This window comes from Lissotriton vulgaris, chromosome 6 (genome assembly GCF_964263255.1).
Source record: "Lissotriton vulgaris chromosome 6, aLisVul1.2, whole genome shotgun sequence".
In the NCBI taxonomy this organism is placed as follows: Eukaryota; Metazoa; Chordata; class Amphibia; order Caudata; family Salamandridae; genus Lissotriton; species Lissotriton vulgaris.
This window is the reverse complement of record NC_141694.1, coordinates 422632623-422776801: the sequence shown is the minus strand read 5'-3', so window position 1 is coordinate 422776801 and position 144179 is coordinate 422632623.

Sequence of the window (144179 nt, the reverse complement as noted above, 5' to 3'; positions counted from 1 at the left end):
AGGTTCTCCTAGCCGAACTAGCATCCTACAGAAACATTCTCTATAAACACTGAAATTGTACATCCTAACGTTTAAGGGCCAACGGCAAGGTCATAACCGGTGTCAAGATCCCTAACCAGACTTACCCCTCCCACTTGGGAAGGGCGACAGCACAGAGGCTTACCTCAAGTGCAACTACTAACAATTTCCCTTGACTTGTCGGGGGCACTTAAGACTCGACGCCATTTAAAGGTCGTTCGAATACTTGTGTGTGGTATCTAGAAGGTATCGTGGACCTCCCCCCACCCCACACAACTTACCGCATCTGCCGTCGCAGATGACCCTGGCCCCGGGAAATTCCTCAGGAGGGGGCTGTAACCCCTCCTACACAGGAAGGGGCCTTGACCGCCTTTCCTTAACTTCCGGCGACCCGCCCTTAGACGGGACCGCCTCCCCATTGAGGGGCCAATGGCCACCTCCCCCGAGCGCTCCCATCCGTGTTGGGTGACGCCCACTCATAGGGATCTACCAATTAGTGCTCACCGATCATGACCTTACCGCCTACCAAAAATAAATACGACAATTCGAACTTATGAAAACATTGGTCGCTACGACCGAAAGAGCATGCTCAAAAAGCAACACTACATCAAGTCCTTTTAATCGTAACAACCTAAATGATATTCACCATACTTTATTATGAAAAACAACAAAACTGATACTTTCACAACCTGTAAACGAAAAAGGAAGAACATACTTAGAAAATCCACTTTATTGCACAACAACTTGCTGTCCTCAGGGGCTGGTGGGTGGGTCAAAATTGGCTCTTTGTTCTGTCCCGAGCTCACGTGTAGCGAGGAGGTGCAGCTTCGGAGCACAAGAACAAGAGGACGTCTTCTGGCCTTGCGTCTCCTTTTATCCGTCTTCAGGGCGGGCGTAAACCCGCCCCTGCCCGTCCCGAGGGCGTGGCTGGCTGCGTCAGTGTCTAGGCCAGCCCACTCTAGGGCGGGAACAGGCGCGCCCCGGCTACGCCGCTTCGGGCATACCAGCCGAGACGCGCCTCCCGCCCAAAAATGGCTTCCCGGGGGGATCGAGGCACTCCGCCATACGTTCGGGGGGACCGAGTGGTCGCCCCTTTCCATATGGCTGAGATACCCGCCACCCCCTCTCAACACGATCCCCAAAAGAAGGGAAACCGGAAACAGTTCTTCAAAGTTTTTGGATGTGGGAGGGAGTGACCCTCCCGCGGCCGTATTTATTAAAACAAAAAATTAAACATTAAACGTTTCATATTATGTACAATTTCATTATCACATTTGCGATGTTTGGCTAATCTTAACATATTCTCTAATACAGAGGTTCTCCTAGCCGAACTAGCATCCTACAGAAACATTCTCTATAAACACTGAAATTGTACATCCTAACGTTTAAGGGCCAACGGCAAGGTCATAACCGGTGTCAAGATCCCTAACCAGACTTACCCCTCCCACTTGGGAAGGGCGACAGCACAGAGGCTTACCTCAAGTGCAACTACTAACAATTTCCCTTGACTTGTCGGGGGCACTTAAGACTCGACGCCATTTAAAGGTCGTTCGAATACTTGTGTGTGGTATCTAGAAGGTATCGTGGACCTCCCCCCACCCCACACAACTTACCGCATCTGCCGTCGCAGATGACCCTGGCCCCGGGAAATTCCTCAGGAGGGGGCTGTAACCCCTCCTACACAGGAAGGGGCCTTGACCGCCTTTCCTTAACTTCCGGCGACCCGCCCTTAGACGGGACCGCCTCCCCATTGAGGGGCCAATGGCCACCTCCCCCGAGCGCTCCCATCCGTGTTGGGTGACGCCCACTCATAGGGATCTACCAATTTAGTGCTCACCGATCATGACCTTACCGCCACAGGTCCGGATAGTTGACCGGCTATCCGGACCCCCCACCAAACTCCTACCTAAAGGTCATGTTTTAACGATTTTAACCAAGCTAGGAAGTCACCTATGAGTAACTCATTGCCCACCCTCGACAAATGCACACCATCCCCCAAATACATACTGTCATCATTAATACAACTATGCGAGATCGAATGCAATGTCTTGGAACGGAACAACCGACTCACTTTGTTATTCAATTTTTTAACGGAATGATTCAAAGCAGGGATCGAGATAGCCCCCCGCCACACTTTTCGTGGGATCATATGAGACCACGCAATTGTACACCCCGGAACTCTCCTTGCTAACCAACTTACCGTGGAAAGCATAGCCTCCAGGAGAAGTCGTCTACCGGTGGTGACTAGATCATTGCCCCCCAAATGTACTATGACTATGGACGGCGGTGACCTCATCCGCTCTAACAAACCCTCAAAAAATGCCTGAAACTGGTCAATACAGAGACCGCCCCTTCCGTAGAAGGACACTCTGTACCCGTATTCCCCAGGTACGTGAATCATATCACCTGCTTTGAATACGTCTGCGGCCCGTCTCACGTATGAGTGGCCTACAACCCACACCTCCTTTCTCTCAGCCGGTGATGTGTGACCGCTGGCCTGGTGTTGGGTCAACTGCACAGTCCGCCCTGCCGCGTAGGCTTGCGCAACTGAAAACAAACAAAAGACAAGAAGCGTGAGTACATGATTACAGCTTCACAACATGTGCAATCGCACATACCTCTTATAACAATTGGAGGACCAACGCCCCACCCGTTTCACTTGTTCTACATTAAGACCCCTGGCTGTAGCTTCTGTGGCAGCCCCTATACGAAAGGAATGGGTCCCAAATTCACCCGGGTCCAAGCCCGCTGCGGCAATGGCCATTGCAAGCACCCGCTGAAACTGAAACCTCGTCAGCGGGGTGGCGTCTACATGCCTCAACAATGTCCCCCCCCATGATGCCACCCTTCGTGCTAGGTAATCTTCTAAGCACTGAACCGGACACATGGATGACTCGGGGATCCTGCGAATGATCGTGCAGTCCCCCCTCCCATCTTGGTCAGTCTTGGACCTGAGAAAGGAGACAATCATCGCATCACCCCTGATCTGAACCTGCTCCCTGCACAAGCCCCCCGTCACATCCCGTTTGTTCCTTGCAACTAGCTCACTAACTCTCATAGCCCCGTGAAATGCCAGCATAAATGCAGTCCGGAACAAACAGGTCTCGAACGGGGACGAGCATGTGTTAGGGAGTGTGGTCAGCAACTGGGACAACCTGTCTAGACCTATCGGTCGTCTTATGTCTACTCTGCGACCCTCCAGACGTTGCCACCCACGCAGCGCTTTCTGTACCGTAAAAGACGCTGTCGGGTCCAGGATGCCATGGGCCCTGGCAACAAAGGAAATGGCGGCACGATGCCTTTGGGCCGTGGCCACCGATTTCCCAGCCCTACGTAAGGACATCAGGAAAAGTACTACCAACTCCTCCTGCCCCCAAAGTCCCCCTCTCTCTGCCCCCAAAAAGGCTAAATAGGCCTGGAACGCCCCTTCATATGCCTTCCTTGTCCTGGGTGCTAGACTCTCTCCCACGAGGTGACGAAGTTCGGGGCACCGAGAGACCAGAGAGCTTCGGGGAAGGGTGCCGGCTCCGGGTCCGCTGAAGGAAGGAAACCCGAGAAAGCCTGCATGTGAAAACGAGACAGTGCATCAGCGGCCTGATTCATCACCCCAGGGACATGTTTTGCTCTGAATACCACGTTCAGTTGCATACACAGTAAGACAATTTCTTTGAGCAGCCTCAAAATCAATTTACAACGGGCTGCCTGACTATTGATGCATTCTACCACGGTCATATTGTCGGACCAGAACACAACAGAATGATCTCTGAACCCTTCTGGCCAGGTTCTCAGGGCCACCAGAATGGGAAATAATTCGAGGAAAGCGATGTTACTTGTCAGCCCCTTCTCGTGCCACCATAGGGGCCACTTCTGTGCCGACCATTTTGTGCCGAAGATGGCGCCAAAACCTACGCTTCCTGCTGAATCTGTCCATAGCCCAAGCTCATCGGAGGACATGACTGGCTTGTTCCAGACAACTCGGCCATTGAAGTCCGCCAAGAATGCTAACCAAATCCGCATGTCCTGGCGGACCTCAGTCGATAACCTTGTGCGATGATGACCCTCCTTCAGGCCAACCATCGCTTGGGCAATTGAGCGGGAAAAGGGGCGAGCCATTGGTATCACTCTCAAGGCAAAGTTCAACTTTCCCACTAACTGTTGCAACTGATGCAGTGTAACCTTGGATGCAGTTAAACATACTTGGAGGGCTGCCCTGAATTTCGACACCTTGCTAGCTGGTAAACGGAAGCACCCCTCCCTTGAGTCCAACTCGATCCCGAGAAACTCGAGGCAAGTCGTGGGACCCATAGTTTTACCCGGTGCCAACGGCACGCCGAGATGACCCATTAACACACAGAATTCGTCTAAAGCCTGGGCACATTCGGGACTACCGGCGGGGCCAAGGAACAGAAAGTCGTCAAGGTAATGCATTACATTTCGGAAACCCGCTGTCTCAGTGAACACCCACTGCAGGAAAGTACTGAATTGCTCAAAGTAAGCACATGAAATAGAGCAACCCATTGGCATACACCTATCCATGTAAAATGACCCCTGGAACCCGAATCCCAAAAGACGCTGATCGTCTGGGTGTACCGGGAGCAACCGGAACGCTGACTCGATATCAGATTTCGCCATCAACGTCCCGTGCCCCAGGCGATTCAAGATGGCTACTGCCTCATCAAAAGATGCGTATCGCACCGAACAAACTTCTGGATCAATTGCGTCGTTCACCGAAAGACCTCGTGGAGCAGACAGATTATGGATCAAACGGAACTCACCCGGGTCCTTCTTGGGGACCACCCCTAACGGAGAACAAACGAAACCTGGTACCGGGGGTTCACTAAACGGGCCGGCGACCCGTCCCCGGCTAACCTCTTTCTGAATTTTCTCTTGCACTACCGATGTATGTTGTAAAACGGAAAGTTGATTTTTGCACGTCCCTACACCCTGAAAGTCCCCTACCGGGATGCGGAAACCATGTGTAAAACCGTTCCGTAGCACCCCGGCAGAAGTACGATCCGGGTATTCGCTGAGCCAGGGAATCATTGCCAAGGTATCAATCGGGGTTGGTAAAGGCGCCCCTCGGCCTAGCTTAGACCTGTTTGGCGCCCCCCTTACCCCCATTCTCACCCGTTCTGGCTCTGCACGATGACTCAGGATGGGACGACCCACACGTACTACACTCATGTTTGAACTTACACGATCCCGGAGGCCTGGTACATTTCCCCTTGTTGAAATTAAAACAGAAACCCTTTTTCCCTGTATTGCCTGCGGGCCTTGACTGGTCGTCGGTGCTCGTACTTGGTCGAAAGGGCGTCCCCACATTTTGGCGGGAGTAATCAACAACATTGCTCCCGACCAATGGCATTCTTAACATTCCTGATTCTTTCATTTTGTCCCAAGTTAACGAATCGTAACAATCCCAAGTCAAACTCTTGTTATGTTCCTTTTCCTTTCTGAACAGATTGTCATAACAAAACCAATGGTTACCTTGATACGTTGTCGAGTAACCCATAATTCGTGATTGGTAAACGGGAAACTCAGGGAGCAACTCGGGCCTACGTTCCCCCAAAATCGATGTGAAAATACCCCATGCATTGCCCCAGTTGCCAATGTTCTCATTAACCTTAAAGGCGGCCATTTTTGCGCGCCAAACACTCGGATGCATCAAGTCCTTCTGACTTTTCACATGCTCCACATCATAATGATCAACAAGCAGGGAAAAAATATTCACGTACTCTCCCGCCCAGATCTTTTCTTTTATAGCTAACGGCACATGTTGTCCCAATCTCTCTCTACGAGAGGGTGCTGACTCGTCCCTTGCAATCGGCAATGGCCGCTTACCTGCACCGGACGCAGCTTCTGCCGCTTGCGGCTTGTCTATCCCCGCCACTCTAGCTGCCTCTTTCTTCTCACGAAGCCCTTTTATCAGCGCCTGTGCCTCGGCAGCCGTGGCGCCATCACCACTATCCCCCAACCACGCTGCTAGCTGTGCTGCCAGCTCGGGGGGCATGTCTTCCTTGGATGTCGGGGAGACGACCCCCGGGATTGGATTCCCCTCTATCGGTACTGGGGTCGGCGCCTCGAGAGGGGCAGAGGGAACCGGGACGTCCCCACCGGCTGGAACCTTTCTCGGCCTCTTAGGTCTCCCTCCAGCCGGCGAAGGGCCCGAACCCTCCTCCCCATCTCGCTCCGCCAACCGTTTCTTTATGTCGGACATATCTTTAAAGAGTGCCCGAACCATCTGGTCAGTCGTCATTCTCTTTTCGCCTTTCCTGGGCATCTTCTTCGACGAAGTATCTGGAAGACAAAGAAAAAGATCAAAAACGCTCAAAATTGGCTCTTTGTTCTGTCCCGAGCTCACGTGTAGCGAGGAGGTGCAGCTTCGGAGCACAAGAACAAGAGGACGTCTTCTGGCCTTGCGTCTCCTTTTATCCGTCTTCAGGGCGGGCGTAAACCCGCCCCTGCCCGTCCCGAGGGCGTGGCTGGCTGCGTCAGTGTCTAGGCCAGCCCACTCTAGGGCGGGAACAGGCGCGCCCCGGCTACGCCGCTTCGGGCATACCAGCCGAGACGCGCCTCCCGCCCAAAAATGGCTTCCCGGGGGGATCGAGGCACTCCGCCATACGTTCGGGGGGACCGAGTGGTCGCCCCTTTCCAAATAAGTATTGTGATAAAATCATTTGGTACATTTTTTTATTTTATTTTTTTACATTTTTATTGAAGAAAAATACATGAGTACAAAACAATATTTCACGTCAGGAAATTGCAAGGTGGGAAATAATGATTCAATACAGAGATTGATCAAAAGTAACAAACATAACAAAATTCCGCCTAACCAGAAATCATACCATTTTTCAAATCCAAATTGTCATACATCATAGCGGAGCATAAATAAAAATGCATAAAGATACAGAGAAAGTCAGGGACAATCAGCCATCTACTTCCATATATGAACTGACCAAACCCCAAATTTGCTGCTCCAATATCCTTTTCCGCCTCCCTTTCAAGGCGTATAGGCTATATTCAGTGTTGAAAATAAAGAGGAACCTCTTCCGCCATGCTTCAAATGAAGCAGTGTCTTTTTGCAACCAGCACAAGGCTATTCATAGCCTGAGCACAGCTGTGGCTATGAATACCAGATAAACAGTTTTAGAGGAGGCCGAAGCGAACCCAAACCCGTTTCTATGCCCAGTAAAATCTGCATAAGTGAAAGCTGGACAGGAGTTCCCAGGATCTCAGATAAGAACTTGTCCACATGCCCAAACAGATTCCTCAATTCCACACAAGTACCAAAAATATCACATCCGCCGACAAAGAACAACATCTAAAATATTTTCCATCCGGATCACCCCCCCATTTTGAGATTTTGTCTGCCGTGTGATACAGATAAGATATAGTCTTGTAATGTTGGGCGACCAAGTTGCAGACATAAATATTCGTCCAGCTAGATCAATTGAAGTCTCAAGCGAGATCCCTTGGCGTCCTAATCTGTTCTCCCACTTGCTGACATGTGTTTCTAAATCGTTGGGCATGGCATCCAACATTAAATTGTAAAGTACCCCTATCCGAGCTGCTTTCCTATTGGCTTCAATAAGAGGATTAGGTTGTATGCACGGGCAAGCTTTCAGCAAATAATCACAAATTTGTAAGTATTTAGCAAAGTTCAAGGTAGGGAGCTGATATTGTTCCTTAAGCTGCCCAAACGATTTTAACCCGCCCGCTATATATAAATCACCCAAGCAGTTTAAACCTTTCAATCACCAGCTAACCACTACTCCGTTCCAGAAAACACTAGGGAAGAAAATCGGACCGTTCAACAGGGTGTATCTGGAAACCTTTTCTATTTTATATAGTTTTTAATAGCACTCCACACTTTGTAGGCAGATGCTACTACATTAAATCTTGTGCGTTTATAATAATTCCAGTACAGATTAAGAAAAAGACGAATTCTTACTTCAGTGCCTAGCAGTATGGTATATATTGAAGGTTGTTCGGCTGGATCTGACAGTCCTGGTAAATTAATGTGGTTAGTGAGTCAGGTTTTTGCAATAAAGTGCAGTACTAAAAAATGTAGAATGTGTTCAGTCAGTTGAATGTTTTAGTTTGGTAAATGTGTTTTGGTAAAATGTATGGTTTTAAATAATTTGACTAGAATCACACTGAGCATCTGTGTAAATTAAGGATGTATAGATGCACCTTTTTCCATAATCTCTGCCGTTTTTCCTGACAGTCTACCTCTCTCTGTTTATACTGTCTGTTCTCTTGTGATATTTTCTCTCTTTCTTTATTTTTACTTTTCATTCCTTATAGTGCTGCTTGTTGTCATAGTCCTTTCTGTATTCATAGTCTCTTTGTCCTTATTTTCTCATTTGTTTCTTAATAGTCTCCATTCGTATTATTATGGCTTCTCTGACCTTTTAATGCACAGTCTCTCATCATACCTCCCTGTTAGCATTCCTCAGCCAGAATACATAAAATGCTGCATACAGTCTTAGGTAGATTTACAAGCCCCTTGGGCCTGTTTCTTGTTTTATTGTGTCTCACTTTTGCTTGTAATGTTGGCAAAAATATAATGCAGCAAATTTGAAATGTATTTGAAAAATGAGTCAGGATTGTCTATTGAAATGTAGTGTTAATATACATGTAATGTGTTGAGTCACTTAAACGTTTTAGGGCCAGATGTAGGTAATTTCCATTTACCGAATGGAAAATACCGACTCACACCGAATCGGTATTCCCCTGTGGAAAATGGTATGTAGGTAAAAAATCGTTAAAAGTTACTGACTCGGTATGACCCGGTAAGCCAAATCGTAATTTACTGAATCAGAAATGTCCGATCCGGTAAAATCCGATTCGGGGAAACACAAGCTAACCCATGGCCCACATTGCCCATAGGAATCAATGGGAATGACCGAATCGGAAAAATCCGACTCGGATTACACCGACTCGGATTTTACTGATTCGGTAAATACCGATTTGGGAGTTTTAAACTGCCATGTGAGCCTGTCAACCAATCGGGGAGAGCCCACACCCACCCCAGCCAAGGCCCTGTGAATCCAACCAATAGGAGAGAGGCACCACACCCCAGTACCTGGGATTGGCCACACCCATGCAGGTGGAAACCAACTGTTCAAACAAATCTGCAGAGGAGAGAGGAGCACAGCATTCACAGTCCAGCAGACTGAGAGAATGGAGGAATAGGAAGGCCAGAAGGATGCTGTTGAGAGGAAAAGGAAGCAGGAGTTCAGCCAAGAGGAACTGCAGGTGACTGTGGATGAGATTGTCACTCACTACAGCCAAATATTTGGGAGGCAGTCTCTGCATGTTGCAGAGACTGTGAAGCGCAACATATGGCTAGCTATCCAGGGCAAAGTGAATGCCATAGGAGTCACCCACCGGGACATTGAGGACATCAAGAAACGGTGGTATGACCTGCGTATAGTCACCAAGAAAAAGATAGCAGGACAGAAGAAGGATGCCGGTCTGACAGGAGGTGGCAGGGCCAAAGCACCAAAACTCACACCAATAGAGGAGCAAGTTGCATCCACCATGGAGTCTGAATGCATCCACGGGATTGGAGACCTGGATAGCACCGCTAAATCTGCCAAAAAACAAGGTAAGAGGCATGTACCCACATGCATCCCCACTCATCCCAACCCTGCACACCACTGTGTACACACATCACACAGCAGGAGAGGCCAGAAATACTTGCAGCAATGCATCCTGGTAGACGTAGTCATGTACACACAGTAGCAAAGTACAGCACACATGACTCAGCAAGGCATGCCACACACACCCCCATACAAGCAATGTGGACTGTGCACAGGTGTGCATGAAATTTAATTAAGAAAAACACACAGACAAACTACAACATTGACACCATGTCAATTTCATTCCACAGGAGAGTCGTCACGCAGTTCTGCACCGCTGAGGGAGGAGAGGGCACGCCATCTAAAAAAGGGGAAAAAGAAAAAAGTAAACAACGTCACAGCGCAGGAGAAGGTGGAGACGACACTACCCAGGACCCCTCAACACCAGACCCACCCACTACACCAATCCCAATGTCCCCTCTGTTGTTTGGGTCTCCAGACCTCACAAATACGCCCATGCCAGTAGGGGAAAGTAGCCAGGCGGAGCCCCCGCACAGGATCCTGCAGACCTCTGAGTCAGAGGATGAGGAAGATGTCCCCCAGAAGAGAGCACCAGTGCCTGACAGGCCAAGAACAACTATGTCTGCTGGCTCTGCGCGCACTACTGTCCTTGGCAGGAGGGCACGTGATGGTGGGGAGGGCCAGGATGGTGAGAGCGTGTTCTGTGGGCTGGAGGGCACAATGGTGAAGGTCCAACGGCAGCAGGCCAAATCGCTGCAAGCCATGCAGCGCCAGGCGCGCGGTCTGAGCGGAACAATGTCCAACATGGACAAGGGCATTACACAAATGGCTAGTAGCATGGACCTGATTGCACAGGGGATCTCAGACATTTCAACCTACATGGGGGTCCTCTCGGACAAGCTTGATAGGGAACATCTTCAGCGTGCAAGGGAACGGCGGTACATGCGCGACCAGACCATGGCCATGAACAGGTTTGCTGCCAACACAGCTCTCCTCTGCAGACGCTCCATTGCTATGCAGGAGGCTATAGAGCACTGCTGCACTAAGTTAACACGGGGCATGGGCAGAGTTACCTCTGCAATGGAGCAGATGTTGACCTCAAACGTAGGTCATGCTGGTGACACGGGTGTGGAGGAGACTGAGGGGTCAACCAGCAGGAGTGGCTCCAGTACACCTGTCCAGGAGGTGCGCAGGAGCGGAAGGCACAGCCATGGTGAGTCAGGCACCATCAGGGAACCTGAAGGACAGGCACCTAAGTCCCGCAATGTGGTGCGAAGGCGCAAGAACTGAACAATGCAGGGAACTGACTCTGATGCACACAGTGAGAGCAACTGAGTATGTGCATCCAGTGACATTCACGTACTGTCTTGTGACCATCAAGGAGTAGTGAGGAATAAACTACTCATGTCTGCAAGTATACCTGTGTGTGTGTCATACTTTACCTAGAAATAGCGTTGTGTAATTTCACTCCGTCTCAATCTGCCATCTACTGCGGCTGGCCCTGTAGCCTGGGGATCAGCATGTTCTTGGTCCTCATCTATGTTCTCACGATGTGTCAACTCCACCTCTGTGCCTTTCTTGGTAGCAAGATTGTGCAATATTGCATAGGTCACTATTATTTTGCAACACAGGAGGGGGGTGTACTGTCGCGCACCTCCACTTTTGTGGAGGCAACGGAACCTGCTCTTCAGGAGTCCAAAGGTTCTCTCCACACCATTGCGGGTGGACCTGTGAGCAACATTGTATCGCCTTTCTGCTCTGTTGGTTGGGTTCAGGTACGGTGTCAGCACAAAGGAACGCAGTGCATATGCACTATCACCTAGGAGAGAACAAGAGGTACATGGGTTTCATACACATTCCACATGGAGCAGAAATACTTTTCAGGGTGTGTGCTACATATTTACCTAGCAGATAACCATCTCCAAAATCACCATTCTGAAGCTGTCTATATATTCCACTGTTCTGAAATATGTAGGAGTCGTGCGTGCTCCCAGGAAATTTAGCTACTATGTCGGTGATGAAGTTCCCTGCATTGCATATCACCTGCACGTTGATGGAGTGCGTAGACTTACGGTTTCGGTATATGTGTTCCGTGGCTGCAGGTGGGCATAGGGGAATGTGGGTCACATCAATGCAGCCTATCACATGTGGGAAGTGAGCCAGTCCATAGAAGTCTGTTTTAGTATTGGCAAGTTCCGCAGGTGTGTCAGGGAACTGTATGTAGTCTCCCATTCTCTGAGTCATGACATCCAGGAAGTTCCGGAAGAATCGGGACAGACAGCTCTGGGATACTCCTCCTACTGCAGCTATCACACTCTGGTAGCTCCCAGAGGCAAGCAGGTGTATGCTGCACAGCACCTGGACATGGGGAGGTATGGCATGGGCCCTGGGTGTTGGATGATCCAGGTATGGGTGGAGGTCCCTTATTAAGTCCATGATGGTTTTGGGGTGCAGCCTGTACCTCTGGAGTATCTCAGGCTCAGTCAATTGGAACAGAGTGATCCTTTGCCTGTACACCTGCTCCTCCTTTTGCCATACCCTCAGTCCTGCAGCCTGTAGCCTCCGCCTCCTCGCTATCACATAGAGAGCAGCCATCTTGACAGGAGGGTTGCATTTTGGGAGCCTTTTTATAGCATCCACATGGTTACCACCACCTTTCAGTCCATGGTAAAATCCGACTCAGAAATACCGAATTTGGATGAATTTGGTATTTTTTCCCTTTCCTACATCTCGATGGCCATGTTTTCCGATTCCTTCGTTTCCGATTCGGTATATACCGAGTCGGTATTCATCCGATCGGTGAATTCCGACTCGTTAAATATCGATTCGGTTATTTCCGAGTCGGAATTTTACCGCTTGAAATTTACCGATTAGGATTTTTTTGGGCACCTACATCTCATTCTCGCAATACCGCTCAGTAACGGCCGATTTTACCGATTTTGTCCCGTTACCGACCGGTATTGGCCGACCTACATCTGGCCCTTAGTGTGGGAAATGTGTTTTGTTGAAATATATGGTTTTAAATAATTTGTCTAGAATCATACTGAGCATCTGTGTAAATGAAGGATTTATAGTTGTACCTTTTTTCATAATCTCAGCTGTTTTTCCTGACAGTCTACCTCTCTCTGCTTATACTGTCTGTTCTCTTGTGACATTTTCTCTTTTTCTTTATTTTTACTTGTCTTTCCTTATAGCGCTGCTTGTTCTCATAGTCTTTTCTGTACTCTTAGTGTCTCTCTGTCCTTATTGTCTTATTTGTTTCTTAATAGTCTCCACTCTTTTTATACTGGCTTCTCTGACCTTTTAATGCACAGTCTCTCAGCATACCTCCCTGTTAAGAATTCCTCAGCCAGAATACATAGACTGCTGTAAACAGTCTTAGGTAGATTTACAAGCCCCTTGGGCCTGTTTCTTGTTTTATTGGGGCTCACTTTGGCTTGGAATGTTGGTAAAATATAATGCAACAAATTTGAAATGTATTTGAAAAATGAGTCAGGATTGTCTACTGAAATGTAGTGTTCATATACATGTAATGTGTTGAGTAACTTAAACGTTTTAGTGTGGGTAATGTGTTGTGTTGAAATGTATGGTATTAAATATTTTGTCTAGAATCACACTGAGCATCTTTGTAAATGAAGGATTTATAGTTGCACCTTTTTCCATAATCTTCACAGTTTCTGCATGCACAATCTCCTCTCTTCCTGCATCATCTCTCATTTTGTCCACACTATCTCCCCTCTGCATGCACCATCTCTTCCTCTGCCTGCACCATCTCTCCCTCTGCCTGCAATATGACTGTGTATGTCTGCACTATCTCTCCCTCCGTGTGCACCATCTCTCTCTTTGCCTGTACCATCTCTCGCTGTGCCTGCATAATCTCCCCCTTAACCTGCACCTTCTCACCCTTTGCCTGCACCATCCTTCTCTGCTTATACTGTCTCCTCTCTTGTGATATTTTCCCTCTTTCTTTATTTTCACTTGTCTTTCGTTATAGTGCTGTTTATTCTTACAGTCTCTTCTGTACTCTTAGTGTCTTCCTGTGTTCATTGTCTCCTCTGTCTCCTAATAGTACCCCTCCGTTTTATAATCCGTAGTCTGATCTTTTAATCCTCTGTCTCTCATTATACCTCCCTCTGCCTGCACGTTCTCTCCTCCGTCTGCACTATCTCTCTCTTTGTCCACACCATCTCCCTTTCACCGGCATCATCTCTCTCTCTGCCTGCACCATCTCTCCTTATGCCTGCACCACCACCCTCTGCCTGCACCTGCCTGCACCATCTCCCCCTCAACCTGCACCTTCTCACCCTCTGCCTGTACTATGTCCCTCTCTGCCTGCACTATCTTACTCTCTGCCTGCACCATCACTCTCTCTGCCTGCATCATCTCCCCCTCTGTCTGTACCATCTCCCCTCCTCCTGTAACATCACTACCTCTGTCTCTGTCTGCATTATCTCTGTTTTGTGTATGTGAATGCTGGGAGATACCACAGGTTCCTCTCATGTGCAGTGTCAATTACACTTTTAGTCTGGGGGCGTACAATGGGCCCACACAGTAAAGACCGCATGCATTTCCGTGACGGTATTGCTGCTACGGAAAGGCATCTGCAGAGGTCCATTATGATATGGCTGGCAGTGTGTATTAGACACCACTACCATGTTAAACCCTTTCCACCCCGGTCGTAAGGTGACCGGGGCAGGAAAGCGGTGGACGGTCTTTGCCACTGCTGTGGAGCTGTCAGCCATGGCGGGGGTCATTCTGGTTGGGATTGCAGGTGGATTGCCCTCACCAGCCTGGCAGAGGGTATTGCAACCTGGGGGTGCAATCTGCCTGCTATGGTAATGGGCCAATTAGTGTCTCTCTGTCCTCATTGTCTCGTCTGTCTCCTAATAGTCAAATTTTTTTATACTCCCCTGCCTAACCTTTTTTTGTACTGTCCCCCTGTCTTCTCATACTCTGTATCTTTCTTCTTATAGTCTCCCTTCTCTCCTCATACTGCTACCTTTCTCCTCATAATCCTCATTATCTCTTTATATGTTCCAGTCTTTTCATACTCTATTTATCCCCTTATACTGCATTGTCTGCTTATATCCTCTTTTCTATTTATATATCATATTGTCTTGTAGTCTTCTTTCTCTTGTTGAAAGTCCTTCTATTTTCATATTCCTATGTTTGTTGTCATAATCTCTCCTGTGTTCTTATAAATAATATAATAGTGTATTTGATATAATTTATTTTTCTAAAGTGATATATATTTTTATAATAGATTCTTTTGGTCACCACTGAAAAAAAATCATCAGGCCTATTAAAACTGAGAAGAAGAAAGGACGAAAGAAAGCAGTTTATTTATAGAGAACTCATCTACAAAATTTACCTGAAGATCAATGTAGTAACAAAAAGAAAAAAAGTCCTGGTAAGAAAACTAAGACTTTTCTGCGAAGACTGACAACCGCTAACAGTAGTGTGCACAAAGTAAACAATACTGTGACTGTTTCTGCAACTAAGAAAACAAAAACAAGAGTCATGGAACAACTTCAGAAAAAAATGTATATAGTAAAAGGAGGAACAATCAATTTAACAACATAAGAAGGAAGATGTTTTATAATAGAATTTTGTTCAATTTAACTAAGTTAATAAAGAATTGTAAGAATAAAACCACATTTTACAAGAAGAGGAAATGTATTGAAAATGTAGTTGAGAAAGCTTTTGCATTAAAAAAAAAAACTTTTTGTTTTAGTAATCAATAGAATTCGATCACTAGATAAGCCAATCCATTTAACGAAGAGCAAAAGTAAGTGGAGAAGAATAATTAACAGAACTAATCTTTTTTGGGTGAATGGAAACATAGTTCAAGTTCTGAGCCTTTTTTTAATGAGGAAAGTTATCTTCAGAGTAATGACTTGTTGCATGCAGTTGACACTACAGGTTGTGCTTATGAGGTTAAAAATGGTTGTCCTATTAAGAAAGACAAAATTGTTCAAAGAAATGCAGAAGAAGTGTTAGCTGATGAGGTGTTAGGGAGAAGGCCTAAAGCTCCAGTGTACACTTGGAATTGCAGTAGTATTTATAGTGTATGGCAGGAATCTATTGATTTTTAACACAATTTCTTACGTAACTATACTAAGAAAAGTGTTAAACAAAAGATTAAGATGTTGCAAGGATTAGACCCTTGCAGAGTGAGAGAAAATACAGGTTTGCAAGGACATTCCTTGGCTTGCCTTTCTAAAAAAGTTTGTAGAAGTGTTTTTCACCATTTCAGGATGTTTGCAGTACATCATACTGAAATGAGGAAATTAGTCAGAACGTTGTATTATGCCTAAAGTCCAGCTCTAATGGTAAAGACGTTGAACAGTGCTCTTTTGCATGGATCTGTGTCAGATGTAAAGAACATTTGTGATGAAATTCAGGTTAGTTACTTTGGTGCAGAAGAAGATAGTGCAGAAATTTCATACGTTAGTAGAAGGATATATAGAAGAAAATGTACAACTTTGCAGGACAGAAACATTTGAGCAAGAAATTACAAAGTTCAAGGTGGTTTCAGGTAAAACACTAAATTATTCTTGCATTTGTTGTCGACGTACTCATTATAAAAATCAGACTAGGACTGTTGATCTGTATTTAAAATGTGAAAAGGAAAATATGCAGGAGTGGATGGAATTAGTAACTTATTTGTTGGTCGAGAATACTTGTGATTTGGGTTGTGATCAGCGTATTTGTAAATATTGTTATAACAAATTAGACGAAAATAAAATGCCTGCTAGAGCTGTGCATAATAATTTTGAGTTGGTAAATATTCCTTCTGAACTGGTGGTTTTAAATACTTATGAGTCTATTCTTATTCAATGTGTGCATCCTTTTCAGGCTATAGTTCGGATGGAGCCTAAGACAGGGAAATTGCCTCCTTCAGTTTTACAGAGAGGAATAAAGGGAAGAGTTGTGTATTTGCCATTAGATTTAAAGAAAAATATTGATACAGTTGGTGTAGAAAATGTAGAAGATGAACCTTTAGTTATTCTTGTTAATGGTGTTCCAACTAAGAGTAAGAAAATCTGGCAGGAATTAGTGGATGTTAGGAAAGTGAAAAAGGCAACGTTGTATCTGATAAAAAATAATCAATATTATAAAGATATGTTTATGAATGAAGAAGAAATAACTGTTGAAGAAGATAATTACTTGCCATCTGGACAAATTGAAAAATTGGATGCGTCCAGAACTGAAGAAATCTACGAACATTACAGTGTTCATCCACTGAATTCCAAAGAAGTGATGGGGAATACCTTAGAGTTATTCCAAATGAAAGAAGCACAGGGAAGTCCCATTAGTGCATGGGAAAAAAGCTTGGAAGCTCGTTGTTTCCCTCATTTGTTTCCCACAGGATGATATGATGATCGACCTGTGCAGATTCTTGCATCTGAATACCGGACATTAAGATTGTATGCAGAAGATCCAAGATTTTGACAATGTATTCCATATTTGTTTTATCTTTTGTTTGAGAGTGATTTGTCTGGACTTTCTTATGAATTAAACCATATATTGAAAACAGGTGTACATCTACAAAATGTTTCGGCAAATTAATTTATGGATAAAGTACACCAGAAAGATACCCCCAGATTCATCATTGTCATGTTTTGCGAGTCCTTAACAGCGATTATTAAGGAATCGCTATTAAAGACTCGCAAAACGGGATTCGTGTAGAAATCGCAATATTTATTGCGATTCCTAAAGCTTCCTTATTTGCGATTCGCTAATTGCTACATGTGATATACCGAAAAGTACACAGGATAAGGACTTAAGACAACAAGTCTTACGATTCAAAAGCCATCATTGTGGGAAATACTGTCGTCGAAAGACAAATTCTACACCAAATGTCGTTTTGGATTTCCACGTCCAGTAATATCGAAAGGAAGAGTGAGCAGTTTTATGTCATCTTTGCAACATACTATCACAAGAAAGTCTTCTAAAAATACCTAAAATTTAAGAAGGAATAAGATTCAAAATACATAAATGCCTATATCCCAGTCATTTTGTCCATGTGGAATGCTAACATGGATATTCAATAAGTTGCAGACAATTCCATTGCTATTGCTCGATATGTAACATTGTACATAAAGAAATCAGAAAAGACAGAAATGAACGAAATGTGGGAAGAGATTTACCACAAGAAAAGTCTAAGTAAGAATTGAATGCTCGGATCGATTATCATCTGCAAGTCTATACTCCAAATGTAGAAGAATCATTTTGGTGAGTCTAGGTCTTGCTGCAACACGAAACCGAGTACTTAAACCGGTACCAGAAATAGAATATTTAGCTGAAAAGGAGACATAAAGTACAGATATTGTGAAAACAAATATGTTGAATACATATTATCCAAACATAAGTCATCATCTTGAGAACATTTGACTCTATGAAGTGCTGCAAAACTATATTTTTAAACAAAATATTACAGAAGACATTAATAATGGTATATATGCCGTGTATGGTTCTGAAGGATGTCTGGTGAAACAAAGAAGAGGACATTTGATTAATCACCGTAAATTGAGTTGCGAAACACCCGACAAAAGGGAATTCTACTATTTAGCTCTTTTGCAACTTTTCAAGCCATGGCGTTCAGAATTAGAATTACTTGGAGATTTCGGGAGCTATGAAGATTCCTTCAATAAAACTAAAGATACTATAGCATGTCCTGTTTTTGCTAATTATGTGAAAATGTTGAACAACGAAATTGAGCAAGAAGCTGCAATTGCAGCTGAGATTGTTAGAGATAGTTCTCAAGACAGTCAAACGTCTGCTTCCTTGAGTCAGGACCCAATAGGACAACCAATTGTTCAAAATGAAGCAGCAACTGCTATGGAAGAGGTGGAATCAGCAATGTATCAAGCTCAAGAAGATGTGAGAAACTTAGGAAACGTAGAAGAACAATTAAATGTTGAGCATAAACAAATATATGAGCAAGTGAGAGAGCAGGTTAGCCATGGATTACTTCATGAAAAGAGAGAGTGCTCTTGCTCATCGTTTCAACCTATCCGATTTTACGTGAGTGGAGATGCTGGGACAGGAAAACGTTTTTTAATTAAAGTAATTTCAACTTATCTACAGAAAACAACTGAGTCGTATTTGTCTTGAGTTGTCACTGCTCCAACTGGGTTGGCAGCACACACTATTAAAGGAATTACTTTACATTGTTTATTAATGCTACCAGTGAGCATGGAAATAAATTGGAATACCACAAGCTATCTAGAGAAGCTTGTTTTGAAGTTGCAAGAGTCTTGAATAAAATGAAACTTCTCATTGTTGATGAGGTAAGCATGGTATCAAACTTAATGCTTGCCTTTGTGCATTTGAGAATGCAGCAAATTCTAAAAACAGATTATGACGTATTATTTGGAGGAAAACACGTCATAGATCTACTACAACTTACTCCTGTAAAAGGACCACCAGTGTTTAGAACACTGGCACATGAAGATACCAGAAAGTCTGGGAAGTATTGGAAATTTTAAGATTTGGTCATTTTTTCAATATAAAGAACTTATTAAAGAAAAATGCGACCGGCAAATGATGCTGATTATGGAACTATTCTTCAAGACATAAGAATAGGAAAAGTGACAGAACATGGCAAACAAGCTTTACAGAGACGATTACTTCCCAATTTGTTTCCAAATGAAAATAATGTTCCAGAGAAAATATATATGGAAATTGCAGAAAACAAGTCTGTAATTTGTTGAATGCCAACATTGCGTGAATGTTCTGTATTCAATGAAGAAATGTTAAAGGTAGAAAATGAAGAAATTATAAAATTGGAAGCTATTGACAACATTTAACATGAAGGAATCACTATTATTTTGACTGAAAAGTTGAAGAAGAAATTGGATGCTTTATAAAAGTCGATAAGTAAAACTGCTGGTTTAGAAAAGAATTTGTATGCATGTGTAAACTGTAGGGTAATTTTATCAGACTGTGAATCAGTGTCTTTCAACAATCTAGTTAGAGGAGCTGGTCAAAACATGGAGTGTAGCCAATGTAAATCAGAAATGTCATCAACATTATTTATACAAAGATATGGACAGTATGTTATTTTAATGCTGCAACGTTATAGAGCTGATGGAAGAAAATTGTAAACTTTAATTAAAGTTTTTGTAGCTGGTCAAGTTTCAATATCAAGAAGAACTTTTGTAGCTGTTGCAATTATTTTTCATGATGGACCTTCTACAACATCTGGACATTACACTGTTTATTTAAAATGTCTGAAAGGTTGGATACATTGTAATGATAGTCCATTACTTTTTAAGCAACGCCTGCCTAAAGAGTTACCAAATTCTTAGCTAATATTTTTAAAGCCAAAATTTTAAGATCAGAATTTGGCCTTTCAGAATTACTGCTGTAAAGGTAGATTAGTCTGGTGTTGTAGAGTATTTTGTAACTGAGGGCGAAGAGCTTGACGGAAATTCTCTTGTTGATATTGAGGCAGTGTGGCTGTATCATGTTGTGGGTGATGTGGTTGTAGCAGGGGACCTTGAAGATCAGTCAGGTGGAGGTAGTTTGGATTGGTTATAGTCGTTATAGTTCTTTGGCTGGAATTCTTGTGTAGAGAGTGTTGCCACAGAGTAGTCTATTTCTTCTTGTTTTCTTTAGGATGTACTTGTAAATGATGTGCAGAATGTGGAGGGTGATATAGCAGTATAACAAAATGCTGTAGACTTGTTTACACATGTACCGGGAGGAGTTGAGGATGAATTGTAGGTTGTGTATATGGACAGTAGGTGTTGGTACTGTTTACAATGTATTTGGCCATCAGGAGTCATCTGAAACTGAGGGGGTGGGTCTGAGGATGAGTATCTTCATGTTGTGCGAGTTCCGATTTAGAGAACTGCTCTTTATCCACTTGGTGATGTCCTTAATTACGTTGTGGAGCTTGTTTTTTTATAGTATGTGGCTCCTTGGTAAGCAAGAAGGGTGTCGTCGACGTAAGAGATGATGTTGTTGTTGAGATGGTGGGCTATTTGTGTGAGGGTGGTCATGAAGATGTTGAATAGTGTTGGGCTGAGAGATTAGCACTGGGGGACAGTGCAAATAATGTCAGTGGATTTGGATCAGAAGGCTGGAAGGCAGATATTCAAAATTAGTATTGAACAACTTTTAAACTAAGAATTTCACACATACTGTTTGGCCATGCGGAAAAGTATGTGTAACCTTTAATAACTTTTTGTTCCAAATTTTGTTAGCATATATTTGTAAGTAACATTATTTATAATGGAATAAAATTAATGATGGTGTTTTGTTATTTCAGGATTGTTTGACATACCTCATAGTTACGTAAGAAGTTGGTCTTAGAAAAAACATTTAAGATTGTTATTGAGATTGTTGTTTTGTTTTCTTCTTGATTGTCTTTTTTTGCCCGCTGTTATGTGATGAGTACTATTGAACTCACTGTTTTTAGTGAAATTCAACATATTCTGAGAACTGCAAAAAAATGCAAATTAAATGCTTTAGAAATGATTTTGTGTTGTAAAAGATGAATTGTAACTATTTTTTTTTGTCTTCTACATAAGCCAAAATCGTAATAATTATTACTTTTTTTTAATTTGTTATTTTGAAAGTAAGTATAACTAGCTGTCTAAAATAATCGATGGAATGTACTTCTACAGAGGTGAAGTAACAGAACGTCCATGGTGTACAAAAGTTTGTAAAGACGGTTTGTATCTCTGAAACACATTTGAAGAAATTAAAAAAAAATATACTGAGTGAACATGTGTACTTTGTATTTTACTACAAAACATTAACTGCTTTGGAACTGGTAAGCTGAATAGATATTTTTTACTTTTTTTAGTACTGCATTTTATTATAATAGCCTTAGTTTTTTTATACTGATTAAGAGTGATTGGTTTGAAAATGTAAGGACATTTGATAACTAAAAATTCATATAAGCAAATTTTAAAGATATAATCATATAAAGTAGTTGAGAATGGTTTTTGCATAATAATTTTTTAAAGAGCAAAATAGTTGATAAAGCTTATTTTGTATTATGTATTAGGGAAATGATAAAATGAACAAGAACATAATAAAATTCACTATGGAAGAGGAGCAGAAGAATATGGAACAGAGTTTTGAAATTACTAACTCGCTGATGGAAGAGTTAAATATACCTTTCATGGAAACTGAGAATGAAGAAGAAAATATTGGTGCAGGAGATATTACCTGCGATTTTTTATGATATGACTTTTGAAATTCACAATGTAGAAAACGAAATTTCTAACAAAATCATGCTGGAAGTTCTATTAAATCATGAAATGTTACAAAAATACATTTATGATTAAAACATAAAAATAGTTTGAGAGACTTTTCTTGTAGAATTGTAATCATTCAGCTAGTATTTAAGTTCTCATGGTACAAACTGTGCCTTAGGGCATGGACTGCTTCAAACCTTTATAGATTATGTATATACTGTTCTATGCACCAGCAAACTTGTGTTTTATAATTTTTATTTCCAGGTGTAGATCCTTTGACTTACAGCAAAGTCTCTGTGATTGGTGATTCCGTATTGTACAGAGCTATTCAAAAGAATATCCTTCAGTATGCACTGTGCTAAAAATGAAGTTATTTAGAATTCAGTAGGCAGTCTGCTTGCAGAACTGTTATCTTCTAGTCAGTATCCAAATATTCATGCAGGACGGTACATCTTAGGCTGTGGACTGCTTTAAACCTCCATAGACTATCCTTATAGTCTTCTATGTACCTACAAACTAGTGTTTTCGATATTAAATTCTCCAGTCTGTATAACTACACTTTCATCAATCACTCTCACTCTACTGTTTCAGTATTGTATTGAGCCATACCTATGTGCTTATCTATAAACTATTAGAACATTGGAATGTTGGGAGCTCGACTGATAACAATGGACGGCTCTTGGCTTATAATGACTGGTATAAGCCTGGAGCTCCAACATTTCAATGTTACGTTGTTCACTGCTCTGGCTGTGAATAAAGGCTTCAGGGAGCCTTAAGGGATTCCAATCCTCTCGCACTCCCTGAAGGCTTTGTTCTTATTGTTAGAACATTCTGTCTTCTAATGGTAGAATGTTTTAATACTCTTACAGCCCTTTGTAGCTTGGCTATACTGGCTATTAAAGTTCCTTTCCCTTGTTAAAGTCCCTCATCTTCGACTCGGGCCTTTAATGCTGGAGACAGTCTTTAATAGCCGGTATAGCCCTTTATGGTGAGCTATAAGGCTATATTGGAAAAGTGAAGATGCTATATATTCAACCAGACAGTTGACATTCAATCAGCATGCAGCTTGTGCTCTGGAAGGTATGCATAGTGTACATATACTCTACAGAGTATAGTATAGAGTACGGTAAGCTTCTATAGATATAGTTATGATTTTACTTATGATTTTCTGAGGAAGGTTTCTAGTCACTTTTTGTGATGTTCTGTGGCATAACTGTCAGCATAATATTTATCAAGCAGCACTAATGCACTTTTTGTGGTGTACTGTTGCTTGATAAATATCAGACCTTTTAATGTAGTTTTCTGTGTTAAAGGGATGTGCAATGGGTGTTGCTTGGGGTGTTTCCAGCAACACCCATGACCTTTTGACACTGCTCTACATTTACAAGAAATTGTAAATCTGAGGCACTGCAAAAAACGTATGCCTCCCCAGGAGAGGCATTAAGAAGGTGCAATGGGGAAAAATAGTTTTAATTCTCCCCGTTTTTTTCTTTTCTCTATGTGTGCTGTTTTCTGCAACATACGTAGAAAAAGGAAAAGTATCTTGAGATTATTTTTGTACAGAAAGGTTTGCCTAGCTCTACAAAAATAATCATTTTTGCAACACAGACACCTTTGCTCTATTGTGCAAAGGTTTGTTTATTGATGCAGGCAGATCATTGTGAACTAGTGCAAGGGAAAAAAATAGAAATATGCTACATCGTATAGATATGGCACATTCCTGTCTTTTTCTTTTGCCATAGGGAAGCGTACCAGGAAGGCCTGCTACACTTTTCTATGGCAAAATCTCATAAATGAGGCCCATGTGAGTAGTCAATTACTCATGGTGCAAAGTAGGCCTAAGGGCATAGAGTGTTTCAAACCCCTACAGAATGTGCATACATTGTTGTATGCACCTCCAAATTTGCCTTTTTTATGTTGGATTTTGCAATTTCTATCTTTTCACTTCCAGTAAACACTCTGTTACTCTTGGTATACTTTTCTATTGACTCATTGAAGAGTGTGTAATAAGGCATTCACTACATTAAAACAGTAATTAGTAGATGTAGAGTATATGGTAGATCCCCAGAGATATGACAGTTATTGTACACTGTGACATCACCACCATGGATGCACCATATTTACAATGTGGTGCACTATGAGGAAAAAGTGGCGCAGATATGTGATGTATCTGTGCTGTGAAGATGGCGCATTGCTTCATTTGCATTGCAAGAAAAATTAGCTGCAGCAATGCTGTTTGGGCCCTATGCTCATAATGCTGTATCAATCCTTACACCGGCTTCAAACAGGTGCAGCGTTTTGACACAGTATAAACCCAAAAGTGCCTGAATGAAATCTTATAAATGTCACTTAGTCACTTTTAGGAGGTGTTCCTGCACCAGAACATTCCCCATGTATGCATGAAAGCCTCTTTTTGGCGCACAGCTTTACAATGTGACGCATCTTCCAATTTCGTCAGATTGTAAATAGCATACATCACGGTTCATCTTTTGCACCACCGCTGCATCACAAATGTGATGCAACGGTTATGTAAAAGAGGCACAAGGGGGTTGTAAAACCACCCTTAATACATACAAATTCATCCACGCAGTTTCACCAATAGTGCAATTTGAAGCATAGACTTATAACACATTTATATGCATATGTTACATTCAAGTGTTTCGGAGGTACTACAGTATACTATAGGTAAACACAGTATAGATTTATGCTATAGCACATCCTTATAGTTTTGCACTTTCATATTTATTCATTCATTTATGAACTACACATTCTTTCTGACCAACTTTTACAGACAAACATTGAAATGTAGTTCTTTTTTTTGACCAGTAGAGGTAGTTCTGAAAAGAACAGGTTTTTTTTTCCTTGTTATTTTGTATTTTTTGTAGTTTTTTCAACACATTTCTTTTTAAACAAATACTAGAAAAATTGAACTTTTCCAAACAAAAAACTGTAGACCTGTTTTAGAAATTGAAAAAAATAACACTTTTTGGGGCATTGGTGGTGCTCCTGCGTCCTTAATATCAGGTCCACTGACTGTTCCCCACAGCATAATAGTTTGTTGTAATGTTTGCACCGGAACTTTATTTCTGCAATCTGGGGAACAATTACATGCGTTGGAGTGCTTCCAGATGGTAGTGCAGTGGAGGCGCTCACCACTGCAGGTGGCGGAACATCCTGTTGGCTGCGTGTTGCCTCCCTCGCGTAGTTGTTAGGGTGTAAGTTTTTTACATGCCTGTCCATGCTCGCAGTCCCAAATGAGTATTTTTTGGTTGGGTCACCGCGAGACAGTGTCACTTGGTATATATTGCAAGTGACCTTTGGAGCATTCACTTTCTTTTGATCATCATGAAAAGTAAAAACTTTCCAGATGAAAGCCTCCTTCTTCTTCTGAGGAGGAGGCTTAGGTACATAAGTGTTCTCATCAGAAGAGTGGTCTGATGGTGAAGGAGACCGAGCAGCCATATTAATGAAGTAGAGTTGCACAGAACTTCACCTTGAAAGAAAAGATCCTGCTTGTCTGAAAGTCCAAGTAGAATGAACAAAATGGGAGGGGTCTTTCAACAATTGGAGGTGGATGTATTATGAGCCAATGAAATCCCTTCTTTTAATGTCACATGACTGTACATACTCTTACGGTGCGCTTACGGAGCTCTTACATTGCGCTTACGATGCTCTAACAGTGCGTGTACGCTGGACGTACGATCGCGATATTTGTAATTACTTTAAAAAGTAATATACGGTTCTTAAAAGTAAAAAAAAACACATTTTCTTGATTATCCCAGATATTGTCTACTTTTAAAATTTACAAAAAATACATAAATATATCATTTTTAACATTATAAAACTTTCGGAGGTGCAAATACGGGGGGTCATACAAACGTAGATGACGTCACACGGAAGCGCAGATGAGCTGCGTAATGTCAAAACGTACTCGTGATGTGTGCGTGCGTGCTGAGTACAATTTACAGTACAAATGTCGGTGCGTTTACCGTACGCGTTCGGTGCAACTATCTAAAAAAAAAAAAGGAATAATATAACATTTTATTTTTATATTTGTAAATAAAAATTAATTAATAAAAAAAATCACTGAAAAAGCCATAGGTTTCGCACACCTCATAGTTAGCATTTAAAAAACCTTAGAAATTCACTGAAAAAACATAGGTTTCACACATGTTATAGTTAGCTGGACATTTCACTCATACAAAACCATTGAAATTCCCTGTTATAGTTAACTATAACTCGCGCGTCCGCAATGCGCTGCTGATGACGTCACATTTTACATCACTCATGACATGGTCAGTGACATCTCTGATGACATCTCACATGACATGACTCATGACATCACTGATGACATCATCCTTGTGAAAGAGTGCCAGACCTCCACTCAACCTAATATAACCTTTGATACACACATTAAACAATTGAAAATAACATTTTCAAAAAAAATGGAGATACCAATACCAGTTACAACAACCTACTCAGTAATTCCAACATCTACATACACATCCACTCATTCACTAACAGTTCCATATAGTCACTCATACATGTACTCACTTCACTCATCATATTTACTCATACACCTATACATCCTGTTACACACCGACACTCATACATAGACTCACACACATATTCACACATGGAAATAAACTATCAAACATCCATTTACTTGCATATACAGCTATACACACACCACTGCACTTACTTCTACAGAAACATACACATACTTACTCTCTTAAACAGTCACTTATAGAAACACATACTTATTTATACAGGAACTCTTCCAATGTCTCACTCTCACATTGTCAGGAACAGCTCCTGAATCCGCTCTAGTTACGCGCCTGCCTAAAGACTTCAACTCCCAGAAGGCCGTGGGAGCCGTTCAGGGGTTATTATGGCGTCAGTCGTGCACACTCTTGTGCGTAATTCTTTTTCCGTTTCCTGCATGTTCTCCCCGGAGGTTCCCGTGTAGAGGACGTTCCACTTTTCACCAAGGCTTTGGTGAATACTTAAATTCTTAGTTACGGGTGGAAGATTCCCTGTAATCCGCAGTTGTCCGGAAGCATCGCTTCCTTGGAGCGACTTCAGCGCGGATGCGCTTGGTGTTTTGTTTGCTGACACTTTATTTGCCGGATGCATTAAGCGGGGGAAAACTGAAGATACGGCGGTGGAGCTTAACCGCATTAACCCTGGGCTCTGAGTTTTTTCCTCACTGTACATTTAAATAGGGCATCATTTACTTTTCGTTTCCACACGTATGTGTTCCGATTTTTAATAAGCTGGACCCTGATATTGAAGGAAGCTTATCTTTCTCACAGAGAAAACTAAAGAAAAGGCGGCGGTTATGCTAACACCGTGGAAGCCTTGTTCTGTGGGGTTGTTTGTTGGATTTAAAAGGAAGCAGTTTCAGCAGTGATGTAACCGCAGGGTTTCTTTGTAGTGTTCAGATATTTGGTGGCTGGTCTTTCATTTGGATAGGGCAGCGGTATGCTACACTGTGGAAGCCCATTCAATTAAATCCTTGGTTTAAAGAAACAACACCCATCAAAACAGGATTGATGTTTTGCCTATAAACTTATTGGTTGTATATCAGCCTTGATGTTCTATGCTGCCTTCCCTTCCCCTAGAACCGGTGAGCTAGCATGTATGTCATTTTAGATATCTCGTAAGGAAATATTTTCTATATGTTCACATAACACTCTGCTCTTTTGTGCATTAGATGATATCGTTTGGAGTGCTCTATTGAGATGGATGGTCCACATAGAGTATGCTGTTCCAGTTGATGTCCAAGGTATGCAAGGGTTATTTAGCGAGACTTAATGAGAGTAGATGTTCATACTTTTTGTTTTCTGATCCTCTGCTTTTCTTCTTCCAGGTTCTCCTCCCCGCTGTCCCAGCCCTTTTTTCCCTCACCTGATAACCCTACAACTCTGTTATATATATATATATATATATATATATATTACCTACTGGCGGTCGCCAGTAGGTAGTTATAGTTAGGATAATTTTCAATGTTAAATCTCAACATTCTATTTTGAATAACTTTGGCGCCGGTTGACGAATCTGCCTGAAATTTTCAGGAAAATGGTCTCATGGCGGTCCGGTCCTTCCCTGAAAGTTTGGGGGGGATTCGTCAAGCGGGGGCCGAGATAAAAGGGGGGTCCCAAAACGCGTTTTCCCCATGTTAATTTCCATAGGGCGGTCGATTTCACTTTTAGCCCGAACGGCTGAATGGATTTCCACCAAACTTGGCAAAATTGTAGGGACTGGTAGCCCGATGTGCCTTTGCTATGTCTCAAGATATGTGCTCCAGTGGATTTTGAGTAATTTAGGTTCAAAAAAATATATATATCTATAGGCGCTCTCCCGTGCGCGCACGGGAGTGCGCTCCAGGCGCGACACGCGACTTGCGCGCAGGAAGCTGATTGGATCTCAGTTGTCTGTAAACATTCTAAACAGTGCGGAGCGGCCGCCATCTTGTGTCTCGGTAAAATCGAGACACAAGGGGTTTGAAAAAAAAAGGGGCAAATGACCATAAGGGGGAAGAGTAGACCCCCTCTGACCCCCTAGGTTTGATGTAGGGACTAAAATAGGGTCCTGCAGGGCATTAAAATTTTTTTTTCGTTTTGCGCGGGGGAAGCGCATGGTACGCGCACCGGAAGCACGGGGAAAATTCAGGACCATATTTATGAAGGCCCTGCGCTGTTAGTTTTGCGCTTCCTGTGCGTCAATTTTTGTGACGCACCAGCGGTGTAAAAAAATGCGCATTGTTATGCAATATTTAAAAAGTGACGCATCTATCTAGATGCGTCACTTTTTAAATATAGTGCAACGAGGTACATTTTATTACACTGCTGGTGTTATGCGTCACTTTTCTGTGCGCACTCCTTATGACATTCCAGATGTGTCATATTTAATGTATGACGAATCATGTTGCAGATACAATATGGCGCAGAGTTTTAAAAAGTGACCCATGTACCTAGATGCGTCACTTTTTAAAAATAGCGTCAGGTATAATGTATGCAGAGGGGGTGTTCTCCCGCAAAAAGCTTTGTAATAGCGACGCAGTGAAATCTTTGAGATTTCACTGCGTCAGTTTTAGGATGCTGTTGCGTCAAAATCTTGTGCCTGCTTTACAGCAGGTGTTAGACTGAGGCAAGACCTTTCATATGCTGCTTTCCCCATTTGAAAGGACACATTACTGGAGTTGCGTCACTTTTGTGACGCACTCCAGCAATGCGTTACTTGGAATGTCATAAGGAGTGCGCACAGAAAAGTGACGCATTGCACCAGTAGTGTAAAAAAATGTGTTGCGTTGCGTTATATTTAAAAAGTGAGGTATCTAGGTAGATGGGTCACTTTTTAAAATCAAGCGCCACATTATATCTGCGTGAGGTATAATGCATGCAGAGGGGGTGTTCCCCCACAAAAAGCTTTGTAATAGCGACGCAGTGAAATGTTTGAGATTTCACTGCGTCACTTTTAGGATGCTGTTGCATCCTTTAAATATAGTGCAACGAGGCACATTTTATTACACTGCTGGTGTGATGCGTCACTTTTCTGTACACAGTCCTTATGACATTCCAGATGTGTCATATTTAATGTATGACGAATCATGTTGCAAGGAGTTACAGATACGTCAGTATTTCTGACATATGTGTAAACATAAAAGTGATGCGAGGCCGGCGCAAAATTTTGACGCAATAGCATCCTAAAAGTGACGCAGGGAAATCTCATAGATTTCAGTACGTTGTTATTACCAAGCTTTTTGCGAGGGATTGCCCCCTCTGCATACATTATACCTGATGCAGATACAATATGGTGCAGAGTTTTAAAAAGTGACCCATGTACCTAGATGCGTCACTTTTTAAAAAATAGTGTCAGGTATAATGCATGCAGAGGGGGTGTTCCTTGCAAAAAGCTTGGTAATAATGACGCAGTGCGTCACTTTTAGGATGCAGTTGCGCCAAAATCTTGCGCCTGCTTCACAGCAAACCTTTCACATGGTGCTTTTTCCATGTGAAAGGACACATTACTGGAGTTGCGTCACTTTTGTGACGCACTCCTGCAATGCGTTACTTTTGTGTTTACAGATATGTCAGAAATACTGACGTATCTGTAACTCCTTGCGATATGATTCGTTATACATTAAATATGACACATCTGGAATGTCATAAGGAGTGCGTCCAGATAAGTGACGCATCGCTATTTTCACGTAGCGATGCGTCACTTTTCAGAAATGAGGCCTCCAGTTTATTCACTGTGTCATAACTTTCTTTTCTAACACTCACCTTCTTTCAGTCCTCCTACTTCACTTCCTTTCACCTCTCATACCTTTCTGTTCTTTCTTACTCATTCTCCTTTCAATTATCAATGCACTATATTTCACTTACTCTTCATTTTTTAAGATTATAGCTCTTTGATGAGAATTGGAGGTAGTTCTGAAAAGAACTTTTGGTTTTCTTCTTTTAACTGAAGAGGAACAAAAACAGGGAATAGAAACTGCTCAACAGGAGCAAAAAGAAAAGAAAAAAATTAGGGGTGGGAAGGGCAGTGATGGTTCTCTAATGCCCGAACCATGAGCAGGACACTTTGCTCCCCATAGGTGAGGAGTTGATTGCAGTATCTGCATCTGACGACCCCATGGTTGAATGCAGGTTGAATGTTTGCTACCTGCCCCTGAGATTGTTCTCTTCCAGAAGAAGTTGCTCCTCCTGTTGATGTAGAGGCCCCATCTCTGGGAACCTCCTGTGCCAGAGCCCTGACACTTTCCCGGGCAAAATTCTGGGGGTGCCTGCTCTTCACATGGCGAATCATGGTGAAGTTGCCAAAAGAGTATTTTTTTAGGGGGTTACCCCGTGACAGGACATGTTTGCAGATCCTGCACTCTACTTTTGGTGCATTCACCTTCTTCTGGCCTTCTGGAAACTTAAAAAATTTCCAGATGAAATGTTCCTTCACCTTTGGGGTAGGAGGCTCTTCATCAATGAAATCATTGGAGTCATCTTCACTGCTGGATGGTCTGGCAGCCATGATGAATCCAGGAATATGGAGCAGCAAAAAAGGCAGGTCTTTCAGTCACAAAAGTGAAAGAAGAAGTGAAGGAAATGGGTGGGGATTTCATTCATTGTAAAAAAAAACTGTTAGCAACCAATGAAAAGTGTTATTTTAGGGTCACATGACCCGACGCGCTTACGTTGCGCGCTCAGGTGCACTTCCGGGTGCGTTTACGCAGCGCGATCGTAGGCGCTTCCGGGGCGCAAACGTGGCGCGATCGTAGGCGCTTTTGCGTGCGTTTAGGCGCCGCGCACGGAGGCGCTTCCGAGGGCACGTACGTTGCGCGCCGAAGTGACGTCATCAATCTTTAATAGAAATGCATAATCATTTTCCATATTAAAAAAAACAAATTTTATTTGTATGGTACGAAATGTTTTGCATTATTATTAACTTTTCATTCATATTTTTTTTTCACGAACGACAGTTGCGCTCTGGGTGCGCTTTCAGATGAGCGCACGGAAAAGCTTACAGGAGAGCTTAGCTGAAAGCTTCCCCGAGCGCGCACCCAGAGCGCAAAAGAAAAAAATTATAAAAAAAATGAATACTTAAAAAAAAACAGCAAATTGTAAAAAAAAAAAAGGTTAGAAACTCGATATACAAAGGAATTAGCATTTAAATAACTTTGAAGTTCACTGAAAAAACCATAGGTTTCACACCAGTTATAGTTAGGAATTAGCATTTAAAAAACCTATGAAATTCACTGAAAAAACCATAGGTTTCACACCAGTTATAGTTAGGAATTAGCATTTAAAAAACCTATGAAATTCACTGAAAAAACCATAGGTTTCACACCAGTTATAGTTAGGAATTAGCATTTAAAAAACCTATTAAATTCACTGAAAAAACCATAGGTTTCACACCAGTTATAGTTAGCTGGAAATTTTACTGATATAAAACCATTGAAATTCCCACGTTATAGTTAGATGGACTCACTATAACTTGCGCGTGCAATGCACTGCTGATGATGTCTTATTAAGCCAGTTAATCAATCAATTTTTAAAAACCATCCATTTAGACACTTATTTAAACATTTATTCTTCCATCAACTTTTACATATAAATATATAAAATATATTTATTTTTCAGAAAGACACACATTCACTGGATGGTGTCATCAGTGATGTCATGAGTGATGTCACTGACCATGTCATGAGTGATGTAATATGTGATGTCATCAGCAGTGCATTGCACGCGCAAGTTATAGTGAGTCCATCTAACTATAACGTGGGAATTTCAATGGTTTTATATCAGTAAAATTTCCAGCTAACTATAACTGGTGTGAAACCTATGGTTTTTTCAGTGAATATATATATATATATATATATATATATATATATATATATATATTCGGAGTTCGGGGATGTCTGTAGGTGGACCCAATATTGCATCATCCAGATCCTGAGGAGTGCTGGTTCTGACAGAATTACGCACCCACGAAGTGATACTCCTCCTGATCTGGATGATACCAATAGCCATAACTTCAATGGATGACATGGTACAGGCTTTGGCCTTAGTGCAGCAGGAATTGGCAGCTTCCTGAATAGAGACTGCTACTTTGAGTGACAGGGTGGATAGACTTTCCAGAAACCCATTCGATGTTAATGTCACTAGCAACCACAGATACAAGTGACGGTACCACCCCCTATACCTTTAGCTAGTCCAGAAAGATATGCAGGGGATCCTCATAAGATACAGGTTTTCTTGACTCAGGTGTTACTCAATTTTTCGTGTAAACCCTCGTCTTTCCCTAATCATCATTCTAGAGTGGCTTTCGCCATGTCTTATCTTACTGGAGACGCAGCGAATTGGGTGGTTCCGTTAGTCAGGAATAATGACCCGGTTTTGTCCGATTGGGATGCTTTTCAAACAGCTTTTGAAGAAGTATTTGATAGAAGAACTACTACTTTCCGTGCGGATAAGGAGTTGTTAAGTCTGCGTCAGGGGAGGAATGATTTGGTGACATATCTCACGTCTTTTAATCACTTGGTGGCTGAAGCGGATTGGCCAGAAGAGAAGAGGATGTCTCTTTTCTATCAGGGGCTACGAGATGGATTAAAAGATGTGATAGCCCAAATCCACCGTCAGCCTACTAGTTGCTCTGGTCTGATCAGTCTTTCCCTTTGCCTTGATGGTAGAATGGTGGACCGTAGTGGAGATAGACCGAGGGGTGAGAGGGCGTTCTATAGAACAGACAAATATCCTAGGAAGGAGTTCACCTTCAGTGACTCCTCTAGCGAACCCATGGAAATAGGGGCCATTAGGGCACCTATCTCACGTACTGAGAGAGAAAGCCATTGCATACAAGGTTTGTGCATGTATTGCGGCAAGAAGGGGCATTTCGTACGTGACTGCCCTTCCAAACCAAAGTCGCAAGGGTTTTCCTATCAAAACAAAAAGGCATCGGTTTCTGTTGCGAACACTGCGGTTGGGATTTCCTCGATGCCTTCTCCCGATAGTCAACAAGAGAGAGAGTGGAAGATACCGTCTTTATCTGGTAACGCTATCAAGGATACTGAAACACACATTGTTTTAATAGCTGGGCTGGAATGTCAACAACAGATACATCAGGTGTTGGCGATGTTGGACTCAGGAGCCACCGAAACTTTATTGATAGTGGGTTGCTGACAAGATTGGCTATTGAACGTATACCTAGGGAGACCCCTGAAGAGGTGTTGGCTGTTGATGGCAAGCCATTAAAGTCTGGTTTAGTTACTGATCAAACCGAGGCTTTGCAGTTGTCCATCTGTGAGGGTACTCGTCAACATGTGGAAACCATTACTTTGAACATCATAGATGCCCCTCAATATGAGGTCATTCTAGGAATGCCATGGCTTGGACACCACAATCCCACTATAGACTGGAAAGAGAAGTCTGTCAGGTTTTTGTCCAAAGAGCGCAATGAATGCTGTTTGCATGACACCGAATCCCAAGCACTAGCGTTGACTTGTCTTTTCCAAGTAGCCACCGCAGCAGAAAAAGATGTGGCCTTACCAACAGAATATTCCCAGTTTGCCGGTGTGTTTAGTAAGAAACAGGCAGAACAGCTTCCACCTAATAGGATCTATGATTGTCAGGTTGATCTAGTAGAAGGGGCAACCATTTTGGCTTGCAGGGTATACGCATTGTCGGAACCAGAAACCATGCATCTTAGAGAGTACTTAGATCATTTTTTGACCCTGGGATTCATTAGGCCTTCTCGCTCACAAGCTGCATCCTATCTTTTCTTGGTAGCGAAGGCCAGTGGGGAATTGAGGGCTTGCTGTGATTATAGAACACTGAACAAGAACACTGTCAGGAACCGTTACCCTCTATCCCTGATTTCCGTCTTACTTGATCAGGTACGAGAGGCTAGTGTTTACACCTGTTCAGATCTCAGAGGGGCATATCATCTGGTAAGGGTTAGAGAGAGGGATGAATGGAAGACGGATTTTAAAACAAGGTATGGGCTTTATGAGTACACTGTGATGCCTTTTGGGCTTTGTAATGCCCCAGCCGCTTTTCAGTTCTTCCTGAATGATGTTCTGAAAGAGTATGTTGACCGCTCGGTGGTTGTCTATATTGATGATATCTTGGTGTATTCTAAGTCTACCGAGGAGCATACTCGTCATGTTGTCGAAGTGTTGACAAAACTGAGAGAATATCACCTTTATTGCAAACTGAGTAAATGCGAATTTGGAGTGAATGAAGTGGAATTCATGGGTGTGATCCTATGTCCTGATGGGTTGAGTATGGCCATACGAAAAGTACAGGCAGTACAAGAGTGCCCCATTCCAAAATGTGTTAGGGATGTCCAATGCTTTTTGGGATTTGCGAATTACTATCGCAGATTCATTAAGAACTTTTCAAAGGAGGCAGTACCCATCACCAGATTGCTCCGTAAGGGCGTACCTTTTGTTTGGACTCTGACTGAAGCAGATCTTTACCACCGCTCCTGTGCTCAGACATTCACAGTTAGAGTTTCCTTTTATTGTTTAGGCAGATGCTTCGGACGAAGCCATTGGAGCTATCCGCTCCCAAAGAGACAAAGAGACTGGCCAGTTGTACCCTGTTGCGTATCTTTCTTGAAAGCTCAACAAAGCAGAAAGAAATTACACCAGGCCCTTTTTTCCCTCACCTGATAACCTTACAACTCTGTTATATATATATATATATATTTGGAGTTCGGGATGTCTGGAGGTGGACCCAATATTGCATCATCCAGATCCTGAGGAGTGCTGGTTCTGACACACATATACTCACTTATATACATCAATACTCACATATACTAGTTTAAAACATATGTACTTACTCACAAAGACTCTATTGGGACAGCCATTCACTCACTAACACACCCATACACAAACTCATCAACCCATACAATCTTGCACACATGCTGTCTTCAAAACACATACAAACAGTGAGTTAATCATTCATGCAACCCTACCCTAAGTTATACCCCCCACCGAACCATACAGACACTCATACTGATACTCAAAAAAACAACTAATAAGCCATATACACACTCATGTAGCTACTCACCAACCCATGCAGCCACTTGTACACACAGTGAGACACTGATACAGATATTTACATATTTAAACATTACTCGTTAATACATGTATTCACTAAGATACACTTAATAAGTCAGTTATAGAATCAACTTTACAAAAAAAATCCACTCAGACATTTATTTACCCATTTATTCTTCTGTTGACCTTTAGATACAGATATATAAAAAATATTACATTTTCAGAAAGACACACATTCACTGGATGATGTCATAAGTGATGTCATCAGTGATGTCATTTGAGATGACATCAGTGATGCCCTGAGTGATGTCACTGACCATGTCATGAGTGATGTAATATGTGAGGAAGGACAAACGAAGTCTGAAACGCGTCTGCCTAACGTTTCAGGGACCCTTTTGCTTGTCAGCGCTTGTACCATCAATAAAGCAAGTGTTTGTATCCCCCGGAGCTGGTCACACTCTTTCTTTTTTCAAAGAAGAGACTGGTGGTGTGTATTGCCAGCAAGTAGGAAATCCTGGCTGTGTGACTGCACTCTCATTCAAGAGCTACGCGTAAAAACCTACATCCCAATTTTGGAACCTGCACGCAACTGCATACGCGTCAGCCCCCCGGTGCAAGATTCCCACATGGAGGTGATTGGCGCCTGGGGAGAGAGGAGGCAGAATGGATCTGCCTGAGAAGGGGGACAAATAATTGACTTTACCTGCTGTATGACTGCTGCATCGGCGCTGCAACACTGTCCAGCGATGTTGGAGGGCAGCACTTGCTGTCTTTCCCGTCTCTTCACTGTAGGAGCGCAATCGGTGTACTACAGCGACCAGCATGCAGTTGGGCCGCAGGAGCAGCGTGAGATGCCTGACACCTGTGAGGCAAAGGCGGGGTAAGTGGTCACGTGATAGGGAGTGGCCACGGCATTAATATATCGGAGCCTTGAACCCCTGATTACAAGAAGGACACAATTGAAATGGGCACTGAGGAAGGACAAACGAAGTCTGAAACGCATCTGCCTAACGTTTCAGGGACCCTTTTGCTTGCCAGCACTTGTACCATCAATAAAGCAAGTGTTTGTATCCCCCGGAGCTGGTCATACTCTTTCTTTTTTCGAAGAAGAGACTGGTGGTGTGTATTGCCAGCAAGTAGGAAATGCTGGCTGTGTGACCGCACTCTCGTTCAGGAGCTACTCGTAAAAACCTACATCCCTATTTTGGAACCTGCGCGCAACTGCATACGCGTCGCCCCCCGGTGCAAGATTCCCACATGGAGGTGATTGTCGCCTGGGGAGAGAGGAAGCAGAATGGATCTGCCTGAGAAGGGGGACAAACCATTGAATTTACCTGCCGTGTGACTGCTGCATCGGCTCTGCAACACTGTCCAGCGATGTTGGAGGGCAGCACTTGCTGTCTTTGCTGTTTCTTCACTGTAGGAGCACAATCGGTGTACTACAGCGACCAGCATGCAATTGGGCCACAGGAGTAGCGTGAGGTGCCTGACACCTGTGAGGCAAAGGCAGGGTAAGTGGTCACGTGATAGGGAGTGGCCACGGCGTTAATACATCGGCGCCTTGTACCCTGGTAACAAGGACACAATTGAAACGGGCACTGAGGAAGGACAAACGAAGTCTGAAACACGTCTGCCTAACGTTTCAGGGACCCTTTTGCTTGCCAGCGCTTGTACCATCAATAAAGCAAGTGTTTGTATCCCCTGGAGCTGGTCACACTCTTACTTTTTTCGAAAAAGAGACTGGTGGTGTGTATTGCCAGCAAGTAGGAAATGCTGGCTGTGTGACCGCACTCTCATTCAGGAGCTACACGTAAAAACCTACATCCCTATTTTGGAACCTGCACGCAACTGCATACGCGTCGCCCCCCCCGGTGCAAGATTCCCACATGGAGGTGATTGGCGCCTGGGGAGAGAGGAGGCAGAATGGATCTGCCTGAGAAGGGGGACAAACAATTGACTTTACCTGCTGTGTGAATGCTGCATCGGCGCTGCAACACTGTCCAGCGATGTTGGAGGGCAGCACTTGCTGTCTTTCCCGTCTCTTCACTGTAGGAGAGCAATCGGTGTACTACAGCGACCAGCATGCAGTTGGGCCGCAGGAGCAGCATGAGGTGCCTGACACCTGTGAGGCAAAGGCGGGGTAAGTGGTCACGTGATAGGGAGTGGCCACGGCGTTAATACATCGGAGCCTTGAACCCCTGGTAACAAGAAGGACACAATTGAAACGGGCACTGAGGAAGGACAAACGAAGTCTGAAATGCGTCTGCCTAACGTTTCAGGGACCCTTTTGCTTGCCTGCGCTTGTACCATCAATAAAGCAAGTGTTTGTAGCCCCCGGAGCTGGTCACACTCTTTCTTTTTTCGAAGAAGAGACTGGTGGTGTGTATTGCCAGCAAGTAGGAAATGCTGGCTGCTTGACCGCACTCTCAATCAAGAGCTACGCGTAAAATCCTACATCCCTATTCTGGCACCTGCACGCAACTGCATACGCGTCGCCCCCCCGGAGCAAGATTCCCACATGGAGGTGATTGGCGCCTGGGGAGAGAGGAGGCAGAATGGATCTGCCTGAGAAGGGGGAGAAACAATTGACTTTACCTGCTGTGTGAATGCTGCATCGGCGCTGCAACACTGTCCAGCGATGTTGGAGGGCAGCACTTGCTGTCTTTCCCGTCTCTTCACTGTAGGAGCGCAATCGGTGTACTACAGCGACCAGCATGCAGTTGGGCCGCAGGAGCAGCGTGAGGTGCCTGACACCTGTGAGGCAAAGGCGGGGTAAGTGGTCACGTGATAGGCAGTGGCCATGGCGTTAATACATCGGAGCCTTGAACCCCTGGTAACAAGAAGGACACAATTGAAACGGGCACTGAGGAAGGACAAACGAAGTCTGAAATGCGTCTGCCTAACGTTTCAGGGACCCTTTTGCTTGCCAGCGCTTGTACCATCAATAAAGCAAATGTTTGCATCCCCCAGAGCTGGTCACACTCTTTCTTTTTCGAAGAAGAGACTGGTGGTGTGTATTGCCAGCAAGTAGGAAATGCTGGCTGTGTGACCGCACTCTCATTCAGGAGCTACGCGTAAAAACCTACATCCCTATTTTGGAACCTGCACGCAACTGCATACGCGTCAACCCCCCCCCCCGGTGCAAGATTCCCACATGGCGGTGATTGGCGCCTGGGGAGAGAGGAGGCAGAATGGATCTGCCTGAGAAGAGGGACAAACAATTGACTTTACCTGCTGTTTGACTGCTGCATCGGTGCTGCAACACTGTCCTGCGATGTTGGAGGGCAGCACTTGCTGTCTTTGCCGTCTCTTCACTGTAGGAGCGCAATCGGTGTATTACAGCAACCAGCATGGAGTTGGGCCGCAGGAGCAGCGTGAGGTGCCTGACACCTGTGAGGCAAAGGCGGGATAAGTGGTCACGTGATAGGGAGTGGCCACGGCATTAATACATCGGAGCCTTGAACCCCTGGTAACAAGAAGGACACAATTGAAATGGGCACTGAGGAAGGACAAACGAAGTCTGAAACGTGTCTGCCTAACGTTTCAGGGACCCTTTTGCTTGTCAGCGCTTGTACCATCAATAAAGCAAGTGTTTGTTTCCCCCGGAGCTGGTCACACTCTTTCTTTTTTTGAAGAAGAGACTGGTGGTATATATATATATATATATATATATTTATATGAAGATATCTCCGAACCCCTCTGCAGTGCCCAGACGGAACACAGCCAAAGGAACGAAATACAGACTCCAATTTTCGTGGAAATGCAGGACTTTTATTTTTAAGGTGTTGTCAGACGCGTTTCAAATACCTCCGTATTCTTTCTCATACATATATCAAACTCCAAGTATCAACTAGGCGCATCCTGTACAATTGCTGACGGGTGCCGTCAAGAATGGAGGTGGGTCTATTCAAAAACATACAGGCTCCAGTGTAAAAACACACCGCACTCGCGAAGATCCTTTATCCATTTAGTTCAGCATGGACGCGTTTCGGCGTTCTGCCTTCATCAGCTCGCATTTGGAAATAAAACAGCATATCTGTGGCAATACTTGAACTGGCAAATGGCTTTTCATTGGGCGCAGCAGATGAGAGGGAGGAGGGGATTGGCTGATGGTATACCAATGACATATCTCCACACTTGTTGTTATGATCGGGAAAGTTCAGATGTTTGTCTTTCATATTATGCCGATATTTCCAATTGCGAGCTGATGAAGGCAGAACACCGAAACGCATTCTTGCTGAAATAAATGGATAAAGGAACTCTGCGATTGCTGTGTTTTTACATATATATATATATATATATATATATATATATATATATATATATATATATATATATATATATATATATATATATATATATATATATATATATATATATATATATATATATATATTACCTACTGGCGGTCGCCAGTAGGTAGTTATAGTTAGGATTTTTTTCAATGTTAAATCTCAAAATTCTATTTGGAATAACTTTGGCACCGGTTGACGAATCTGCCTGAAAATTTCCTGAAAATGGCCTCGTCGAGCTCCGGTCCTTCCTTGAAAGTTTGGGGGGGATACGTCAAGCGGGGGCCGAGATAAAAGGGGGGTCCCAAAACGCGTTTTCCCCATGTTAATTTCCATAGGGCGGTCGATTTCACTTTTAGCCCGAACGGCTGAATGGATTTCCAGCAAACTTGGCAAAATTGAAGGGACTGGTAGCCCGATGTGCCTTTGCTATGTCTCAAGATATGTGCTGCAGTGGATTTAGAGTAATTTAGGTTCAAAAAAATATATATATCTATAGGCGCTCTCCGGTGCGCGCACCGGAGTGCGCTCCAGACTTGCGCGCAGGAAGCTGATTGGCTCTTGGGTGTCTGTAAACATTCTAAACAGTCTGGAGCGGCCGCCATCTTGTGTCTCGGTAAAATCGAGACACAAGGGGTTTGAAAAAAAAAGGGGCAAATGACCATAAGGGGGAAGAGTAGACCCCCTCTGACCCCCTAGGTTTGATGTGGGGGCTAAAATAGGGTCCTGCGGGGCATTACATTTTTTTTTTTTTTTTGTTTTGCGCGGGGGAAGCGCATGGTACGCGCACCGGCGAAGCACGGGGAAAATCCAGGACCATATTTATGAAGGCCTTGCGCTGCGAGTTTTGCGCCGCCTGTGCGTCAATTTTTGTGACGCACCAGCGGTGTAAAAAAATGCGCATTGTTACGCAATATTTAAAAAGTGACGCATCTATCTAGATGCGTCACTTTTTAAATATAGTGCAACGAGGCACATTTTTTTACACTACTGGTGCGATGCGTCACTTTTCTGTGCGCACTCCTTATGACATTCCAGGTGTGTCATATTTAATGTATGACGAATCATGTTGCAAGGAGTTACAGATACATCAGTATTTCTGACATATCTGTAAACATAAAAGTGACGCGAGGCAGGCGCAAGATTTTGACGCAACAGCATCCTAAAAGTGACGCAGAGAAATCTCATAGATTTCGGTACGTCGTTATTACCAAGCTTTTTGCGGGGGAATGCCCCCTCTGCATACATTATACCTGACGCAGATATAATGTGGCGCAGAGTTTTAAAAAGTGACCCATGTACCTAGATGCGTCACTTTTTAAAAATAGCGTCAGGTATAATGCATGCAGAGGGGGTGTTCTCCCGCAAAAAGCTTTGTAATAGCGACGCAGTGAAATCTTTGAGATTTCACTGCGTCACTTTTAGGATGCTGTTGCGTCAAAATCTTGCGCCTGCTTTACAGCAGGTGTTAGACTGACGCAAGACCTTTCACATGGTGCTTTTTCCATGTGAAAGGACACATTACTGGAGTTGCGTCACTTTTGTGATGCACTCCAGCAATGCGTTACTTGGAATGTCATAAGGAGTGCGCACAGAAAAGTGACGCATCGCACCAGTGGTGTAAAAAAATGCGCCTCGTTGCGTTATATTTAAAAAGTGACGTATCTAGGTAGATGGGTCAATTTTTAAAATCAAGCGCCACATTATATCTGCGTGAGGTCTAATGCATGCAGAGGGGGTGTTCCCCCGCAAAAAGCTTTGTAATAGCGACGCAGTGAAATCTTTGAGATTTCACTGCGTCACTTTTAGGATGCTGTTGCGTCCTTTAAATATAGTGCAACGAGGCACATTTTTTTACACTGCTGGTGCGATGCGTCACTTTTCTGTGCGCACTCCTTATGACATTCCAGATGTGTCATATTTAATGTATGACGAATCATGTTGCAAGGAGTTACAGATACGTCAGTATTTCTGACATATCTGTAAACATGAAAGTGACGCGAGGCAGGCGCAAGATTTTGAGGCAACAGCATCCTAAAAGTGACGCAGAGAAATCTCATAGATTTCAGTACGTCGTTATTACCAAGCTTTTTGCGAGGGATTGCCCCCTCTGCATACATTATACCTGATGCAGATATAATGTGGCGCAGAGTTTTAAAAAGTGACCCATGTACCTAGATGCGTCACTTTTTAAAAATAGCGTCAGGTATAATGCATGCAGAGGGGGTGTTCCCCCGCAAAAAGCTTGGTAATAATGACGCAGTGCGTCACTTTTAGGATGCTGTTGCGTCAAAATCTTGCGCCTGCTTCACAGCAAACCTTTCACATGGTGCTTTTTCCATGTGAAAGGACACATTACTGGAGTTGCGTCACTTTTGTGACGCACTCCAGCAATGCGTTACTTTTGTGTTTACAGATACGTCAGAAATACTGACATATCTGTAACTCCTTGCGAATTGATTAGTCATATATTAAATATGACATATCTGGAATGTCATAAGGAGTGCGTCCAGAAAAGTGACGCATCGCTGTTTTCACGTAGCGATGCGTCACTTTTCAGAAATGAGGCCTCTAGTTTATTCACTGTGTCATAACTTTCTTTTCTAACACTCATCTTCTTTCATTCCTCCTACTTCACTTCCTTTCACCTCTCATACCTTTCTGTTCTTTCTTACTCATTCTCCTTTCAATTATCAATGCACTATATTTCACTTACTCTTCATTTTTTTAAGAATATAGCTCTTTGATGAGAATTGGAGGTAGTTCTGAAAAGAACTTTTGGTTTTCTTCTTTTAACTGAACAGGAACAAAAACAGGGAATGGAAACTGCTCAACAGGAGCAAAAAGAAAACAAAAAAATTAGGGGTGGGAAGGGCAGCGATGGTTCTCCAATGCTCGAACCATGAGCAGGACACTTTGCTCCCCATAGGTGAGGAGTTGATTGCAGTATCTGCATCTGACGACCCCATGGTTAAATGCAGGTTGTATGTTTGGCACCTGCTCCTGCGATTGCCCTCTCCCAGAAGAAGTTGCTCCTCCGGTTGATGTAGAGGCCCCATCTCTGGGAACCTCTTGTGCCAGAGCCCTGACACTTTCCCGGGCAAAATTCTGGGGGTGCCTCCTCTCCACATGTCGGATCATGGTAAAGTTCCCAAAAGAGTACTTTTTTAGGGGGTTACCCCGTGACAGGACCTGTTTGCAGATCCTGCACTCCACTTTTGGTGCATTCACCTTTTTCTGGTCTGCTGGAAACTTAAAAAATGTCCATATGAAATGCTCTTTCACCTTTGGTTGAGGAGGCTCTTCATCGATGAATTCAGGCCCATCTTCACTGCTGGATGGTCTGGCAGCCATGATTAACCAAGAAATATGCAAGAGCAAAAAGGCAGGTCTTTCAGTCACAAAAGTGAAAGAAGAAGTGAAGGAAATGGGTGGGGATTTCATTCATTGTAAAAAAAACTGTTAGCAACCAATGAAAAGTGTTATTTTAGGGTCACATGACCCGACGCGTTTACGCTGCGCGCTCCGGAGCACTTCCGGGTGCGTTTACGCAGCGCGATCGTAGGCGCTTCCGGGGCGCAAATGTGGCGCGATCGTAGGCGCTTTTGCGTGCGTTTACGCGCCGCGAACGTAGGCGCTTCCGAGGGCACTTACGTTGCGCGCCGAAGTGACGTCATCAAACTTTTACAGAAATGCATAATCATTTTCCTTATTAAAAAAAACTAATTTTATTTGTATGGTACGAAATGTTTTGCATTATTATTAACTTTTCATTCATATTTTTTTTCACGAACGACAGTAGCGCTCTGGGTGCGCTTTCAGGTGAGCTCACGGAAAAGCTTACCGGAGAGCTTAGCTGAAAGCTTCCCGGAGCGCGCACCCAGAGCGCAAAAGAAAAAAATTATATAAAAAAAATGAATACTTAAAAAAAAACAGCAAATTGTAAAAAAAAAAAAAGGTTAGAAACTCGATATACAAAGGAATTAGCATTTAAAAAACCTATGAAATTCACTGAAAAAACCATAGGTTTCACACCAGTTATAGTTAGGAATTAGCATTTAAAAATCCTATCAAATTCACTGAAAAAACCATCAGCAGTGCATTGCACGCGCAAGTTATAGTGAGTCCATCTAACTATAACGTGGGAATTTCAATGGTTTTATATCAGTAAAATTTCCAGCTAACTATAACTGGTGTTAAACCTATGGTTTTTTTCAGTGAATATATATATATATATATATATATATATATATGTATATATTACCTACTGGCGGTCGCCAGTAGGTAGTTATAGTTAGGACCTAGTTTCCATAGGAAATCCGCAACTGTCTATTTGGAGTAACTTCAGCACCTGTCAACAAATCTTCATGAAATTCTCCAAGAAAATGGCCTGATCCGCTCCGCTCCTTTCCTGAAAGTTTGGGGGTGATTCGTCAAGTGGGGGACGAAAAAAAAGGGGGTCCCAAAACGTGTTTTCCTTCTGCAATTTTCCATAGGACTTTTAAGACGGGCTACAGCCCGAAATGCTGAACGGAATTACACCAAATTTGGCAAAAAGGTAGAGTTCGGTTTGCAGAATATGCTAAAATCATAGATATATCTATAGATGAAGTACCGGACACGTACGGTAAGTGTACCTTAAAACATACGATTACGCGCACGAGCTGCATGCTGATTGGCTGTCAACTGTCTGTCAACACTCCAAACCCGGTAGTGTTGGTAGCCATCTTGTGACACAGTAGAACCGAGGCACAAGAAAGCAGCAAAAGAAACGTGAAAAACACGCAAAGGGGGCAGGGTAGAAACACCATGACCCCCTAGGCCTGCTCAGGGGGTCCCACAAGGACCGCCATGGCCCAAAAATTATATTTAGTAGTATTATTTAATTTTTTTAAATCGCGGGGTACACTTATGGTATGCGTACGCGATGAGAAAAGAAAAAAAAACAAAGTCCACTTTCTTCTTAATTAGCCCACGGGGGCAATTTTTTTCCATTATGGGGGGCCCAGAGAGGCCCCCCTGCCCCGGGGACTGCCACCCCCGGGGCTTTAACTATATGTATGCGGGGGGCTCATGGGACCACCACCCCGGGGCCTCTTTTTATTAAAAAACCTGTGTGGGGGGCTCAAGCCCCTCCACACGCCCGGGGATTATAAAAAAATAGTGATAGAGGCTATTTATTTTTTACAGTCGATTTACAGTACGCGTACCATGCACGTTGGTACGACGTACGGTGTGAAGTCTGTAAATCGCCCCATAAGCGTACCTTAGCAAGAAAAATAAAAGTATTTTTAGATATTTATGAAGTGTATGTGTTAACCTGCTCTCTCTTTCAAGTAGGAAAGCAGATTGCTTTTCGTTAGGGAAAGCAGCATGTTAAGGACGTGGGGAGCCGGCTGGGACCGTGGGGGCATTGGGCTCCCCCCAAGGTCCCCAATGTTGTTTTTCAGCCCAGGGGGATGGGGCTCCCGGGGACTATAAAAAAATTGTGATAGAGGGTATTGTTCTTTTACGGTAGATTTACCGTACGCGTACCAAGCACGTACGTACGATGTACGGTGCAAAGTCTGTAAGTCGTCACGTAAGCGTACCTTAGCAATAAAAATCTATTTAAAAAATATATTTTATAGATGTCTATCAAGATTATGTGCCTATATGTTGGTTGGTTCTAATGAGACCTTTTATCTTTATTGGTACTAATAAGTATATACCTATGCAGAGTCTAAACTTTTGAGGAGGAGTGTTTTACAGTGTGCTGAACTTTTTACCTCTGTTGACAGTTGTCTTTTTGCATGATCTGTTGGGGGTAGGGTGGAAAGGTTTGAAATGTTGAACCAATAGAAATGTGTGTTTGGTTTTGAATTATTGTGTGAAGGAATTTGATTTGTTATTAACATGTGTATATGTGTAAATTGAGAGGGAAAATGTACCTTTCTTTGGTTCTGCTGTAGAGAGATTCTGTATAAGACTATCTGCTGTGTGAGTGGCATTCTTCTTAATCTACCAATCAGTTTGAGAGGTGAGTTGATAGCTTGTAAGGGAATGTATGTGGTGCATTTTATTTTTAGTAAGAGTAATGTGTTTATCCTTCTAAAGTTTGCAGAATTTTGAGTTTGTCTGCATTTGGATAACTATTGTGATATAATCATTTGGTAAGTTATTATGTTTAGTGAGTCACTTTTGTGCAATAACGTGCAGTACTAAAACATGTAGAATGTGTGTAGTCACTTTTTTAGTTGTAGAGTAGTTAATAGCATTGCTTGCTTGGAATTTGACTTGTGTTTTAAATCTACAATTTTGTAGTCAGTATACATACACTGCTGCATACACTCTTGGGCAGATTTGTTGTTCTATTTTGTCCCATTTTTGATGTAATGTTGGCAAAAACAATGCAGTAAATTGGAAATGTATTTGCAAAATGAGTCAGGGTTGTGCACTGAAATGTAGTAGTTATATACATGGAATGGGTGCAGTCCGTTAACTGTTTTAGTGTAGTAAATGTGTTTTGGTCAAATGTATGGTCTCATATTTTATGTCTAGAATCACACTGAGCGTCTATGTACATTAAGAAATTATACTTGCCCCTTTTGCCATAATCTCCCCCTCTCTCCTCAAAGTCTACCTCTCTCTGCTTATACTGTCTCCTCTTTTCTGATATTCCCCCTCTTTCCTTATTCTCACTTCTCTCTCCTAATAGTGCTCCTTGTCCTCATAGTCACCCCTGTCCTCATATTTCCCCTCTGTCCTCATTGTCTCCTCTGTCTCCTAAAACTCTCCCTTATTTTTATACTCCCTCCTCTGTCCTCTTACTCCTCTCTCTCTCATCAAACCTCCCTCTTAAAAAATCCCCAGTCAGTATACATACACTGCTACATACACTCTTGGGCAGATTTACAAGCCCCTTGTGTCTCTTTGTTGTTCTATTGTGTCACTTTTTGGATGTAATGTTGGCAAAAATAATGCAGCAAAATGGAAATGTATTTGCAAAATGAGTCAGGGTTGTCCACTGAAATTTAGCAGTTATATACATGGAATGTGTGCAGGCACTTAACCGTTTTAGAGTAGTTATTGTGTTTTGGTAAAATGTATGGTCTCATATGTTTTTGTCTAGAATCACACTGAGCGTCTGTGTACATTAAGGAATTATACTTGCTCCTTTTCCATAATCTCTCATCACTCTCCTCACAGTCTACCTTTCTCTGCTTATACTGTCCACTCTCTTCTGATATTCTCCCTATTTCCTTATTCTCATTTCTCTCTCCTCTTAGTGCTCCTTGTCCTCATTGTCCTCCCTGTCCTCATATCCCCCCTCTGTCCTCATTGCCTGCTCTGTCTCCTAATACCCTCCCCTCTCCCTTATTTTTATATTTCCTACTCTGTCCTCTTACTCCTCACTCTGTCATTATACCTCCCTCTTACAATTCCCCAGTCAGTATACATACACTGTTGCATACACTCTTAGGCAGATTTACAAGCCCCTTGCGTCTCTTTGTTGTTCTATTGTGCAACTTTTTGGATGTAATGTTGGCAAAAATAATGCAGCACATGGAAATGTATTTGCAAAATGAGTTAGGGTTGTCCACTGAAATGTTGTAGTTATATACATGGAATGTGTGCAGTCACCTAACTGTTTTAGTGTAGTTAATGTGTTTTGGTCAAATGTATGGTGTCTTATTTTTTGTATAGAATCACACTGAGCGTCTGTGTACATTAAGAAATTATACTTGCCCCTTTTGCCATAATCTCCCCCTCTCTCCTCAAAGTCTACCTCTCTCTGCTTATACTGTCTCCTCTTTTCTGATATTCCCCCTCTTTCCTTATTCTCACTTCTCTCTCCTAATAGTGCTCCTTGTCCTCATAGTCACCCCTGTCCTCATATTTCCCCTCTGTCCTCATTGTCTCCTCTGTCTCCTAAAACTCTCCCTTATTTTTATACTCCCTCCTCTGTCCTCTTACTCCTCTCTCTCTCATCAAACCTCCCTCTTAAAAAATCCCCAGTCAGTATACATACACTGCTACATACACTCTTGGGCAGATTTACAAGCCCCTTGTGTCTCTTTGTTGTTCTATTGTGTCACTTTTTGGATGTAATGTTGGCAAAAATAATGCAGCAAAATGGAAATGTATTTGCAAAATGAGTCAGGGTTGTCCACTGAAATTTAGCAGTTATATACATGGAATGTGTGCAGGCACTTAACCGTTTTAGAGTAGTTATTGTGTTTTGGTAAAATGTATGGTCTCATATGTTTTTGTCTAGAATCACACTGAGCGTCTGTGTACATTAAGGAATTATACTTGCTCCTTTTCCATAATCTCTCATCACTCTCCTCACAGTCTACCTTTCTCTGCTTATACTGTCCACTCTCTTCTGATATTCTCCCTATTTCCTTATTCTCATTTCTCTCTCCTCTTAGTGCTCCTTGTCCTCATTGTCCTCCCTGTCCTCATATCCCCCCTCTGTCCTCATTGCCTGCTCTGTCTCCTAATACCCTCCCCTCTCCCTTATTTTTATATTTCCTACTCTGTCCTCTTACTCCTCACTCTGTCATTATACCTCCCTCTTACAATTCCCCAGTCAGTATACATACACTGTTGCATACACTCTTAGGCAGATTTACAAGCCCCTTGCGTCTCTTTGTTGTTCTATTGTGCAACTTTTTGGATGTAATGTTGGCAAAAATAATGCAGCACATGGAAATGTATTTGCAAAATGAGTTAGGGTTGTCCACTGAAATGTTGTAGTTATATACATGGAATGTGTGCAGTCACCTAACTGTTTTAGTGTAGTTAATGTGTTTTGGTCAAATGTATGGTGTCTTATTTTTTGTATAGAATCACACTGAGCGTCTGTGTACATTAAGAAATTATACTTGCCCCTTTTTCCATAATCTCCCCTCTCTCCTCACAGTCTATCTCTATCTGCTTATACTGTCTCCTCTGTTCTGATATTCCCCCTCTTTCCTTATTCTCACTTCTCTCTCCTAATAGTGCTCCTTGTCCTCATAGTCACCCCTGTCCTCATATTTCCCCTCTGTCCTCATTGTCTCCTCTGTCTCCTAAAACTCTCCCTTATTTTTATACTCCCTCCTCTGTCCTCTTACTCCTCTCTCTCTCATCAAACCTCCCTCTTAAAAAATCCCCAGTCAGTATACATACACTGCTACATACACTCTTGGGCAGATTTACAAGCCCCTTGTGTCTCTTTGTTGTTCTATTGTGTCACTTTTTGGATGTAATGTTGGCAAAAATAATGCAGCAAAATGGAAATGTATTTGCAAAATGAGTCAGGGTTGTCCACTGAAATTTAGCAGTTATATACATGGAATGTGTGCAGGCACTTAACCGTTTTAGAGTAGTTATTGTGTTTTGGTAAAATGTATGGTCTCATATGTTTTTGTCTAGAATCACACTGAGCGTCTGTGTACATTAAGGAATTATACTTGCTCCTTTTCCATAATCTCTCATCACTCTCCTCACAGTCTACCTTTCTCTGCTTATACTGTCCACTCTCTTCTGATATTCTCCCTATTTCCTTATTCTCATTTCTCTCTCCTCTTAGTGCTCCTTGTCCTCATTGTCCTCCCTGTCCTCATATTCCCCCTCTGTCCTCATTGCCTGCTCTGTCTCCTAATACCCTCCCCTCTCCCTTATTTTTATATTTCCTACTCTGTCCTCTTACTCCTCACTCTGTCATTATACCTCCCTCTTACAATTCCCCAGTCAGTATACATACACTGTTGCATACACTCTTAGGCAGATTTACAAGCCCCTTGCGTCTCTTTGTTGTTCTATTGTGCAACTTTTTGGATGTAATGTTGGCAAAAATAATGCAGCACATGGAAATGTATTTGCAAAATGAGTTAGGGTTGTCCACTGAAATGTTGTAGTTATATACATGGAATGTGTGCAGTCACCTAACTGTTTTAGTGTAGTTAATGTGTTTTGGTCAAATGTATGGTGTCTTATTTTTTGTATAGAATCACACTGAGCGTCTGTGTACATTAAGAAATTATACTTGCCCCTTTTTCCATAATCTCCCCTCTCTCCTCACAGTCTATCTCTATCTGCTTATACTGTCTCCTCTGTTCTGATATTCCCCCTCTTTCCTTATTCTCACTTCTCTCTCATTATAGTGCTCCTTGTCCTCATAGTCACCCCTGTCCTCATATTTCCCCTCTGTCCTCATTGTCTCATCTGTCTCCTAAAACTCTCCCTTCTTTTTATACTCCCTTCTCTGTCCTCTTATTCCCCCCTCTCTCATCATACCTCCCTCTTAACAATTCCCCAGTCAGTATACATACACTGCTGCATACACTCTTGGGCAGATTTACAAGCCCCTTGCGTCTCGTTGTTGTTCTGTTGTGTCACTTATTGGATGTAATGTTGGCAAACATAATGCAGCAAATTGGAAATGTATTTCCAAAATGAGTCAGGGTTGTCCACTGAAATTTAGTAGTGATGTACATGGAATGTGTGCAGTCACTTGACCGTTTTAATGTAGTTAATGTGTTTTGGTAAAATGTATGGTGTCATATTTTTTGTCTAGAATCACACTGAGCATCTGTGTACATTAAGGAATTATACTTGCCCCTTTTTCCATAATCTCCTCCTCTCTCCTCACAGTCTCCCTCTCTCTGCTTATACTGTCTCCTCTCTTCTGATATCCCCCCTCTTCCCTTATTGTCACTTCTCTCTCCTTATAGTGCTCCCTTTCCTCATAGACCCCGTCACTGTATTCCCCCCTCTGTCCTCATTGTCTCATCTGTCTCCTCATACTCTCCCTTTTTTAATACTCCTTCATCTGTCCTCTTACTCCTCTCTCTCTCATCATACCTCCCTCTTAACAATTCCCCAGTCAGTATACATTCACTGCTGCATACAGTCTTGGGCAGATTTACAAGCCTCTTGTGTCTCTTTGTTGTTCTATTGTGTAACTTTTTGGATGTAAAGTTGGCCAAAATAATGAAGCAAACATGGAAATGTATTTGCAAAATGAGTCAGGGTTGTCCACTTAAATTTAGCAGTTATATACATGGAATGTGTGCAGGTACTTAACCGTTTTAGTGTGGTAAATGTGTTTTGGTAAAATGTATGGTCTCATATTTTTTGTCTAGAATCACACTGAGCATCTGTGTACATTAAGGAATTATACTTGCTCCTGTTTCCATAATCTCTCCTCTCTCTCCTCACAGTCTACCTTTCTCTGCTTATACTGTCCACTCTCTACTGATATTCTCGCTCTTTCCTTATTCTCATTTCTCTCTCCTCTTAGTGCTCCTTGTCCTCATAGTACCCCCTGTCCTCATATTCCCCCTCTGTCCTCATTGTCTGCTCTGTCTCCTAATATTCTCCCTTCTTTTTATATTTCCTACTCTGTCCTCTTACTCCTCACTCTGTCATCATACTTCCCTTTTAACAATTCCCCAGTCAGTATACATACACTGCTGCATACACTCTTGGGCAGATTTACAAGCCCCTTGTAGCTTTTTGTTGTCCTAATTGTGTTACTTTTTGGATGTAATGTTGGCAAAAATAATGTAGCAAATTGGAAATGTATTTGCAAAATGAGGCAGTGCTGTCCTCTGAAATGTAGTAGTTATTTACATGGAATGTGTGCAGTCACGTAAATGTTTTAGTGTAGTAAATGTGTTTTGGTAAAAATGTATGGTCTCATATTTTATGTTTAGAATCACACTGAGGGTCTGTTTACGTTAAGGAATTATACTTGCCCCTTTATCCATAAACCCCTCTCTCTCTCCTCACAGTCTACCTCTCTCTGCTTATACTGTCCCCTCTCTTCTGATATTCATTCTTTTTCTTTTTCTTTATTCTCAATTCTCTCTTCTCATAGTGCTCCTTGTCCTCATAGTGGCCCCTGTCCTCATATTCCCCCTCTGTCCTAATTGTCTCCTTTGTCTCCTAATACTCTCTCTTCTTTTTATACTCTCTCCTCCGTCCTCTTACTGCTCCCTCTCTCATCATACCTCTCTCTTAACAATTCCCCAGTCAGTCTACATACATTGCTGCATACACTCTTGGCCAGATTTACAAGTCCCTTGCGCCTCTTTGTTGCTCTATTGTGTCACTTTTTGGCTGTAATGTTGGCAAAAATAATGTAGCAAATTGAATATGTATTTGCTAAATTAATCAGGGTTGTCCAATGAAATGTAGTAGTTATATACATGGAATGTGTACCGTCACTTAACCGGTTTAGAGTAGTAAATGTGTTTTGGTAAAATGCATGGTCTAATTTCTTTTGTCTAGAATCACACTGAGTGTCTGTGTACATTATGGAAGTATAATCGCCTCTTTTTCCATATGTTCCCCCTTCTCTCCTTACAGTCTCCCTCTCCCTGCTTATACTGCCCCTTCTCTCCTGATATTCCCCCTCTTTCATTTTTCTCACTTTTCTCTCTTCATAGTGCTCCTTGTTCTCATACTCCCTCCTGTCCTCATATTCTCCTCTCTGTGATGTTACTCCTCGATTTCTTCTCATATTCCCTCTTCTAATCATATTGTCCACTGTCCTCATAGTGTCCCTCTATGTGCTCATACTCCGCCCTCTCTCCTTATATTCCTCCTCTGTCTTCATTCTTCCCTCTCTCCCCTTATACTTCTCCCTGTCTTCATACTTTCCCCTCTCTCTTCTTACTTCCCCCACTCTCCTCATAACCCGTTTTTGTCTTTATATGTCCTCTGTCTTCATACTCTTCCTCTCTGTGTTCTTACTTCTCTGTTTCTGTTCATAATCCTCCTCTTTCCTTATTGTGTCCCCTGTCTTGTAATACTCCCCTTCTCTTTATACTTTCTCCTGTCTTCATTTTACTCCTCCCTCTCTTCTCATACCTTCCTGTTAAGAATTTCCCAGTCAGTATACATACACTGCTGCATAAACTGTTGTGCAGATTTACAAGCCCCTTGTGCCTCTTTGTTGTTCTATTGTGTCACTTTTGGGATGTAATGTTGGCAAAAATAATGCAGTTAATTGGAAATGTATCTGAAAAATGAGTCAGGGTTGTGTACTGAAATGTAACAGTTATATACATGGAATGTGGGCATTCACTTTACCGTTTTAGTGTAGTAAATGTGTTTAAGTAAAATGTATGGTCTCATTTTTTTTGCCTAGAATCACACTGAGCGTCTGTGTACATTAGGGAATTATACTTGCCTTTTTTGTTGCATATTTCTTCCCCTCTCTACTCACAGTCTACCTCTCTCTTTTAACTGTCCCCTCTCTTCTGATATTCCCCCCTCTTTCCTTATTCTCAGTTCTTTCTCCTCATAGTGCTCCTTGTCTTCATACTCCCCCTTGTCCTCATATTCCCCTTTCTGTCCTGTTACTCCTCCCTTTCTACTCATATTCCCCATTGTCCTCATAGTCCCCCTGTCTGTGTTCATACTCGCCTCTTTTTCCATATTCTACCCTCCCCCTCTTCACACTCCTCTCTCTCTCCTCATACTCTTTCTTCTTTCCTCATACCCAACTTTTTTTCCAGTTACTCTACCCGTTCTCTTCATTTGTCCCCCTTTCCTCATACTCCGTCCTCTCATTATACTCTCCCCTATTTTCTGATACTTCTCCCTCTTTCCTCATACACATCACTGTCTACTTATACAAATCTGTGGGTTTTTATACTTCTCTCTATTTCTCCATTCTCACTCCTCTCTCTTCATATTCTTCCCTGTTTCCTCATACTGCTTGTGTGTCCTCATACGCTGAAGCACTTATAAATTCAATCGGTATTGATGCAGTGAAGTGGGGTTTAGCAGATGAACTGCTCAATTTTTTTATAATGTTATATATATATATACATATATATATATTATTACAGATTCTATTTATCAACAGTAAAAGAAATCCATCATACCTTCTAAATTTGAAAAGAGGAAAGTTATCTACAAGATTTACCTGAACAACAATGTATGAACAAAACGAAAAAAGTTCTGGTAAGAGAACAAAGATATTTTTGAAGAACTTATCAAATACAATGAGTAATGTGCACAATGTTGAAAATACAAATTGTGTATCTGCACCTAAAAATAAAAGCAAGACAAAGGAGAACAACCATGGGAATTCATCTTGTAAAAAAACATTGTATAGTAAAAGGAGGAAGAATCAATTAGAGGAAATTAGAAAAAGAATGTTTTATAATAGAGTTTCGTTGAATTTGATTAAGAAAGTGAAGAAATGTAAAAAAACAGCATTTTATAAGAAGAAGAAATGTGCAGAAAATGAGATTGAGAAAGCTTTGGAATAGAATTTTTTTTTATTTGTTTTAGTAATCAATAGAATTCAATCACTAGTTAAGCCAATCCATTTAATGAAAGCAAAAAGTAAGTGGAGAAGAGTAATTAACAGAAGTAATTTTTCTGATGTTTTTTGGGTGAATGGAAACATAGTTCAAGTTCTGAGCCTTTTTTTAATGAAAAGAGTTATCTTCAGAGTAATGATTTGTTGCATGCAGTTGACACCAGTGGTCGTGCTTCTGAAGTTACACATGGTTGTCCTATTGAGAAAGAGAAAAATGTTCCTAGAAATACAGAAGAGGTGTTAGCTGATGACGTTTTAGGTAGATGTCCTAAAGATCCAGTATACACTTGGAATTGCAGTAGTATTTGTAGTGTACGGCAGGAATCTATTGATTTTTTACACAATTTCCTACGTAGCTATACTAAAAAAGTGTTAAACAAAAGATTAAGCTGTTGCAAGGACTAGACCCTTTCAGAGTGAGAAAAAATACTGGTTTGCAAGGTCATTCTCTGGCTTGTCTTTCTAAAAAAGTATGTTGAAGTGTTTTTCACCATTTCAGGATGTTAGCAGTACATCATACTGAAATGAGGAAATTAGGCATGAAGATTGTAATATGCAAAAAGTCCAGAACTAATCTTAAAAAAGTTGAACAGTGCTCTTTTGCGTGGATCTGTACCAGATGTAATAAACGTTTGAGATGAAATTCAGGTTAGTGACTTTGGTCCTGAGGAAGACAGTGCAGAAATTGATTTATTAATAGAAGGAAATGTAGAACAGAGTGTACAACATTGTAGTACAGAAAATCTTGAGCAAGAAATTACAAAGTTTAAGGTGAATTAAGGTGAAAGGCCAAATTATTCATTCATTCATTGATAACTTTATTTGGACCACAAACAGTCATAAAAGTACATAGTAAAAACAAAGTGAACAATAACAAATCCATTTTAAATAAGTTAAAAGCTCATTTCATGTATATATATATAGTAAGGATATTCATGATTAAAAGAGAATTACATTTTCAAAGTAGTTATCAAGTAATTCAGAAATGATTATTGCAAAGAGGAATGGCTTCTAGAATTAAGAAGGTCCTGCGCTTAATCCACATACTATTTAGAAAACTGGAAACAGCAAAGACAACTGGTGGGTGAGTGTCGTATTTTAGTACTCTAAGCGTGTGATTACATTCTTGAAACCCAAAATTCCTGCAGATGGGTTTAATCTAAGCATGATTTTCTAGCTAAATCGCAGATTTTTTTGCGATTTGCACTGGAGTACTTTCTACTGGCTAATCCAGTAAGTGCTCCCTCGTTGGGTAAATGTATAGTGCTTATACTACACTGCAGCTGCATAAAGGGCCAGAAGATGTGTCTCCAGTGACCATGTGTGCCTGTAACAAACACGCAGTTTGTTACAGGCACACATGGTCACTGGAGACACATCTCCTGGCCCTTTACGCAGCTGCAGTGTAAAAGCACTATACATTTACCCAACGAGGGAGCACTTACTGATTAGCCAGCAGAAAGTATTCCAGTTGAATAGAGGTATTGTACAAAATGGTGGCATCTTCATGGACAAACACGCAGGGCGGGATTCATTCTGGCACGATGCTCCTGTCACAAAAATTAAACCTCAACAGGAAGCACTTACAGATATAAATAAAGCAGCTGCCCGAGATGAAGCTCAAATTCAGTAATGTAGTAATCCGCCCTAAACAATTGTGAGCAAGGTCGAGGCTGGGCAAGTGTCCTTTATCCCCATATCTGCTGTTGAAAATGAGCTGTAATCCTTGAGGAGGCCTCTGCATCCATGAGTTTCACGAGCACCATCCCAGTGTAGTTCCTGTGACCAGGAATCTGCTTTCTCCTCATCTGCTGCTCTGCCCCTCTCTGACCCTTTATAAACATTAGGCATGTGAACTCGCATTGAAGCCCTGCCCTTTTGGCCCCGCCCATCATACACTAGCGCTATGAAATGTATTCCCGCCCTTTCCCCACTATGATGGACAGCTCACTCAAGGCACCTCGGAGCCTTTTGGTGCGGTGGCAAAGTTGCCTGTAACTTTGCCACCACGCCAAAATGCCCCGAGGTGCCTTGAGTGAGCTATAAATCATAGTGGTGAAATGGCGGGAATACGTTTCATAGCGCTATTGTGTGGTGTGTGGGGCTTCAATTCGAGTTCACATGCCTCTTGTTTATAAAGAGTCAGAGATGGGCAGAGCAGCCCCGCACACCACACACTAGCACTATGATTTGTATTCCCGCCCTTTACCCACTATGATATGATGGACAACTCACTCAAGGCCCCTTGGAGCCTTTTGGCACGGTGGCAAAGTTACAGGCAACTGGTTCATCACTGCCACCCTCTTGTTCATCACAGCACCCTCTGATTCACCACTTCCACCCTCTGGTTCATCACTGTCACCCTCTGGTTCATCACTGCCACCCTCTGGTTCATCAGAGCACCCTCTGGTTCACCACTGCTTTACCACTTTCACCCTCTGGTTCATCACTGCCACCCTCTGGTTCATCACTGCCACCCTCTGGTTTATCATTGTCACCCTCTGGTTCATCACTGCTTTACCACTGCCACCCTCTGGTTCATCACTGCCACCATCTGGTTCATCACTGCCACCCTCTGGTTCATCACTGCCACCCTCTGGTTCATCACTGTCACCCTCTGGTTCTTCACAGCACCCTCTTGTTCACCATTGCTTCACCACTGCCACCCTCTGGTTCATCACTGTCACCCTCTGGTTCACCACTGTCACCCTCTGGTTCATTACTGCCACCCTCTGGTTCATCACTGTCACCCTCTGGTTTATCACTGCCACCTTCTGGTTCATCACTGCCACCCTCTGGTTCACCACAGCACCCTCAGGTTCACCACTGTTTCACAACTGCCACCATCTGGTTCATCACTGTCACCCTCTGGTTCATCACTGCCACCCTCTGGTTCATCACAGCACCCTCTGGTTCACTACTGCCACCCTCTGGTTTATCACTGCCACCCTCTGGTTCATCAATGCCAACCCTCTGGTTCACCACTGCCACCCTCTGGTTCACCACTGCCACCCTCTGGTTAACCACTGCCACCCTCTGGTTCATCACTGTCAACCTCTGGTTCATCACTGCCACCCTCTGGTTCACCACTGCCACCCACTGGTTCACCACTGCCACCCTCTGGCTCATCACTGCCACCCTCTGGTTCACCACTGCCACCCTCTGGTTCACCACTTCCATCCTCTGGTTTATCACTGCCACCCTCTGGTTCATCACTGGCACCCTCTGGTTCATCACTGCCACCCTCTGGTTCATCACTGCCACCCTCTGGGTCACCACTGCCACCCTCTGGTTCACCACTGCACCTTCTGGTTCATCACAGCACCCTCTGGTTCACCACTGTATATTATGGGGAGAAAGCACACCTGCCCAGCCAGCCTCAACCGAGACAAATTAATTTGGGGCTGGTTAATGTGTTACTGAATTTGAGCTTCAAGTCTGGCACCTGCTTCCTTATCTGTAAGTGCTTCCTGTGGCAGTTTAATTTTTTTGACAGGAGCCATACTTGTAACTATTCTCTGACCCTGCTTCGAGGGTCAGAGCAGGGTCAGAGAATAGTTGCAACAAGTCTGGAGGCGCCTCAGGAAGCACTTACAGGGTTATAGCAGGTGCCCAAGTTGAAGTTTGATTTCTTTGTAACCATTTTGTAAATTGTTACAACGAATTAGCTTCAACTTGGGCACCTGCTGTAGCCCTGTAAGTGCTTCCTGGAAAAAATTAGTCCCACTCGCGAATTCGCAGATTTTACAGCGATTTCGCGAGATTCGCGGATCGTGAAATTGTGGAAAATCCGCAAAATTCCTTGAGCGGAACAAATTTTCGGCCCATGCTTAGTTTAATCCACCTCTTTCGAGACAGCACATATGCTGGACAAAAGAAAAATACATGGCTTTCATTTTCTAGTGGATATTCACACGCTGGGCACTGGGTACGTTTGTTTACATCCCATTTACTTGTCATCGACCTTAGTGGCAAGCTGCCCATTCTAAGTTGTAGATACAGCTTTCTGTCTTGAGCTGGACAAATCTTATCGAGGAATTTATCCTTCCTGTAATCTGTTTTTGCATTGAGGAATTCACAAGTTAGTCTCCCTAGAGCCGTACTAGCATGCAAGGCCAGCAAGTTGTTAGACCTATACCTTCTTACCAGGCCAGACCTGGCTATAGTCAAGGAAACCCTCTCAGGAGATTCCTATAGTCCAGAAACGCCAAGCCGTACGCAGAGGTCCTTGATATGTGAAAGCCAGGGGACTTTATTTGACCTCAAAGACCCCCAAACCTCCTTGAACTCTGCACGGTACGAGGCAAGTTCTTGGACAGATCAGAGTATTCTCCAGTAAGTTAAAGGTCTCAGGGCAACCTCCTCTTCCACTGGGAGCAGACCAAGATCAAGTCTGAGTGAGACCAGTGGAGTACCAACTGGTCGGGTAAACAACTCTCTCATAAATGTTTGTTCAACCCTAACCAGACCTTTTGGTCGACAATGTCCCTATAGTTCCGCCCCATATAGCACGGCTGCTCTAGCTTGCACGCTATATATCTCAATAATAAGGGCAGCCGGCTTGTATGTGGATGTTCTAAACCTTTGAGATAACCCAGCAACAGACTGCGTCAATTTCAATATGGACTTAATTAATTGTGCATCCCAGCCCTAGACTTTCTTGGGAGTAAACCCAAGTAGTCAAACGTCTTAACTCTCTCAAGGGGTATACCATTCAGGGTAGGATTTCATCATGTTTGCCTTGGTGGACTAAAAATCATGAATTTAGTTTTAGCCAAATTGATTTCTAGTCCACTTAAAGCACAAAAGTCAGCAAACCCATTAAATATACGTTGAATGCCAGTAGCTGTTCGAGACAGCAGTAGAGTGTCGTCTGCAAACATTAATGGAGGCACTCTACCTGAAACTAATTTAGGGGCATCCGTATCCTTTATGGCTAGGAGATGTTTAACAAGCCCATTTATATACAGGCAAAAGAGAGTAGGGGCCAGCACACACCCCTGGCGTACCCCCCTTTGCACTGGGAATCGTGCTGACAATTCTCCCGGTTTCCCACATCTAACCTGGGCGAAGTTTCGTGAGTGGAGCCTTATCAGTACTTCCAGCAAGTAGTGGGTCATTCCAAGATCCTGAAGGACTCCCCACAACTTATCCCTGGGGACCAGATCAAACGTGGCCTGTAGGTCCACAAAGATGAGGTAGAGACTGCCACCCTCCACACTCACTGTTTTCCAAAAGAGGACCTGTAATCGGAAGATCTGGTCAGTTGTAGAGGTACCCGATCTGAAACCGGCTTGTAAATTACTTAAGTTCTTATTTTCCTCCTCCCATTGCTGGATCCTGTCCAGAAGTATCCTCCCAAAAAGCTTCTGCGGGATATCTATAAGGCTAATGGGCCTATAATTCGAGGATTGCAGGGGACAACCTTTTTTAAAGATGGGGACTATCTCAGCCCCCCTCCATTACTCGGGTTGGTCTGTGCCCTTTAATATTGTATAAAATAAAACACAGAGATAGGGGGTCCATATTTTGGGTTCAGACCGAAACAAGTCACCAGGGATTTTATCAAGCCCCGGTGCTTTGCTCAGTAACAACCTGGCAATTGCACTCTCCACCTCCTGGGCCCCCTCCAATCGATACTCATGGAGGAGGCTCAGAGACTCCGACTCAGTGTCTGGTTGAGCATATAAGCCTCCAAAATATTCTTCCCATAGTGTTGGGGCTATGTTAGGACTTACGGCATTCCTCCCGCCCCTGCCCTCGTTGCTAACAATTGCCCAGAATGATTTGAGGTCTCTGCGTTGTAATGCCTCCCTTAAATCTTCCCAGCGTCCCTCCTTCCAGGACTTTCTTTCCCTTTCTAGGACTTGCTTGTACAAAACCCTTAACGACTTGATTCGAAATCTATCTTTTGCTTTGACTGCTTTGACCAGCTCTCCTTTTAGCTTTTGGCATTCAGCAGTATACCAGGGATGGGTCTTAGGTACTCTTTCTTTGCACACCTGGAGTGGAAAAAAAACTTCTAGGAATATTGAGGCTAGCTGTGGATGGATTTCTACTGGCTTATTATCCAGCCCTACTGCGACCCCCTCAGACCCCACCACCGCTATGTCACTGAAGTAAGGCAAGACTTGGCGGTATATTTCGGACTGCCGGTTAGGGGAGCCCACAATATAAGGCCATTTAACTCTCCTCCTATTATTATGGAGGAGAAGAGGATAGAGAGGGGAAATGGACTCAAAATCAGTGTTTCTCATTCTCCAACTCCATGGCTTCAGGGACATTACCAGTGCGTTATGATCGCTATCCATCCGATGAGCGATCCTAAAGTCCTGAACATTATCCCATGACCTACACTCGATCATGATATAATCAATGATCGAAGATTGGCCTGCTCTGCTGAAGGTCACATTTCCGGGTCTGTCTGATTTTAAATGGCCATTACAGGGCCTTACTGATAGGGAGAGTGTAAGGGAGATAATTTGCAGTACCAACGGTGTCCATGCTTTTACTATAGGGATTGAGGGTTCCAGGATATTCCAATATTTGTTTTCCTCATGAGGTTCCTCAGTGCTTAAATTACTGAGGTTCATATTGGCAATTGAAATCACCACTGATAATTATACCATCCTCCGGGCCTAGTGACTTAACAAACTCCCTTAGCCGTTCAATAACCAGGGACTCCTGACCGCTCTGCGTTGGTCTCGAGTAAATATTAATTATGGCTAAGTGTTTGTTCCCCCGAAGTATCAATAGGACACATAAAATGTCTGGGGAGTTGGCTGACACCTGCTTAGCCATTACTCCTAGATGAGTCGCTACCCATATACTGAGCCCTCCTGATGGTCTCCCTCTACTTCCTTTTGTTGCACGGATGTTGAATGTGGCGAACCCACTTCGCTGGTAGTCGTCCATGGCCCACGTCTCCTGTATAAGGCAGATATCGTGCTTATCCATGAACAGCCCCTAGTCATCTGAGGTTAGTTTATTTTTCAGCCCAGCCACATTCCATGAAATTATGTTGACACTTCCCTTGTTCTAACTTTCGGATGGACTTCTGCTAACACCAGGATCAAATGGTCTGTGTGCCCAACCCGCAGACTCTGGCAGGCCCCTCTTTTCACCCACGTGGCAATCTCCCATAGTCCCTAAATCTTTAGCCTTTGTGCCACTAATCCCTATGTCACCTCCAGTCCTACTCGATAAATGGCCACGAATTATACAGTTTCTATCCCCTAGAGGACTTTCCTGAGCCCGAGTTATATTTGCGACAAGGAGATGCTTCATCTGCTGGAAGTTAGCTCTTACTTCCACCATATTTTTGCATCCTACTGTATATACCGGGGACTTGTTTAGTTTCGTTGGTCAGTCGACAGAATCCAGATCATTATATCTGTTGTAGTTGGAAAACTTGTCGAATTACATTGGGCTATGCAGTGGCCTGTCCCAGTTTGGGTTTCCTGATATAGGATAATCTTCTCGGTTGTCTTCACCCATCATGTTTATCCCCACCCTCTTATGCTCCACGCAGCTATTATAATAAGTGCCTGGATAAAAGTAGGTCAATGGCAGTGCTTTGATGCAGGTATCTGAGCTACCTGGGTTCAGATTACAAATATGCTTAACTGTCCCATTGTCCCTAAAATTGATTACAATGCAATCCCCGTCTCTGTTCTTCTCACTGGCCCTCACCCAATCTCTTTGTCTAGCGCATAGAATTTCACTGGCTCCCCTAACCGGGAGAGGTCTGTAACGATTCAGCCAGTATATACATTTATTTTTGAGGTCCCTGTAGTTTTCAACCTTATCCAAACTCAGGGACGGGACCCCAGCAAGGACCACCACGAATGGGACTGACTCCGGGGGCAAGGCTAGGCGCGGCAACTGGGGCCTACTGGGGCCCAGTGATCTAGGCCCTGGGCCCGAATTCGTAGCCTGCTAAGATCCTGATACATGGCTGCTGCCAACAGTTTTACTCTTCCCCCCATATTCCTAGTATTAGTTGGGGTGATTATTGGCGTTGCCGCCGGAAGGAGAGTTAAGGGTGTATCTACTGGATTACAGTGTAAGGCTGGTACCCTCTCCCCGGAAATGTCCCCCAAAGTTAAATTCAGAGAACCTGTTTGACTTGGCCCAGATGTACTTGGGTCATTATTGGCCTTCTCCGAGTTCTCCCTGACCATCTTTCCCACTTTAGGTATACATAATAATTCAAGAAAGGACAGTCTTTTTTCAATAGAGTCCAGTCTCTTGTGAATCGGGAGGCATGACTGTATAAATTTCTGCTCCATCTCAACCCAAAAGTCCCCACCTTGCTCTGGTAGTGTGGTAGCTTCATCAACTTCTATTATTGACTTGTCTGTTCCAGGAACCTGGCCAGCTAGGTCGACCTCAGGCGGTCCATTGTCCTTTGTAGAGCATTTCCGCCTTTTAGTACCCTTGTCAGTTAAGGCGATTCCTCCACTCTTTCTTTTGGTTGCTGGGTCAGGAACTTTACTTGTTAACCCTGAGTTCGCCACCATAATTGACCTGGCAGATTGTCCGGATCTGGTGCAACGAGAGTTGGGGGGAGTTGTTTCCTGTATGGACTCATAGGGGGCCCTGTTCACTGGTGGGCTGTGCAGCATCACCGCAACCTTCTTCAAGGTATTGGCCTCGCTCACGGATGTGCCCGCTATAGTTCTGGGCTCTATTTGTACTACCAGTGGTGGCAATGTTAGAATTACATCCAAAGTTGGTTGAGGAGATGGGGCTGTTGCATTCGTTCCCAAGGAGGATCGTTTGTTGAATAATTGGTCCATAGATAAGCGTTTTTCGGTAAGTTCAATTTCCCTTTGTAGGACAGAGGTAGCCCTAATTAGGAACTGGTCTATGGTTCCAACAACACCTCCTGTAGTGGACTTCCGCCCCTTCCGACTCCATTGGCAGCCATACCCCTGTAGCATAGAGCTTAATAATCCCAATTGGCACTGACCTTCTATAAAGTGTCCTGGTCCAGGTGTCAAAGAGGGGGGTCCCGCCCTTGTCCCGGGCTTCTCCCGGTGTGCGCCTGCGCGCGTTCCGTGGGACGGACAGTAGGATGCTGAATTAACACACCTGTGTATTAATTCAGCGTGCCGATGTGGCTTACCGTGCACCACTGCCTTCTGGAGTGCATGGTTCGCTCCTGTTCGCATGCCCCTCTGCTGCCTGCAAGATCCTCCGCTGTGTCCTCAATGTGATCGTTTCCCGCAGAGCGGGAAGAGCAAAAGGTATAAGAGCACCTGTTGGGGGGCGTGCCGATGTGGCTGTCCGTGAAAAGGAAAATAATAATGAGTGGATGGAATTTGTAACTTATTTGTTGTTAGAGAATTTTTTGATTTGAGTTCTGATCAGCGTATTTGTAAATATTGTTATAACAAATTAGATGAGAACAAAATTCCTGCTAGAGCTGTGCATAATAATCTTGAGTTGGTAAATATTCCTTCTGAACTGAGGGATTTAAATACGTAGTTTGTTACAGGCACACATGGTCACTGGAGACACATCCCCTGGCCCTTTACGCAGCTGCAGTGTAAAAGCACTATACATTTACCCAACGAGGGAGCACTTACTGATTAGCCAGCAGAAAGTACTCCAGTTGAGTAGAGGTATTGTACAAAACGGTGGCATCTTCATGGACAAACACGCAGGGCGGGATTCATTCTGGCACGATGCTCCTGTCACAAAAATTAAACCTCAACAGGAAGCACTTACAGATATAAATAAAGCAGCTGCCCGAGTTGAAGCTCAAATTCAGTAACGTAGTAATCTGCCCTAAACAATTGTGAGCAAGGTCGAGGCTGAGCAAGTGTCCTTTATCCCCATATCTGCTGTCGAAAATGAGCTGTAATCCTTGAGGAGGCCTTTGCATCCATGAGTTTCACGAGCACCATCCCAGTGTAGTTCCTGTGACCAGGAATCTGCTTTCTCCTCATCTGCTGCTCTGCCCCTCTCTGACCCTTTATAAACATTAGGCATGTGAACTCGCATTGAAGCCCTGCCCTTTTGGCCCCGCCCATCATACACTAGCGCTATGAAATGTATTCCCGCCCTTTCCCCACTATGATGGACAGCTCACTCAAGGCACCTCGGAGCCGTTTGGTGCGGTGGCAAAGTTGCCTGTAACTTTGCCACCGTGCCAAAATGCCCCGAGGTGCCTTGAGTGAGCTATAAATCATAGTGGTGAAATGGCGGGAATACGTTTCATAGCGCTAGTGTGTGGTGTGTGGGGCTTCAATTCGAGTTCACATGCCTCTTCTTTATAAAGAGTCAGAGATGGGCAGAGCAGCCCCGCACACCACACACTAGCACTATGATATGTATTCCCGCCCTTTACCCGCTATGATATGATGGACAACTCACTCAAGGCCCCTTGGAGCCTTTTGGCACGGTGGCAAAGTTACAGGCAACTGGTTCATCACTGCCACCCTCTTGTTCATCACAGCACCCTCTGGTTCACCACTGCCACCCTCCGGTTCATCACTGTCACCCTCTGGTTCATCACTGCCACCCTCTGGTTCATCACAGCACCCTCTGGTTCACCACTGCCACCCTTTGGTTCATCACTTCCAACCTCTGGTTCATCACTGTCACCCTCTGGTTCATCACTGCCACCCTCTGGTTCATCAGAGCACCCTCTGGTTCCCCACTGCTTTACCACATTCACCCTCTGGTTCATCATTGACACCCTCTGGTTCATCACTGCCACCCTCTGGTTCATCATTGTCACCCTCTGGTTCATCACTGCTTCACCACTGCCACCCTCTGGTTCATCACTGTCACCATCTGGTTCATCACTGCAACCCTCTGGTTCATCACAGCACCCTCTAGTTCACCACTGCCACCCTCTAGTTCATCACTGCCACCCTCTGGTTCATCACTGTCACCCTCTGGTTCTTCACAGCACCCTCTGGTTCACCATTGCTTCACCACTGCCACCCTCTGGTTCATCACTGTCACCCTCTGGTTCACCACTGTCACCCTCTGGTTCATCACTGCCACCCTCTGGTTCATCACTGCCACCCTCTGGTTCACCACAGCACCCTCTGGTTCACCACTGTTTCACAACTGCCACCCTCTGGTTCATCACTGTCACCCTCTGGTTCATCACTGCCACCCTCTGGTTCACCACAGCACCCTCTGGTTCACCACTGTTTCACCACTGCCACCCTCTGGTTCATCACTGTCACCCTCTGGTTCATCACTGTCACCCTCTGGTTCATCACTGCCACCCTCTGGTTCATCACAGCACCCTCTGGTTCACTACTGCCACCCTCTGGTTTATCACTGCCACCCTCTGGTTCATCAATGCCAACCCTCTGGTTCACCACTGCCACCCTCTGGTTCACCACTGCCACCCTCTGGTTCACCACTGCCACCCTCTGGTTCATCACTGTCAACCTCTGGTTCATCACTGCCACCCTCTGGTTCACCACTGCCACCCACTGGTTCACCACTGCCACCCTCTGGCTCATCCCTGCCACCCTCTGGTTCACCACTGCCACCCTCTGGTTCACCACTTCCATCCTCTGGTTTATCACTGCCACCCTCTGGTTCATCACTGGCACCCTCTGGTTAATCACTGCCACCCTCTGGTTCATCACTGCCACCCTCTGGGTCACCACTGCCACCCTCTGGTTCACCACTGCACCTTCTGGTTCATCACAGCACCCTCTGGTTCACCACTGTATATTATGGGGAGAAAGCACACCTGCCCAGCCAGCCTCAACCGAGACAAATTAATTTGGGGCTGGTTAATGTGTTACTGAATTTGAGCTTCAAGTCTGGCACCTGCTTCCTTATCTGTAAGTGCTTCCTGTGGCAGTTTAATTTTTTTGACAGGAGCCATACTTGTAACTATTCTCTGACCCTGCTTCGAGGGTCAGAGCAGGGTCAGAGAATAGTTGGAACAAGTCTGGAGGCGCCTCAGGAAGCACTTACAGGGTTATAGCAGGTGCCCAAGTTGAAGTTTGATTTCTTTGTAACCATTTTGTAAATTGTTACAAAGAAATTAGCTTCAACTTGGGCACCTGCTGTCGCCCTGTAAGTGCTTCCTGGAAAAAATTAGTCTCACTCGCGAATTCGCAGATTTTACAGCGATTTCGTGAGATTCGCGGATCGTGAAATTGTGGAAAATCCGCAAATTCCTTGAGCGGAACAAATTTTCGGCCCATGCTTAGTTTAATCCACCTCTTTCGAGACAGCACATATGCTGGACAAAAGAAAAATACATGGCTTTCATTTTCTAGTGGATATTCACACGCTGGGCACTGGGTACGTTTGTTTACATCCCATTTACTTGTCATCGACCTTAGTGGCAAGCTGCCCATTCTAAGTTGTAGATACAGCTTTCTGTCTTGAGCTGGACAAATCTTATCGAGGAATTCATCCTTCCTGTAATCTGTTTTGCATTGAGGAATTCACAAGTTAGTCTCCCTAGAGCCGTACTAGCATGCAAGGCCAGCAAGTTGTTAGACCTATACCTTCTTACCAGGCCAGACCTGGCTATAGTCAAGGAAACACTCTCAGGAGATTCCTATAGTCCAGAAACGCCAAGCCTTACGCAGAGGTCCTTGATATGTGAAAGCCAGGGGACTTTATTTGACCTCAAAGACCCCCAAACCTCCTTGAACTCTGCACGGTACGAGGCAAGTTCTTGGACAGATCAGAGTCTTCTCCAGTAAGTTAAAGGTCTCAGGGCAGCCTCCTCTTCCACTGGGAGCAGACCAAGATCAAGTCTGAGTGAGACCAGTGGAGTACCAACGGGTAGGGTAAACAACTCTCTCATAAATGTTTGTTCAACCCTAACCAGACCTTTTGGTCGACAATGTCCCTATAGTTCCGCCCCATATAGCGCGGCTGCTCTAGCCTGCACGCTATATATCTCAATAATAAGGGCAGCCGGCTTGTATGTGGATGTTCTAAACCTTTGAGATAACCCAGCAACAGACTGCGTCAATTTCAATATGGACTTAATTAATTGTGCATCCCAGCCCTAGACTTCCTTGGGAGTAATACCCAAGTAGTCAAACGTCTTAACTTTCTCAAAGGGGTATACCATTCAGGGTAGGATTTCGTCATGTTTGCCTTGGTGGACTAAAAATCATAAATTTAGTTTTAGCCAAATTGATTTCTAGTCCACTTAAAGCACAAAAGTCAGCAAACCCATTAAAGATACGTTGAATGCCAGTAGCTGTTCGAGACAGCAGTAGAGTGTCGTCTGCAAACATTAATGGAGGAACTCTACCTGAAACTAATTTAGGGGCATCCATATCCTTTATGGCTAGGAGATGTTTAACAAGCCCATTTATATACAGGCAAAAGAGAGTAGGGGCCAGCACACACCCCTGGCGTACCCCCCTTTGCACTGGGAATCGTGCTGACAATTCTCCCGGTTTCCCACATCTAACCTGGGCAAAGTTTCGTGAGTGGAGCCTTATCAGTACTTCCAGCAAGTAGTGGGTCATTCCAAGATCCTGAAGGACTCCCCACAACTTATCCCTGGGGACCAGATCAAACGTGGCCTGTAGGTCCACAAAGATGAGGTAGAGACTGCCACCCTCCACACTCACTGTTTTCCAAAAGAGGACCTGTAACCGGAAGATCTGGTCAGTTGTAGAGGTACCCGATCTGAAACCGGCTTGTAAATTACTTAAGTTCTTATTTTCCTCCTCCCATTGCTGGATCCTGTCCAGAAGTATCCTCCCAAAAAGCTTCTGCGGGATATCTATAAGGCTAATGGGCCTATAATTCGAGGGTTGCAGGGGACAACCTTTTTTAAAGAAGGGGACTATCTCAGCCCCCCTCCATTACTTGGGTTGGTCTGTGCCCTTTAATATTGTATAAAATAAAACACAGAGATAGGGGGTCCATATTTTGGGTTCAGACCGAAACAAGTCACCAGGGATTTTATCAAGCCCCGGTGCTTTGCTCAGTAACAACCTGGCAATTGCACTCTCCACCTCCTGGGCCCCCTCCAATCGATACTCATGGAGGAGGCTCAGAGACTCAGACTCAGTGTCTGGTTGAGCATATAAGCCTCCAAAATATTCTTCCCATAGTGTTGGGGCTATGTTAGGACTTACGGCATTCCTCCCGCCCCTGCCCTCGTTGCTAACAATTGCCCAGAATGATTTGAGGTCTCTGCGCTGTAATGTCTCCCTTAAATCTTCCCAGCGTCCCTCCTCCCAGGACTTTCTTTCCCTTTCTAGGACTTGCTTGTAAAAAACCCTCAACGACTTGATTCGAAATCTATCTTTTGCTTTGACTGCTTTGACCAGCTCTCCTTTTAGCTTTTGGCATTCAGCAGTATACCAGGGATGGGTCTTAGGTACTCTTTCTTTGCACACCTGGAGTGGAAAAAAAACTTCTAGCAATATTGAGGCTAGCTGTGGATGGATTCCTACTGGCTTATTATCCAGCCCTACTGCGACCCCCTCAGACCCCACCACCGTTATGTCACTGAAGTAAGGCAAGACTTGGCGGTATATTTCGGACTGCCGGTTAGGGGAGCCCACAATATAAGGCCATTTAACTCTCCTCCTATTATTATGGAGGAGAAGAGGATAGAGAGGGGAAATGGACTCAAAATCAGTGTTTCTCATTCTCCAACTCCCTGGCTTCAGGGACATTACCAGTGCGTTATGATCGCTATCCATCCGATGAGCGATCCTAAAGTCCTGAACATTATCCCATGACCTACACTCGATCATGATATAATCAATGATCGAAGATTGGCCTGCTCTGCTGAAGGTCACATTTCCGGGTCTGTCTGATTTTAAATGGCCATTACAGTGCCTTACTGATAGGGAGAGTGTAAGGGAGATAATTTGCAGTACCAACGGTGTCCATGCTTTTAATATAGGGATTGAGGGTTCCAGGATATTCCAATATTTGTTTTCCTCATGAGGTTCCTCAGTGCTTAAATTACTGAGGTTTTTATTGGCAATTGAAATCACCACTGATAATTATACCATCCTCCGGGCCTAGTGACTTAACAAACTCCCTTAGCTGTTCAATAACCAGGGACTCCTGACCGCTCTGCGTTGGTCTGGAGTAATAATTAATTATGGCTAAGTGTTTGTTCCCCCGAAGTGTCAATAGGACACATAAAATGTCTGGGGAGTTGGCTGACACCTGCTTAGCCATAACTCCTAGATGAGTCGCTACCCATATACTGAGCCCTCCTGATGGTCTCCCTCTACTTCCTTTTGTTGCACGGATGTTGAATGTGGCGAACCCACTTCGCTGGTAGTCGTCCCTGGCCCACGTCTCCTGTATAAGGCAGATATTGTGCTTATCCATGAACAGCCCCTAGCCATCTGAGGTTAGTTTATTTTTCAGCCCAGCCACATTCCATGAAATTATTTTGATACTTCCCTTGTTCTAACTTTCGGATGGACTTCTGCTAACACCAGGATCAGATGGTCTGTGTGCCCAACCCGCAGACTCTGGCAGGCCCCTCTTTTCGCCCACGTGGCAATCTCCCATAGTCCCTAAATCTTTAGCCTTTGTGCCACTAATCCCTATGTCACCTCCAGTCCTACTCGATAAATGGCCACGAATTATACAGTTTCTATCCCCTAGAGGACTTTCCTAAGCCCGAGTTATATTTGCGACAAGGAGATGCTTCATCTGCTGGAAGTTAGCTCTTACTTCCACCATATTTTTGCATCCTACTGTATATACCGGGGACTTGTTTAGTTTCGTTGGTCAGTCGACAGAATCCAGATCATTACATCTGTTGTAGTTGGAAAACTTGTCGAATTACATTGGGCTATGCAGTGGCCTGTCCCAGTTTGGGTTTCCTGATATAGGATAATCTTCTCGGTTGTCTTCACCCATCATGTTTATCCCCACCCTCTTATGCTCCACGCAGCTCTTATGATAAGTTCCTGGATAAAAGTAGGTCAATGGCTGTGCTTTGATGCAGGTATCTGAGCTACCTGGGTTCAGATTACAAATATGCTTAACTGTCCCATTGTCCCTAAAATTGATTACAATGCAATCCCGTCTCGGTTCTTCTCACTGGCCCTCACCCAATCTCTTTGTCTAGCGCATAGAATTTCACTGGCTCCCCCAACCGGGAGAGGTCTGTAACGATTCAGCCAGTATATACATTTATTTTTGAGGTCCCTGTAGTTTTCAACCTTATCCAAACTCAGGGACGGGACCCCAGCAAGGACCACCACGAATGGGACTGACTCCGGGGGCAAGGCTAGGCGCGGCAACTGGGGCCTACTGGGGCCCAGTGATCTAGGCCCTGGGCCCGAATTCGTAGCCTGCTAAGATCCTGATACATGGCTGCTGCCAACAGTTTTACTCTTCCCCCCATATTCCTAGTATTAGTTGGGGTGATTATTGGCGTTGCCGCCGGAAGGAGAGTTAAGGGTGTATCTACTGGATTACAGTGTAACGCTGGTACCCTCTCCCCCTGAAATGTCCCCCAAAGTTAAATTCAGAGAACCTGTTTGACTTGGCCCAGATGTACTTGGGTCATTATTGGCCTTCTCCGAGTTCTCCCTGACCATCTTTCCCACTTTAGGTATACATAATAATTCAAGAAAGGACAGTCTTTTTTCAATAGAGTCCAGTCTCTTGTGAATCGGGAGGCATGACTGTATAAATTTCTGCTCCATCTGAACCCAAAAGTCCCCACCTTGCTCTGGTAGTGTGGTAGCTTCATCAACTTCTATTGTTGACTTGTCTGTTCCAGGAACCTGGCCAGCTAGGTCGACCTCAGGCGGTCCATTGTCCTTTGTAGAGCATTTCCGCCTTTTAGTACCCTTGTCAGTTAAGGCGATTCCTCCACTCTTTCTTTTGATTGCTGGGTCAGGAACTTTACTTGTTAACCCTGAGTTCGCCACCATAATTGACCTGGCAGATTGTCCGGATCTGGTGCAACGAGAGTTGGGGGGAGTTGTTTCCTGTATGGACTCATAGGGGGCCCTGTTCACTGGTGGGCTGTGCAGCATCACCGCAACCTTCTTCAAGGTATTGGCCTCGCTCACGGATGTGCCCGCTATAGTTCTGGGCTCTATTTGTACTACCAGTGGTGGCAATGTTAGAATTACATCCAAAGTTGGTTGAGGAGATGGGGCTGTTGCATTCGTTCCCAAGGAGGATCGTTTGTTGAATAATTGGTCCATAGATAAGCATTTTTCGGTAAGTTCAATTTCCCTTTGTAGGACAGAGGTAGCCCTAATTAGGAACTGGTCTATGGTTCCAACAACACCTCCTGTAGTGGACTTCCGCCCCTTCCGACTCCATTGGCAGCCATACCCCTGTAGCATAGAGCTTAATAATCCCAATTGGCACAGACCTTCTATAAAGTGTCCTGGTCCAGGTGTCAAAGAGGGGGGTCCCGCCCTTGTCCCGGGCTTCTCCCGGTGTGCGCCTGCGCGCGTTCCGTGGGACGGACAGTAGGATGCTGAATTAACACACCTGTGTATTAATTCAACGTGCCGATGTGGCTTACCGTGCACCACTGCCTTCTGGAGTGCATGGTTCGCTCCTGTTCGCATGCCCCTCTGCTGCCTGCAAGATCCTCCGCTGTGTCCTCAATGCGATCGTTTCCCGCAGAGCGCGAAGAGCAAAAGGTATAAGAGCACCTGTGGGGGGGCGTGCCAATGTGGCTGTCCGTGAAAAGGAAAATAATAATGAGTGGATGGAATTTGTAACTTATTTGTTGTTAGAGAATTTTTTGATTTGAGTTCTGATCAGCGTATTTGTAAATATTGTTATAACAAATTAGATGAGAACAAAATTCCTGCTAGAGCTGTGCATAATAATCTTGAGTTGGTAAATATTCCTTCTGAACTGAGGGATTTAAATACTTATGAGTCTATTATTATTCAATGTGTGCATCTATTTCAGGCTATTGTTCGTATGGAGCCTAAGATAGGAAAGCTGCCTCCTTCAGATTTACAAAGAGGATTAAAGGGAAGAGTTGTATATTTGCCTTTAGATTTAAAGAAAAGTATTGAAACAATTGGTGTAGAAATTGTAGAAAATGAAACTTTAGTTATTCTTGTTAATGGAGTTCCTACTAAGAGTAAGAAAATCTGGCAAGAATTAGAGGATGTTCTGAAGGTGAAAAAGGCAACGTTGTATCTGGTAAAAAATAATCAACTTTATATAAATATGTATGTGAGAGAAGAAGAAATAACTGTAGAAGAAGATAGTGACTCACCATCTGGACAAATTAAAAAAGTGGATGTGTCCGGAACTGAAGAAATCTACAAACATTACAGTGTTCATCCACTTCATTCTAAAGAAGTGATGGGGAATACTATAGAGTTATTCCAAATGAAAGAAGCAAAGGGAAGTCCCATTAGTGAATAGGAAAAAAGCTTGGAAGCTCATTTTTTCCCTCAGTTGTTTCCCACAGGAAAAGGAGGACGATATGATGACTGACCTGTGCAGATTCCTGCATCTGAATACCGGACATCAAGATTGTATGCAGAAGATCCAAGATTTCGACAATGTATTCCGTATTTGTTTCATCTTTTGTTTGAGAGTGATTTGTCTGGACTTTCTTATGCAGTAAACCATATATTGAAAACAGGTGTACATCTGCAAAATGTTTCGGCAAAGGAATTTATGGATAAAGTACTGCAGAAAGATAATGTTTTGGAATCTCAGCTAATTAATCTCATGGCATGTTAGCTTGATACTAATGAGTACTGGTACTGTGGTCATAGAGAACTTAAATGTATGCTAAGGAACTTAGGAACTCCTAAATAGTTCTTTACTCTAAGCTGTGCTGACTATGCTTGGGATGATTTACTTCAATTTCTTTGAGAGGCAAATCCAAATATACTAAATATTGAATACAAGACACCTGGAGAATTTTGATCTTTGGATCCAGTTGATGTATGCAGGTATTTCAATCATATATTGAAGCTATGATGTCTTTTATCACCAATAAAAAAAATACTCCTCTTGGAGAGGTTCTGGATTTGTTTTGGAGAAAGGAGTATCAAGCGAGAGATGCCCCTCACATACATATGCTAATGTGGATCACAGATGCCCCCAAATTAGGAATCAATCAATCAATCAGTACATTTACAGAGCGTGCTACTCACCCGTGAGGGTCTCAAGGCGCTGGAGGGAGGGGGGGTGTTGCTACTGCTCGAAAAGCCAGGTCTTGAGGTGTTTACTGAAGGTGAGACGGTCCTTGATCAGTCGTAGGTGTGCGGGGAGGGAGTTCCATGTATTGGCTGCCAGGTGGGAGAACGATATTCCTCCGGTGGTGGTTTTGCGGATCCGTGGGATGGTGGTGAGGGCGAGGCTGGCAGAGCGTAGCTGGCGGGTGGGGGTGTCGGACGAGAGGCGGTTGTTGAGGTATTCGGGGCCATTGTCATGGAGTGCTTTGTGTGCGAATGTGAGGAGGCTGAACGTGATCCTTTTGCTGAAGGTGAGTCAGTGCAGGTTTCTCAGGTGAGTGGATATGTGGCTGTGGCGGGGGATGTTGAGGATGAGTCATGTGGAGGTGTTCTCTATGCGCTGGAGTCGTTTCTGAACTTTGGCTGTGGTTCCTGCGTATAGGGCGTTTCCGTATACCAGTTGGCTGGTGACAAGGGCCTGGATGACGGTCTTTCTGGTTTCAGTGCGGATCCAGTCAAGTCAGTCAGTCAGTCAAGTCAAAAAGATTTGTATAGCGCACTACATACCCAGAGGGTTTCAAGGCGCTTAGGAAGGGGAGGAGGATTATTTGTCAAATATCCACGTTTTAAGCTGCTTTCTGAACTCTAGGTGGTTCTGGGTGAGGCGAAGGTAAGCGGGGAGTGAGTTCCATGTTTTAGCAGCCAGGTATGAAAAGGATCTGCCTCCCATGGTGGTCTTGTTGATACGAGGTATAGTGGCGAGGGCTTGGCTGGAAGAACGTAGTTGGCGGGAGGGGGTGTAGAAGGACAGTCGAGAGTTGAGGCAATCTGGTCCGATGTCGTAGAGTGATTTGTGTGCGTGGGTGAGCAGTCGGAAAGTGATTCTTTGGTTGACGGGTAGCCAGTGGAGGTCTTTAAGGTGACCAGTGATGTGTTTGTTGCGTGGGATGTCTAATATGAGTCTGGCTGAGGCGTTTTGGATTCGTTGGAGTTTCTTCTGGAGTTTAGCGGTGGTACCTGCGTAGAGGGTGTTTCCGTAGTCCAGTCGGCTCGTGACCAGAGCATGGGTGACTGTTTTCCTTGTTTCGGAGGGGATCCAGCGAAATGCTTTTCTGAGCATGCGAAGAATGTTGAAGCAGGAAGAGGATACGGCGCTGGCTTGTCTGTTCATTGAGAGTGAAGAATCCAGGATGACACCTAGGTTCTGTGCGTGGTCTGTCGGGATGGGTGCTTTTCCGAGGGCTTCCGGCCACCAGGAGTCGTCCCAAGCAGAGGGGGATGTGCCTAAGATGAAGACTTCTGTTTTGTCTGAGTTCAGTTTCAGACGGCTTTGTTTCATCCATTCGGCGACTTCTTTCATTCCTTCGTGTAGGTTGGTTTTGGCGGTGCTGGGGTCATTGGTGAGAGAAAGGATCAATTGAGTGTCGTCCGCGTAAGAGATGATGTTGAGGTTGTGTTGGCGTGCGATGGCCGCGAGGGGGCTCATGTATACGTTGAAGAGGGTGGGACTGAGTGAGGATCCTTGAGGTACGCCGCAGATGACTTCAGAGGCTTCGGACTTGAATGGAGGAAGGCGGACTCTCTGGGTTCTTCCGGTGAGGAACGAGGTGATCCATTCAAGTGCTTTTCCTTGGATACCGATGTTATTGAGGCGTTGTAGAAGGGTGCTGTGGCAGACTGTGTCGAAGGCTGCGGAGAGGTCGAGGAGGATGAGGGCGACTGTGTCTCCATTGTCCAGTAGAGTTCGAATGTCGTCTGTTGCTGCGATGAGGGCGGTCTCAGTGCTGTGTTTTGCTCGGAAGCCAGATTGTGAGGGGTCGAGGGATTTGTTGGCTTCGAGGAAGGCGGCGAGCTGGTTGTTGACGGCTTTCTCGATGACTTTGGCCGGGAATGGAAGAAGCGAGATGGGGCGGTAATTTTTAAGTTCGGTGGGGTCCGCTGTTGGTTTCTTCAGAAGGGCGGTGAGTTCAGCGTGTTTCCAGTCTTCTGGGAAGGTAGCGGAGTTGAAGGAGCAGTTGATGACGTCTCGGAGGTGCGGTGCTATGACGGAGTCTGCTTTGTTGAAGATGTGGTGGGGGCCTGGGTCTGTGGGGGATCCTGAGTGGATGGAATTCATCAGGCGGATGGTGTCCTCAGTGGAGATTGGGTTCCAGGCGTTAAGGGTGTTCACGGGGGGAAGATGGTCAGCAGATGGTGGGGTGGGTTGGTTTCCGGGTTGGTTGTTGTAATGTGGTAGGTGAGGCCTACCACGTGCTGCCACAATGCTTATTAGTAAGGACACTCGGACACTAGATGATCGTTAGCCGGAAAGACCCCGAGCGGTCTTCCGCTTGTTTATTTATACCCTGGCGCGAGCCCGCCCCGGGGTTGTGCCTGCGTGCGTGGGGGAAAGGCAACATTGTAGTGGAGAGCCCGAGTGGCTCTCTACATCCCTCCTTTATTTTAGTTCGTTCTGCCCTCGGGCGTTCGGCTGACAGTTTATGGAGATGTCCATGCAAAGTCCCTCAGCCGTTGGCTAGGCACTGGATTGGGCCTCAGGCTGTAGCGATGGCTCCGGATCCCTGACGGTCCAGCAGCCCCAGCCGGGGTTGCACTCGGGTCTTCGCTCGACTCAGAGGCCCTTGGTTGACTCTGCTCGGTGCCGAGGCCTGGTGACATTGGCCTCGGTTGATTCTCTCCGCGTGCCGGTCTTGGCAGAGGACTCGGGGACCTGGGGCCGCTTGGCCCTTCCAGCATCGGCTCTTCCTCTGCCGCGTCCTCCGCTCGCGGGTGCCCCATGGCTGCTTCGGTAGTTTTTCTGAAGCAGGATACGTTCCGTGTGACAGTTTGTCCATTTCTCCTGGCCGTGATCATTGTCCCTTGTACCTTTACGACTCTCCACACCTCTGGTTCGAACGGTGTTCGGAACTTCCATCCTGGGTATCGATCCTTGACGACCACGGCGTCACCTTCTCGGATGTCCGGTTCTCTGGCACGGCGGTGCAGGCTTGCTTTGGCATTGGTGACCTGTCTCCTGGCTTGCGTGGCCTCTGCGTCTCTCTCTGCCGGCCTCCACTCGCTCACCGTGGGTATGCCGTCTCTAGGGGCCCGCTTGAACAGCACGTGGGCTGGGGCGCACTTTGTCGTCGAGTGCGGCGTTTGCCGATAGGCTCCTAGAAACTGATCTAGTGCTGTCTCTAGATCTTCCCCGTTGTCCACGGCAATCCGAAGTGCTTATGTCCGCATCAGCCTTTCCACTTCTCCGTTGGCTTGGGGCCACAGCGGAGTGATCCTTCTATGGTTGATTCGGAGGGATTCTAGGTATGCTTGGAACTCTCGCCCTTGAAAGGGAGGGCCGTTGTCTGATTTAATTTCCTCTGGGAGTCCCATGGTTGCGAACACTCGGTTTAGCACCTTTCTGACGTGTGGGAAAGCGGTGGATGCTATGACTTCCACGATGGGGAATTTCGAAAAGGAGTCTACCAGCACCAACATCTGCCTCCCATCCGGGAAGCTGCCAAAGTCAATACTCAATTGGGTCCATGGAGCCCTGGGCGCATCTTCCGTGATTACAGGGGCTGGAAGGGGTTCACCTCCGGTGATCGTGCAGGCTTGGCAGGACCGTACCATTTCCTCTACTTGGGTGTCCATTGCTGGGAACCACACCTTGCTTCGAAGGCGCGCTTTCGTTTTTGCCATGCCTTGGTGTCCCACGTGGGCCAAACTCAATGCGCGCTGTTGGAGGCTTTCTGGCATGACGAGGAGGTGTCCTCGCAGAATCACTCCTTCTTCTCCCACGCTGAGTTCACTGCGAATGTGCCATAGCTGCTGTCTCGCATGGCTGACCTCCGGACGGAGGCTTGCGGCGCCATCTAGGAAGCGGGCCCATTGGTTCTCCTCCAGGGCCCGGCGAACTTTCGTGAGGGTTTCATCTCCCGCCGTGGCTTCTCCGATCTCCTTGAGGGTCATGTTGTCAGGACACGCGGCCTGCGTGACCATGTGCACGATCTCTTCTACCTCCTCTCCGTCCTCGGTGGGTGGCGGTTGCGAGGCAACGTCCGGGTGCCGCGATAGGTAGTCGGCGGGATTGTGCGCGCCAGGCCGGAACACCACTTTGAAACGATAGCCCTGTAGCTGGACGGCCCACCGCTCGATCCGTGGAGGGGCTAGTCTTGAGGTTCCTGCAAACAGGGGTAGGAGAGGCTTGTGGTCTGTGACCACGGTGAATTCCTGTCCACAGAGGTAGAGATGGAAGTGCTGGCAGGCCCATTTGATTGCCAGGGCCTCCCTTTCTATCTGTGCGTATCTGGTTTCCGTGTCTGTCAGCGCCTTGCTGGCATAGGCGACTGGCCTCCATTCCTCCGGACCATATTCTTGCAACAGGACGGCTCCTAGTCCCACGGGACTGGCGTCCACAATCAGTTCAGTTTTCCGTCTTGGCTGAAAGTAGGCCATGGTGGTATTATCTAGAAGGCTAGCTTTGACGTTTTGGAACGCTTTGTTTGCGGCCGAGGTCCAGTCCCACTTCTGATCTGTGCGGGTGAGAGCCCGGAGGGGTTCCGCGATGGCGGCCAGGTTCGGAATGAACCGGCCACAGTACGTGGCCATGCCCAGAAAGCTGCGTACTTCCGTTGGGTTCCGAGGTGTGCTGGCCGCTTTAATCGCCTCCGCTTTCTTTGGGTCTACCTTGAGGCCTTCCCTGGTGAATGTGTACCCGAAGAAGTCCACTGCTTCCTGGTAGAAGGCACATTTGGCTCGATGCAAGGTTAATCCGCTGTCGGCTAGCCTCTGCAGAGTCGCCCTCAGGTTGATGTGATGCTCTTCTAGGGTTGAAGAATAGACAAGGATGTCATCGCTCAGGTTGATGACACCCGTCAGTCCTGACAGCACCTCCCGGATAGCGTTTTGAAAAAACCTCGGCTGCCGAGGATACGCCAAAGCTGAGCCTTGTGTAGCGACGCAGCCCCACGTGCGTCGAAAAGGTGGTAATGTACCGTCTGGCGGGCTCTAACTCTAGCTGGTGGTACCCGGAGTTAAGGTCCAGCTTCGAAAACCACTTTGCCCCGTTGAGGTCTGCGATGATGTCCTCCATGGTGGGGGTGATGTGCCTCTCACGCTTAACGGCCGTGTTCGGAAGTCTCATATCCACACATAGGCGAATGGCTCCTGGTTGTTTTGGTTTGGGGGCGACGACCAACGGGGAGACCCAGGGTGTCGGTCCTGACACTTTCTCAATCACCCCCAGCTCTTCAAGCTTCCGCAGCTCCTCCTCTACTTGTGGCCGTAGGTTGAAGGGCACCCGTCTATGCCTGAGTGCGACGGGCCTCACAGTGGGATCTATGTGAAGTTTGAACTTCCGCCCCTTGAGTTTGCCAAGTCCTTTAAACAGTTCTGGGAAGTCTTTGAGCATGAAATCCGCGTGTGCTTGGTGCACCTGGTTGGCGAAGAATACCAGGCCGAGATCCTCCGCGGTATGGCAACTCAAGAGGGTGCCTTTCTTGCCTTCAGTGATATGGAATTTGGTCTCGGTGGAGTATTCCCCATTGACGACTGTGGTTTGTATCACTCCTCGGAGAGGGAGCGGTTCCGTGCTTCCATAAGTGTATATCCTTGCCGTGGATGGCGTTAGCGTCGGCTTTGGGGACATGTTGTCATACTGCTCTGAGTCCATGACGTTGACAGACGCTCCGGTATCAATCAACGCGTTGACATTCGTCCCGTCCACAGTGATGGAGCACATGGGCGGTGGCCTTCGTTTTGTGGATGCCCGGCTGACGTAGGAGACGATGTATACTTCGTCATCTTCATCGTCCTCGTACCTGGGTCGACGGTCTTGTGCTTCAGTGTCTGGCGGGGGTCGCTCCTGGTCGAGCGATAGCTGGTGAATCCGCTGCGTCACCGCACGGGCACGTGGTCCTGCTGATTTGAATTTGCCGCCTCGGCAGACGGCGGCAAAATGGTTGAGGCGCCCACACTTGAGGCACGTCTTGCCTCTGGCACTGCACGTGGTGGCCGCCGGGTGGTCTTCTCCGCAGTATCCACAGCGGTTGGTTCGTGGAGGGCCTTGTCGCTGCCTTGCCGGCGGGAATTGTCTGTGGACGGCGTCCACCCGCTCCTCCTTGATGGTCGGGGTTCGCGCCATCGTTGGGGCAATGACTGGAGTGCGCAACGCTACCTCCATCTCTTCTGCCCTGGCATCCGATAGTTCATGGGATCTTGCTAAGACGAGTATCTCGTCGAGCGATATTCCTGGCTGCCTGAGGATTAACTTTCTTAGCAGCTTTGACTTGCATCCAACAATTATTTGATCCCTGATCTCCTCCCTTGGGTCTGTGAATGGGCACGTGCTTGCCAGTCGACGGAGTCGAGCATAGTACATGTCGACGGATTCAGATTCAGTTTGCCAGGCGCGCTTGAACTTGAACTTCTCGAAGTCGTTGTTTAGCTGCGGGTCGAAATGGGCGTTTAGGGCCGCGACCGCGGCGTCGTAGTCATCGTCGGATCCAGTGTTTGGGAGCGATTCGAACAGGTCGTAGATTTCTTGTCCCCCGTAGAGGATGAGCAGCGATCTCTTCACCGTTCCGTCGGTTTCTCTGGTTCCCTTGAAGTATAGATTGAGGCGGCCGACCCACGCCCTCCATCGGAGCGCGGCCTTTGCTGGATCCGACGTTTCGCTGAACGGCGGGATGGGCGCAGCGCCGGCATGCAGGTGGGCAGGCTGTGCAGGAGTAGTGGGCCCAGCATGGGCCTGGTTTCCTGCCTGGGCGTTAGCCTGTGGGAGGACTGCAGGTGGCGGTGGCTGGACAACGCCGTCTTGAGCCGCACCGGCGTCGACACTCATGGTGAGGCACTAATTGAGGAGGATAGGTGCTTTCCGGGGCCGTATCTGTGCCCAAAGCAGGGCGCCGGGGGTCCGTTGCCAGCTGGTACCCCTCGCTGCAGCGACTGTGGTTCGGGTGTTCCCCTTGTCTCGAGCCTCGCCGAGTTTACAGGGCCACTGGCCTCGCAGGAGCCACTTAATGTAGGCAGGAGTAGGGCTCGAAGTGTACTCGCCAATGCTTGTTGGCCGCTGAGCTACCAGAAATGACCCAGTCAGGAGCGTGTCCCGATTTGCGGCTGCCAATGCTTGTTTGCAGGAGCGTGATCCAAAGTGCTGCTGCCAATGCTTGTTCGCGCTGATAGCGCGGCGTGGGCCAGGGGGGCGAGAGGAGATGAACAGCGCGGAGCCTCGCGCACACGCGCAGCAGAGGCGTCACTCGGCAGCTGCTTGGGGCGAGGGAGAGGCGGGCCAGCTCCAGGCCGCAATCACGTGGTCCTTCTGGAGCCTCGTCTTCTCGCCGGCCGGCGATATGAGGGGCGCGGTGAGCGCGCGCAGGCGGGGCAGAGTGAACACTCACCCGTGGGAGGCGAAGGGCGAGCTCCGGCGCTGCGAGTCCCGCCAGCTGAAGGCGCACCCTCACGGGTGACGCGTGGGCGGGTCTCGGTCTCCGGGCACAGCGAGCAGGATCGGCAGAGCACCGCCGCCGGAGCACCCACAGCAGGACTTGCAGGAGGCGGTGGGCACGCGTGGCAAACGACCGCCTCGTCGCCAGTGTAATGTGGTAGGTGAGGCCTACCACGTGCTGCCACAATGCTTATTAGTAAGGACACTCGGACACTAGATGATCGTTAGCCGGAAAGACCCCGAGCGGTCTTCCGCTTGTTTATTTATACCCCGGCGCGAGCCCGCCCCGGGGTTGTGCGTGCGTGCGTGGGGGAAAGGCAACATTGTAGTGGAGAGCCCGAGTGGCTCTCTACAGTTGTCAAAGCTGTTGTGGATGTCTGCAATCTTGTTGTGGAAAAAAGAGGCTAGGGAGTCGCAGAGGGTTTGAGAGGGGGTGATGTCGTTGGAATTGGCCGAGGGATTGGAAAATTCCTTGACGATGTTGAACAGTTCCTTGCTGTTGTGGGCGTTGTTGTCAAGTCGATCCTTGAATGCTGTTTTCTTGGCTTTTCGGATCAGTTGGTGGTGAGTGCGGGTGGCGCTTTTGAAGGCGTCCTTAGTGCTGGTGGTTGGGTCTTTTTTCCAGGCCTTTTCAAGGGAACGGCAGAGTTTCTTGGACTTCTTGAGATCCTCGTTGAACCATGAGGCTTTCTTGCTGCCAGGTTTACTTTGACGTTTTTTCAGTGGAGCTAAGGTGTCGGCGGTGTTGGATAACCATAGGGTGAGGTTGGCGGCGGCTTCGTTAGCGTTAGAGGAGAGGGCTGGAGTGTTTTGAAGGAGCGATGCGGAGATTTGGTCCGTGGTGATTTTGTTCCAGTTTCTGAAAGATCTTACAGAGCATGCGCAGGGTGTTGAAGCAAGATGACGAGGCGGCATTGACTTGCTTGGTCATTGTGAGGGAGGAGTCCAGGATGAATCCCAGGTTGCGTGTGTGGTCCGTGGGTTTTGGTGCAGAGCCCAGCGCTGTGGGCCACCAGGAGTCGTCCCAGGTGGAAGGGGATTGTCGGAGGATGAGGACCTCCGTCTTGTCTGAGTTCAACTTCAGGCGACTGAGTTTCATCCATTCTGCAACGTCTTTCATTCCTTCCTGGAGGTTGGTTTTGGCGGTGCATGGGTCTTTGGTGAAGTAGAGTATCATTTGGGTATCGTCGGCGTAGGAGATGATATTGATGTTGTGTTTGCATGCGATGGCGGCGAGGAGGTTCATGTAGATATTGAAGAGGGTTGGGCTGAGCGAGGAGCCTTGAGGTACGCCGCAATGATCTCGGTGGCCGCTGAGCGGAAAGGAGGTAGGTGGACTCTCTGGGTTCTGTCGGAGAGGAACGAGGTGATACAGTCCAGGGCCTTTCCTTGGACCCCTGTGTTGAAGAGGCGGGTTATCAGGGTGCGGCGGCATACGGTGTCGAAGGCAGCCGACAGGTCTAGGAGGATGAGAGCGGTTGTTTCTCTGTTGTCCATCAGGGTACTTATGTTGTCGGTGGCTGCGATGAGGGTGGTCTCGGTGCTGTGGTTGGCTCGAAATCTGGACAGGGACGGGTCGAGCGAGTTGCTTGCCTCGAGGAAAGCAGTCAGCTGTTTATTGATGGTTTTCTCAATGAGAAAGGGAAGGGAAGAAGAGAGATTGGGCGGAAGTTCTTGAGGTCTTTGGGGTCCGGTGTGGGTTTCTTCAGAAGGGCGTTGATTTCTGCGTGCGTCTAGCTCTCAGGGAAGGTGGCTGGCGTGAAGGAGTTGTTTATGATGTTCCAGAGGTGGGGTGCGATGATGATGTTGGCTTTGTTGAAGATGTGATGGGGGCAAGAGTCGGAGGGGAAACCAGAGTAGATGGTGTTCATGATGTTCATGACGTGGGTGGTATCTTCAGTGCTGATGGGGGTCCAGGTGCTGAAGATGGTGGTCGGGGTCGGTGGTTCAGTGACTGGAGGCAAAATCTGGGGTCCGTAGCTGTTGTGTATGTCTGTGATTTTGTGGTGGAAGAACGTGGCGAAGGAGTTGCAGAGGTCTTGTGATGGTGTGATGTCGTTGTTGCTGGTGCTGGGGTTGGAGAGCTCTTTGACGATGCTGAACAGTTCCTTGCTGCTGTGGGTGTTGCGGTCTAGCCGCTCTTTGAACTATGCCCTTTTGGTGGTGCGGATCAGCTGGTGGTGTTCGCGAGTGGCGTTCTTGAGGGCAGTCATTTTTTCGGACTCAAATGACTCATTTGATACTGTGTTGTCTTTTAATGAAGAATATGGTACATATGATATACCTAAAAGTCCACTAGATAAGCACTTAAAACAACAAGTATTAAGATTCCAAAGCCATCATTGTGGGAAATACTGTTGTCGAAAGTACAAATCTAAGGACATGTTCTACACCAAATGTCGTTTTTGATTTCCACGTCCTGTATTATCGAAAGGAAGAGTAAACAGTTTTATGTCATCTTTGTGACATACTATCACAAGAAAGTCTCTAAAAATTACCTCCAACTTAAGAAGAAATGAAGAGTCAAAAAACATAAATGACTACAACCCAGTCATTTTGTCCATGTGTAATGTTAAAAAGGATATTCAATATGTAGCGGAAAATTCCATTGCTGTAGCTCAATATGTAACATCCTACATTCCCAAATCAGGAAAGACAGCATTGAAGGAAATGTGCGAAGAGATTTCCCACGAGAAGAGTCTAAGTAAGAAATTATATAGTTACAGTTTGAAGATGTTATCTCATCGAGAAATTGGAGCGTATGAATGTTTGGATTGCTTATCATCTGCACATCTATACTCCAAATCTAGAAGAATCATTTGGGTGAGACTAGGTCTTGCTGCAACACAAAATCGAGTATTTAAATCTGTACAAGCAATTGAATATGTTGCTGAAAAAGAGCCAGAAAGTACAGATATTGTATAAACAAATATGTTGGATGCATATTACCCAAATTAAATTCATCATCTCGAGAATATGTGTGTGTCTCTATGAAGTGCTGTAAAACTATATTTTCAAACGGAATGTTACTGAAAACTTGAATCATTGTATATATGCTGTGATTGGTTCTGAAGGGTGTTTGGTGGCATTCAGAATTGGAATTACTTGGAGATTTTGAGAGCTATGAAGATTCGTTCAACGCAGGTAAAGATACTATAGAATGTCCAGTTTTTGCTAATTATGTGAAAATGATGAACGACGAAATTGAGCAAGAAGCTACAATTGCAGCTGAGATTGCTAGAGACAGTTCTCAAGACAGTCAAACTTCTGCTCCGTTGAGTCAGGATCCACTAGGAGAACCAAACAGTGCTCTTGCTCATGCTCTTGCTCATCATTTCAACCTATCCGAATGTACGTGAGTGGAAAAGCTGGAACAGGCAAAGGTTTTTAATTAAAGTAATCACAACTTTTCTACAGAAAACAACTGAGTCGCATTTGTCTTGTGTTGTCACTGCTCCAACTGGATTGGCAGCACACAATATTAAAGGAATTACTTTACATTATTTATTAATGTTACCAGTAGAGCATGAAAAATAATTGGAATACCACAAGTTATCTGGAGAAGCTTGCTGTGAAGTAATTTGAATGTGGAAAAAGGTTTAGTAAAGAGAGTAATGGGTGAAATTGTTGATTTCGTTAATTATGTAAATAGAGATGGTATTGAATTTTTGAAAATCAAATTTGATGAAATTGCAGAAGTACAACAATCTAGTCGTTGTTCAGCTCGGTTTTTGCTTGTAAAAGATTTGTAAAAGATTTGTATGTACGCAGAAAACAATTTCCTATTTCTTTGGCGTATGCGGTGACCATTCATAAATCTCAAGGTTTAAGTGTAGATAGTGCTTTAGTGAATATTGGAAGTACTGTGTTTAACGAGGGTATGGCATATGTTGCTTTGTCTCGAGTGAGAACTTTATCTGGATTGTACTTGATTGATTTTGATGAGACAAAGGTTAGTGCAGATGCAAATTGTGTGAAAGAGTATAATTGGTTAAGAAGAGAATATGGACCAAATTTAGGTCAATATCCAGTATTTGAAAAGCGTGTGGTAGGTAGAAAAAGAAGATTTGAGAATATCTGTAGTGAAACTGTAGAGAAAGAAAAATAACAAGATGAAGTTGTGATTGCAAGCAAAAAGAAAATGGACAGTGTTGAAGAGAATGTTGGTTATCAGTTTGAAAATATTTCTGGCGTCAACTGCTATGCTAATGTAGTTGTTAATGTTGGTTTTTTTCTTGAAAGTTTGAAACAGCAAATTGTTGAAAATCGGGAACAAAGATTCTGTTCGTTGTTGTATTCTGTTTATGAGAAATGTAGAAGTGATAAAAGTAAAATACAAAGTGTTTCTGATATTAAAAATGTTTTGCACATATGTTCTGGTTCTACTCAATTTACGCAGAATATTCAGCAAGATTGTCAGGATTTTTTTATGTTTATGCTTGTTGTATTGGAAGATGAAGGTATAGATATTGAAAACCTTTTTTGGCCTTTCTTATAAATGGCAACATGACTGTGAAAATTGTTTGTTTACATTTAGCACTAACATAGACACTGAAAGATTCATATATTTGGCTTTACCTCACTGTGAATCAGTGTCTTTTAACAATCTATCTAGAGGAGCAAGTCAAAACATGAAGTGTAGCCATTGTAACTCAGAAATGTCATCAACAATATTTAGACAAAGATATGGACAGTATGTAATTTTAATGCTGCAATGTTGTAGAGCTGATGGAAGAACATTGGAAACTTTAATTAAAAATGTTGTAGCTACTCAAGTATCAATATCAGGAAGAACTTTTGTAGCTGTTGCAATAATTTTTTATGATGGATCTTCTACAACATCTGGAAATTACACTGTTTATTTAAAATGTCTGAAAGGTTGGATACATTGTAATGATAGTCAATTGGTTTTTAAACAACGTTTGCCTAAAGAGTTACCAAATTCTTACCTAATATTTTTAAAGCCGAAATTTTAGGTACAAACTTTGCCCTTTCAGGATTACTGCTATTAAGGTAGGTTGGTCTGGTGTTGTAGCGTACTTTGTAAGTGAGGGTGAGGAGCTTGAAGTTTATCCTCTTATTGACATGAAGCCAGTATAGATCTCTCAGGTGGGGGGTGATGTGGATGCGGCAGGGGACATTGATGATCAGTTGGGCGGAAGTGTTTTGGAGTCGTTGTAGGTGTTTGTCCGAGTTGAGATTTAGAGAGTTGATCCATATACAGTTGGTGTCGTCTTTCGGTGGTATGTGGCTCCTTGGTGAGGGAGAAGATGAGTTGGGTGTCATTGTCTTAGCAGATAATGTTCAGGTTGTGATGGTGGGCCACTTGTTTGAGGGTGCCATGTAGATGTTGAATAGTGTCAAGTTGAGGGATGAGCCCTGGTGGACGTTGCAAATAATGTTGCTGGTTTTGAATCAGAAAGGTGGGATGCTGAGGATTAGTATTGAAGAAATTCCAAGCTAATAAATTTAGATATACTATTTGGCCATGAGAAAAAGTATGTAAAACCATTAAGGACTATTTGTTGTATATTTTGTCAGCATATATTTGCAGTGTATGAAAATTAATGATAGTGTTTTGTTACTTTAAAATTGTTTGACATATCTCATAGTTACATAAGAAATTGCTGTTAGAAAAAAACATTTAACATATGTTTTATTTCTATTATTTAGATTGTTATTGAGAATGTTGAATTTTTTAAAGATAATCTTACTGATTGTCTTTTTTTTGCCCGCTGTTATGTGATGAGTGCTATTGAACTCACTGTTTCTAGTCTAGTGAAATTCAATATATTCTGAGAACAGCAAAAAAGGCAAATGAAATGCCTTACAAATTATTTTGTGTTGTAAAAGATATATTGTAACTGTATTTTTTTTGTGTTGCACAGATGCTCATTTTATAATATATCATTTTTTATTATTTATTATTTTGAAGGTAAGTATAAGTAACTGTTAAAAATGATCGATGGGATGTGCTTCGACAGAGCTGAAGTAACAAAACATGGATGGAGTACATAAGTGTGTAAAGATGGTTTGTATATTTTAAAGACATTTGAAAAAATTAAAATAAATATACTGAGTGTACCTTTATTCTTTGTATTTTACTACAATACATCTACTAGTTTGGAACAGGTAAGGTGAATAGACATATTGATACTTTTTTAGTACTGCATTTTATTATAATAGCCTTATTTTTTTCCTATAGTGATAAGGAGTGACTGGTTTGGAAATTAAAGAAAATGTTATAACTGAAAATTCATATAAATAATTATATTTATATAATCTTATAAAGTAGTTGAGAATGGTATTTGCATAATATTTTTTAAAAGGCAAAATAGTTGATAAAGCTAGTTGTGTGTTATGCAATAGTAAAAATGATAAAATGAAGTGTTTATGTTTTTGTACAAGGACCTACAACATAGGAAATTCACTATGGAAAAACAACTGAACAATATAGAAGACGGTTTCGAAATTAGTAACACTCTCATAGAAGAGCTAAACATACCTATCGTGGGCAGCTAGAATGAAGAGGAAGAAATTAGTGCTGCAGATATCAGCTGTGATTTCCTAGATGAAACCGTGGATGCTGATTTTGTGGAAGCATTAGATGACATCCAGTTTGATCATATGACTTTTGAAATTGATAACCAGGAAAATGAAATAACTGATGAAATTATTTTAGAAGCTCTATTAAATTATGAGATGTTACAAGAATAAATGTATTAATATATAATAATAATGGTTTGAGACACTCTTCTTGCGGAATTGTAATCATTCAGCTAGTACTCAAGCACTCATGGTGCAAAGTGGGCCTTAGGGCATGTACTGCTTCAGGCCCCTATAGACTATGCATGCACCCTTCTAAGCACCGGCAAACTTGTCTTATATAGCTTTTATTTCCCAGTCTATACCCTTACACTTCCAGCAAACTCTCTGTGATTGCTGATTCAGTATTGTACTGAGCTATTCAGCAGAATGTCCTTATCTATGCACTGTGCTAAAAATGAAGCTCTTTTAAATTCAGTCAGACACTCTCCTTGCAGAACTGTAATTATCCAGTCAGTAGGCAAGTAATCATGAAGTAATCATGAAGCAAAGTAGGCCTTAGGCCATGGACTGTTTTAAACCTGTGTGTAGACTATGCATGCAGTTTTCTATGTACCTGCAAAATTGTTTTTTATACCTTCAATTCCCCAGTCTGTAATATTAGACTTTCACCAATCACTCTCACTCTACTTTTTCAATATTGTAGTAAGCCAATTAGCAGTATTTCCTTATATATGTACTTTGGTAAAACTGAAGCTGTTATAAATTCATTCAGGCACTTTCTTTGCAGGAACTGTAATCATCCACTCAGTACCTAAGTACTCATGCATTAAAATAGGCCTTGGGTCATATACTGCTTCAAACTGCTATGTACTTTGCTTTCAGTCTTTTATGCACAGGTAAACTTGTCTTTTATACCTTCAATTCCCTAGTATGTATCCTTACACTTCCAGCAAATACTATCACACCACTGTTTCAGTATTATATTGAGCCATGCAACACTATGTGCTTATCTATACACTATTCTAAAAGTGAAGCTGCTATACATTCAGCCAGACAGTCTCCTTGCAGAATTGTAATCATTCAGCCAGTACCCAAGTTCTCATGGGGTAAAGTGAGCCTTAGGGCATGGACTGCTTAAACCCCCTATAGACTATGCATGCACTATTCTATGCCCCGGCAAACTTGTGTTTTAAACCTTCAATTCTCCAGTCTCTATTTCCCTTAAATGAAACAGAACTGTGTTTGAAAAGAAAAGTTTATTTTTCAATGTTGTTTAAGAGGTCCCGTGAACCACTGCCTCCTCTCCAAAAATGATTTCTACATTCAGAAATGGCATACCACCTTCCTTGCAGTTTTGGTAAAATATTCGTTTTTTGTGACTAGATTTTGGTCACAAAACAATGATACTTTAGAGACCAATTTGGTATATTGGGCGCCTTCAACAAGCCCCTTCCAGGTATCCATTTCGAAAATCATTTCAGGAGCCAGAAAAACTTAAAATACGCATTTTAATGGTCATAAATACTGGGTTCACCATTAGTTTGTTAACCCTTTTACTCCTACCCTGCTCACCGGGTTTCTGTCAGGTAAGGAACAAGGCATCTATCCTCCTTGCAGCAGGAGAGGAGATATTCAAAGCAAATACATGCAAGAGTATTATTGTCTCTTAGGAGAAACAACAATGGAAAAGCTAGAGATAGGCTTGCTTAAAACTGTGCAGACTAAGACAAATTTTGACAGAAAAAAAGCAAGCTTCAATAGTTTTTGTGCCGTTTGTCCCCTCTTGAAAGTAGCCTAGCTTCAGGAATAGACAACTTTGTTTCACGTGCAGACATATAAGTAGAGCTATTTCTGCATGGGCACACCACCTCTGGATATTTCAGTATCCGATGTAGAAATCTTTCTAGCTCTCCATGATTTAAGAATCTCATCTATAGATCAATCCCATCTCTTAAATGAAGATATTATTAGTACCCAAAGTCGTCTCCAACAGATTAATATACCACAAAAGGGAGCTGAGGAAAGCCCTTTCAAACCAAAAAGTTTCTTTACACTGATAATGCCAAAGGATGTAATAGATATCTTTCATGAATGCGTGGTGGAGGACTTGAAAAAACGTAATCGAACAGTGAACAAACAATGTCACACTAAGAAAAACTACAATTTGATACAGTATGAAAAGCTGATGAAAAGATTGTCTGAGAATCAGGAAGTAAAAATCAATACCTCGAACAAAGGAGGCAATATTGTCCTATGGCCAAAAAAGGACTATATCAAAGAGGGAAGGAGGCAATTAAATAATGAACAATGCTAAAAAAAACTCAAGCGGAGGAGAGTACAGGAAAGCGAAGGACACAGTCAAAAAATTGCTGCACCAATACAAAAGGGAAGGTTTATTTTCATCATCAGAGTTTAATTACCTTCATGATGAAAATCCGGTAATACCAGTCCAATGTTTGATCCCGAAGGTGCATATAATGGTCACCCCGACACCTGGTAGACCGTTTATCTCCGCAATCAATAGCATATCTGAACATATCTCCAAATATATTGATTATTTTCTTCAAGATTTTGTCAAAAGCCTCCCACGCTACGTGAAAGACACTGGAGATTTCCTGAATAAACTTAACACTATCAAATGGGAGGAAGGCTGGTGCCTGATTACATTAGACATTGAGTCGCTGTACAACAGCATTAATCATGAAGCAGGATTGAAAGCAGTGAACCATTTTTTGAGCAAAAGAGCTTGCGAATATTATGGTCACAATAAGATGTTATGTGAACTAACTGCTTGGTGTTTGAATTACTTCTTTTTGGTAGGGAGACTTGGAAACAAGAAAGGGGCGTGGCTATGAGATCCTTTTTCTCCTCCAGCTATGCATGCTTGCATGTTGGCTGGTGGGAGGAACAGGTTCTTAGCAAAATAACCAACATGCATCGAGTGCGCCACTGGTTAAGGTTTATAGATTATGTTTTCTGTGTATGGGAAGGGGATGAGGTTAGTGCACAAGAATTCATCAACAATCTAAATGACAACACCAGCAACATTAACTTCACATCCAATGTCAGTGGAACTAGGATAGAATTTTTGGATGTGAAAGTCTCAATACAAAACAACAGTATAGCAGCAACTGTATTCTTGAAAGATAAAACAGGTAATAGTATACTGCATGCCACCAGTGCACATCCAAGGCACCTCCTAGAGAACATTCCATTTAGTGAACTACTGAGACTAAAACGGATATGTAGCTCACCTCGGGAATTTGAAAGTTGCTTAAAAGAGATGGTGAGTAGGCTTGAAAAGAGAAGCTATACAAAAGCGACCCTTACACAAGCACTAAATAGGGCCAATGAAAGAACCAGAGAGTCCCTGTTATCCCCTAAAGAAACATCTAGCAATGGGGAGGCAGCAAGCCCCAGGCTAGTTACCATGTTCAGTAAACAGGAAAGAAAAATCAAATTGATTATCAAAAAGAATTGGCCAATTGTCCTCACAGATGGGGTGCTGGGAAACAGATTGCCCGTAATACCCACTATAACATATAGAAAAGCTATATCTAGGAGGAACCAATTGGTCAAAGCAAGTCCAGAGATTGGTACCGGTAATACTTGGCTTAAACCCAAACCAGGTTTTAACAAATGCTCATCATACAGAGCCTGCAAGTTTGGTATACATACAACCCACTACAATACTCCCTTCTCTGATGTTAGTGTGCCAAGTAATGGAAGCCATGGTTGCAGGACAGAGTATGCTGTACATGTTCTGACGTGCACCTGTGGCTTGCAATATGTTGGTAGTACCAGGCTTCAGGTGCACATCAGAATTTTGCAGCATTTCAGGGTCATAGTAAATAACGATAATGCTTATCCAGTGGCCAGGCATTTTAAGGCTGAACACAACAACGATCTGAAATGCCTTTCTTATTTTGTGATCAATGAGGTGGCCCCCATGAGAAGGGGCGGAAATTGAGAAACAGCATTAAGAAAATTAGAGACCCGCTTGATTTTGGAGCTGGATAGCAGGGGATGGAATGGGTTAAACACTACTGAAGTTTACACATTTTTTTATGAGCAGTGTATAAGAATGTTACTAGGATTTGTATGTTGGGGTTTTTACCTATGAGGATACTTACTTATTTATTTATTTATTTATTTATTTATTTATATATTCATGCATGTATTTATCTGACAAGCAATGAAGAGCATTGATGTTTAACTGATACTAGGGGAAAAGGATCTGATGGACATGACATGTTTAGATAAAAGAGTGATGAGATTCAAAATATAAGGACTGTTTTGAGACCACTATCAAAGGGTTGAAAGTATATACAACTAAGTAACTGGTAAAACTTGCACAAATAGGGTATATTTTAAAGATTTAGGTGGATATATATATTTATAAATTATTTTATGAAATATTAAAAAAAATATTTTTAGGGGTACACAGTAGGTTTTTTCTATGAGCATGGTAGCACTTTTTTTTATGTACATATATATTTATTTATCACTTAATCAGTATTTATAGGCCTCCATATAAACAAATTCAGAAAAATGCTTAAATTGTTGTAGGTAGAGTGGTTTTTGGAACTTTGGATAACTGCATTTATGCAGATTATAAGAAAGGTCTAAAGAGGTCATGAAGGAATGAAAGAAGTGGCCGAGTGGATGAAGCACAGCAGTCTGAAAGTAAACTCAGACAAAACAGAAGTCCTTATCTTAGGTACCTCCCCCTCCTCCTGGGATGACTCGTGGTGACCAGAGGCCCTTGGAAAAGCACCCATCCCGACGGACCACGCACGGAACCTGGGCGTCATCCTCGACTCCTCACTCTCTATGAACAGACAAGTCAACGCCGTCTCATCATCTTGCGTCAACATTCTTCGCATGCTCAAAAAAACATTTCGCTGGATCCCCACCGAAACCAGAAAAACGGTCACCCATGCACTGGTTACAAGCCGCCTGTACTACGGAAACACCCTTTACGCCGGTGTCACCGCAAAACTCCAGAGAAAACTCCAACGCATCCAGAACGCATCAGCCAGACTCATACTAGACATCCCGCGTAAAGACCACATCTCTAGTCACCTGAAATACCTTCACTGGCTTCCCGTCAATAAGAGGATCACTTTCCGCCTCCTAACCCATGCACACAAAGCACTTTACGAACTTGGACCCGAATGCCTCAACACACGACTTTCCTTCTACACCCCCTCCCGCCAGCTATGATCCTCCAACCAAGCCCTTGCTACCGTACCTCGCATCAACAAAACCACCATGGGAGGTAGATCCTTCTCCTACCTCGCAGCTAAAACCTGGAACTCACTCCCCACTCACCTTCGTCTCACTCAGAACCACCTAGCATTCAGAAAGCAACTTAAAACTTGGATATTCGACAAGTAATTCCCTACCCTCTTCAAGCGCCTTGAGACCCTCCGGGTATGTAGTGCGCTATATAAATCTTTTGACTTTGACTTTGACTTTGACTTTATATATGTTTGTAGTATATTTATTCTGGTTTATTGCATCTTTATTTTACCAGCATTCATGCTTTTATAATATAATTGGGTGTAAAGACGCAAAGACCTTTCTGTCCCGATATTACCACCCTACCTCTTCATGTTTATGAAATTACAGACATATCAAAATGTATTGGTATCTGTGAAAGAACAACAGCGTATTTTCTGTATGCCTATCACCACAAAAGTCATGTGTCTCACAGGAGGAGTTTGCAATCTTTAAAACAATGGCATTTGCTACTTTTGTTTCTGTGTGAAAAGGAACACCTTTTGCTCGAAACACGTAGCAGAGAGGAGGTCAAATAAAGATCTACCTGCCAGAAAAAAAAAGGTGTGAACAAGAGCACTTTGTGCTAAGAATGCGTAGCAGAGAGGAGGTCAAATAAAGATCTACCTGCCAGAAAAAAAAAAAAGGTGTGAACAAGAGCACTTTGTGCTCGGAACGCGTAACAAAGAGGAGGTCAATTAAAGAAGATCTACCTGCCAGAACGTGTGGTCCGTCTCTCTCTTTTTTTGCCCGAGCGGAGGTTTGGAGAGAATGCTTAGTTTATTTATATATATATATATATATATATATCTATATATATATATATATATATATATATATATATATATATATATATATATATATATATATATATATATATATATATATATATCCTCCCACTCCGGTTCTGTTTGCCGCTTCTGCAGCGCTCGTTTTGGGTGCGGCGCCCTGCAGCTGAACCACGCTGCTCACAAACCAGTGGAAATCTGGAAACGAGAGAGGAAACACACAACAGAGGCAGAAATATGGAGAAAAGAGAAGCAAAGAGAAACGAATTACTCAGACAAATGTTTGAAAAGGGCACAGTGGAAAAGGAGGTTGGCGCAACTAATTTGCAGGTAAAAACAGACACGACGTCCAAATTGAGAAACTGGGAGAAATTGAGCCGTAAGGAGATAAACAAATCATGGGAACTAATAACGTTGAAAGAATATCTGGAAGTGAAGCGTGTCCCGAGGGGTCTAAGAATCATGTTGATGCCGAGTCATCAGGATAGTTCCAATGATTTGCTACAAGAATGGGGAGAATACATCTTACATTCATCCTTGGGACTCATAGTAATCCTGGTTAAACATATTGAGATAGGATTACTAAAAATAAAAGAACTGTTACAGGAAGCTGAAAAGGAGATTGCCACGATGAAACTAAATGCTGAAATGACAAAAATCAAGGAGGAATTGGAAACACAAATAGAGAAACATGAAGACACCGTGAGAGAACGGAAACATCAGAAATTTATCAGAGATGCCACAGATTACGCAGAAGGGCGAATTTTTACGTTCTCAAAAAAATATGATTTAATGAGACAACAAGCAATTTCAACAAACTCAATGAGTTTAACAAGCAGTGCATCTTCACTGATATCCACGGATAGTAATGAAGGAGAACCTGGAACTTCAACTGGCATGGGACAACAACTTTTTTTGGGGGACATGCGTCTGGTTCTGCAAGCGAGACAGTGGGAGCAGAACCAGGTCTCCCGCCCACAACAAAGCGGAAGAGGGAGAGGACGCGGATGGACACCCAAAAATCGAAAAGGAGAGGAAAAAGGAGTAAAAAGCAACAAAAGCGAAAAAGTGGGAACTGAAACGCGCAGCATGCGCCAGAGGAAGAACCAATAAAGGATGAACTCCAGGTGGTAAATCTATCCAAAAGAGAGATCTCAGAGACAGAAGAAAAATTACTCAAAAAGGGAATACATTTCTGTCCTACATGAAAAATGGATTTAGCTCAAGTTCGGATAGATTTTTACCTATACATCAGGAAGATAAAACTGGCGAAATACTTTGCGGAAAAGGAAAAGTACGGAAAAGACAAAGATCCTTTGAATATAAATAGTGGGCCAACACTAACGGTCAGAGACACAGGAGCCTTCATGAATTTGGTGAATTTAAATGTGGAGGAAAATGAAGAAATTCCCCTGGAAGTGGCATGTAAACAAGTAGGAGCTGGCTTGAGTGGAAAAAAGCCAAAATCTAAATTTTATCCACAGTTGGTTCCAGGCAACAAAATCGACCTATTTCAGGACGCAGTAACCCAAGACTTGTATAAATTAAAGAATATAAAATATAAGGACAAATTATCAAAAAAAGAGAGGGAGGCGCTTTTGGAATTATCCACAAGTGATCAAATAGAAATCAAAATTGCCGACAAAGGCGGAAATATCGTGATACTAGAAAAAACAGCATAAATCACAGAAGCACACCGCCAATTGAAAAACACCGAACATTATGATAAACTAAAAAGAAACCCCACCAAGGAGATCAAAGAAATGGTGGATGCGAAGTTGGGAGAGTGGATGGAGAAAGGCCTAATTGATGAGGAGGAGAGGAAATATCTGACAGTGGCACATCCGGTAACTGCAACTATATATTTCCTCCCGAAATTAAATAAAAACCAAAAGATGCCCCCAGGACGCCCAATCTTATCTGCGAAGGGCTCTCTCCTAGAACCGATTGCGAATTACATTGACTATTTTTTGAATCCTTTTGTAACGTTCCTAGACTCCTACATACAGGATACAAGTGATCTACTGAGAAAATTAGAAAATACACCATGGCAAGACACTTACCAACTGGTATCAATGGATGTCATATCCCTATACACAAACATTGGGAATGACATAGGCCTCAAAGCATGCAACTTTTTCCTGAATGACAGAAGTATGGACTTTGGAAACCATAATCGGATGCTATTGGAAATGATCACCATATGTTTAACAAAAAATATCTTTATGTTTGGAGAAGAAATATATTGCCAAAATAGCGGGACAGCTATGGGATTTTCCTTCAGTCCCAGCTACGCCTGTTTAACGATGGGCTGGTGGGAGAAGGAGGTGGCGTGGAAGAGCAGTAATGAAGAACTATTAAATAAAGTCATTAGTTGGACAAGATATATTGATGACTTGCTAATCATTTGGGATGGTAGTAAAGAAGAATTCCTGGAATACTTTGAGATCATGAACAATAGTATACCACATTTAAAATTCAGTTATGCGATAAGCAATGAGCGAATAGTATTCCTGGACACAGAGATCTATGTAAGGGAGAACCAAATTCAGACCACACTACATCGCAAATGTACCGCAACTAATGCCACCTTAGAAGCCTCAAGCTTCCACCAACAATCCCTCATCTCAAGTATCCCCTACGGGGAATTTCTGAAGATTCGACGAATCTGTAGTGAAAATGATGAATGGTTCAAACACAGTGCTGCAACCACTGACAGGTTCAAAATGTGGAAATATAACAAAGGCGTAATACAAAAATGCTGGGACAGAACAAATCAGAAAACTAGAGAAGAGTGCCTAGTAAAAAAAACAGAAGGAATATCTCAGTGAACCAGAGCCTATACGGATGATTATGGATTTCTCAAATGAAAACAAGGAAATAACTAACATTTTGAAACGTAATTGGAAAATTTTACAGCTGGATGAGACAGCCAAAAGTATCATGGGAAACCATCCAACAATTACGTATAGAAGAGCAAAAAATCTGAAGGACCATTTGATCCACAGTCATTTAAAAAAAAACAAAAAAAAGAGGTATGGTTAAAAACGACTGGATTTGTAAAATGTTATGCATGCAAGGCGTGCCAAATAGCAAAACCAACAAAGAAGGTGCAAATGGCAAACAAAAAATCATGGGAAATCAGAGAACTAATCACTTGCAAAACAACACACGTAGTATACGTAGTGGAATGCCTGTGTCCAATGCGATATGTGGGCAGTACTGTGTGTGAATTAAAAAAGCGAATTCTGGAGCACGTTCGAGCTACCATCCATCAGGACAGAGCAAACGCGGTAGCCAAGCACATGGAACAATATCACCAAAGTGATTGGAATCAATTAAAATTCTTTGGAATTGAAAGTGTCCCCAAAAAAGAGCGAGGAGGGGACAGGGAAAGACTTCTAAGACAGAAAGAATCGCGCCATATCCTGAACCTCAGAACCCTTACCCCGAATGGGTTAAATCTGTCGGAAGAACTTTATATACATTTACAAACACTTTGCTTCCCTTAATGAACTTTTGCGAAATATTGTATTTAATGAGTTAAGAAACCTATTATGGAAAAGGAACATGGAAGAATGTGAAATGTTAATTGAAAAATTGAGTGATAATTCAGTATACCTTAGCGGGTTGGAACTCCTAGGAGAGCAACACACTTTTCATGAATATTAACATGGATAAGCCATTGTGGGAATGTACCTTTGAAAGGCAATGAGATCGTTTGAAAAAATATGATAATGTAATCCCACTAGAGGGAACCTATTTGCCATAATCCAAGTGTGGAAAAAACGCCTGGGTTTACGATGTGTTTACAATGGTAAAGAAATTGTTTGAAAAGTGTAATACATGACGATATAATCCCACTAGAGGGAACATATTGTTGGAACCTGACAGTGGCTAAATATGCCTTGGTTTACGATGTTTTTAGTAAAATCGTCCCATTAGAGGGAATTACTTAACATCTAGAGGTCGTCAAAAATACAATAACCTGCTTAAGTAAAAATGTGAGTAATCAATGAATAAGTACAATAATGAGCGAAATAGAACTGCATAAACAATAAAAACTGCATCTCCCATAAAGCATAGTGGCACTGACCATCCCCCAAACAGGAAGTGATGTGATGTATTATGAACTACATTAGGTAGAGGGGGCCAAGTGGTCAGTTGATCGTGAGCAAGGTATTTGGTTATACCGAAACGCGTTGATCTTAAACATCTGCCTGTGCTGAAAACCTAAGAAGATGTAAAAAAATAAACAAAAATTGAAAAACGACCTGTGGAGTGCAACCCGTTTGTTCCTCCAGCCTGGAGGAATTGTGTGGAACATATATATATATATATATATATATATATATATATATATATATATATATATATATATATATATATATATATATATATATATATATATTCAATGAAAAAACCATAGGTTATAGACCATATATAGTTAGGAATTAGCATTTACAAAACCATATTTTACTCACACAAAACCATTGAAATTCGCATATATAGTTAGTTGCACTAACTATATGTCGCGCACCCGCAATCCACTGCTGATGATGTCACATAATACATCATACATGACATGGTCAGTGACATCACTGATGACATCACTGATGACATCTCAAATGACATCACTGATGACATCACTGATGACATCATTCATGTGATAATACGATGAACTTCTTCAGACTCTAATATAACCTTAGATACACTTAGTGTAAACAGACACTCACAGATTGTCACTCATCCATGGAGTTACTCATACACCTACTCAGTCATGCAAAGAATGAATCACACCTCCAATTCCTCAACTATACAGTTATACACACCTTACTAATTTAAACATATTCTAACATATTTTTACTCTCTTATAGAATCACTGATACAAGTTTTCAATGATCCATGCAGCCACTCACACATTCACTACTCTCACATGTACTGTGTTTTACATATGTACTTACTTTGACATGTAGTACTGAGATATCCATTCACTCAGCAATACACTCATGCACACAGTCAACTGCACATGCAGCTGTTTCCACATGCACTTTTGAACCCATACATATAGTGAATCAACTGCTCACACATCTATGCACAGAGTCATACACCTTCCATCAACTCACACACATACTCAGTCTCCCAAACAAATACTTTGGCAAACAATCAATAACCCATATAGTTACTCATATAGCTACTGATCAACACATGCAGCAGTTTACAGAACTACAGAAATAATGATGCACAAATTAAGACAGTTTAGTTACTAACCCATGCACTCAGTGAGACACATTTAATCATTCTCTCATACAGTCAGTCATGCACCTACTAAATCCTTCATCCAGACACTTATACATCCACTCATTCTTCAATATGTAAGACATATTTTAACTTTACAGAAAAATGCAGTCACTGGATGATGTCATCAGTGATGTCACTGACCATGTCATGAATGATGTAATATGTGACATCATCAGCAGTGGATTGCGGGTGCGCGATATATAGTTAGTGCAACTAACTATATATGCGAATTTCAATGGTTTTGTGTGAGTATAATATGGTTTGTAAATGCTAATTTCTAACTATATATGGTCTATAACCTATGGTTTTTTCATTGAATTTCAATGGTTTTTTAAATGCTAATATCTGTAGCTGTAAAATGTCTTTTTCTTTATATCCCAAATTATATTTTATATGTTTATGATTAATTTTTAAAAAAATATTTTTTGGGTTCGCTCCTAGTTCGCGAACCGGGAAGCTTTCCGTTAGCTCAATTTGATGCCGCGACCCGGTCCGCTAACCGGTAAACGTTCCGTTTGCGCAACTACCGCATCAGAAATCAACATCGTGACGCGTCGCGGAAACGCAACATATCACGTTGTCGCGTAATGCGTCTTATGACGCGCCGCGTTAGCGCTCCCGGAAGTGCTCCGGACCGCGAACCGGAAGCGATACGGGGAGCGGCGCGCACCGCGTAACGTGAGTGGAACAGGTCATGTGACTTGTTTATAAAAGTTTTCATTGGTTCATTTCACTTTTGGTTTCCTAATGATGTAAGACTAGGTCATGTGACCTAAAAATAACACTTTTCATTGGTTTAGAACTATTTTTTTCCCAAATGATGAAAGCCCCCACCTTTTTTCTCACTCTGACTGCAGCACAACCTTCTCTCACCATGTTTTATGTCTGGATTGTTGGACATAGTTACATCTACTGGGCTCAAAGGTATGCTGAGAACAGAAATTTACCTAACCTCAATTTACAAGATGTGGAAATTAAGTGGTTGGGCCAAAGAGGATTAAAATGTCACCAATTGATACCATTGGTGAAAACCTTTATGCATTTGCCAAAACCTGACCTGTTAATTGTGCACTGTGGAGGTAATGATTTGGGAACTTTGACTGGGGTAGGTCTGGAAATGCTTTTAAAGGACACCTTTGAGCAATTAATGGCACTTTTTCCTCAAACTGCCTTGGTATATTCAAATATATGCCAAAGACAGAAATGGAGGTGGTCCAACCAATTTTGTCCACAAATTGAGAAGTCGAGGAAGCATGTAAACAAATCTGTTTCAGCTTAAATGAGAGACCATGGAATGGGCTCCATGTACAACAATAATTTGCGTTACTGCATGCAAGATATCTACAGAGGAGATGGAGTTCACTTCTCAGATGAGGGCAACAGAATTTTCATTTTGAATTTAAGACTGTGCATTGGTACCTACTTATAAGTACCAAAATGTACCATAAACCCAAAAGCTCTTCTCAGAGCCACCCTACATCTGATCACTCACAATTATTATTTTACTAACTTTTTTCTCTAAATTTCAACAAACTATGCTCCCCGGAGCGCTACCCGGTACGCGAACTGGAAGCTAACTGCGCAAAATTTCTAAAAAAAATGTTTTTTTCCCGCACATATGGGCCTCCTCAGCCACCCTCAGAAAACCTAGGGGGTCAAGATACTTGTACCGTACCCCCTTCTACCCATTCTGAACATTATTTGCCCTCCATCTTGTATCTTAATTCGACCGAAACACAAAATGGTGGACTCCCGTAACGCTGCTGGTTCGCGAACCGGACCGCTTCCCGGAAAGCGGTCCAAAAAAAAAGGTGGGAAAGTAATTTACAGAACAACGACTAGAGACACTCTCACCAAATATAGATTAGCTCATACTACATAACAATCCCTTTCATTTTCACAAATTTGATTGAAATTCCATTTAGCCATTTAGCCTGTAGACCTCTCTTAATACCGTGAGGTAAATTACTTCACAAAACACATCTGAAGTGTTGGAATTGACAACCAATGAAAATGTTACTTTCATTTTCTACTTTTATTACCTGACATTTGATTGGTTATATACCTGAATATATATAAAGGAAGAGAAGGAAACACAGCCATTTGGACTGCTACTTCTTGTTGTACATTTCAATTGAATTATCACTAAACACTTCAACTTGTTTGTAAAGGTAAGTTGTTATTTTTAAAACCCAAGTATATTGTGCACTATAAATTAATATGGTAAACTTTTTCTGATAGTTATATACTATCCCTCTGTAGTAGTTATTGATTTAGATAGACTTCTCTGTTATAGTTAGGGATGGAGTTAGGCTTCTCTTGTATAATTATGAATTTACTTACGTTAAATCACATACAATTTTTAATATTCCTACTTCCACTCTGATACTACACACTGGCAAAAGATAAATTCACTGATAAAAACTACCTATCTAAAATTAATCCCAACAGTGCCCTATCTCTACTAATATATATTTTTTTTATCCAAATTTCAGGCAAAATGGAAGGCGAACAGAAAGCTGAATTTCAAATTGTCCAACAAGAGAGCAGTGCAGCCAAGAAATCATTGATCAAAATGAGATTGATTTTATGGATGAAACTTGGGACCAAGATCTACTGCAATGTGTTCAAGCAGTAGATGACCTCCTTAAAAATGAGGACATTTTACAACCTCAGAGACTACAAAGTATTTTCTATGAAAATAATGACATTTCTGACAATGAAATGTTAGAAAGTTTAATAAATTATGAATCACAAACACAATAAAAAAAATGCTTAAAAAATAAAGAAATTAAAAAAATAATCAACAAAACCAACAATCAATTAACATACAGTATTTGAAAAGTCTATCATTCTTTTTTCCTTATAGTACGCTGCCCAGAACGCTTTCCGGTTCGCGAACCGGCCGCTCCCCACGCAAAAAAAAATTTTTTTTTTTTTTTTTGCCCTGCTGGGCCCTTTTAAAACCTCCACATAAAACCTAGGGGGTCAACGAGGATCTACTATGCCCCCTTATGGTAATTTCCCCCTTTGTTTTGGCCTCCTCTTGTCTCTCGATCCTACCGAGAGACAAGATGGCGGCCGCTCCGGACTGTTTAGAATGTTGACAGACACCGAAGAGCCAATCAGCTTCGCTTCGCGAAGTTCCGTTTCGCGTCAAGTACGCGAACCGGAGCGCAGCCCGGAGCGCTGTCACAGATATATATCTTTTTTTGAACGTTAATTTCTCAAAATCCACTGGAGCACATATATTGAGACCTAGCAAAGGCACATCGGGCTAACAGTCCCTACAATTGTGCCAAGTTTCGTGCAAATCCATTCAGCCGTTCGAGCTAAAAGTGAGGCCAACCGCCCTATGGAAATTAACATGGGAAAAACGCGTTGTGGGACCCCCTTTTTTCTTGGCCCCCCCTTGACGAACCCCCCCCGAATTTTCAGGGGCTGCTCAGAAACAAAATGTGCCATTTTCCAGAAAATTTCAGCCAATTCCGTACACAAACGCCAAAGTTATTAGACATAGAATTTTCAAAAATCTCAAAGAGAAAAAAGCCTAACTATATATACCTACTGGCGACCGCCAGTAGGTAATATATATATATATATATATATATATATATATATATATATATATATATATATATATATATATATCACTGAGAAAACCATTGTTATAGACCATATATAGTTAGGGATTAGCATTTACAAAACCTTAATTTACTCGCACAAAACCATAGAAATTCGCATATATAGTTAGTTGCAATAACTACATATCGCGCACCCGCAATCCACTGCTGATGATGTCACATATTACATCATTCATGACATGGTCAGTGACATCACTGATGACATCACTGATTACATCTCAAATGACATCACTGATGACATCTCAAATGACATCACTGATGACATCACTGATGACAACATCCAGTGACTGTATGTTTCTGTAAAGTTAAAATATGTCTTACATATTGAAGAATGAGTGGATGTATAAGTGTTTGGATGAAGGATTTAGTAGGTGCATGACTGACTGTATAAGAGAATGATTAAATGTGTCTCACTGAGTGCATGGGTTAGTGACTAAACTGTCTTAATTGGTGCATCATTATTTCTGTAGTTCTGTAAACTGCTGGATGTGTTGATCAGTAGCTATATGAGTAACTATATGGGTTATTGATTGGTTGCCCAAATATTTGTATGGGAGAGTGAGTGTGTGTGTGGGGGTGGCTGGGAGGTATGTGACTCTGTGCATAGATGTGTGAGCAGTTGTGGAAACAGCTGTATGGGCGGTTGACTGTCTGCATGAGTGTATTGGTGTATTGGTGAGTGATTGGATTTCTCAGTGCTACATGTCAAAGTAAGTACATATGTAAAACACAGTACATGTAAGAGTTGACATATATAAATAACTGTGCATAAGAGCCAGTGAATGTGTGAGTGGCTGTATGGATCATTGTGAACTTGTATCAGTGATTGTATAAGAGAGTAAATATGTGTTAGTATATGGTTGATTAAGTAAGGTGTGTATAACTGTATAGTTGAGGAAATGGAGGTGTGATTGATTCTTTGCATGACTAACTAGGTGTGTGAGTAACTCCATGGATGAGTGACAGTCTGTGAGTGTCTGTTTACACTGATTGTATCTAAGGTTATATTAGAGTCTGAAGAGGTTCATCGTATTATCACATGAATGATATCATCAGTGATGTGATCAGTAATGTCAAATGAGATGTTATCAGTGATTTCATCAGTGATGTCATTTGAGATGTCATCAGTGATGTCATCAGTGATGTCATCAGTGATGTCACTGACCATGTCATGAATGATGTAATATGTGACATTGATAGAGCGCGCAGTTCACCCGGGTCTCCGAGTTCACCTATTTCTTACACGCACTGGGCCCACGGCGTGCACAAGATTTAATACATCATTTACTTTCGGGGTGAACTGGGAGATTTGGCTTCTGCTACACGCTCTTATGAGTAATTAAGGTTGGTTTCACCTCTGCTTACCATGTACCCGACTTACCACAGGCACAATTCCTACGACGGATCTGGAGCTAAGCAGGGAAAAGAGTAGACAGGTCTAGATCAAATACTCTCTACAATTATTACCATACTTATCCACGATTTTCTGTAAAATGACCACAGACACCTGATGAAGTTTTAAATTTTATGTAAAGATTCAAAGAGAAGATGCCAAGACAATAAGCGATATGCAGAATAATATATCAAACATCAACAATAACACCAATAAGTAACTTTGTATTAGAATTATAACCATTAGAATATATGGGAAGACTAAGGGTAGGAATCTTTAGAACAGAACTAATCACTGCAACTTTATACTAGGACACGAGTTTAAGGTTGGGACCTAAAACATGTACTTATCCTCAAGCTATCTTTACTAAATTCACTGCAACCAACTAAAGGTAAGGGAAAAACGGGAACATACTATTTAAAAAAAACGGATTGACAATTTACTAAGGGTGGGGAGAGAAGTGGAACAAACCTATTAAACAATCACGTATAGTTCGCAAAAAGAGAATAGAGCAATATCATTGGCAAGTAATGCTTTACTGAAAGAATTTTAAGAGAGAGAGAGAGAGAGAGAGAGAGAGAGAGATGCAAACCCTCGGTCTAATAATTACCTAAGTTCAGATTGAAGTCTAACCCTGGCCACGGGTCAGATGGGAAGACGGGGACAAGGACCCTCAGGAAGGAACGTCAGAATGCAAGCAGGTACAGCTCGCGGACAGATCAGGACAGGATACCCCTCAGGTTCGGGTCAAAAGGACTAGGCCTCCCAGGGTACGACCAACACCCACAGCTTCGGACAGCAACGCCTGCGTCACCCCTCTCTGCAAGTAATCCGCCAATAACCCCGATTTGGGTTTCGAATTTCCCAGCAAAGTGCTTCGCCAGCACTTAGGATTTTTCCACCCCTTAGGAGTTTGTGGAAAGTATGGACAGAGTGCTCCGCAGCACTTCAGATTTGAGCACCTATGGAGTTCGTAGGGTCAGTGACAGGTCTGCTACTCGGACAAGTCGGACAATTTTCCTAAGCTAAACTAGGGCAATTATACAGTTTTGGGGACCCTCAGACCACCCACTAATGTTGCAAGTGACAGCTTCTCATATTATGATTGGTCAAGAGAGGTGGTGCGATCATTACCACCTCCTAAAATTCAGCTTTCCCATATTTAATATTCAGGTTTGCATACCCGCCCCCCGGGTTCACGTTCCCAGGCATAGGAATACAGAATACAATACACGAGTTCAGTATATAGCAACAGTGTATGACAGTTCAAGGTACAATCTTGCATCTTCGGGATGGATTCCCAGGCGCATCGAGCTTCAGGAGCCAGCTGGCTAGTTTTAGCTTCTGCGCAGTTAGGATTTTCCCTGGTCAGCTGACAGGGTTCAGAGGAGCCTCAGTATGGCGTTGCTCACGTATGCCCCAGCCCACAAAGACGCGGTACATGAAAAGTAAGCGAGAACAAATTAAAATCATATATAAAATGATCACACTGTATACCATGATGAGATATTAACCAACCCTTACTTTATAATGACTATAGCATTATTGTTTAGTGCGAAAGGACAGATAAGCAAAAGCAGCAGCAACAAGCGGAGAGCATGGTGAGAGTCAAGCAGCCATATTTGTAACAGTGCGCATGAGCACAAACTCCCTCCAGAATGCGAGTGCGTCACATCACATGGGTATGACCGACGCATGCGCAGACTGAATTTCAGCGAAGCATCCGTTTTTAGTGCAAGCTTCGTTAGTACAGGAAAAGACATACAGGCAAGCATCCTGGGGACACCCGCGTGTTGGGAAAAACACTTTATAAATGACGAACAACAGTGTTAATACGATTATGCAATTTAGACAAGGGTTTTGCATGAGAGTAGGGCGCTTGCACGCGAATCCCAGCTCCATCAACATCATCAGCAGTGGATTGCGGGTGCGCGATATATAGTTATTGCAATTAACTATATATGCGAATTTCTATGGTTTTGTGCGAGTAAATTAAGGTTTTGTAAATGCTAATCCCTAACTATATATGGTCTATAACCAATGGTTTTTTCAGTGAATTTTCATGGTTTTGTAAATGCAAATTCCTAACTATATATGGTCTATAATCTATGGTTTTTTCAGTGAATTTCATTGGTTTTTTAAAAGCTAATATCTATAGCTGTAAAATATATTCTTTATTACGTGACGTATCACGTAGCCACATGAGACACCTCATGACGCGTCGCATAAACGTGACGTATCGTCTCTGCAGCGCAAACAAAACCCGTAACGTAAGTGCGCCAGAGCAGGCTTACAGATATATATATTTTTTTAACCTTAATTAGACAAAATCCACATGTGCACATATCTTGAGGCCTTGCAAAGGCACATCAAACAAACAGTCCCTACAATTTTGCCAAGTTTGGTGGAAATCTATTCCTTTAAATTTTATTTTACTGTTTCTCTTGGTTTTCCCCTTGTTACGCTTACCGGAACGCTACCCGGTACACAAACCGGACGCTCCAAAAACACAAGATGTCGGACTCCCGTTACGCTGCCGGTTAGCTGCCCGGTTGGCGTACCGGGAAGCGCCTCTACCGCGAAAAATCGCAATTTTCTTTTTTTTTCTTTTGCTCCGCGGGGCACTTTAATATCCCCCTCATCAATCCTAGGTGGGTCAGGAGGGGTCTACCTTGCCCCCTTTCCTTCATTTCCCCCTTTGTTTTTCACCACCTCTTGTCCCTCGATCCTACCGAGAGACAAGATGGCGGCCGATCCAGACTGTTTACAATGTTGAAAGCCAATCAGCTCCTCCTCAGACTCCCGTTACGCTGCCGGTTAGCTGCCCGGTTAGCTGCCCGGTTCACGTACCGATTTGCGCCTCTACGACGAAAAATCGCAATTTTCTTTTTTTTTCTTTTGCCCCGCGGGGCACTTTAATATCCCCCTCATCAATCCTAGGGGGTCAGAAGAGGTCTACCTTGCCCCCTTTCCTTCATTTCCCCCTTCGTTTTGGCCTCCTCTTGTCTCTCGATCCTACCGAGAGACAAGATGGTGGCCGCTCCGGACTGTTTAGAATGTTGACAGACACCGGACAGCCAATCAGCTTCGCTTCGCAAAGCTCCGTTACGCGAAAAGTACGCGAACTGGTGCGCTATCCAGGACGCTGTCACAGATATATAATTTTTTTTAAACGTTAATTTCTCAAAATCCACTGTAGCACATATATTGAGACCCAGTAAAGGCACATCGGGCTAACAGTCCCTACAATTTTGCCAAGTTTCGTGCAAATCCATTCAGCCGTAGAACCGAGGCACAAGAAAAGTGATAAAAAAGTGTGCAAAAGACGCAAAGGGGGCAGGGTAGAAAGACTCTAACCCTCTAGGCCTGCTCAGGGGGTCCTCCAAGGACCACCAAGGACACCCACATGTTTTTTTTTAAATCGCCGATTAGCCGTAGGGTACCCGTACCCTGCCGATACCCCCATAAAATGAAGGCACTACTCTGAAAACGCACGCCCTGGCGCGTTTGAAGAGGGGGAAATAATTCACCTTGAATACTGGGGGTCCCTGGAGGCCACGTAGCCCACCAGGAACCTTGTGTATGTGCCAGGGGTCTGCCTTGCAGAGACGTGTAAAGAGGCCACGTCCATTTTTAAACCTCTCCACAACGCAGCCCCCTGGCGCATACTGGAGGTTCCTGGTGGGCTAGTTGCCCCAGGGTCCCCCAGTATTTAAGGGGAATTAGTTCCCCCTCTGCAAACGTGTCAGGGGGCTGTGTTGCAGAGAGGTGTAATGAGGCCACGCCCCTTTTTACACTTCTCTGCAAGGCAGCCCCCTGGCGCATACGGGAGGTTCCTGACCCCCAAGGCCTGCTCAGGGGGTCCCTCAAGGACCCCCAAGGACAAAAATGTTTTTTTTAAAACGGGATACCCGTAGGATACGTGTACCTGCCGATCCCCCCCAAAAATTTTAAGGCACCACTCTGCAAATGCAGTCCCCTGGTGCGTTTGCAGAAAAGGAAATAATTCCCCTTAAATACTGGGCATCCCTGGGGGCCAAGTAGCACACCTGGAACCTCCAGTATGCGCCAGGGGGCTGCCTTGCAGAGACGTGTAAAGAGGCCACGGCCCTTTTACACCTCTCTGCAAAGCAGCCCCTGGCACATACTGGAGGTTCCTGGTGGGGTAGTTTGCCCCCAGGGACCCCCAGTATTCAAGAAGAACTAGTTCCCCCTCTGCAAACATGCCAATGGCTGCGTTACAGAGAAGTGTAATGAGGCCATGCCCCTTTTTACACCTCTCTGCAATGCAGCTCCCTGGCGCATACTGGAGGTTCCTGGTGGGCTACTAGGCCCCCAGGGACCCCCAGTATGCAAGGGAACGTAATCGCCCAACTAGGAACGTGCTACTGGCATGTTTGCACAGTGGTGAAGGTAGGAGACGGGGCTTGAGGTGATATGTGTGCAAACATGCCCTGTGGCACGTTTTAAGTTGGGGAATTAATTCCTCTTCAATCCAGAGGTTCCTTAAGGGCCAAATAGCCCACCAGGTACCTCCAGTAAGCGCCACGGAGCTGCGTAGCAGAGTGTTGTAAAAAGGGGGCGTTACCTCTGAACACCTCTCTGCAACGCAGTTCCCTGGCGCATACTGGAGGTACCTGGTGTGCTAGTTGGCCCACAGGGGACCTCAGGATTGAAGAGGAATGAATTCTCCAACTTAAAATGCGCCACAGGGCGTGTTTGCACACATGTCACCTCAGGCCCCTCCCCCTTCCTTTACTATTGAGCAAAATATTCCTCTAAAATCAGGCAAACTACGAATCCCAATTTACTCACTTGTTATCAGGAGAGACCTCAGTGCTGCATCTTCCAGCCCACTACTAATCCTGAAAAGTAATTCTAACCATACTTACAGAAACTTGAATTTCCTTCTATAAGCTAACATTGACTGGTTTCACTTGGAAATTCTTCTAAGTGTGGAGTTTTGAAACTTTAAAAAATTCCACTAAATCAGCCGAACTACGAATTCCGATATACTCACCTGTTATCAGGAGAGACCTCAGTGCTGCATCTTTGAGCCCAGTACTGATCCTGAAAAGTAATTCTAACCATACTTACCAGTAACTTGAATTTCCTTTTATAGGAACCCATTGTAAGTGTCTATTTTCACAAACTAAAAACATTCCTTAGAAATCGCCTGTATGACCTAAACGCATTCTTTCAACTGTTTACAGGAGATGCACCAGTGCTGGAACCAGAATCCACTACTAAGTAAGAAAAAGTAATGATAACACTACTTACCCGCTAAGTGAATTTCCTTCCATAGGATAACATTGTTGATTCTATGTGAAAAAATGTCTGTCAACTTTTAAAATACAATAATATTCCTTAGAAATCACTACTGTAACTAAAACACTTTTACTCAATTGTTTACAAGAGATGCACCCGTGCTGGAACCAGGATCCACTAATAAGTAAGAAAAAGTAATGATAACACTACTTACCCGCTAAGTGAATTTCCTCCCATAGGATAACATTGTTGATTCTATGTGAAAAAATGTCTGTCAACTTTTAAAATACAATAATATTCCTTAAAAATCACTACTGTAACTAAAATACTTTTACTCAACCGTTTACAGGAGATGTCCAAGAACTTAATCTAGGATCCAGTCCTGTGGTTAGAAAACTAATCCATAAAGTAACTAATTGCATTTAACTAGAAAAACACATTGAGGTCAATGTTGCATTGTGTTTGAAATTGTGTTGCTCATTGCAACAACTGTAACTACTGTACTTAAAAGTCTATTGCCTATTTGCAAAGTATTTGAACTAAAGTAATTCATTCTGAGAAAGTATATTTTGTAATTTAATGTATAATGTAATTACAATGTAATTAAAAAAATAAAATATGTAAAAATAAATAGTTTAAAAATGTAGTAAATCAGTATAAAAAATATAACAATTAATACATTTAAAAATTGTCATTTACAAAACCTTCGAAATTCACAGAAAAAAACATAGGTTTCAGGCCTGATATAGTTAGGAATTAGCATTTAAAAAACCTTTGAAATTCACAAAAAAAACATAGGTTTCAGGCCTGATATAGTTAGGAATTAGCATTTAAAAAGCCTTAGAAATTCACTGAAAAAAACGACGTTTTTAGGGGTGTTATAGTTAGCTGGACATTTCACTCGTACAAAACCATTGAAATTCCTCGGATATAGTTAGTGGTACTAACTATATCTCGCGCTCCCGCAATCAACTGCTGATGATGTCACATATTACATCATTAATGACATGGTCGGTGACATCCCTGATAACATCTCAAATGACATCACTGATGAAATCACTGATGACATCATCCATGTGACAATAGACTTCATCATTCACTAGTATAACCTTTCATCACTCATTGTAAAATACAGAGTACCATATTTGAATCCATTGACACACCAATACAAGTTTCTAAAAACCCACTCAGTCATTCCTAGATCTATACACACATCTAATCACTAACCTACAGATTCACTCATACATGCAGTCAATGATCAATAGAACACTATCAAATATACTTTTACACCTATATCGACATTACACACCAGCACACATCCTATTGAATTATGAAGTCATCCTATTCACTTATGCAAACAATGGATCATACTTACATTTACTTAGCTATACACTTATACAAACACCACTTTATCTATTCATATAGATAGTAACTTATACTTAGTGTGTTATAAAATCACTATTACAAGTATATAGTTATCCATACAGTCACTCATACAATCACTGAGTCTTATGTATACCTAGTTATAAACAACAACTGACACATACATTGCCGTTTATTTTTCTACTTTGTTGGACATGTACCATTAAGAGAGATATTTGCTTTTCACCACACCCATTAAGATAGTCACTCACCCAAAGAACTGTTATAACATGTAGTCTTAACGGCATATACTTACTAAATCAACTATTCACACATCTTTGGGCAGTCACACACCTCCCACCGAACCCCACACATATTCACTCTCCCATACAAATATTCAGTTAACTAATCAATAACTAATATAGACTTTCAAATAGCTAGGATAATAGTAACAACCTGGAGAAGTAGTTTTTACAACAACTGACAAAGTGATACAGATATTCACACAGTATAGTCAGTATCCAATATATTTAGAGAGACACTTTAAATTAGTCAAGTAAACAGTCAATCACACTGCTACTAAATCCTCCATCCAGATATTTATATGTATATATGTATATACCCACTCATTCTTCAATGCAAATTGCTATATATATATAATACATATTTAAATAACGAAGTAAAACACATTCACTGGATGATGTCATCAGTGATGTCATCAGTATTGTCATTTGAGATGTTATCAGTGATGTCACTGACCATGTCATGTAAGATGTAATATGTGACATCATCAGCAGTAGATTGCGGGCTGGCGCGCAAGATATAGTTAGTACAACTAACTATATTCGAGGAATTTCAATGGTTTTGTACAAGTAAAATGTCCAGCGACCTATAACACCCCTAAAACCTACGTTTTTTTCAGTGAATTTCTAAGGTTTTTTAAATGCTAATAACTATATCAGGCCTGAAACCTATGTCTTTTTCAGTGAATATATATATATATATTATTACCAGGATCTCCATTCCTGGTTATGAGCCCGCCCTGCAGGACCGGGGGCCCCCAGCAAAGTGGAGGTGTTGATATATAAAAATTGACTCTGTTACTTTGACCACTATTGAAGCCTCTGTCTTGCGGGGAGTCATTGCTGCTGGGATGACTGCTGCATTTCCCAGACCTGCTGCATTTCCTGACCTCGCCGCACCCGCTCTGCGGGTGCCGCTTCGCGTTCTGGGACTGAGGTAACTGGACGCCTTGAAGGAGCTGTGGACTGTGGGCTCTTGCTGGAGGCACGCAACAGGGCTGCGAGCATTGCAGAGACTCCATCTCCCAGGAGTCCCTGCCTGACCTACAACTACCATCTTGTCCGCTCTCCTTGTTGCTCCGCCCACAGCCTGTAACCGCCCCTACTTATTGGTTGTTGTGCCCCGCTAAGCGGGAGAGCGCGGGAGCGTCACCGGGCGAAGACCGGGCCAAGAGCGGACCCGTTTGTGCCCGTTCGTGACAGATCATGACCGGGCCGACCCCCCCCCTTGCTTTTGCTTTTGCTGCACATCCTTAGTGTGGGGAGATGTCCTGCCGAGAAACAAGGAGCAAGTCATCTTTAGTTGGAGCAGCTATTACTGAAGGTATGGAGAAATTTTTGGTAAGAGCCAATACACTTATTGATACCGAAATAAACGCTCTGAAGAAGCGTTTATCCAAGGAATTATCAACCAACAAAAGATCTTCCCTTGGTACTCTGGCTAATGCCAAAACATAAAGAGACTAGTAATAATGCCACGACGACCTCATCTTTAACATCTGTGGAGACCAACTCAGCGTTACCTGATCTGGACATATTGGTTAATGAAATTCTTCCTAAAATTGATATGGTTCTTGACACTAATATGCCCATTCCCCCAGATTCAGTTGTTATTTGCGATACTATATCAAATGGGGTTAATGAGGGGGCCGCAACCAAACGTAAAAGGCCATATAACTCAAAATCGGGAGGCAAATCAAAATCTGCCAAACATCGACACGAAACCCTTAATCCGACACTTGGGTCATCTCATTCCTTACCTAGTTCGGATTTTTCTTTAGAAACCCTGGGAGCCCTTTTTAAATCTTTTTTATTCCCCCTAGAGTCTAAACTGGAACGCATTGAACTTCGTCTATCTAATATTGAGAAAACCTCAGCTGCTATTCTAGCTAGACTCCCCGAGTCTAATATCCCTCTAATCCCTCTAACCCTCAAATCCCCCCTACTAATCTAGGACCCCCATTAGTGATTACTGCTGTCCCCCCTTTGCAACCCCCTATGGGCAATTCAGCCCTGACACAAAGTAGCAACTCTAATATCCGACCTTTGCTACCAGTAGGTCCAGTTCATTCTACGACCGCTACTAATGGGGCCACATCTAATGGCCATATAGCTACCCCACCCCCTGAAAAGTTTGTCCCTAGACCACGTAGACCCGACCTGCCCCCTGAAGCTAATCGCTTCATGGTAGTCATGGCTGGTGTCCCCCCCTAGAGGCTGGAGAAGGCGAGAATTTTAAATCACTTAAAAATAAAGTCATCAAATGGCTGAATTGGAATAGACCCCTCCCGGCCAATTTTAATAATGAAATTATCATGGTTAGAAGGGTACCTTGGCTTGGTAGAACCAGAAAGTCTATAACTGGGGATTGTATCATGGTGAGCTTTCGAGACCCTAGGACAGTTTCGCACATATGTGCCGGGTTTAATAGATCACTCGATTCCACCATTCAGACACTGCCAGTGTCCTTCTTCTTCCCCCCTATCCATATGCATCATAACCAAGGCCGAGGTAATTGGACGAGGGTTGAGCGGAGGGGTAGATTTCGTGGGTATGAAGCGAGACCGTTTTTTTTTGCCCCCGGAGACCCCCTTCTGCGATTTTAATCGATTCAACTGTCTTAACGGGCTGGACGGAGTCGATTGACTGCCTCCAACCCCTGTCTCAGTCCCTACCCCCCCTGCTACTGGTAACGGTCTAGTTGCAACATTGGGTAATAGCTTATCTTCCACTCCAGTACCTGTAATGCCCTCTACCACTTCCCAGGGAGTTGACATCGTTGACAACAGTTTAGTAGCAGTTACGAGTCAATGTTTAGTACCCGTAACATCCTCCATCTCTACTCAGGTGCACACACCCCTCCAGGGAGCTAACCCCCTTGTCCCTCCCCATTTTCCGGTTCCCAGGGTTTCCTTAGTTGCCATTATGCCTTCGTTCTCTAGTGTACCCGAGGCCATTGAACCAGTCTCTTGTATCCCGGGCTTTAAATTTGCCAGCTGGAATATTGCTGGCTGGAGCCGGCAAATGTCGTCCTTGGACTGGAGTGAAATCCTTTCCGAGTTTGATGTCTTATGTCTACAAGAGACTTGGGTAACTATTGATATCATCCTCAATGGATTTGTGTCATGCAACAACCCGGCACAAAGGTCTAATATGGGTAGGGCCAAAGGGGGGTTAGTAATTTTACTATCTGTGAATCTCCCTATTCGTGTGAAATTGCACCAGACTGTGGGTTTCCACTCGCAAATTTTAATCCTGGAACATAAAAGGGGCCATGTAACTATGTTGATTAATCATTACAACAACTTGTTCGATGCTTCTAATACCTCTGTGGTGGATGAGTTGGATCTAGCCGTGAGCAATATTTGTAAAGGCATTCATAAAACCCTCAATATCATCTGGGGAGGGGATTTTAATATTCATACCTGCCCCCACTCATTCACCAAAATTTGCGGGTATGATGGGGATAATGGGGAAAATCTGGCACATTTGATACATTCACCATATGGTGACTCCCTCAATTCTTTTATGTTAAACATGGATCTTTTGATACACCCCCCGGCCGCAGACGATGAGGGTAATCCAGTACCAACTTTTATACGATTGAATATGGCCTCTGTTATCGATCACTTATTAGTTTCTGCACATTTTGTTTCATTTTGTACGGTTCCCATTGTTGCCGATCTTGGAAGTAGCGATCACAATGCTATCACCAAATTGATTTCTGTCTAGGGGGTCCCAGTTAACATCCAGCGCTTGATAGTTGAAGATGTAATCCCCTGTAGGCAGAATGGTATCCGTATCAAATGGTGTATGGATAACTTCGAGAAGCTGCAGCATAAAATTGTAGAAGCGAGGTCTGTGGCTATACTTAAATGTCTGGATCCAGAGGCATTATAGCCGATTTTGAGGAATTAGGTACTATCATAAAAAGATCTCTTACCATCATCAAAGGCCTAATTAAGAAGGAAAATGTTGGTTGGTTTGATAGTACGTGTACCAAATCTCTCCGTGAACTTAAGCGGGCACTCACAAAACAACCCAGAGACAGAGAGGCCATTATATCCCTCAGACTGATATACAAAAAGCACTTAACACGCAGAAAACAAGAGCTAAGGGAGCAAGCCTGGGATGATCTGACTAAAGGAGCAATACTGCATGATAATAAGCTCTTCTGGAATACGTTAACAGCCCTTTTCTTGTAAAGGAAGACTTCCCTACATTATCAGCTCAGGTTAGCGAAGCGAACTGAGTTGCACATTTTACTGAAATCTTCAACCCAGTCAGGGAGGATTGTGCTAGTTCCTCCCCCCCCCTGTACGAACCAAAGCTATCCCTGGATATTACTCTTCAAGAAGTGGAAACTGCCATCAAACAGAGTAAAGGGGGAAAGGCACCGGGACCAGATGGGTCCCGGTTGACCTGTATAAATCCAACCTGACACTTTGGAGCCCACTCCTGACACAGGTGTTTAATGCCTCAGTTAGGGATAGTACACTATCTACCTGGAGTGAATCCATAATTTTACCGATTTATAAGAAGGGAGATAGAGGAGAGGCTAAGAACTACCGCCCTATCTCCCTTCTGGATTCCTCGCTCAAGATTATGAGCAGGGTCCTGCTGATGCGTCTAGAGGAATGGGCGGAGTACAACAAAATTCTAGACGAATCTCAATACGGCTTCTGCAAAGGCCTTGGGACAACAGAGCAGTGTATTAATCTCGACCTTATCATCGGGAAATACACCAAAGCGAAACAGGGTTCTTTATGTCTCTGTTTCGCTGACCTCTCGAGTGCCTTTGATCTAGTGGATCATACTTTGTTATGGTCCACTTTACTGGAAATGGGAGCCCCATCAGCAATTATATACTTCCTGGCCAGACTCTACAACAAACTATCAGCCCAGATCCACTTTGGCCAGGCAGGGGAATGTACTGGGAAAATTAGGGTTAACTCAGGCATAAGGCAAGGCTATGTGTTGGCCCCGTTGCTTTTCTCCCTTTTTATAAACTCTAAGGAGTCCGAATTGAAGAGGGTACAGGCAGATTCCCCGCAGGTTGGTGGTCATCCTGTGCCGGTCCTGCTATATGCTGATGATACGGTTCTACTCTTGCATACCCTGAACGGACTCCAAAACCTTATGAACTATTTTTAAGATTTTATTAAGGGGAGAAAACTGAAAATTAACAATTCCAAGACCTTCATTATGGCCTGCGGGAAACGGATGAAACTCTCTAAGCCATTTCATTTTAATAATCACAGAATAGAGGTAGTGGACAGATTCTGTTATCTCGGTGTAACTTTTAATAATAGAGGGGCCTGGGCACCCGAGATTTTAAATGTGAATGCTTAGATGGGCAAAAGCTCCTCTGGAGTATTTCGCTTTGCATCTAAATGAGGTAGTCGCCGCATTCCGGACATGTTAAATATCTATAGGCATAGATGTGTATCCATCGCCCTATATGGATCGGGTTTGTGGGGCTACTGTAATCACAGGGATCTGCAAGCTACGGAGAATCAGTTCCTTAAAAGACTCCTTTGCCTACCCTCCTCGGCATCCAATGAATTGAGCCATAGAGAGGTGGGCTTGAATCATCTTACAGACCTAATGGGAATGAGACGGCTCATGGTTTGTAGGTCAATCTGGGTTAAGGATGAGACTGACTTTACCAGGCAGATTATCTTAGATTTTCTTTGGCTGGACAATGTCCGCAAGATCCCCTGGTTAAATTATGTTTCATCTTCTTATAGTGAAATTTTTAATCTTGATATTTTCGATGACCCCCATAGTGCCGTCACTGTACCAAAAAAGGAACTTAAAAATGTTTTTCTAGGGACCAAATCTAACTTGCGCAGGGCCGAATGTAGCCTCATGTCAACTCATGTATTTTATCATTCTAATATGTTGAAAGACAGGTGCATGCCTATGTACTTAAAAGCTATTACCAAGCAATCCCATCAGTTTGTTCTCACTAGGTTGAGACTAGGCATTGTACATAACCTAGTGGCATTTCCACAGATGAAAACTCATAGCCAATCCCCCTGCCCCTGTGATGGCCTAACTAAGCAAAGCACATTGCACTTTATGCTTATTTGCCCTTTTTACTTGCACCTTCGTCGTTACTACCTCAAACCTGTTTTTAAGAAATATTCTGTGTTTACTACTGCCCAAGCACTGAAACTGTTATTTGCACTAGATACATTGGACATCTGTTTTTTTACCACCACCTTTTTACTAAAAGATGTTTCTCATAGGAAAACCTGGTGTTCTAACCCTGTTACTGATTGAGCTGTTTTATCTATTGAAATGTCTGCTGCCTGTCTGTATCTTATTCTGTATTTTTCCACACTGTATGCTTTTGTGATTGTTTTTAATAATCGAATAAAGCTTTGAAAATTTACTAAATTGACGTTGATCAAGTGACTATAAAATTACAAAATGGTGTTTTAAGTTTAATATGCATTTATGCAGGGTATATAATGTGCAATAATTCCAGATGGTTTTACATAATTGCTTATTTATATTTTAGCAATATGTACATATGAAAATGACGATATTTTGCGACTCATCCCCCTTGAACATCCTTAACGACTGGACCCCAATCTCCACTGAGGACACCATCCACCTGATGAACTCCATCCACTCAGGATCCCCAACTGACCCATGCCCTCACCACATCTTCAACAAAGCAGACTCCATCATAGCACCACACCTCCGAGATGTCATCAACTGCTCCCTCAACTCCGCCACCTTCCCGGAAAGCTGGAAACACGCAGAACTCAGCGCCCTTCTGAAAAAACCCACAGCTGACCCCACCGAACTCAAAAACTACTGCCCCATCTCGCTTCTTCCATTCCCGGCCAAAGTCATTGAGAAAGCTGTCAACAACCAGCTCGCCGCCTTCCTCGAAACCAACAAATCCCTCGACTCCTCACAGTCCGGCTTCCGAGCCAAACACAGCACTGAGACCGCCCTCATCGCAGCAACAGATGACATTCGAACTCTACTGGACAATGGAGACACAGTCGCCCTCATCCTCCTCGACCTCTCCGCTGCCTTCGACACAGTCTGTCACAGCACCCTTCTTCAGCGCCTCAGAGACGTAGGAATCCAAGGAAAAGCACTAGAATGGATCACCTTGTTCCTCACCGGAAGAACACAGAGAGTCCGCCTCCCACCATTCAAGTCAAAGGCCTCTTAAGTCATCTGCGGTGTGCCACAAGGATCGTCACTCAGCCCCACACTCTTCAACGTATACATGAGCCCCCTTGCGGCCATCGCTCGCCAACACAATCTCAACATCATCTCCTACGCGGATGACACTCAACTGATCCTATCACTCACCAAAGACCCTAATACCGCCAAAACCAACTTACACGAAGGAATGAAAGAAGTAGCCAAGTGGATGAAGCACAGCCGTCTGAAACTGAACTCAGACAAAACAGAAGTCCTCATCTTAGGCACCTCCACCTCTGCCTGGGATGACTCTTGGTGGCCAGAAGCCCTTGGAAAAGCCCCCATCCCGACGGACCACGCACGGAACCTGGGCGTCATCCTGGACTCCTCACTCTCGATGACCAGACAAGTCAACGCTGTTTCATCATCTTGCTTCAACATTCTTCGAATGCTCAAAAAAACATTTCGCTGGATCCCCACCGAAACTAGAAAAACGGTCACCCACGCACTGGTCACGAGCCGCCTGGACTACGGAAACACACTATATGCCGGTACCACCGCAAAACTCCAGAAAAAACTCCAACGCATCCAGAACGCTTCTGCCAGGCTCATACTAGACATCCCGCGTAAAGAACACATCTCTGGTCACCTGAAAAACCTCCACTGGCTCCCCGTAAATAAGAGGATTACTTTCCGCCTCCTAACCCACGCACACAAAGCACTTTACGATCTTGGGCCCGAATGCCTCAACACACGATTGTCCTTCTACACCCCCCCCCGTCAGCTGCGATCCTCCAACCAAGCCCTTGCCACGGTACCTCGAATCAACAAAACCACCATGGGAGGTAGATCCTTCTCCTACCTGGCAGCTAAAACCTGGAACTCACTTCCCACTCACCTTCGCCTTACCCAGAACCACCTAGCATTCAGAAAGCAACTTAAAACGTGGATATTCGACAAGTATTTCCCCACCCTCCCTCTAGCGCCTTGAGACCCTATGGGTATGTAGCGCGCTATATAAATCTCTTGACTTGACTTGACTTGACTACCACTGAGACCTGCAATTAAAAAATCAGTTACCTGAAAGTTTGTGGTCTGTCTCCTGCTTCGCCGGTCCTGGAGGATTGGAGGTGGTAATGCAGATTTTCTACAAATATATATATATATATATATATATATATATATATATATATATATATATATATATATATATTATCAAGTGCTACTCGGGTATGAGGCCGCACACCACTCGCAGGTTGGTTGTAAAAACCCTTTATTTAGAAACATGCAGCTCACAAGTCCTGTATTTTCTCCCTTGGCCTTACGCGTTTCGAAGCCTTCTCGCTTCTCATCAGAGGCCGCATCCCAGGAAACCAAATCATTGCGGCCACATTTCCCACCTAATTTATAGTCATTGCAATTGGCCAGCTGTGCCTCAATTTCGAAACATTGTCATTCTGGGAAATGTAGTCCTTTGTTTGCATTTCATACCCTCCAATGGGTTCGTTTGCCTGTATGCCATTTCAGGAATGTTTTTATCCCTCCAGTGTGCTCCAGGCTTGTAACTTACATGTTCAATTCTGCTGCCTGCCGTGCCAATGCAGAAGAGGAACGCTACCTCTCCTGTGGTCCTTTTCCTTTCGGCAGTGTGATCCCTCTGCGGCCGGAGTCGCCGCGATAAACATTATCAAGTGCTACTCGGGTATGAGGCCACACACCACTCGCAGCTTGGTTGTAAAAACCCTTTATTTAGAAACATGCAGCTCACAAGTCCTGTATTTTTCCCCTTGGCCTTACGCGTTTCGAAGCCTTCTCGCTTCTCATCAGAGGCCGCATCCCAGGAAACCAAATCATTGCGGCCACATTTCCCACGTGATTTATAGTCATTGCAATTGGCCAGCTGTGCCTCAATTTCGAAACATTGTCATTCTGGGAAATGTAGTCCTTTGTTTGCATTTCATACCCTCAATGGGTTCATTTGCCTGTATGCCATTTCAGGAATGTTTTTAGCCCTCCAGTGTGCTCCAGGCTTGTAACTTACATGTTCAATTCTGCTGCCTGCCGTGCCAATGCAGAAGAGGAACGCTACCTCTCCTGTGGTCCTTTTCCTTTCGGCAGTGCGATCCCTCCGCGGCCGGAGCCGCCGCGATAAACATTATCAAGTGCTACTCGGGTATGAGGCTGCACACCACTCGCAGGTTGGTTGTAAAAACCCTTTATTTAGAAACATGCAGCTCACAAGTCCTGTATTTTCTCCCTTGGCCTTACGCGTTTCGAAGCCTTCTCGCTTCTCATCAGAGGCCGCATCCCAGGAAACCAAATCATTGCGGCCACATTTCCCACGTGATTTATAGTCATTGCGACCGTGTAACAGTTGGATATCTGTAGATGATGCGAGAGACTGTTGAGTTACAGAGGTTTGAAAAAATCTCATCAGACCACCCAGTTGGCGGAATATCATCATTTGGGGATTTGTAAGTATTCAAACCCTTTCCTGACCATTTAGTGCCAGGGTAACATAGGAACTCCATGAACATCGTTCCTCAATATAATAGTGTTGATGAAGTGCAGTGCTCAAATTATAATAGAAATAAAATTGACTACTAAGACTGAATAATTTTTCAAGTTAGTGGTCTGAGTGTCAAAGGTTTAAAAACACGCCTAGCAGTTTGAGATGAATACTGCCCAGTGGCGCTAAGCAAGATGGTCGACATGTTTCAGCCTGTAGGGGAACTACCCCAGCTTTCTTCAAGACCTTTCATATAAGCTTGCTACTGCAACTAACAATAATATGTGATATGAGGAACATTGAAAATTGTGCTTATGAGAAGTCACATATCTACCAGGAACCTTGCATTCCAATGTTCGCTGGAGGAAGGGAGACAGGGCTTCTTCCTATCGTGAGACAAAAGATAACACAATCAAACAGGACAGGGTCACCCACATACATCTGCATGAATACACATACACTGCTCAGATCAACACACATGCGTGAACAAATTATATTCCGCCTTATTAGGAGAAAAAACATACTAGCTACATCACACAGAGGCATTTCCTCATAAAAACAAAGGACTACATTTCCCAGAATGACAATGTTTCGAAATTGAGGCACAGCTGGCCAATTGCAATGACTATAAATCACGTGGGAAATGTGGCCGCAATGATTTGGTTTCCTGGGATGCGGCCTCTGATGAGAAGCGAGAAGGCTTCGAAACGCGTAAGGCCAAGGGAGAAAATACAGGACTTGTGAGCTGCATGTTTCTAAATAAAGGGTTTTTACAACCAACCTGCGAGTGGTGTGCGGCCTCATACCCGAGTAGCACTTGATAATATATATATATATATATATATATATATATATATATATATATATATATATATATATATATATATATATATATATATATTTGTCACAAAAGGAGCGGCACAACCAGATTCCTTATTGAAGCCTTTTAATCAGAGCTTCACCCCACCAACGCGTTTCAGCCACACAAGGCTTTGATCACGGTCAGTTAGTCCTTCTAAAATTTACCTTGAAATACTAGCCCATCTTAGCCTTAGGTGGCATTATGGGATATGTAGTTCGGAAACAAATTCATACAAAATTTCAAACAATAAAAGAAAGACTGGTGTGTTATAACATTTGTGTTATTTTATTTAACATGCTTCCTATGTACTTGATCCCGCATCTGCATTCAATTGCATACACCACGTTTTTGGATGTGCAGGTAATTTGTTGGTCAATGTACATTGTATTGCCATTTGGTTCCTCAATGCTTTTCTTACTGGTTCCAATTTTACATGCTTTACAAGTGGAGCATGATTGGAATCTTTTACGTTGATCCATTAGCCAGTTTGTCTGTGGTTTCATTTGAAAGTGACTTTTCACCAGGAGATCTTGAAGAGAGATGTTCTTTTTATAAGTTATTTATGTTTGTTTGCCCACTGATTCTCCTATATCCGGGTCTCCAGATATGAGATGCCAATATTTTTTCATTTTGTTAGCGATGATTCCGCTTTCTTTGTTGTATGTGGTCACAAATCTTGGTGGATCATTTTCAGTGTTATTTTTGGGTTTTTCTACCAATATCTCTGCTCTTGTTTTTTGATCAGCCTTCTTTTTTGCATTTTTTCAGGACACGATCTTCGTATCCTCTTGAAGCAAATCTCATCTTACTTTCTTGCATTTTAATTTCTGCATCCTCAGGTTTGGAACAATTTCTTTTGAGCCTTATGTATTCTCCATATGGTATGCTTTTCAGAAGTGCTTTCGGGTGGAAGCTAGTACCGTGTAACACACTGTTGGTGGCTGTTTTTTTGCGGAACAAGGTGGATTCTATTTTTCCTTCCGAGATGTAGATCTTGGTGTCCAAAAAGTCAATTTATTTTTTGCTTGTCGCACATGTAAATTGTAGACCAACATCATTTTCATTCAATTTTGAAAAGTAGTTTTGAAATTCGAGATCTGATCCATGCCATATTATAAACAAATTGTCTATGTAGCGTACCCATAGAATTATTCGGTCCAGATCTTGTTGGTTATTACTGTTCAACGAAATTGTCTTTTCCCACCAGCCCATGGTAGTATTCGCATAGTTCGGTGAAAATGATATGCCCATGGCAGTGCCGCATTCCTGCTTAGATAGTTCTTTGTTAAACAGGAAAACATTGTTTGTTAAACACATATGGATCATTTTTAAGAGCATGTTGGTATGTTCCAATGTTGTGATGCTGCGTTGTTTCAAGAAGTACTGACAAGCTTCTATCCCCACATTGTGCCTTATTGATGTGTAAAGCGATACCACATCTATTGTGGCTAAAATATATTCTTCATTCCATGTTATATCCAGAAGGGTTCTTAAAAACTCTCCCGTATCCTTAATGTAGGAAGGCATGCTTTGAGCAATCGGAGCAAGGAATGTGTCCACATATTTTGAGACATTCTCATATAGGGAACTGCATGAGGAGACAATTGGTCTACCTGGTGGATTTCTCAGCGTCTTATGTATCTTTGGTAAGAAATATATGCAGGGCATCGTTGGAAAGTCAGTATCCAGAAATTTCTTTTCTTCATCATTCAGCAATCCTTTCGTATGCCACTCATTTAGATGATCTTTGAGTTCTTTTATCATACTGACACTCGGGTTGTTAATGAGTTTGGAGTAGTTTTGCTGTACATTTAGTTGCCTCATGGCTTCCATAACATAATCCGTAGTTTCCATTATCACACTATTTCCCCCTTTGTCAGTGGTTTTGATTGCAATTTTCTCATTGTTCATGAGATATTTGATTGCTTTTCGTTCATCTGTTGTTAGATTTTCTCTGCTATTATTTCTTACTTTTGTTAATTTATCCAGCTCTTCATTTATTGCATCTGAAAAGAGATCGATTTTATTTCCAGGTGACAGAATGGGATAATACCGAGACTTCATTTTTAATCCGGTATTTGGTTTTTCATTGGTTCTGATGTTCATTTGCTCCAGAATTTGAGTATCTGAAAGATTGGTACTTCCTTGATCAAATAACATTTCAAAGGTTCGTCTTGAATCAGGTAGCTGTTCAATCGTGGTTATTGCCCCACCTTCCTCATTGTTGAGTGTCTTACCATTTTGAATTGAGGGTTTGTTGGCATGTATCTTTGCCAGTTTTAGTTTTCTGACGAATTTGTATAAATCGATTTTTGTTTGTGTGTAATCAAAGTGAGATTCCGGGCAAAACGATAGTCCTTTATTTAATGCCATTTTTTCTTTTTCCGTTAACTGGTAGTTGGAAAGATTTACAATCAAATTCACTATTTTCTGTTGCGGAGGGGATATTGCCTTCTTGCGCTTCTATGATCTGCGGATTTTTCGGGTGCTGGCGAGGGAGTTTGTTGTGCTTGTGTTACCTTTCCTCATCTGCCTCTTTGGTACGGTCTTCTTCCCCTTCCTCCGCCCCGTGTGATGCTCTTTTCCAAATTCTTTAACGTTACTTCGTCTAAAACAGACAAGTTTTTTGTCTGGGGTACTTCATGTATTGCTCCGTTCTCACTTATGTCTGATTCGCTTGCCCTGGATGCTGCTTTGTGCAAAGGGTAGTTCTTTTTCAGATTATCGTAGCGTTTAGCAAACGTTAGGACTCTACCACACAAATAATCTTGTTCATCACGTTTATATTTCCATTTTTTTCTTTCCTCAATTTTCTTCTCATAATGGTCAAGTCTGGCTTCCATTTCTTGCCTTAATTTGGTAATTTCATCTTGATTAGCTTCCTTTTGTAATGCTTCTTTCACTTCTTTGATTTTATTCGTTAGTTCATCAATATCGGTTTTCGCGTGTTTGATCAATGTGTAGGCATTGTGAAGATATGAAGGCCACGTGGGATGCGTTTGACCTCCACATAATTTTCAAGCGCTATCACTTCCAAGCTTTTGTTAATTTCCTTCTTATAAAGCCGCTCCAGCAAATTGATTTGTTGTTTGAGCGTTATGTTATTTTTATCTGGTGTTACGGCATCCTGATTTGTGTTAGCAGTTACTGCCCCAGATTTGAACATTGTAGGCTCTTTGGAGGCGCGTTTTGCCACTCGCGCTTCCATTTTTATATAAGTCTCTCACACCATTTACTACAAGGGTGAATTGTTTAGCACTGTTCCTTTAAGGCTTTAAGGTCCGGTCTGGTTTGTAAAAGTCAGCCGCTTGTTTAATAAACATACGCGGAGTCTCTAAACTGATACAATACACGGCCACTTTGATTTCCGCTACTCAAATACAACGTCCATTCAGTTCACTAACCTCTTCTCGAGTGTATCTGCAGCAGTTCCGCACAGCCACACGGCTCTCCTGCCCATCGGGAAGAGGGTCTGTGATTCAGGAAGTAGTCTCCTTTGCTCGCGGAAAATTGGGCGCTTTTCTCTGCATAACTTTGTTTGCCACAATGTGATCCAGTGTATGCAATTGAATGCAGATGCGGGATCAAGTACATAGGAAGTACTACTTGCATAATAAAAAAGAGGATCCTGGAATATATCAGGGCAGTGAAGAACAAAAACATGCTATACGCCACGACAAAACATATAAATGCTTGCCAGGAAGGAGACTGGAGAACAATGATATTTTATGGTTTGAGAATGTTAACCAAATGTTTCGCCAAAGTTATTTCAAATAGAATTTTGAGATTTTGCATTGAAAAAAATCCTAACTATAACTACCTACTGGCGACCACCAGTAGGTAATATATATATATATATATATATATATATATATATATATATATATATATATATATATATATATATATATATATATATATATATATATCCATACCACTGCTTCTTCTCCACAGAAAACAAGCATGGACACAGCTCCGGATACCAAACAGGGGATTTATTGAGCACAGCACAACCAGTCCTCGCAGTCCGTGAAACGCTTGTGGCAGACGCGTTTCTAGCCGGATTTTGGCCGTCATCAGTGCCGGTCTCACAGGCTGGTGGCAATCTCCTTAGACTCAGAGACCCCTCCCTTAAGGTAGTCTCTCGGCTCCTCCTCCTTCGCGCTGGTGTGGTTGAAGATCAGGACGAAGTGCATGCTGGGCGCTGTGGTCCAACTTGGTCCAAACATACAGTGAAGCGGACTCAAAACACCAAGTGATGCCCCAAATTCATGGCGCTGGGCACAGCACTCGCAGACAATGTCCTGATAGAGTCGTCCCGCTCTACCTCTGCTGGTATCCTTATCAGGCAGCATATATACTGCCTACTCTCTCCCCTCACTGCAATAACCGCCAGCTGGCAATACCTTGTCGTTTGGGGGGGCGCCGCAATTTAGCACTATTAGTACTCACACCAAGGAATAGCTGAATAACTGCGGAGCACCTGAACGAGAGGGTGTGTCCATTAAGCCGGCATCAGCAAACCGGCATTATAGATCCATACCACTGCTTCTTCTCCACAGAAAACAAGCATGGACACAGCTCCGGATACCAAACAGGGGATTTATTGAGCACAGCACAACCAGTCCTCGCAGTCCGTGAAACGCTTGTGGCAGACGCGTTTCTAGACGGATTTTGGCCGTCATCAGTGCCGGTCTCACAGGCTGGTGGCAATCTCCTTAGACTCAGAGACCCCTCCCTTAAGGTAGTCTCTCGGCTCCTCCTCCTTCGCGCTGGTGTGGTTGAAGATCAGGACGAAGTGCATGCTGGGCGCTGTGGCCCAACTTGGTCCAAACATACAGTGAAGCGGACTCAAAACACCAAGTGATGCCCCAAATTCATGGCGCTGGGCACAGCACTCGCAGACAATGTCCTGATAGAGTCGTCCCGCTCTACCTCTGCTGGTATCCTTATCAGGCAGCATATATACTGCCTACTCTCTCCCCTCACTGCAATAACCGCCAGCTGGCAATACCTTGTCGTTTGGGGGGGCGCCGCAATTTAGCACTATTAGTACTCACACCAAGGAATAGCTGAATAACTGCGGAGCACCTGAACGAGAGGGTGTGTCCATTAAGCCGGCATCAGCAAACCGGCATTATAGATCCATACCACTGCTTCTTCTCCACAGAAAACAAGCATGGACACAGCTCCGGATACCAAACAGGGGATTTATTGAGCACAGCACAACCAGTCCTCGCAGTCCGTGAAACGCTTGTGGCAGACGCGTTTCTAGCCGGATTTTGGCCGTCATCAGTGCCGGTCTCACAGGCTGGTGGCAATCTCCTTAGACTCAGAGACCCCTCCCTTAAGGTAGTCTCTCGGCTCCTCCTCCTTCGCGCTGGTGTGGTTGAAGATCAGGACGAAGTGCATGCTGGGCGCTGTGGTCCAACTTGGTCCAAACATACAGTGAAGCGGACTCAAAACACCAAGTGATGCCCCAAATTCAGGTATATTCAGGTAGGTATATATAGTTAGGATTTTTTCTCTATGAAACTTTTGAAAATTCTATGTCTAATAACTTTGGCGTTTGAGGACGGAATCAGCTGAAATTTTCAGGAAAATGGCACATTCTGTTTCTGAACAGCCCCTGAAGATTTGGGGGGGTTTCGTCAAGGGGGCTGAGAAAAAAGGGGGGTCCCAAAACGCGTTTTTCCCATTCATTTTTCCATAGGGCCTTTGGCCTCACTTTTAGCTCGAACGGCTGAATGGATTTACACGAAACTTGGCAAAATTATAGGGACTGTTAGCCCGATGTGCCTTTGCTGGGTCTCAATATATGTGCTCCAGTGGATTTTGAGAAATTAACGTTTAAAAAAACAGATATATCTGTGACAGCGTCCTAGATAGCGCACCAGATCGCGTACTTTTCGCGTAACGGAGCTTTGCGTAGCGAAGCTGATTGTAAGCATGGACGAATTTTGCGAATCTCGCGTTCGCGAATTTTGCGGATTTGCGAACTCGCAATCCGCAAAAATCTGCGAATTCTTGCGAATTAGCAGATTTTTTTTTTTGTGTGTTTGCGCGGGTTTCTGCCAGTTTGCGAGTGTTTTGTACAATTTCGCAAACACGAACTTACCTGTCGGGTCGCAAGTTTTGCGAACTTGTTGTTTCTACGTGTCCAGCCTGTTTGGGACACTCTTCTTCATCACTGCCACCCTCTGTCACCACTGCCATTCTCTGACTACTCATGCCACCCTCTGGCCCACCCATGCCACCCTCTGTTTCATCACAGCACCCTCTGGTTGTCCAGTGTACATTATTGTGGCAAAGCAAAGCACACCTTCCCTGCCTCAAGTGACCTGAATTAATTTGGGGCTGATTAATGTGTCACAGAATATTTTTTTAGCTGGCACCTGCTTCCTTAGTGCTTCCTGATTAGTGATCTTTTGCACTTGCTAAGTGCTTTGATTGTTGCAAAATTAGTCACAACACCTGCCCTGCCCCAACTGACAATAATGAATTAGGGGCTGATTAATGTGTCACTGTTGGATTTGAACTTCCAGCCTGGCTCCTGCTTGTCTCCCTTAGCTGTAATTCAGGACCTTTGTGGCATATGTGTAACTATTCTGAGGGTCAGAGCAGGGTCACATAATAGTTGCAAGTAGGCAACTGAACTCTGGAGGGTCCCCTCAGGAAGCACTACAGGAAATGGCTACTAATGATGAGCTTGATTGAACCTGGTAAGTAGTTTCAGTTTTGCTAAGATCGTATTTCTGCAATTTAGCGCTTATTCGCGGGGCGCGAAGTTGAACTGGGAAGCCGCGAACTCACGCGAACAGTGCGAGCAAGCTATAAAATCCGCTGCTCGCGGATTTGCAGATTTTGCGGGAAATTCGCGAATCTCGCGGATCGCGAATTTACCGAAAATCCGCAAAATCCGCGAGCGGAACGGATTTTCCGCCCATACTTAGCTGATTGGCTCTCCGGTGTCTGTGAACATTCTAAACAGTCCTGTGCGGCCGCCATCTTGTCTCTTGGTAGGATCGAGAGACAAGAGGAGGAGAAAAACGAAGGGGGAATTTAATGAAAGGGGGCAAGGTAGACTCCTCTTGACCCCCTAGGAATGATGTTGGGGTTATTAAAGGGTCCCGTGGGACAAATAATTAAAATTTGATTTTTCACGGTAGAAGCGCTTCTCGGTTCGCGAACCGGGCTGCAAACTGGTAGCGAAACAGGAATTCGCCATTTTGTGTTTCGATTTAATTAAATTACTAGGTATAAGGGGGTACGGGAGACGTATCCTGACTCCTTATGTTTTCTGAGGGAGGCTGAGGAGGCTCATATATGTTGATACATGTCTTCCAGCGGCTGTGCGTGAGCTTTTTTTTTTTTTTGCTGCGTGACGTCTGTTAACGTTCGATTCGATGGAAATCAGGAACTGTTGTCCGCCATTTTGTCACTGCGAGTTAATATTTTGTTAAAAATAATTGTTATAAATTATTCCTTATTGATAAACATTGTTTGCGCCATCTTGCCTTTTTTGCAATGCCACACTTTTGTTGAGCATGGCAGCCATTTTAGATGCCTTGACCAGACCTACTCTCTGCACGCCGCCGATCCTCAGCATGGCTCCCCACCCTCGCAAGCATCTCCCCCACGCACTGGTCACCCCCGCTCTCTCTCTCATGCATGGGCCAGAAACCTCCTCCCATCTGCGCTGTTCATGAGCGTTTTTTTTTTTGCTGTGTGACGTCTGTTAACGTTCGATTCGATGGAAATCAGGAACTGTTGACCTCTATTTTGTCACTGGGATTAAATATTTTGTTAAAAATAATTGTTATAAATTAATCCTTATTGATAAACATTGTCTGCGCCATCTTGCCTTTTTTGCAATGCCACACTTTTGTTGAGCACGGCAGCCATTTTAGATACCTTGACCAGACCCACTCTCTGCACGCCGCTGATCCTCAGCATGGCTTCCCTCCCTCGCAAGCATCTCCCCCAGGCACTGGTCACCCCCGCTCTCTCTCTCATGCATGGCCCAGAAACCTCCTCCCATCTGCGCTGTTCTTCTCTGAGAATCACACCCTCTGCCCGCCCGACACCTCCCTTTCACCCTATTCACTACCGCACCCTCTGACACTCCTCTCCCTCTGTGTCCGATTGTCCAGGCCGGTCCCAGGCTATCACCTAGTCCTGCAGGTGTAGTTTATGGCCCCAGCTGTAGAGAATCACCCCTCTTCAAAGGAGTTACAGTAGATCAAGGCCCCCACCTCATGAGATCCGTCACACCACATGCGTTCCTACTATCTGATAACGATCCTGTATTGTGCTTGGGGAGGGGATTCTCACTGTGAGGGTGTGTGGGTCCGAGCCTGAAGCGGAAGATTCCAGGGATGTATTTTTGTACATCAAAGTCTTCACAATTATGTATCACATTAAAAATATATAGCACTCCAACAAAGTTGTAGGATTATAACACTTTAATAACTTATAAATATATACAACGCAACAAAAACAGTAAATACATTGAATTTTTTTTTAAAAAAGAAGCAACAATGGTCAGTAGCTGTGTTTTGTGCGAATAGTCCCAAGGCAGCACAACGTGCTGAGTTCTGGACGGCACCCAGGTGATGTTACCTGGGTGCCGCACTGGTTTTTGGTATCCTACAATGCAGCTCCGAAAAACGGCGTGGGGCGTCCCGGGTGGTGCGGGGGGAGGCCTCGTCAGTAGCGGTCTGTTGTGCGAATAGTCCCAAGGCAGCAGAACGCGCTGAGATGTGGATGGCAACCAGGTGATGTCCAGTAAGTTGCCGCACTGGTTTTGGCATCCTACAATGCTGCTCGGAAAAACGGCGTGGGGCGCCCCAGGGGGGGGGGAGGCGGCTTGAACGGGCCTCCCCAGGTGGAGGCTCGTCTGCTGTACTGGGGCGCCCCTTTACCGTTTCAGTTGCCATTCCGCCCACTTTTGCTACACTGTGCCTCATCCTCCATTCAGCTGGTTATCGCCCGCTCTTGCGGCTACAGCATCTCGCTCACCATGTAGTTGAGTTGCGCCCACTCTTGCGGTGCAGCGATAGGCGGCTGCTACAGGACTCTTAAAATGGCGGACGGCTCTTCGGATTTGGGCCTGGTCCACTAAAATGGCCCTGGGACACCTTGGAACTTGGATGTCCCCTGAGCCTTGAAGATTTTTCAAAAGTCTTGAGGGCCCCCGACTCCTGCAGGCTCCCGGTGGGGAGCGGCTGCCATTATTGCTCGCGGAATGACCACGACGGAGCCACGAGATGGTGGTGCTCTCATGCTGACGCCAGCTTCAGTCTGAAACATCCAGAAACAAGGTGGGGCTTTCATCATTTGGGAAAAAAAAAATGTTTTAATCCAATGAAAAGTGTTATTTTTAGGTCATATGATCAAGCCTTCTATCATTAGGAAACCAAAAGTAAAATGAACCAATGAAAAGTTTTATAAACAAGTCACATGACCTGTTATGCTTACGTTACGCGCTGGTATAAAAAGCGTAGAAAATCCGTTGGCACGTGAGGCGGCGTCAGTAGCGGACCGATGTGCGAATAGGCCGAAGGCAGCACAACGCGCCAAGATCCGGATGGCACCAAGGTGGTGTTCAGCAAGTTGCCGCACTGGTGTGGCCATCCTACAATGCTGCGCCGAAAGTCGGCGTAGGGCGCCCCGTTGGCCTGTGAGGTCGCGTCAGTCAGTGGGGGCTGTTTGAGAAAGCAATGTGATGCTGTGTGTCGCCCCCAAGATGGAGGCTCCTTGGCTGCAGTGGGGCGCCCCTTGGTGTTTCACTCGCTATCCAGCTGAGTTGCGTCCGCACTTGCGGCTACAGTAGACCGAAGGCAGCACAACGCGCCGAGATCTGGATGGCACCGAGGTGGTGTCCAGCAAGTTGCCGCACTGGTGTGACCATCCTACAATGCTGCGCCGAAAGTCGGCGTGGGGTGCCCCGTTGGCTTATGAGGTGGTGTCAGTAGCGGACCGATGTGTGAATAGGTCGGAACCAGCACAAGGCGCCAAGATCCGGATGGCAAGTCCTGGATGTTGGGTGCCATAGTTGAGAGCCAAGATCCGGATGGCAAGTCCTGGATGTTGGGTGTCATAGTTGAGAGTTCTGAGCAGTGCTTGTAACACTGTCTGAAGCTTATTTGCACCTGCTGCAGCTTCACTATTGCCCTGGTGTGGCCAAAGATCGCCCATGACTTAGGCGGCCGGCTCCCATGGTCCGGCGGAACTTTTTTCCTTTTCCTTTCTGCATCTTGTCCCACAATCCGTTTGACCTTTAGACACGACCAGGTCCCTGAATGTGTGCAGGGGGATGCTATTGATTGAATCAAAATGGCCGCTTCACACAAAGCTGACTCAAGCGTTGCTGGTGATGCTATACAGACAAAAAATGGTTTTCAGTTTGTACATTCTTCAGGATTTTTCCATCCAAGTCTGCTTGAGAGTTTGTAGAACAATGGCTTTAGATCTTGCCCTCCCCTCTTTTGACTGTTGTTTCTTGTTGCCTATCTCTTCTGTTATCATTTAACTGAACCTTTTTTGACTGCCAAAAGGGGTTCTGGTCCGACCGCTGGTTGGTGGAGACATTTTGACTATATCCTGGACCTGCCCGGCCTCGCCCAAAATGGCGCCGGTATAAATGGGACTCGTAACTCCTTGTTGTGTACTGGTTGAACAACCTTGATATCACGAGATACGTATGCAGTTTTGAAGCACATGGCGGGCTGGGACGAGTACTGATTGAACATTTGGACATCCCTATTGATATTAAGTTCTGATGTGTTATTGATTACTGTACTATTGTAAGTTCGAATTAACGTCACCCATGGTACTTGCCCGCAAATGTACATCTTGAAAATGTTATTGTAAGTGGCCCTGTCGTATTTTAATTAAAAAATGTACGTCCACCGATTCCGCAACTGTTAGACACCTTAGTTCTTGCAACCTAAAGGCCCGCTCGTTACGTTCCTCTACAGTGTAAATGTTTCCTCATCATATACGATTCCAGTTTGCTCCGTGGCCGGCCCACGTGGTTATAGGCCCGTATTTGTATACTGACATTTTCACAATAAAGGTTTTTTAAACAAAACATGGTAGTAGTATTTACATTGGTAAAGTTTTCAGTTTTAGTCACTGTTTTCGAATTAGTAAAAGGCAAGTGAAATAAAGCAGTCCAATTATATGACGGATAAAAGGTATAATACGCAGGAACGCAGTTAAGATAAATGGTCAAGGGCTGTTGTGTTTTTTACTCCTGCAACATAAAGTGATCTGATATTCAGGCGTATCGGCGACTAAGACAGCAGGCCGAGCATCTTTTGCTCAACGGCTCCGTCATGGGACGAAGAAACGCCCTTTTGCTAAAAAAGGAATATATTTTACTTGCAGGACAGTTGTAAATTTTCCGGGAAAGTACATTAGCCTGGAACATTATAACATATATGTTTAAGAAAAAATAATGTTCAAAAGCAATGAAAAGCGTAATTTTTAGGTCATATGACCAAGCCTTTCATCATTAGAATAACAAAAGTAAAATGAACCAATGAAAAGTTTTATAAACAAGTCACATGACCTGTTATGCTTACGTTACGCGCCGCGCCCCGGATCGCTTCCGGGAAGCTGCGCTTCGCTCACCGGAGCACTTCCGGGTGCGCTAACGCGGCGTGTCATATAACGCATTACGCGACAACGTAGGTCCAGAATATAGTCAAAATGTCTCCACCAACCAGCGGTCGTAACACAACCCCTTTCAGTAGTCTAAAAAGTTCTGTTAAATGACAACAGAAGGGACAGGCAACAAGAACCATCAGTCAAAGAGGGGAGGGCAAGTTCTTCCCTACCGGGTCACGTTGGGGCGCTACCGGAACTGATCGAATTGGTAGTCTACAGTGTTTCTGGATGTTTCAGACTGAAGCTGGCGTCAGCATGAGAGCACCACCATCTCGTAGCTCAGTCGTGGCCATTCCACGAGCAATCATGGCAGCCGCTCCCCAACAGAAGCCTGCAGGAGTCAGGGGCCCCCAAGACTTTTATAGAATCTTCATTTCTCAGGGGACGCTTTCGAGAAGGGGGCCCAAGCCCTAGCAGACAAGCGTCCGAGTTCCAAGGTGTCCCAGGGCCATTTTAGTGGATCACGCCCAAATCTGAGAGCCGGCCGCCATTTTGAGAGTCTTGTGGCAGCCGCATATCGCTGCACCGGAAGAGTGGGCGCAACTCAACTACATGGTGAGCGAGACACTGTAGTCGCAAGAGCGGGCGGTAAACAGCTGAATGGCGGAAGAGGCACAGTGTAGCAAAAGCGGGCGGAATGGCAACTGAAACGGTAAAGGGGCGCCCCACTACAGCGTGTCTTCAGGTCAAACGGATTGTGGGACAAGGTCCAGAATGGATGAGTCATCAAAAGGCAAAAAGTTCCGCCGGACCCCGGGAGCCGGCCGCCTATGTCGGGGGCAAATTTAGGCCACATCAGGGCAACACGACTTGGGGAGGGGGCAGGAGCCAAGCGCCCCCTCCCAGTCCGCGCCACCACACCGTATGTTGAAAATCTGAAGCTATCGTTCTACAAACTCTCAACCAGCCTTGGATGGAAAAATCTTGATGAATGTACAAACTGAAAACCAGTTTTTGTCTGCATAGCATCAGCAGCAACGCTTGCTATCAGAGTTTATGAGTTTCATACTCGATCGATTGAGTTAGCCGGATCAGGCAACAAAAAGTATAAAATAGTTATGTAAATAGTTATTTAATAAAATGTTTTACCCTGTTACTTTGCTGGTGTGTTGTATATATTTATAATATTTGCATAGAGTTTATCGTTATTTTGATCGGGGTGGGTGGCGGAGCCGAGCTGTCTTGCAGTCCTCATGGTGTGGAGCTCAGTTCATCTCACTATTTTCGTATTTCTCAAGAAGGGTTGTTCCTAATGTTTCTATTTTAGCGAGGTCAAAAAGAGATTCCATTAGTGGCCTACTGATTTTGCTCGATTACTTTTATTTTTTTACACGATTTTTCACAATCTGCAAAGACTAAACAGAGTATTGCGACTTTGTGCTTGTTTGTAAATAGAGAATGAACCAAAGAGAACCAATTGTAAAACAGTAAATGCTTGGATAACAATCAATCAAATGGAGAGACAAGCAGGCACGACGGATTACAACGGGGGTAAAGGCCTGCGTTAACTACCCTTCACTATCTGCAAAGAGAGAGTACTACTAAGAGAAAAGAGGGGAGGGGGGGCAGCGTTCAAAGCACATCAGCGTGCATAAACACGAAAAAGTTTTTAACCTATCACGTACTCGACATTTTACAGTTTTTGATATTTGCTATTAAAAAAACATTGAAATTCACTGAAAAAACCATAGGTTTTAGCCCATATATAGTTAGGGATTACCATTTTCAAAACCTTAATTTACTCGCACAAAACCATAGAAATTTGCATATATAGTTAGATGCAATAACTATATATCGCGCACCCGCAACCCACTGCTGATGATGTCACATATTGCATCATTCATGACATGGTCAGTGACATCACTGATGACATCACTGATGACATCTCAAATGACATCATTCATGACATGGTCAGTGACATCACTGATGACATCACTGATGACATCTCTAATGACATCACTGATAACATTTCATTTGTCATTACTGATCACATCACTGATGATATCATTCATGTGATAATACGATCAACCTCTTCAGACTCTAATATAACCTTAGATACAATCAGTGTAAACAGACTCTCACAGACTGTCACTCATCCATGGAGTTACTCACACACCTAGTCAGTCATGCAAAGAATCAATCACACCTCTATTTCCTCAACTATACAGTTATAAACGCCTTACTTAATCAAACATATACTAACACATATTTACTCTCTTATATAATCCCTGATACAAGTTCAGAATGATCCATACAGCCACTCACACATTCACTTGCTCTTATGCACAGTTATTTATATATGTCAACTCTTACATGTACTGTGTTTTACATATGTACTTACTTTGACATATAGCACTGATAAATCCAATTACTCACCAATGCACTCATGCGGATAGTCAACCGCCGATACAGCTGTTTTCACATTCACTTTTGAACCCATACATCTAGTGAATCAACTGCTCACACATCTATGCACAGAGTCACACACCTCCCAGCCACCCCCACTCACACACTCACTCTCCCATACAAATATTTGGGCAACCAATCAATAACCCATATAGTTACTCATATAGCTACTGATCAACACATGCAGCAGTTTACAGAACAACAGACATAATGATGCACAAATTAAGACAGTTTAGTCACTAACCCATGCACTCAGTGAGACACATTTAATCACTCACTCATACAGTCAGTCATGCACCTACTAAATCCTTCATCCAAACACTTATACATCCACTCATTCTTCAACATCTAAGACATATTTTAACTTTACAGAAACATACAGTCACTGGATGTTGTCATTTGAGATGTCATCAGTGATGTCATTTGAGATGTCATCAGTGATGTCATCAGTGATGTCACTGACCATGTCATGAATGATGTAATATGTGACATCATCAGCAGTGGGTTGCGGGTGCGCGATATATAGTTATTGCATCTAACTATATATGCGAATTTCTATGGTTTTGTGCGAGTAAATTAAGGTTTTGAAAATGCTAATCCCTAACTATATATGGGCTAAAACCTATGGTTTTTTCAGTGAATATATATATATATTACCTACTGGCAGTCACCAGTAGGTATATATAGTTAGGATTTTTTTCCTATGGGATTTCTGAAAATTTTATGTCGAATAACTTTGGTGTTTGTGGACGGAATTAGCTGAAATTTTCAGGAAAATGGCACATTTTGTTTCTGACCAGCCCATGAAAATTTGGGGGGGTTTTGTCAAGGGGGGGCTGAGAAAAAAGGGGGGTCCCAAAACGTGTTTTTCCCATTCATTTTTCCATAGGGCGGTTGGACTCACTTTTAGTCCGAACGGCTGAATGGATTTACACGAAACTTGGCAAAAATTGTAGAGACTGGTAGCCCAATGTGCCTTTGCTAGGTCTCAAGATATGTGCTCCAGTGGATTTTGAGAAATTAACGTTCAAAAAAATATATATATCTGTGACAGCGTCCCGGTTAGCGCCCCGGTTCGCGTACCTGACGCGTAACGGAACTTCGCAAGGAGAAGCGGATTGGCTCCCCGGTGACTGTGAACATTCTAAACAGTCCGGAGTGGCCGCCATCTTGGGTCTCGTTAGGATCGAGACACAAGAGGTGGCAAAAACAAAGAGGAAATGAGCATTAGGGGGCAGAGTACATCCTCCCTGACCCCCTAGGTTTGATGAGGGGGCTTTAAAAGGGCCCCACGGGGCAAAAATAAATACATTTTATTATCGTTTTTGTTGCGGGGGGAGCGCCCGTTACGTGCACCGGGAAGCGGTTCGGGGAGCGTAATATAGGGAAAAAAGAATGAAAGAATGTTCAAATATTGTATGTTTATTGATTGTTCTTTTTGTTGTATTTTTTTAATTTTTTTATTTAAGTACCAACATGTAGGTACCAATGCAGAGTCTAAAAATATATATACACCGTTTCCTTTGTAGATATCTTGCATGTTGTTTCAGAAGTTATTGTGGTATATGGAATTCATAGCATAGTCTGCAAGGAAAGCAGAAAGAACATGGAGGCAGGAGATGATAAAGAGATGTTAAATACACATTGGAGATAATATAGTGGGAGAAAGGAAGTAACTATGAGCAAACTTACTATGTAACACAAAAAAGTTGCACAGTATATTTTAAGTCTCAGTTTATATTTTATCTTTTTGGGTACTATTTCATAATTTTCATATTAAAAAGAATAATGTCTCAAACAATTTTAACTTTTAAAATTTAAATTTATTGTTCTGATTTTTCAAAATCTAAGAGAATTTGTAACATTAAATCATCAGGAATGTCCTCCTTTTCATTCCAAGAATCACATTCTTCAGCACATTTTAATAATTCTTGGTCTATTGTTTCATCAATAAAGTCTAGTTCTTCTTTTCCTTGGTTTGGATTGCTTTCAATCTTAATTTCAAATGAAATTGTATTTTCTTTTTGCGGTGCTTCTATTTTCTTGCTGTAAATTGCATAAAAAATAAATATATCAGTGGAGATAGGGCACTGTTGGGTTTAAGTTCAGACAGGTACTTGTGAGTTTTTAACAGTGAAGTAATCTTTGGGCAGTGCATGGTTTCAGGCAGGAAGTAGAACTATTAAAAAGTGCCTGTGATGAAGCCTAAGTAAATTCATATTATACCACAGAAGCCTAACTCAATCAATAATTTAAATAATTAAGTCTTTCTCAATGACTAACTCTTATAGAGGGACAATATGTAACTATCTGAAAACGTTTTCCTAAATTAATTTAAAGTGCATAACATAGTTCTCCTTTCAAATGTTTTAAATTATATCTTACCTTTGAAAAAGAAGTTAAAGTTGACAGCGAAAATGCTCTTGAAATGTACTTAAGGAAGTAGTAGTCAAAATGGCTGTGTTTCTCTCTCTTTCTTTATATATATTCAGGTACATAACCAATCAAATGTCTTGAAATAATAGTAGAAAATGAAAGTAACATTTTAATTGGTTGTCAATTCTAACACTTCATACGTGTTTTTGTCATGTAATTTACCTCAGGATATTTAGTCAGGCCTACAGCATAATTTTCTCAATGGAATTCCATCAAATTTGGGTAAATGGTAGGGACTGCTATGTAGTAGGGCCTATTCTATATTTGATGAAAGTGTCTCCAGTGGTTTTTCTGTAAATTACTTTCCCACCTTTTTTTAGCGAGCGCTCACCGGTGCGCGCCCCGGTACGCATACCGGCAGCGTTACGGGAGTCCTCCATTTTGTGTATCGGTAGAATTGAGACACAAGATGGAGGGGAAACAATGTTCGGAATGGGTAGAAGGGGGCACGGTAGACACGTTCTAACCCTCTAGGTTTTCTGAGGGGGGCTTAGGACGCTCATATAGGCAAAAAAAATAATAATAACATCGCGTGGGGAGCGCCCGGTACTCACACCGGTAAGCAAACCAGGGAGCGTACTTTGGTGAAAAATAGTGAAAAAAGTTACAAAAAGAAAAACGTTTTGAATGAGGTAGGGTAGCTCTGAAAAGAGCTATTGGGTTCTGTGGCTAATTTAGGTACCTACAAGTAGGTTCCAATGCACAGTTTTAAATTCAGGAGGAATATTCTATTTCCCTCATCGGAGGAGTGCACACCATCTCCTCTGTAGATGTCTTGCACGTTGTAACGCAAGTTATTGTTGTATACTAAACCCATTCTAAAGTCTCTCATGTAAGCAGAAACAGATTTATTCTCATGTTTCCGTGCTTTCTCAAATTGTGGAAAAAAATTGGTTGGACCACTTCCATTTCTGTCTTTGGCATATATTGGAATATACCAAGGCAGTTTGGGGAAAAAGTGTCATCAATTGATGAATGGTGTCCTTTAAAACCATTTCCAGACCAACCCCAGTCATAGTCCCAAAATCATTTCCACCACAGTGCACTATTAAGAGGTATGGGTTTGGCAGATGCATAAAAAATGTATATTAAAAACATATAAAATATATTTTTCATTTAAAAGAATAATACATTTTACAGATTTTGATATTTGCTATAAAAAAACATTGAAATTCACTGAAAAAACCATAGGTTATAGACCATATATAGTTAGGAATAAGCATTTACAAAACCTTGAAAATTCACTGAAAAAACCATAGATTATAGACCATATATAGTTAGGACTTAGCATTTACAAAACCTTATTTTACTCACACAAAACCATTGAAATTCGCATATATAGTTCCTTGCACTAACTATATATCGCGCACCCGCAATCCACTGCTGATGATGTCACATATTTCATCATTCATGACATGGTCAGTGACATCACTGAAGATCCGGATGGCAAGCTCCTGGATGTTGGGTGCCATAGTTCAGAGTTCTGAGTTTGAGCCTTTTTCAATGCCTGTGCTTTGTTGTTTCCCCTCCATCAAAAACAAAAAAAATATATAAAACTGTGCAAAAATACAAAAAAAACAAAAAATGTTTACAAAAGCAGTGCTTGTAAGACTGTCTGAAGCTTATTTCCACCTACTGCAGCTTCACAATTCTCAAAGTAAGTGAGGGTCGTTTGTGGACCTGACTGCATTTGAAAACAACGTTATATGATACCTCCCTAAACCGCTTGACGGAGGCCCCCGAGGGACAGTGTGATGGCACGGACTCGGAGAAGACGCTTGGCTCCGACACCCTCCCCAAGTCTTATAGCACTGGTATAGCCTGAGATCGCCCCCGACATAGGCGGCCGGCTCCCGGGGTCCGGCGGAACTTTTTGCCTTTTGATGACTCTTCAATTCTGGACCTTGTCCCACAATCCGTTTGACCTGAAGACAAGCTCTAGTGGGGCGCCCCTTTACCGTTTCAGTTGCCATTCCGCCCGCTTTTGCTACACTGTGCCTCTTCCGCCATTCAGCTGTTTACCGCCCGCTCTTGCGACTACAGCGTCTCGCTCATCATGTAGTTGAGTTGCTCCCACTCTTGCGGTGCAGCGATAGGCGGCTGCCACAGGACTCTCAAAATGGCGGCCGGCTCTTCGGTTTTGGGCCTGGTCCACTGAAATGGCCCTGGGACACCTTTGAACTCGGACGCTTGTCTGCTAGGGCTTGGGTCCCATTCTCGAAAGCGTCCCCTCAGCCGTGAAGATTCTACAAAAGTCTTGGGGGCCTCCGACTCCCGCAGGCTTTGCGTGGGGAGCGGCTGCCATGTCTGCTCGTGGAATGGCCACGACGGAGCTACGAGATGGAAGTGCTCTCATGCTGACGCCAGCTTTAGTCTGAAACATCCAGAAACACTGTAGACTACCAATTCGATCAGTTCCGGTAGCACCCCAACATGACCCGGAAGAGAAGAACTTGCCCTCCCCTCTTTGACTGATGGTTCTTGTTGCCTGTCCCCTCTGTTGTCATTTAACAGAACTTTTTGGACTACTGAAAGGGGTTGTGTTCTGAACGCTGGTTGGTGGAGACATTTTGACTATATTCTTGACCTACGTTGTCGCGTAATGCGTTATATGACACGCTGCGTTAGCGCACCCGGAAGTGATCCGAGGCGCGGCGCGCAGCGCGTAACGTAAGCATAACAGGTCATGTGACTTGTTAATAAAACTTTTCATTGGTTCATTTTACTTTTGTTATTTTAATGATGAAAAGCTTGGTCATATGACCTAAAAATTACGCTTTTTATTGTTTTCGAACATTATTTTTTTTAAAACATATGTTATAATATTCCAGGCTAATGTACTTTCCCGGAAAATGTACAACTGTCCTGCAAGTAAAATATATTCCTTTTTCGAGAAAAAGGGCGTTTCTTCGTTCCATGACGGAGCCGTTGAGTAAAAGAGTAAGGCCTGCTGTCTTAGTCGCCGATACGCCTGATTATCAGATTCTTATCGATCACTTTATGTTGCAGGAGTGGAAAACACAACTGCCCTTGACCATTTATCTTTACTGCGTTCCTACATATTATACCTTTTATCCGTCATGTAATTGGACTGCTTTATTTCACTTGCCTTTTACTGATTCGAAAACAGTGACTAAAAGTAAAAACTTTACCAATGTAAATACTACTACCGTGTTTTGTTTTAAAAACCTTTATTGTGAAAATGTCAGTATACAAATACGGGCCTATAACCACGTGGGCCGGCCACGGAGCAAACTGAAATCGTATATGATGAGGAGACATTTACACTGTAGAGGAACGTAACGAGCGGGCCATTAGGTTGAAAGAACTAAGGTGTCTAACAGTTGCGGAATCGGTGGACGTACATTTTGTAATTAAAATAAGACAGGGCCACTTACAATACACTCATACACTGATACATCCTGATCATCCTGATCATCCTGTTAAACACCGAAACTCAACCATAGAGTTACTCACACATAACTCATACTTAGTAGTTTGAAACATAAGTACCACTCCACTCATATAAAACCATTGAAATTCCCTTGTTATAGTTAGTTCAGCTAACTATGACTCGCGCGCCCGAAATGCACTGCTGATGACGTCACATATCACATCACTCATGACATGGTCAGTGACATCACTCATGACATCACTGATGACATCTCAAATGACATCACTGATGACATCATCCAGTAAATGGGTGTTTTTCTGAAAATTAAATATGTTTTAATATATGTATATCTCAAGATTGATGGAAGAAGAAATGGGTGTATAAGTGTATACATGGCTGCTTTTTTGGTGAAAAATAGATTGTATAACTGACTGATTAAGTGTATCTTAATGAGTACATGGGTTTGTGAGTAATGTGAGTTACATTTCTGTATTAGTCTCTCACTTTCTGTATAAGTGGCTGAATGTGTTGGTGAGTAGCTATATGAGTGATACAAAATGTCTAGATAGGTTATTGTTTGTTTGATTATTAGTAGCAGCGTCTGAGTGTCTGTATGCTTCTTTGGGAGGTCTTACGTAGTGCATAGATGCATGAATGAGTGACTTACTGCTTGTATGTGTTGAAGGCAACATATGTGCAGGACTGTATGGATGAATGAGTGTGTGTGGTGAGTAGCTATATAGGTTATTATTTGCTTTTTTTCAGTATGAGTGGTTAAGTGTATATATGGGTGTGTTAGTGAATGAATAGCTGTTTTAATAGTGTTTTTGTGAGTAAGTACTTATGTTTCAAACTACTAAGTATGAGTTATGTGTGAGTAACTCTATGGTTGAGTTTCGGTGTTTAACAGGATGATCAGGATGATCAGGATGTATCAGTGTATGAGAACATATGATGAGTGAGTACATGTATGAATGACTCTATATGTCTGTTGATGAATGAGTGGATGTGTGTATAGATCTTGGAATTACAAAATAGGTGTGTTGTAAGTGGCATTGGTATGTCTATTGTATTGAAAATGTTATTTTCTATTTTTGAATGTGTGTAATAAAGGTTATATTAGGGTGAGAGAAAGTCTGCCACTCTTCCACAAGGATGATGTCATCCGTGATGTCATCAGTGATGTCATTTGAGATGTCATCAGTGATGTCATGAGTGATGTCACTGACCATGTCATGAGTGATGTAATATGTGACGTCATCAGCAGTGCATTACGGGCGCGCGAGTTATAGTTAATTGAACTAACTATAATGTCCAGCTAACTATAACCTGTGTCAAACCTATGGCTTTTTCAGTGAATTTCAAATGTTTTGTAAATGCTACTTCCTAACTATAACGTGTGTAAAACCTATGGTTTTTTCAGTGAAATTCAGAGGTTTTTTAAATGCTAATTCCTAACTACAACATGTGTTAAACCTATGGTTTTTTCAGTGAATTTGCAAGGTTTTTTAAATGCTAATTCCTAACTGTAAAGTGTGTGAAACCTATAGTTTTTTAAATGAATTTGCAAGGTTTTTCAAATGCTAACCCCTAAATAAAATATGTGTGTAAATGTTCTTTTTTTATGAATATAAATACAACATTAAAATACTGAAAGTAGTTTTTTTTCTCCTGTCTTTACTGCCCTTCCCTTAGTTTTTTGTTCTACTTAACTCACTCCTATACCTATAGTGCCCTTCTTTCACTCACTCTATGGCTCCTCTTTTGTCACTCACCATACTCCCCTTTTCTCACTCTTTGTCTTAGTTCCTTCCTTCCCTTCACTCAGTCATTTCAATCACTCATTTATGCACTACGCTTTCATTCAAAAAAATTAACGACACAGTGTATTAGGAATATAACTCTTTTTAGAGAATTGAATGAGTTCTGAAAAGAACTTTTTTTTTTCTTTTCTTGTTTTATATTGTTTTTAGCTTTTTTAAAGTTTTATATTTTTTGGGGTTTTTTGCAAAAAAATTCAGGAACTGCAACTTGGAAACTGTTCAACACAAACAAAATAAATGAACATATAAAAAAATGTATCTCCTTTCAGTGCATTTATGATTCTGAATCAGGCTCTGTTCACTAAAAACAATAACATCAAACCATTTGTTGCATCGCATATGCACATTCGCCACGCGCACGTCGCTTGAAAATGGCGTTTTGCCCGATTTACATAAAAGTTTCAAAACGTGAAAAGGAGGCAAGTTTTTTTTGCCCAATGGAGTTGTTTAGGGACCCCCTGAGAAGCTCTAGGGGGTCAGGGAGTGTCTACCTTGCCTCCTTTTCACGTTTTGAAACTTTTATGTAAATCGGGGAAAACGCCATTTTCAAGCGACGTGCGCGACCGGGTGCTCGCACCGCATGCACGCACCGATGCGCGCACATCAAATCATGTGACTCGAAAACAACTCTTTTTATTGGTTCATAGTAGTTTCTGTTCTAGAATTTTCAAAAACCCCACCCACTTCCCTCACTATCTGTTGTACTCTCATGGGAGAAGGAGCATTTGCAACTTTCCGGAGAATTTTCTGAAATGGCAGCAAGACAGGATTTATCTTCTGATTCTAGGGAAGATTATCGGCTGCCTCAAAGAAAAGGGAAGGAATCTTTCATATGGAAATGTTTTACTTTTCCTGAAGGACTAAAAAAAGTGAATGCCCCAAAAGTCACTTGCACTATATGTGGCACTATTCTATCAAGAAGAAATCCTTCAAAAAAGTTCTGCTTTTCGATACATACAATGATAAGGCATGTCAGACAAGTGCACCCTGTGCAATTAGCACAGGCATCTACAAGAGCTCTGGCCAAACAAATACCACCAGCTGTGGCCAGCACATCATCTGGAGGACCACCTGCATCTACATCCACTGCAGAGATGGACTTAAGACCTTTCTTGTCAAAAGTGCACATGAGATGCAACAAATGTTTTGAAATATTGTGTACGGGGAGCAGAGCCTCACTTTGATTGAGAGAAGAATTAATGAACATCAATGCTCCCAGAGAAGATGAATTTTTTCAAAGTTTGACAAATCAAAATAAATATAAAACTTTTAAAAAATAAAAAAATATATAAAAGAACGAAACAAAAAAAAGTTCTTTTCAGAACTAGCTAATTTTTCCATAAAGAGCTCTATTTGTTACGCAATGTGTCATCTTTCTTTTGAATGAATGTGTAATGTATAAATGACTAAACGAAATATATGACAAAAATGGAGTAAGGGACTGAGCAA